Genomic DNA, 101,557 nt, shown 5'->3' on the forward strand with positions numbered 1-101,557 from the left:
GGTAAAGATGAAACTGAAATTAAAATTGAATAAAAGCAACTAATTACAAGGGGAACATGGGAATTATCATTGGTCGAATTATATCGTATGCGAGGTTAGCCAAATTTCACAGACTAATGTAAAAACTGTCTCATTTCCAATTGGATCCTTTTTTTATAAAACAAACCCATTTCAGATTAGTTTTATAAAATATTTATTAAGAATGAATGAAAGGAGCATCCAGTAAGTATATCTCATTTTTGGCAGAAATGTCAGTTACGAGGTTTTGCAGAACCCCCAACACGCAGTTTTATTCTATAGCAGTAAGAAGCAACACCACCAAACGCATAACCGATATTACACGAAGACATTCTCCCCATGGTTAATATGGTCAAACCTTTTGTACGCTGCACAACTCACTAAAGGGTGAACAAACCAAATTCTTATTTTGTTCACCACTTCTTTTTTTTTCTCATCCTAAATATTTGAGGTCATAAATTAAATTCTTTTAATTAAGAAATATTGTATCAAATAATTCATTCTTGGTGCCTCATTAGATGAAAATTAAACAAACTTGAGTAATACCATAAGTCGATCGAAATGTAGTCCATAATATTTGTCTAAACAAACCATGAATTAAATAAGAAGTAAGGCTAACCATTTTAAGTTTTATTCCTGGAAAATATTTATTTTTACAATTCTTTAAAAAAATCCGAACATGAATAAGGTGTGAGCGGGATTAAATGGATCAACAAAAATGACATTTGACGAGTAAGAAAGTCTGAATGCCCATCAATATAGTATACGAATATATTTAAAGCTAATGACATAAAATTAGTATTTTCATGTTCAATTGCATTAGTATTCTGTAGTTACATAATTGATTTTATATAATTATTTTTTATCCATTTTTAACGAAGAAGCACCAAACTAAGCATTTATCTATAAATTTATACATATAAATATTTTATATATATGCATATATGTAGTATATAATATGAAAGTGTGAAATACCGATTACAAGTAATCGGCTATAATTTACCAAGGTTAAAACACGTTACGACTGTTTTATAAAGTATTTTCATTGCATATTTCGAATGCCTTCGTCTTATCTTTAAATTCATACAAACTTTTTTTATAATAGATTTTTTTCTCAATAGTGCTATTCAGATCTTTGTTAAATAAATTTTGGCCCTAATACTAAGTTTTTGCTTCTATAAATATTTACAAAACACTAAAGAAAACTCACAAAAACACATAAAATCTAGAATAAAAAAGACAAGTTACAGTTGTCACTACTTTTTGAAACTTAAAATCGTCAGCTAAAATTTTAAATAGTTGAACTCTTTCATCTATCTATGTCGTTTTGGTAAAGTTGCCACTTCCAAGGTGACTGAAGATAACTATATTTTAAGTTTTTCAAGGAAGATTGGAATAAAGTTTTATTATTACGAAACAAACGTAGTTGTACATTGTTACATAAGTTCTGAAAATTATGGCGTAAAAAATTTAATAATTTTTAATGCAAATATAACATCGATACCTATATTAAAATTTTTTGATAGATAAGCGAAAGTGCATTTCCTGAGAATGAAATAAAACTTTGACCTATACAACCTTAAGCTACTTTGCCAAAACTACACAGCTAGATTTATTATGTGCTGCATGAGCCAAAAATATCGTATCTTAAAGACAACAATATTTTGCTGCTGATTTTTACGATCTTCTGCTCTGCTTAATTTTTCCTTTTTAACAATATTATACATTCAACAGTATGCATGTCATATATGTATGTATAACGGGTCATCATCACCTCCCAAATGTTAATAATGTATTGTATACCAATAAATTATTTTTAACATCTTTTGCAGAGTTACAGTTTTCATGCAACTAAGTTATTTAGTTTTACTTTAGGTTTTGCAAACTCATCCAATCTTGTACACGTTTAAGATTTTCTATTAACATGTCCGTCATTTTGATTTAGTTAATTTGCTGTTTTGCTTCAGTTATAAGTGCCAATAGAGAGTCCAGTTTTAAATCTTTAAAACGAGCAAAATGGTCCATCATTGGTTGTATTGAATCTGACTCAATTTCAGCGCAAATTGCCTGGTTTTGTATAGTTCGATTTAATGATGTTGAAACTTGATCTAAGAAGTGCCGCCATTTTTCCTTGTTGGCGTCGGTATGTGTAGAATCATTGTCAGACATGTATATATGCTCAGCCTGTAACACTAAGCAAACAAGCGATGATATTCCAAACTGAAAAATATAAACAAATATTATACCATTAATATTCTTGGATTATTTACAAATTATCTGCTAAATGTATCTAACTAATTTTCACATACAATCATAGATTGAATTGATGACAAATAAGTTTAGTCCAAGTCCGATCAAGTTGTCGCCGTTCTCCATATAATATGTAGTTATGTGGAAACCAGTTGGACTAGTTATGTAGTACAGTGTATTAAACTTTAGCCCGATCATTTGGCGAGGAATAACACTAATATGCATAGTATAAAAACTGATACGAAATGCATCACCAGCGAGAATAAATGAAAAATAAACGGTTGTGAGGGCCTAGTTTTATAAGAATATAGTAAAAGGGACATGAATCAATCAATCATCATTCCGTGGCGCAATTGTATTTTGAAATTTGTTGAATGATAGTAACCACATGTTTTTAAAAATATTTGAATAACTACATGTTGATTTTCTTTATATGTACATTCAACGTGTAGTTAGTAGCCATTGTGACATAAATTTGGAGTGCGATGGTGTAAAACTTAAAAAACAGCTTCTTCCCCTTCTAAGTTTGGTAATTTATACAAGGTGAAGTAGAAAGTAAATCCATTATTTTCCTGACACTGAAGGCTTTATTTAGCATAGGTAGAATAATCCGATTTTAAGCACATATCCACTTTCAAAATTTTATTGCCATTTTGAACCCAATTCCACTATGCCTCTGTCATGGGAACCCTCGTCTCATAGAAACCCAGAAAAACTGGGACACTTGATATTCTTAAGCTTACTACTAAGCAACTAAGCCCCACAATCTTGGGGGCAATCCACTGATCCGAGGCAACAGAAAAATTGTTCACCGAAACGACGACTCAGTAAATCCATTGTTTCACGGGCCGTAGCGCCGTCTAGTTGGGACCAAATGTTGTGGAGAAGACGGGCTTTAATTTCCGGCATCAAAAAGTCATTTATCACGGCGCTTTCGCCATTCACTGTTACTTTGAAGAAGTATAGGCCGATGAATCCACCAGCCCATAGTCCGCACCAAACTGTTGCTTTCAATGGAGGTAATGGCTGCTCTGGAGAATATTGACATCATCGGCGTTAACAACCGCGCTGTTAGTTCTGCCTTCTCCAAACTGGATAAGGCAAAGCGAATGCGTCTGGTGGTGAACGAGGACAAAACGAAGTACCTCCTGTCTTCAAACAAACCGTTGTTGTTGTTGTTGTTGTTAACAGCATAGGTAGCCCTGTCAGTGTAGGTATATCACCGTTCGTCTTCGTCTAGCTCATCTAGGGGTAGGCCCAGGAAACATGCTGTTTCGACAGGTTGGGTCCAAAGGGAGAGGGGGGTTAGATGAGTCGGTTTGAGGGGGCATGTGAAGAAGTGGTTAGTGTCGTGCGGGGTACCTTCACATGCCGGACATGTGTTTGGTATGTCGGGGTCGATTCTGCATATGTAGGAGTTTAACCTGCTACAGTATTCAGAACGTAGTTGTGCCAGTGTTACACGGGTCTCACGGGGAAGCTGGAGCTCGTCATCTGCGATAGGTGGTGGTTGGACTCCGATTACGGCATTCACAGGACGGGAGTTCATGAAGGTGGTAACGGTCTCCCGGTGAATGTCGTTTATTGACTGTCTAAATACTGTCTGGTCCAGTAGGTTTCGGTCAGTTTTGTCCTGGAGTTCGTCAGCGTAGTCAAGGAGGTGTCTCCTGACGTGCCTGGGAGGCGGCTCAGGCTCAAGCAGGTGTCTGCAGGGATGAGACCTACGGCAACATCCGAGCAGGAACTGCTTGCTGAGCAATTTGTTGTGCTCCGCAACTGGGAGCATTTGTGCCTCATTATGAAGGTGGTGGATGGGTGACATCAGGAGGCACCCGGTCGCGGTCCGAATGGCGGTATTTTGACAGGTCTGTAGCTTTGTCCACTGCGAATCACTAGTTCCAGGCGACCAGACAGGCGCAGCATAGTTAAGAACCGGCCGGCCAATTGCCTTAAATGTCGAAAGCAACAGTTCTTTGTCTTTGCCCCAAGTGCTGCCGGCCAGCGATTTGAGGACCTTGTTGCGATTTTGGACTTTTGTGGCAATTGCGGTTGTATGCGCAGAGAAGGAGAGCAGGCTGTCAAAGGTTACACCCAAAATTTTGGGGTTATTTACCGTCGGAATTGGTGTATCATCGACTTTTACCTTAAGGGACAGCTTGACCTCCTTTGTCCAGGTGGTGAAGAGGGTCGCCGTGGACTTGGTGGGGGAAAGTTGGAGATTCCTCGCAGTGAAAAAGCGAGAAAGGTCGGTGAGGTAGTTGTTCACTTTGGAACACAGGTCATCGATGTCATTGCCCGACGCCATGATCGTGCAGTCGTCAGCGTATGAGATTAGGGAAACTCCCGCTGGTGGTTGGGGGAGCTTCGAGATGTAGAAATTGAACAGCAAGGGAGAAAGGACACCACCCTGCGGTACGCCTTGCTTAATCTTTCTCTGCTTTGAAGTTTGATCTCGAAATATCACTGACGAGTGCCGACCGCTCAGATAGTTCGCGGACCACCTCTTCAGCCCTGGCGGGAGTGTCGACTGATAAATGTCATCTAGTAGCGTGGAATGGCTGACTGTATCGAAAGCCTTTTTCAAGTCCAACACTACTAGGACAGTCCTATCGCAGGGGCGGTTTTGGTTAAGCCCGCGATTTATCTGGGCGTTTATGGCGGTGAGTGCAGTGGTGGTGCTGTGCACTCGTCGGAAACCGTGCTGATGTGGGGCTGGGGCCAGGTGTTTCGTGTAGAGTGGGAGTAGGAGGGCTTCAAATGTCTTCACTACTGGGGAAAGGAGAGTTATCGGCCGATAAGACTCCCCTTGGTTGGCGGGTTTCCCAGGTTTCAGTAGTGGGACCACTCTCCCTGCTTTCCACTTGTCAGGGATGATGAGAGTGGCCATGGACAGATTGAAAACCCTTGTGAGGAATCCTACTCCCAGGGGTCCCAGATGCTTCAGCATCAGCGCGTTTAAGCCGTCAGGGCCAATGGCTTTCGATGATTTCGACTTGTTGATGGCCCCCTGAACCTCATCACCGGAGAAAGTAAGTGGCGCACTGTCGTTCGTCAGTTTGTGCAGCCTTCTGGTGGCACGACGTTTGGTTCTGTCGCCCGGAGGATGCAATATGAAAAGCCGGCTAAAATAGCTCGCGCATCTCTTCGGGTTCGACGAAGTGCAACCGTTGAAGGTGATAGCCACCTTGTCATTGTGCTTCGTCGGGTTTGACAGGGACCTAACGGTGGACCAGAGCTTACTCACCCCAGAGGTGAGATTGCAGGTCTTCAGGTGCTCAACCCATTTAGCCCGCTTATGCTGATTTACCAGTTGCCGGATCTCCAAATTGAGATCCCTTATGCGGGGATCCCCGGGATCGGCCTGGCGTAGGTGGTCACGCTCGTTTGCTAAACTGGCTGCTTCGGCTGGGAAATGAGGACGAATGTCCTTATAACTTCCAGCTGGAATGAAGCGAGCCGCAGCAGCTGTGAGCACCTTGCGGAATGCGCGTTCGCCTACGCGCACATCAGTGGGGATGGGAAGAGCGGCGAAGGTGTCCTCGGTGAATTCCGTGAAGCCGTCCCAATTAGCTTTTTTAAAGTTAAAATAGGACCGGTGATTCGCGGAAACGAAGTTGGCAGGTCTCTCGATCGAGACGACAATGGGCAGGTGGTCTGATGCAAGCGATAGCATAGGTCGCCACGTTATGCTATTTATCAGACCAGCGCTAGCAATTGTTAGGTCAGGCGAGCTGCTGCAATTGCCCACTACCCTGGTGGGGGCGTCGTCGTTCACTGTGCTGAATGTCGAGTCGTCTATCTGCTCTGCCAGTTGCTGTCCCCTACGATCATTTGGCAGGCTTGAATGCCAAAGATCGTGATGCGCATTAAAGTCACCTACAACCAATCGGTTTTCACCTCTGATGAGCGCACCTATATCAGGGTGATATCCTGCCGGGCAGCAGGTGACAGGGGGTATATATATATGTTAAATATTTCGAGCTCGGAATCGCCTGACCGGACAGCTATGCCTTGACATTCTAAGGTGCTGTCCCTGCGGTCGATTCCTTCATCGATAAGACGATACTGCACAGTGTGGTGGACTATAAACGCTAGGCCACCACCATTGTCTCGCTCGCGATCGTGTCTGTGCACGTTATAGCCATCCCTGGTGATCAGAGATGACCTAGCGTGCAGCTTTGTTTCTTGGACCGCAGCTATCATAAAGTCGACTATCTCGTCGACCTAACTCGTAAGTCCGTTGCAGTTGACCTGGAGAAGCTTGAAGCTTCTCGGTGAGGTCAGTGTAATTCGGGGGGTGAGGGACGCGTGGTGTTGTCTACGTTGGACCTGCTGCGCAATCCACTGTGGCTGTTGCGGCCTGATGGTGGTGGGCGGCCGCGCCTCCGGGGGCGGTAGTGGGTGCAGAGCTCTGCAGCAGGGGGCAACGTAGGCAGTTGTCCACTCACGGGTGGTGCGCAGGCCGGAACATCTCCGAAAATGGCACCAGCCATTGCAAGAATTGCACTGGACTGATACCAGATTCCGAGGTATTACGGCCTGACACACGGAACAGACTGTGCGGGGGACCAGGAGCTGCTGGTTTGTCCCCGCACTGGGGTTGGAGCAGGAAGGAAGGGGAGTTGTGTTGCTCCGATAGGCTCCTCACCGGCTCCTACCGGAGGTGTTGGTAGTGGTGGCGGTTGGTAGTGCCGGCCTATCAGGGGGTGTGTTAACCGTGGAGGAATCAGACGCCTGCTGGCGGGAGCAACACGTGGCCACATACCGTGTGGACCACTCCCTATGTGACTTAAGACCCGAGCAGGTCTTAAGGTGGCTCCACCCGTTGCACTTGTTGCACCTAACCGAGGTGGAGTTCGGGTGAAGCCGTTTGTGGCAGACGCTGCAGTAGAATACCTCTGGCCCAGGGTTGGATTCGATTCCAGCTCTGAGGAGAAGTATTTGGAGCAGGATTGCTGCGACGCACTCGCTTATCGACACCCACGTCACTGTTGACAGTTATAATTCCGAGGTTGTAAAGGACTTCGTTTATTTAAGAACCAGCATTAACACCGATAACAATGTCAGCATTAAAATCCAACGCAGAATCTCTCTTGCCAACATGTGCTACTTTGGACTAAGTAGGCAAATGAGTAGTAAAGTCCTCTCTCGACGAACAAAACTAACACTCTACAAGGCTCGCATCATGCCGGTCCTAACGTATGGCGCAAAAGCGGGGACGATGACAACATCCGATGAAGCGACGCTTGGAGTGTTTGAGAGAACGATTCTGCGCACGATAAAATGGCATCATCAAGATGATTGCTACTTTTGCCAAACGAATGCCTTAGGCCACAGTTTTAACTTGCGCAAAATCATAAATTACGCTAATGTTGCAACTGTTACAAAATATTTTATAAATAAGTCTGACATACATATAAGCTTTCAACTTTTACAATCAAAAACACTGCACAAGTCGCCCTAATTTGAATTGTAATTATAAGATCAGCAATTACAATATATACAATGTATAATATAGATATGTGCTCGTAATTAAGCCACTTCATCTTTTTACAATAAGCCCAAAACTTTTCATGATATATTTTTATCGTTAAATTTTTAACAATGCATTTGATTGTGTAATAAAAGCCTCGTAAATCAAAATTCCAAACTTTGTACAAAATTAACAAAAGTTTAACAAATTTAAAAACATACCATAAATATCTTTAACTTTTTTATTCGAATTTTTAGAAAACTTTCGGGTGTGCAGTTTTGTAGTCTATGTGCTTGAAATATATCGCGAATATTGTAAAAAAAAGTGACTTAATTACGTGAGCGCAAGTGTATATATAATTATGCCATGAGTACCCAACTTACCTTACTACAGAATACTCCGTTAGACTTCCTTTCGGTAAGGGGTATAGAGGATGAAATTTTCACAATTGCCTCAAAGTCAGCTTCACGGACTTGCTTCTTGAACTCCGGATAAAGTGCATATAAAACACCGTCAACATCTTCCCTATCTTTTTTAACAACATTTTGCAATGAAGCGAAAACCCCCATCCAAATATTCCAGCGGATTTCGTGATCTTCCATATATGGCATAATGCGTCGTATGAGTGTCTAAAGAAATACACCAAATTGAAATACTTAAAATAATAATGTAATTTCAATATTTCCAGTCAATTTTACTACTATCCAAACAAACTAACGCAAAACTAAGGCAAAGAGAAAAGGAAGAAAAATTAATTTTTTAATGATTGTATTATTTTGATTGATGACATGAGAAACTATTCTAGACAAAAATCTAAAAATCTTTGAAAGAACTTCTTGTTCAAACTAAAAAGTACCGAAAAATTAGTAATTCCCCTCCATTTAAAATCTCCGTCCAACTATTTTGACGAACTTCTGTACACAGATAATTTAAAATCAGCTTGATTACGGAACGGTCATGTTTGCAACATTTTGACAAAAAAATTTCCCGCCCTATTATTACGCTGAGAAAAGATTTACGCTGTCCGGGCAAAAGGCAAAATAAATACAACATTATTATGGCTCTACATGCTCGACTTACGTCTTTTTCAACAATAAACACATTATATTAACGACACTTATAAATCTTTCAAAGCCCGTAACCAGGAAAAAAAGAGGAGGAAAACGTATGTTTTTCAACATCAACATGTTTAGTCTGTCGCGATCCAGGATTTGATGTGAACCGTCGGCTTGAGCATCTCTTCGAGTACGGCGAAACACAATCACCGAATGTGACTGCCACTCTGTCATTGTGCTTCGTTTGATTAGACAGGAACCTTACTGTGGACAGAAGCTTACTCACACCACAAATGAAGTTGCAGGTGCTCAACCCAGTCGGGCCAAAGTCTGTCGCTTCAGCAGCTTCAAAAAAAAGATATTTTAATCGAGTTTTTTATGTTGTTATGTATACTCAAATTGAATTTTGAGCGTCCTAAGTAAGAAATTTGACTTATATCTTTATGCTTTCAGAACAAAATATCCACCACTAACGAGCATAACTGCAATTTATCATTTTTGATCCATACATTCCATATATTCCTATAAAGATCAAAATAACGTTTGTATGTTATCGCGAACATCCCGTATGAATGCGCCGATTAAGAAGAAATATGTAAAGGATCCTTATCCTCCGACTATGCTCATAATAGACTTTCAGCCCAAAATTACTTTCAAAGATGTTTCTTTGTCTAGGTCAGCTTTTATAAAAACCTTAATGTAATTGTCTAACTTTTTTCATTCAATAGCTGCGAAGTGCGAATTGTAATTCTTCATATCTTACAGTCTATACGATATTTTGTATTGTAGATTTAAATACATAAGTACTAAAAATATGGCAAATTGAATCACAGTTACATATGTAGGTGCGAACTTTCATTCCCCCGCCTTATGCGAATTCTGTGAAAGAATTCTTCTTCTTTGTTTTGTGGAGAATTTCACAAAACAAATTAAGTCAACGTAAATTTATGATCCTTTTCAAACTGAACCGAAGAAATAAAAGCAAATACACAGTTCATTAATTTCCGGTACTTAAATTAGCTACATATTTCGAAAAGGTGAATAAACGATTTGCAAAATTATGGAACGATTGGTTGAAAAAAGCCTTCAGTAGTTACTCATCCAGCAAAAATAGTTAACATTACCTTTCCCTTACGAACATTCATGATTGCCGGTACTTCTTCATGAGAAAGACCAGCTATCAGTTTCGACACGAGTATTTCTTTCTTTTCAATTTCATATGCGAACTTGTTTTTTAGCGCTGGATTCACTGTAGATGTATTAGATAAATCCGCCACTCGCTCTTCTTGAGTTTTATTCGCATTTTCTAGTTGCTCTAAAGCCGCAATGCGCTCGCTCTCTTTTTTCTTTTTCATTATAATAGTGGCAATTGCAGTGGGATTATTTAAATCCTCCAATTTTAAAACAATACGATAAAGTGTCTCAATATGTAGCAGAATATGTCGCGATTTACGTTGAGCAGATGATGCAATATCGCTTATAATACCTGTTAAAGAGGTTACTGATAAAGTATTGGATTTCAGATGGGCAGAGCTGATACCACTGGAATTTGCAACATTTCTTATGCCATCTCCAGCCCCGTTGGCAGCCGCTTCCTTGCCCATAATTTCAGCATCAATTATTTTGCGCGGTGCCGTCACACTTCCATACTGCAGTTTACCCAAAGAATTTTCAAACTTTAGTGGAGTAAACACATATGGGCTTTTTTGATCCTGGTTGTTTCCAATATGTCCACTATTATTGCCAGTAACGCCGGTCGTTTCTGAGTTACGGCGTTCGCGGAGCTGCCCATTTCGTGTTCCATTCTTATTACCAAGTTGGACTAAAATAAGTTGAGCATGACCTTTTGGCTGAGTTAGCGGATGATTTAGTTGGTTGTCTTTATGTGCCTGACTGTGACGCAGGTTGCCATTTTGAGCCGCCTTTCTTTCACGATATACCATATAATAAAAGTCGTCAATATAAGGAGTTTCTGTATTTAACTGCGATAACTGAATACCGATTAACCAATGTTTGTCTCGTGTACTCATCAGATTGGCATATTCATCGAACTCTTCATGGGGTAAATTGCCAGTTGCAGGCCCTCCTTCTCGACGCTGATGGGAAGGGTTTTTACCTCCAATATTGTTGGCCCGTTGCTGAGCAAGACTTTGATAAGTATTCATTCCAATTGTTTGCTGCATTTGTTGTGCTTGACGTGCAGCATTTTGCAAAAGGGGATGATTTTGTTGAATTTCTTGAACCAAACGCATATTAAACATATTATACATTGAGTTGGATTGTTGTGCATTTAGTAAGACTGCTGGACTGGTTGGATGAGGAGCAATACGAGTCTGTTGTTGTTGAGGTTGTACCAAACCAGCTGGATAAATACCCCCAACTGCCGCAGCCGCCCGCATAGCATTAAAATTGGGATGCATAGCAAAATTATTCAAAGCGATCGGGAGATGAGGGCCTGGCAGTGGGCGCTGGTGCAATTGCTGAAAATTTGGCGGCAGTCCGTGTTGGTTTAGTAAGGGATGGGGAGGAAGTTGGTGATTATTTTGCTGTTGCAAATGCGGGCCTGGTCCGGTTGAGTATAAGGGAAAGCCTGGAGGGAGACGACTTCCAGCCACGCCACCTGCTTGATGTTGCTGCAATAAATTACCCAATGGGTGCTGTGCTAGATTATTTGTAAAATTACTACTCGGTCTAGGTGGATGTCCTTGATTGTTGGGAAAACCAGGCGGACCTAGGTACAAAGAAATTAATTACTTGAACATTTATTATGGTATTTGGTACCTTTCAAATGTGTAAGTTGTGGTTTGTGTAAGTTTTGTTGATGTTGACCTGCTTGCTGTTGCTGTATATGTTGCGGTGGAGGTGTCTTTGTCGCCTGCTTTAAAACATCACTGATATATTGTTGAGTCTGTCGATTCTGGTTTTGCTGTTGCTGATAATCTTTAGACTCTGGATGTTGCTCTTGATGTTTGCGCATAGTTTGTTCATTAATTATATTCCTTTCTATATCCTCCAATGTGCAAAATTTAGGAGTTGGAGGAAGACCGTATACCCCACAAATACCTCCAACAGCCATATCCCCATGAACATTTTGAAAATCAGAGTTTGGATTTCGGTGGTCAAACGTCTGTTGCCGATGGTTTGCAATCTGTGCTCGTTGAAAATGCCTAATGTCATTTGATCCATTAATTCCACGTGCATCTCCACCTTGAAGAATTGGTGTTTGTGTTCTCATATCCCCAAGAATATTTGATTGATGTGCGGTAGAAGGCTTAAGAGGAATTGAAGCCCACACGCTAGGATCTAAACTTAGGCCAGAGGCTCCACCTACACTTTCATTATCGTCGAATCTTAAATCTACGTCATCTAATCTCATTCCCGACAAATTTAACTCCAAATCTGAGTCCGCATACTTTTCCACAGTTCGTACTCGCAAGGGGTTCGCTTTGGAAGATGACGCTTGCGAAGAATGTATAGCTTTTCCACCTTTTGATCTAACACCATCTAAAGAATCGCGGCAACCACTGTCAGAAAGGAAGCAGTCTGTAAGACGCACCATGTTTTCATGAGCCTCTTCCCAGTCGCCATTAGTGGCCGAACCGAAAGTTTCATCGTTAAGTGCATCATACTCTTCTTCCGAAGGTTCAGCGATTTGCCCACCAGCCCCGTCATCTTCGAACTTAAAAAAAGTGTTTAGTGAATTATACAACGAATTTAATTTTATCGTACTATAGGGTATAGAAATAGTCTAACAAAATTTTCCTATTGAACATGCCTTACAATGCGGAACTTCACAAACGACTGATAATGCATTAACACGAAGGCATGGACTAGAGGAACCGCTCAGTATCGTTTGTTTAATATCGTTGCATACGTTTCCATAATCTTCTAATTTTGTTTTGTAAATAACCTTGCGTTACGCAAATCTTTACTCACCGGCACAGATGTATCGAATCCAAAAAACGAATCATCCATTGAGAAAATTTGTTTATTTCACACGAAATTGTCATTTGTCACACATTCATGGCCGCCATTGACTATGTGCACGGTTGCCAAGTTCTACATTGGATACAGGCAAATTAGTTTTTTTGCGTTTACACAAAATCATTTAATAAAGCATGCAAATAATGTTTTATACATATTTTGAATATTTGGTAATAAAATATAATTTCTAAGTATAAAAATATTACTCATTTGATAAAAACAACATTATTTCTCCCATGTAAATCAAATATCTGGCAATGCCAAATAATACTTTATTATCATAGGAAGCGTTCGGCGAATCCAGAAAATAATGCCTGGGTGCACGAATGGATTTTAGCCGCAACATTTATCAAAATTTAGAGGCAGCTTCGAGAGCGTTTACTTCAGGGCCAATATGGAGACATATTTTTTTTAGCAATTCGGCGTACTGAATGTAAAAATTTCAATGAAAATGTAAACAAATGCACAAGGTAACAAACAAGAAGCAGGGCATTTTTACAATAGAGACATAAAATCACCTGATCCAGTCAAAACATTGAATGAATTAGCCTTTGTCCTTATTTTATAGCAGGGTTGGGAAATATGATATCAGAAATAGTACTAAACTCAGTTGGAAAATGTACTTTTTTGTTGAAAAGGCACTAATTATTTTTTTTAAATACGTGTACAGATGTGGTATAAACATTTGAAGTTAATTTCCGTTTTATTTATTAACGAAAATTTGGTTCAAATCCGATAAATATTTTAAATAAATAAAACCAATATCATAGATACTACTTTTACATATGTTTATTGCCGACAAATTATATGTATTGAGGCCTTTTTAGGAAATTACTTATTTTTATTTTTGAAATAGAATTTACGTCATTAATCAAAGAAGTTTTCATCCTTGTTTATGACTAAGGTATCTTCACTCTGGATTCCCTTATCAATTTATACATTATGACAACATTGCCCCTTGGCTCTAATTTTTATCAATGTTGAAACTGAATCAACCAGTAACCGATTTTGACATATTTTTTAAATTATATTCTGTATTGAAAATATCGCTCGACATTCGCTGATGAATGGAAGTTGACAAAATCCCCTGCGCAATTCTATATATATTTGCAAAAAATGGCTCATTTATTTCAGCTTTACTATATCAAACCTTTGCCCAAAACTCGCAAATAGAACTATTTTTAAAATTGCGCAACTCCTCGTGTTCTGACAGGGCTCTATACTCTGAATTGATGTTTTCAATTTTATCTATTTCCTATTTTGGAAATAGTTTAACTATTAGTGGCACAATGGTCATGGTTTTACCTGATAAAACCTTTTTAGGAACAAAGTTTGTAATCCAATACAAAATTTCACTATCGAAATCTATTTTCGTTCCATATAAAATTGTTTGGCGTTAAATTTAAAATTTTGAATCTCTTCTTTTTCCATTAAATTATTACAGATAAAAAGATCTACTTCAGCCCCGCAATATGCAATTTCTATATGGTTACTGCCTACGTCTATTTTAGAAATATCACTACTATCTAAATATTCTTTCTGTAAAAAATGTCGTGTTATTTGCCGGAACAAAAATATTTCTATTCTAAAGGGTTTTTCAATTGGCGCGGGTCGATTTTGGCGCCCTGTGGCATCCTTTTTGTTTTGGTGACATCTGTCAAATCTTTTGTTTATTATTCAGTTGTTTATGCCAAATCATCATGGCAAGTTACACGATTGAACAGCACGTTCAAATGATAAAACTTTATTACCAAAATAAGTGTTCATTAACGCAAACGTTTTTCAAATGGCGTGGGTCGATTTTGGCGCCCTGTGGCAGCCATTTTGTTTTGGTGAGATCTGTCAAATCTTCTGTTTATTATTCAGTTGTTTATGCCAAATCATCATGGTAAGTTCCACGATTGGACAGCACGTTCAAATGATAAAACTTTATTATCAAAATGAGTGTTCATTAACGCAAACGTTGCGCGCATTGCGCCTATTTTTCGGTAGACGTGGTGGCCCTTCCAATTTCTTATGGCCCATATTGAACCATATGGACCTTCCAGCAGGACGGCGCTACGTGCCACACAGCAAACGCCATTTTATTCCATTTACACATCTACCCGCCCGTATTGAAAAACCCTTTAGCTTCTTTCGATTGCATCTCCATATTTACATTGTTAATTATTTTTAAAATATAGGAGAGAAATAGAAAATACATTTGAATGAATTTCCAGAATTCCTATTATTTTGTCGAAAATTCCTTGTGCCGTACAATCAGTAATTGAAAAGAGCCCAAAAAATCGATCAACACATTTTGTTTCGTATGTCCTTACCACTACCGCAAGATTTTTCGACAATGACACATTCGTGCTCTCGTCTATTATTATTGAGTAGTAATTTTTCTGGCAAAAGTTGGAGATGGATTTCACATTTTCTGGAGCAGTTACAGTGTTAATGATTTGTTGGGCTTTTTTCCGGTCTATATTCATCTTTTTACAATTTTCGAGTCGGTTATTGACTGTTTTAAAAGCAAATTTAAGTGATCCAGTACAGTGAATGGCAAATTGTGTTCGGATATAAATATACTTAGTCTTAACTCCAATAAGTGAGCTGCTGCAGCTGTTGAGTCAATATGCTGTTTGTTCACAATAAATCCTTGTAATTTTGGAGTTTCCTTTGCCCTCTTCATATTTCATCCATGGCTTTCGCAACTTGCATGCCGCTGTATGTGAGACAGACCTCCAGCAATTGAAAGATTGCATATTAAACACTTCTTTCCTTTCTGGCTATTTTCCTGCAGTAACCAAGGGAACTTGGTTTTCCACTCTACTCGAAATCCTACTTCATATTTTCTTCTTTTGCTGCAAAAATTATTCTTCCATTTATAAAGGAAAATACAATTTAATTAACAAAATTGTTTACCTTTCTTCTGAACTCATTTCTTCTACATTTTATTGGTTGCTTCAGTTGAGTAGAAGATTCGCAAAGAGGTTCGAATTTCGTTAATTTGATTTCACGGAAAACATATGTTTTTGGCCATTAGATAAAACGAAACCATAAGGTGGCGCCAGGTAACATACATAGAAATAAATATACAACTTCAACATGCAAAAATCGTACTATATTGCAAGTTGATTTATCAAAGCAGATTAAACAAATACCATTTCGGCATCACCTGTATGGTTGCACCACGACTGAAACTATTTGATAGAAAGGGACAAATATAGTTCTTGTTGACCGAGGGACCGTGTTGTAATTTGTTTGAAAGAAGGTTGCCATAGTAAGAAAATTTTTATTCGACGATTACAAACATTGTAACAATAAGCAAAATTGTATCGAAAATGAATGCGTCGTACGTCAATACTTCTACTCAACTAATTGACTTTTCAATCTCCAAGACACACGGCTTCATACTGACAAACACTTTTTTCAATTTTAACAGCTTGGACAAGCAATACTTTGAATGAAGAGAGAATTTTCAGTTGTGTCTCTGACGAAAGCTTCTTGAAAATTCAATTGTCTTTAAAAACCTGGAACAAACCTAGATTAGTGAAAAACGTTTCATATGGAGGTGGAAGACAGGGTCTACAAAATAAATAAATAACACATCGCCTTAATGGGCGGTGCGCAAGCAATTTAATAAAGTCAAACACACCGGGTGCTGGAAAGAATACGGAAATATGCTACTAATATGTGGCAGGAAGATTAAGAACACAAACACAATTGACATTGTGGTCAATGTGCTGGAATATCTTTTACTAAGAGTCTTTTTACTCAGTAATGTGTAACATGAGATATGAACTCAAAGAAAACGAGATTGCTCACTGCCAAATTACAAAGAGTGGCTATGAGGAGGCCTTAGATAATGCATTCGGCAGTGTTCACAGAATATCAATGGAGGTTTTGCACTCGTCTCGAAGAAAAGGCGGGTAGAAGAATCAATAGAGAACGGGTTTTTGTACACGACGAGATTCCAAACGAATTTGCTCCGACAAAAGCTCATACGGAGAAATTTAAAAGCTCTTCAGCGCATCACCAGGGCCCCAAGTAACACAACCTACCTGATTGTCCGGACTTTAAAACTAAGAGAAGGAACGACCGTTGGCGGTTAGTCAAGGAAAAAAAGATGTGCATCCGCTGCCGAAGATCTATTTTTTTTTCATCGAAAAATTGTGTTCAGCGACGAAGCTCATTTTTGGATCAATGGGTACGTTAATAAGCAGAATTGTCGATTTTGAAGTGAGATCAGCCAGAAGATTTGCAAGAGCTACCAATATTTCCAGAAAAGGTCAGGTGGAGGGGCCTACAATTTTAAGCCGACTCCGAACGGTAGATATTTTTTATGAGGACCTTTTTTATAAAAGAAATACACTCGGAGGCTTGCCGTTGCCTACCGAGAGGCGACCGCTATTAGAAAAAACTTTTGCATTTTTGTGTTTCACGCAGACTCGAACCTACGTCTTCCGAATGGTATTCACGCACCAATCCATTCGGCTACGGCGGCCGTTTTAATAGCCAAGATAAATCTGCAGGATGTAGTAATCAAGTGTAACCCGGAGCGAAGTTCACATCCTTGTCGACGTAAGAATTTCAGTTTATGCAGTCTTGTGGTATCCAAAGTAAGAGTTGCTCTTTTGAAACAAATTTCAGTACCTAGGCTTGAGCTGATTTACTTAGCTAAGTTCGTAGAACAGGAACTCTCCCTTCAAATAAATAACCGAAATTTCTGGTCTATTTTAAACAACGTATTATTTTGGATAAGACCGGACGCAAGAAAATTTGACGAGTTAGTAGCTTTACGCATTGGTAGAATCCAAATATTGAGATTGACACTGCTGCAAGGTGGTTTACGAGTCCCGGATTTTTAACACTACCAGAGATTTAGCAAGTAGGAGAAACTACGCACTGCGCAATTGTGTATGAATAAGTTCGTGCGGTTTTACAACAGATGGCGTAACTTGATTATTATTCCATCGATCCACATTTCCAAACATTCATTGGAGAGCTACTGTCGTAAGGCACAAACGTCAGTATAAGTTTTTTATTTGAAGCGTAAACAACAATATTTTTACCACACTTGAAAATGTCGAATTTCGTGCCAAATAATGTGTTTTTGCGGGGAATTCTTCTTCATTATTTTAATATGAAGAAAAAAGCAGCCGAAAGTCATCGTATCTTGGTGGAAGTTTATGGTGAGCATGCTCTATCTGAGCGAACGTGCCAGAAGTGGTTTGCACGCTTTAAAAGTGGTGATTTTGGCTTGGAAGACGAAGAACGCGAGGGTGCGCCGCCAAAGTTCATGGATACCGATTTGGAGGAATTGCTCGATCAAGATCCGGCTCAAACGCAAGAAGAGGTTGCAAAAACTTTGGGAGTTGATCAATCAACCATTTCCAAACGTTTAAAAGCCATGGGAATGATCCGAAAGGTAGGCCATTGGGTGCCGTATGAATTGAAGCCAAGAGACGTTGAACGCCGTTTTATGGCATGCGAACAACTGCTTCAACGGCACAAAAGAAAGGGTTTTTTGCATCGAATTGTGACTGGCGATGAAAAGTGGGTCCATTACGACAATCCAAAACGTCGGGCAACGTATGGATACCCTGGCCATGCTTCAACATCGACGTCGGCGCAGAATATTCATGGCCTGAAGGTTATGCTGTGTATCTGGTGGGACCAGCTGGGTGTTGTGTATTATGAGCTACTGAAACCGAATGAAACGATTACGGGGGATGTCTACCGACGACAATTGATGCGTTTGAGCCGAGCACTGCGAGAAAAACGGCCGCAATACGCCGATAGACACGACAAAGTTATTTTGCAACATGACAATGCTCGGCCACATGTTGCACAAGTGGTCAAAACATACTTAGAAACGCTCAAATGGGATGTCCTACCCCACCCGCCGTATAGTCCAGACCTTGCGCCATCCGATTACTATCTCTTCCGATCGATGCAACATGGCCTGGCTGACCAGCACTTCCGTAATTACGATGAAGTCAAAAAATGGATCGATTCGTGGATTGCGGCAAAACCGACCGAATTTTTCACAAAGGGAATCCGTGAATTGCCAGAAAGATGGGAAAAAGTATTATGTTTCGTTTCTTTCGCTTGACAATGGGGGCTCCGGCAAAACATCCTACCACGTACATATTTCTCAGCGATAGAACTTGCATAAGTTCCCAACTCCTGTTATTTCGCAAGTGCTAGCAAGAATGTTACCGGGAAGAATTTATGCATCAAACAACCATCCATTTGCTATTGGTATTGATATTGACTATTTTGGACTTTTTGACAAGAAAGTTCGGAGGAAAGGGTAGGGGTGCTGTTTTTATCTAAATGACCGTTCGGATCATGCATATTTAGGTTTCTCCTTCTGTTTCACCGGATTCATTTCTCCTCGCATTGAAATTGTTAATATCCCGGCGAAGCGTTCCCAGACAAATCATTTCCGACAACGGCACAAATTCCAGGAGTGCCAGTCACATATTGGATGCACAAATCGAAAAGCTGCCATTTGATTCGTTAATACAAAAATACCCGAAATTGAATAGGTCTTTATACCGCCAGCTATACTTCAGTCAGTATTGGTGGGCGTACTTTCAAAGAAATGTCTGCATGAAGAAGTGTTAAGAGCTGCCTTGGTCGATGTTGAAAACATCCTCAGGCGAAGCTCTAACACCCAACTATTTCTGTTCGGTAATTCAAGCGGAATAAGAGAAAAGGATGATTTCGATATTGGGCTGTTTACGATGCTGAACCAAAACTGTCGCGCAGCCGGCAATTTAGCAGGTTGATTTTTGGCTTGACAGATCGCCGAGTACTTACTCAGTTTAACAATGTCCACCTTGTGGCCGCAAATGTCCAAATGGTTTGAGAAACTATCGCTCTAAACGACGGAAGGATAATTACCCTTGACGAGAATACGAAATGAACCACCTCAGTAAAGGAAAGAGTGCTGGATGTTTCACGCGGAGGAGATGGGCAAATCAGAAGAGCAGTAATGTAAAACTTGAGCGCCTAAATCTGAAGCTACGTAGAGGGGAATGTTAACGCCCCATATCTAGTGCGACCTTAAATATTTAATGCCATTTGTACTATAAAGTGCGACCTTGTGTGTCAGTTCCTCTATCACTGTTGTTTGCGTTAGAGAAGACTGTTAGAGAAGTCTCAATGACAGGAACGTATTGAATTTCGAGGGGTACTCGTCTCGCGAAGACTAATCACCACGGACACATTTTTCACCAAAAGTTAACAAGCAAAAATTTAGCAGCAGTCGATAAGAATTTGTTGGTGATTAGAAGCAAAGAATGTTAGGTTAAAATGACTATATTTAAATATTTTCCAAATCATCCAAAATTATATACATATGTTATGTCTGTTATGTAAAACTTTGTTGAATTCCCTTCAAACCAAATATACTATTCTATAGAAAACGCTTCATTACCAGGTACACAGGAAGATGACATATGCAAATATAAATTTGTGAATTTATATGTACATATGCGGCCGCGTGCACTTGCCATAGAAAAAATATCGCAAAAAAAGTCCCAAGCATTGTGCTGTTGTTATGAACAGCGCTGAACAGTTTACATATGTATTATGTGTATATATATATATATGTATATATTGTTGTTGTAGCAGCATAAACATTCCCCACTCTTACATACGGGGAATGCTGCTGGAGTGACAATCCTTGGCCGGATATAAATCCGGGTCGTTTCGGTAACGTAGAACCGACTGCCGTGGAAACGATTTTATGCGACTCGATGTTTCCAGTGATCAGTAGGAAAGAGGCAGTAGGAAGTGATAAATGCAAGCTATGTGACCAAAGTTTTTTTCTCGCAACCTATTCTCAGGGGCTGTAGGAGCAATTGACTGTACTCATGTCGCCATCCGAGAACCGCACGAACATCCTTACCTTATGTGATTCCCTTAACGTGCACTCTGAATATTTCATGTGTATTACAAACTACATTTTCAAAACAAATTAAATTTCTAGATACATATGTGATCCTACACTAAATATTTGAATTGTAAATGGTCTATATCCCTTAGATCGGTATGAGTGCTTTGTAAGGGATATATCAGCTGTTCAAAGAGTTGGGGAGCAAGCATATGAACATGGAAAGCAAGTATTTTTTGGTTCTCGCTTGAACCTTTGCTTATAACTCCTTCACCAAATGAAAAAGTTTGTAGCAGAAGGTTTGAATGCAATGATATGGCCAACATCAAACCATTAATCGGCTCCCAGCGAATTTGAGAAATCAGCATATTTGCTGACGTAAAAAGCGTTACGACAGCAGCCAAACTTGCGTCATTTGTATGAATTATATGAATTGTATTGTTTTGAAGTTTGAAATAGATTTACCAAGCGCTTGCTTAGTCTACTTTGCGCTTTATATTCTGCATTGCGATTGAAGAAAATATTAAATATCGATAAATCGAAAATCGATTACACTTCCAAACAGTGGTAACAGATGATGTTTGATTCTCAACTTTGGATTTTGGAAGTTTATGAAGTTTCGAGTTAGGCTTAAGTATAAAGAAATTTGCTAGAAGGCTGTAATAACGTGGGTGGAGTTGTTTCTGCAGGCAATGGGATTGGCGTCTCATTTCGTCAATTGACGCTAACATATATTGAGTGCGTTGTGGTTTTTTCATTTGTTATTTCACTAGATAATAATAAACCAGCCTTAATTACTTACAAGTGGAACTTTACAAATTTTTCGGAATGACACCAAAATCGCATGAAGATAAAGTCAGTTATTTGGGCTTTGATCTAAGTACCCAGAAGGTAAGTAATTTCGCAATAAAACTGCGCTTTAGTACAAGTTATAGAAATTATCACTTGTAAAATAGTATTTTAATACAAAATATAAATGCTTTGCAATTCAGAGCCTTAAAATGGTAATTGATTGGTTTAAAACTATTTGTTTCGTGCTGTCGATAAGAGTTACTTTCCTAACTTTATGAATGGGTTCGGTATAATGCCGCATAAGCAATTTTAGGAGACGTATAATGATTTATTTATTAGTTTTGCTGTCGAATGCAGATTTAAAATCGACAAGAAGATTGTGTGTGGTTAATTTCCTTTCATGGCTATTTTCCAAGACTTGACATATTGTGAATATCTGGTCGATGGTAGTTTGATTTTTCAGGACTTGAGCTACACTGATAAGGTGAGGGTGAGGCTGCCGTGGTGGTAAGAGTCTCCCGATGAATGTCGGTAATTGTCTGTCGTACACTGCCCGGTCCAGTAATTGAGAATGTCGGCGTAATTGAGAACGTGCCTTCTGAAGAGCCTGGGAGGCGGCTTAGGCTCTAGCAGGTGTCTACATGGGTGGGACAGGCAGTAGCACCCGAACAGAAACTGCTTGCTGAACAGTTTGTAATGTTCCCTCACAGGGAGCATATGAGCCTCTTCGTGTAGGTCTTGAAGTGGGGATATCAGTATACATTCCGTCGCAATCCGAATGGCAGTGCCTTGATAAGTGTGCTGCTTCGTGTACTGCGAATCACTAGTTCCAGGCGACCAGACAGGTGCAGTATAGTTTTGAACCGGCCGGCCTATTGCCTTAAATGTGGATAGCAACATTTTTTTTGTCTTTGCCCCAAGTGCTGCCGGCAAGTGATTTGAGGACCTTGTTGCGATTTTGGACTTTAGTGGCAATAAAGGTTGTATGCGCAGAGAAGGAGAGCAAACTGTCGAGGGTAACCAATACGATTTTGGGGTTATTAACAGTCGGAATTGGTGTATCGTCGACTTTTACTTTAAGTTGCAGTTTGACCACCTTTGTTGAGGTAGTGAAGAGGGTCGCCGTGCACTTGGTGGGTGAATGTTGTAAATTCCTCGCAGTGAAAAAGAGAGAAAGGCAGACGAGGTAATCGTTTACTCTGGCGCACAGGCAATCAATGTCATTGCCCGACGGCCTTATCGTGCAGTCGTCGGCGTAGGAGACCAGAGAGACTCTCTGGTGGCTGGGAGAGTCTCGAGACATATCAGTTAAAAAGCAAAGGTGAAAGGATACCACCCTGCGGAGCTCCCTGCTTTATTTTCTTCTATTTCGAGAGATTTGGTCAGGTGTTTCGTGTAGAGTAGGAGTAGAAGGGCTTCAAGAGTTGTTGTTGTTGTAGCAGCATTGCAAGAATTGCACTTGACTGATGTCAGGTTCCGAGGAACCCTGGTCAGACACACGGGACAGACTGTGCGGGGGACCAAAAGCTGCTGGTTTGTCCCCGCATTGGGATTGGAGCAGGAGGATTGTGTGTCAGAGAGGAAGTTGTGCTGCACCGGTGGGCTCCCAACAGTTGAGGCCAGGTGGCGCGAGCATCACGTGGCCACAAACTATCTGGACCATTCCCTATGTGTCTTAGGGTCTGAGCAGGTGGCACCACCAGTTACATTTATTGCACCCAACCGAGTTCTGGTCCAGGGTTGGGTTCAATATCAGGCCTGAAGAGAAGTATTTGGAGCAAACATGCTGCATAGGATTGCTCCTGTGACGATAGATTGGGGGTGGGGGACGGTAGATTAGACAGGGCTAATTTACTGGGGCGACATCTCTTGATATCGGAAAAACTCCGAGTCATCCGGGTCGTTCCGATTACATAAAACCGACTGTGGTGGGTACGCTAGATCTCCCTTCTTATGGATTGGCAGAATACACTTAAATTCCACTCGGCAGGCATGCTTTCATCCGACCATATTTTTCCTAGGTGCTGATGGATGCACCTTACCAGCTCCTAGCAACCATGTTTGAATAGTTCAGTCGGCAGTCCATCGGCTCCCGTGGCTTTGATGTTCTTCAGCCGCACTAACGCTATTCTCACCTCGTCTTGGTCTGGTAGCAGAATGATTGGGTAATGGGATCTTCACATTCTCTGGGAGATGCACTGTTGTCACTAGTTAACAAGTGCGCTCTGGATGTCAATCACCAGTTCCCCTTCTTTGTTCGTATAGGACCTACATGTTACTTCTTTAAAATACACGCGTTCATTTATTAACATTTAAAACCCATTTACCATTAATTTAATTTTATGTAACCAAACGTTTTTGGAATTGTGCATTCCGATGTTTCCCGTTATGCTTATGTCTAGTTAAAAAAAGGGGCGGATAATTTATGTATGTAAAATGACTTTTTTATTCATGCATTCTAGGAATCAATGTTAACGCATTGGTTTTAAAAAAATTTTCTCTCACTTTGTGGCACACAGTTGTGTGAAACTAATTATGCCTGCTATGACCTTTACACAAATCTATTAGAACATGCATATTGATTTGGGTATGGGTTTTAAACATTCAGATCACGATAGTGCTCCATAAGTGGCAAGCAATCTCTTTTTGAAAGTCAAATAGTTCAATAAAAATTGATAAGCATAATAGCCTGTTTTATTATTAGTTTGTTTGCAATTGAAAATATTTACACGTATACATTCAGACAAAAAAAAACAATTGAGAAACCTAAAGGGAATGGCTTGTCATTACTGCACTTCTTTTTAATTGCACTACAATCGTCTTGACGATTTTAAATGAATTTAACAAAGCTCGATTTGGCTCCAATAAGAAGGGAGAGGGAGAGGGGTGTTAGATGAGTCGGTTATAGGGGGCATGTGAAAAGGTGGTTAGTGTCGTGCAGGGTGCCTTCACATGCCGGACATATGTTTGGTATGTCGGGGTCGATTCTGGATACTTAGGAGTTTAACCTGCTACAATATCCAGAACGTAATTGTGCCAGTGTTACACGTGTCTCACGAGGAAGCTGGAGCTCTTCATCTGCTATAGGTGGTGATTGGACTCCGATTACGGCATTCGGGGGTCGGGAGCTTAAGAAGGTGCTGACGGTAACACCCTAGCCGAAACTGCTTACTGAGCAGTTTGTTATGCTCCTTAACAGGCAGCATTCGGGACTCATTATGTAGATGTTGTATAGGTAACATCAGAAGGTATGCTGTCACGGTCCTTAAAGCAGTGTTTTGGCAGATTTGAAGCTTCGTCCACTGCGAATCACTAGTTCCAAGCGACTAGACAGGCGCAGCATAGTTTAGAACCGGTCGGCATATTGCTTTAAAAGTCGACAGCAACATTTCCTTGTCTTTGCCCCAACAGCTGCCGGCGAGCGACTTGAGAACCTTGTTGCGAAGGAGAGTAAGCTGTCAAAGGTAACTCCCAAAATTTTGGGGTTGTTAGCCGTCGGAATTTGTGTATCATCGACTTTCACCTTGAGTTGTAGTTTGACTTCCTTTGTTCAGATGGTGGAAAGGGTCGCCGTGGATTTAGTAGGGGAGAGTTGTAAATTCCTCGCAGTGAAGAAGCGAGAAAGGCTGGCGAGGTTGTCGTTTACCTTGGAGCATAGGCCATCAATGTCATTGCCTGACGCCATTATTGTGCAGTCGTCGGCGTAGGAGACCAGGGAGACTCCCTCTGGTGGCTGGGCGAGTTTTGAGATAAAGAATTTGAAAAGCAAGGGTGAAAGGACACCACCCTGCGGTACACCTTGCTTTATTTTCCTCTGTTTAGATGTTTGGTCTCGAAATATCACCGACGAATGACGACCGCTCAGGTAGTTCGCGGTTCACCTCTTCAGCCTTGGCGGGAGTGTCGACTGTAAAATGTCATCTAGTAGCGTGGCGTGGCTGACTGTATCGAAAGCCTGTTTTAGATCCAACGCTACTAGGAGAGTCCTCTCGCAGGGGCGGTTTTGGTTGAGGCCGCGGTTTACCTGGGTGTTTATGACGGTGAGTGCCGTGGTGGTGCTGTGCACTCTTCGGAAACCATGCTGGTGCGAGGCTGGAGTCAAGTGTTTCGTAAAGAGTGGGAGTAGAAGGGCCTCAAGAGTCTTCACTACTGAGGAAATGAGAGTTATCGGACGATAAGACTCCTCATGGTTGGGGGGTCTACAAGGTTTCAGTAGTGGAACCACTCTCCCTAATTTCAAGTTATCAGGAATGATGAGAGTAGCCATAGACAGGTTGGAGACCTTGGTGAGATATTCTACTCCCAATGGACCCAGCTTTTTCAACATCAGCATATTTAGTCCGTCAGGGCCAATGGCTTTGGATGGTTTCGTATGTTTGATGACCCCATGAACCTCGTCGCTGGAGAAAGCAAGTGGCGCACTGTTGTATGTCAGTTTGTGCAGCCGTCTGGTGGCACTACGTTTGGATCTGTCGGCCGGAGGATGCAGAATAAATTTCCGGCTAAAGTAGTACGCGCATCTCTTCGGATCCGACGAAGCACGTAGTGTATGAAGCGAGCAGCGCCAGCTGTGATCGTCTTGCGGAATGCGCGTTCGCCTGCCGCACATCGGTGGGAACGGGGAGAGCGGCAAAGATGCCTTCAGTAAATTCCGCGAATCTGGTCCAATCAGCTTTGTTGAAGTTTACGTATGACCGGTGATCCGCGGAAACAAAGTCGACAGGACTCTCGATCGAGATGATAATGGGCAAGTGGTCTGAGGCAAGCGGTAGCATAGGTCGCCAGGTTATGCTACTTATATGACCTGCGCTATCAATTGTGATATCAGGCGAGCTACAGCAATTGCCCACTACCCAGGTGGGGGCGTCAGTGCTGAATGTCGAGTCGTCTATCTGCTCTGCCAATAGCTGTCCCCTGTCATTTGGCAGGCTTGAATGCCAAAGATCGTGATGTGCATTGAAGTCACCTACTACCAATGGGTTTTCACCCCTAATGAGCGCACCAATATCAGGGTGATATCCTGCCGGGGAGCAGGTGAAAGGGGGTATGAAAATATTATATATTTCGAGCTCGGCATCGTCTGACTGGACAGCTATACCTTGGCATTTTAAGATGGTATCGCTGCGGTCGATGCCTTCATCGATAAGACGATACTGCCCTGTATGGTGGACTATGAACGCTAAGCCTCCACCGTTGTCTCGCTCGCAATCATTTCTGTGCACATTGTAGCCGTCCCTGGTGATCAGGGGGGAGCTAGCGTGCAGTTTTGTCTCTTGGACCGCAGCTATCTTGATACCATGTCGGCTCATAAAGTCGACTATCTCGTCAATCTTACTCTTAAGTCCGTTGCAGTTCAGTTGTAAGAGTTTAAAACTCTTCGGGGGTATGATCGTAACTCGGGGGGTGAGGGACGCGCGGTGTTGTCTGCGTTCGTCCTGCTGTGCGTTCCGCAAGAGTTGTTGTGGCCTGACGTTGACAGACGGCCGCGCCGCAGAGGGCGGTTGCGGGTGCAGAGCTCTGCTGCAGCGGGCAACGAAGTCGCGTGTCCACTTACGGGTGGTGCGCAGGCCAGAGCACCTCCGAGAGTGGCACCAGCCATTGCAAGAATTGCACTGGACTGTTGTCAGGTTCCGAGGGACTCTGGTCTGACACACGGGGCAGACTGTGCGGGGGACCAAGAGCTGCTGGTTTGTCCCCGCACTGGGATAGGAGCAGGAGGGTTGTGGGTCGTTGGGGGAGTTGTATTGCTCATGGGGGCTCCTTGCTGTTGAGGTGTTATTGGTAACGGTAGTTTGAAGTGCCGGCACTGAGGGCGGTAGCGCCGTTGAGGCGGGGGCCGCTTGATGGCGGGAGCAGCACGTGGCCACATACCTTGTGGACCACTCCCTATGACTCTTAAGGCCTGAACAGGTCTTAAGATGGCACCACCCGTTGCACTTGTTGCACCTAACCGAGGTGGAGCCGTTTGTGGCAGATGCAGCAGTAAAATACCTCTGGTCCAGGGTTGGGTTCGACGCCAGCCCTGAAGAGAAGTATTCGGAGCAAACGTGCTGCATGGGATTGCTCCTATGAAGAAAGATTGGGGGTGGGATACGGTACACTAGACAGGGCTATTTTACTGGGGCGGCAGCCCTTGGTCTGGTGGAATCTGGAATCTGGTGCTGCAGACTACCATGTTTTGGGCCCCGGCGAAGTAGTTCAGTCGCTGTCCGTTACCGGATGTTTCGTTGTGCAGGCTGAATTTTTCGACTGTGGGACCAAACATTTTTTTCTTGCCCACCCTGGCATTGAAGTCGCCAAGCACGATTTTTATGTCGTGGCGGGGACAGCGCTCGTTGGAACGTTCCAGACGCTCAGAGAAAGAATCTTTGGTTGCATCATCCTTCTCTTCCGTCGGTGCTTGGGCGCAACTAGGCGGCAGTCTTCTTTGACGATGGCATACAAAAGCTGGTCCCAAGGTACGATAAATGCCTCAATAGTAATGGGAATTATTTAGAAAAGTAGAGTAAATTATGGCCTTTCAAGTGAATAAATGATTTTTGGAAGATTTTTACTTGCTGTTTCTTTATGCCAAAACGGTACTTACTTACTTTAAAATCACGCCTCGTACATATTATTATATATGTATATTATAATATTTTACCAAAATAAATTGTTGCATATCACATGAAGCGAAATGTATTGACCGGGTCAATAGCTGCACGTCAGAACGTCACGATAATGCTCCATAAGTGGCAAGAAATCTTATCGACTTTTTGAAAGTCATATAGTTCAAATAGTGATAAGCATATTACGTCAGCCGTGCTTTATTATTAGTTTGTATGCAATTAAGTTTTAAAAATATTTATACGTATATACATACATATGTATACCGGCACGACTAAGAAAGCTTATCTATATTACTATCATATATATATTTGCAGCAAATTCTTTCAGGACCGATCGATATGGGCAGGCAAGCAGATCTGCTGGATTTAATTCGTTGCTCTATTTCTTATTCTTGTGTTCATAATTCTTCCTACATTAAAATTTAGAAATCATTTTTCAGACGACTTCTTAAGATTCAAGTGGTACATGCGGCAATTTTTCTTGGGAAGTTTAAATATGGTTTTGTGTCGTACTCGCCTATATCTACGATGTTTAAATGTACAAAATGACTTTAGCATGTTCTGGTTTTACGGTACTACGATGGATTCAGGGATGAGGTTCATTCGTATTTTCAAATGAGGAATTCAATGGTTCCTTTCAGTATAGCTGTATAGGCCGAAGATAACTATTGAACGACATTATACATTTCATATTTAAAGGAATTATCTCAGTTAATATACGATTTTTTTGTTTTGTTGTGTTGGTGGACATTTAATATATATATATGACATTAGACATTTATAATATATATGACTACAGTTTTAACTATTGGCATACTTAATTTTTTTGACAAGGTTAAAAGTGTTTTGAGGCGCTCGATGATCAAAAAATCAGAATCAACAACAGTACCACAGAATCAACTTTGAGACTTTTTCTTGTTCCCAAAATAGAAAATTCCTATGAAAAGATGGATATTCGCAACATTTGTGGCATACTACATTGTGACCATACTAAAGCGCTTTTAGTCAGAGGTGATTAGAGGATTCTGCCAACTGGTGGTAGAAATCTTAATTTGAACTTACGAAGACTTAACGATTCGGTCGAAATATGTTACATATGAAAAACCACCAAATACTTTTTGTTTATTTATATTTTTAATGAGATTTTGCTATTTTTAAATGCATGAAAATATGATTTTTAAACATTTTATGGGTTCCGTTAAAATATTTACTAAATTTAACACAGAAGTGAATCAGAGCTCTTTGTGTAAACATATTTATCAACAAAACTGACATAACAATTACAGTTATTTACATTCCAATGGTGCAATTGGCTCCTTTTTATATATAAGAAGTTTGGTTTTCTTGGTATAGAATAGAAATGAACTTAATATTTGCATCAGAAAAAATATTGTTTAAATTAAGTTTTATAGAAGTCTCCTTGACAAAAAAAATCATATTGTACTAGAATCTTATTTATACATTAATGACTTCCACAAACACTTCTACTTCATTTAATGTATGCTTGGATTCATTAAAACTTGCTAGGTTTTTTGCACTTTTCGAGGTAGAAGGAGTGCCATCATTTAGAATTTAAAAAATCGGTGTATTTATTGAAAATAACGTGTTTTGCCCATATCCGGTTTTACACGGATATATATGTATGCTACGAAAGCAAAAAAATTCATTAAATTTCAATTATCAAACAATTAGTATTAATTTTTAACATTATTTGTTTAGGTCACAACCTAAAATCCTTAAATGTCGAGCCACCTTAGTGTTAATAACGTCTAGTTGTCCGGCTGATGCAAACGTTTTGTTAGGAACTGTTTTTGACCGTTGCAACGTTAAGGCCATTTTTACCCATTTTCCCGCCGAACAGTTAAAAACAGTTTACGGCGAGGTTACTTTCCTTTCAAATTTAATAATAAGCAACACTTGAAAATCAGAACCGAAAGTTAGAGGACGGTATTCAGCCATCAAAGGAATCTATCTTCAGCATATAGTATATATATTCAGTATATACCTTTATGCATACTTACATAGTATACATTAAAAAATAAACTTTTAAAAAACTATATTAACTCAGGAAGTTAGTTCATTAGATTATTTAAAAAACTATACCATGTTTAATCAAAAGACGCGATCAACAGTTAACCATTCATGGAACCATTCTCAGTGCATAGGCTGCGTTAAATTATTTAACAATACAAGGCTACTGTCTCGTAGCTGTACGCTTTATTTTAAAAAAGAGCGATAATAAAAGCATTTTAAAACTGCAAAAACAAACAAACAAATTGAGCTATCTTAACAATGCACAAAAATCAACAAGATACTTAACATCTAATTTAATGGATATCTAGCGAAACTGCAACAAATCATATCCGTGTCTAATTCTTATTGGAGAGCGTTTTCCTTCTTTCTAATCTTACATGCATATTAACTTTATAGGTTCACATGCAATAGCGCCCCGTCTCGCCTTAATTTAATTGCCTGTTAAAGTATTATCCTCAATATCAGTAGGGTGAGTACTGCTAACTGACTATTTTTTTATTATTATTTTAGTTTTATTAACTATCTAATACATTACACACAACCTTGTTGTGCTTTAGAAAAAGTAAGTGAATTGTTAGAAATTGAGAGCAACTATTATTTCCGTTTATCTGCTTGCTAATATATAAGTACATAGGTATGTATCTATCGACTCCTCGATCGATTTGCAAACGGGCATAATATACATACACGTATACTGGCTTTTTGCTGGAGTATTCTTCATTGATTTGCTGAATGTACATATTTGAATATAACTCGAAAAGTTATGGGAATCCCATTACGAAACTTGCAGGGATTACTGAGTATACCTATTATAAAAAAAGCAAAATATCTGAGGGGCTCTGTTTTTCGGAAAGTGTAAAAGAAACATTTTTCTATAAAGTATATTTTGTCCTAAAAAATTGCAAAACAAATCATTTTTTATTTATTTACTTTAAAAAACTCTATACCAAAATGTTCAATATTTAATAAATCTCAAAATATTAAAATTTTTTCGGTTCCTTATTATGCTCTGTACGCTTGACTACTATACTAGGTTACTAGAATACTACATTTTTAAAAGAATTGACGCCAATACATTCATATTTTCGAGCTTGGTAGATATTTTCTAAATGGTATACTAGCTTAATGTGGGGCGGATTTTTGAAGTAGTAGAAAAGGCGAAAACTAAGTCCAAGTTTGTTAATCTGAAATAATTTTGTTGACATAAGTTCTTTTGGCCTGAATTGAACATTATATATAATAAATTATAATGGAAACAATAGATAACCAGGCTATTCCACATGAAACAAAAAATCTTTTAAAACATGTCATGTTTAACATTTCTGCATTATTGCGTTGGGTTCTTACATATCCAATATTAGATACAAAATTATTATGTTTTAAATAGTTATATGAAGCCTAATGGCAAATAAAGCAGTTTAAATAGGCCTAATGCGGAAAATAAAAAATATATAAATACATATATTTATATGTGCACATACATAAATACTAACGTTAAAGCATACTTTTCCAACAAATCTTGTAAATTTTTTGTATAAATTTACTAATTTTTAACTGGCAGATAAGCAGAAAGTTTAATTTTCACAATCTTGTCCAAATATAATGTATGCATAGTATATAACTATCTTAGTAAATCTCTTACCTAAACTAGCAAAATTAATGAATTTTGTGACAATCCGTGAGTACCAATCGAGAGTAAACGAACCAGCTGATATGCTTTCTTCTACCAATTTTTGTAAGAGATGGATAGTTTTCGTTAGTGATTAGTTCGTTAACTTTTTGGATATTTCTCTTCGGCAGAGATATTTCGCTTTATATTTGGATTGATGGATGGTTATTTCATTAATTGATTAACGGAATTGTCAAAAAGTGAAGAGAGGTTCCAACGCATGTATTGGTAGATAATGTTGGAAAGTAGTAAAATTTCTAAAGAAAATGTGCAAATTGTATTCTATCTACTAGATAATTTTATTGACTCTATTTTTATGAGCATATGTAAAACTTGTGCATCAAAGCATTATCTTTCTTACACACAATCTTAAATTAGAGCGGCGACCGAGCCGTGGTGGATTTAATAGAGATTTTTGTTTGGTTTAAAATTTTCGTGTTGAAATTGCTGCTCTGAAAAATGTCTCGAATGAAATTTTTCTATTGTATATACATTTGTAATATGTCTTTATGTGGTGTATGTTTTTTTTACCGTTTTAACAACAATATACCAAATGTTGTTATTAATTATTTGTTGAAAGTGGTTATGTTCAAATATGCATCGGGGATTTTTTTGGGGATAACTGCGGCCTGATAGAAGGACGAGGTATAAAAAATCTAGCACCACTAAGCCTAATCCCCTTTCAAAATAGGATTTTCCAGTTGCTTAGCGTTGCCGGCACGTTATTTCGGTTACTTTACACAAATTATAGGGGCATGAGAGATAAACGACGATGCCGCTTTAATTTAGGTTTGTCTGATAGACCCTGGAGGTGTTGAACTCGGTCCGTACCGAATTTCACCTGCGCACATTTTAGTAAAATTTAATTTGGGCTGAACGTAAATTTTTCGAATAAAATACTCATACTCAAACAATTATAGAGCTTGTAACATCAGATGAACGAACAGAAATTGGATTTTGACGTACAAAAAGTGGGCGGGAGTTTTGTTCGATCTCAATAATATTTATGTTTGAGGGAGTTTTATTAAGTTGCTGTCAAGATATACACGTCTACATTTTGTTGCCATCGTATTACAATACTATTTTTCGGATTGTAACTTTTACCAAATTACTTTAATATCCGCGCTCACTTGTGCCTAAGGGTATTGAAATTTTATACACATACCGGGTGTATATATCAGCATTAAAGGAATTGAGATATATACCAAAACGCTCAGAATGATGAGAGGAGTCCACTTAACCATGCCTGTCCAAATAAATAATTTATTTCGATGAAAATTGGTACACATATTATTCTTTGTCCAAGGTAGTTTGGTTTGAAAAATGGGCGAAATCAGTAAATAACCACGACCGCCTCCATTCGGACTACCATTTATTTACATCGGAAACTTACCGAAAGATTTTTAAAGTTTTTAATATTGACCTATGAACATTTTTATATTTTAGCTCAAAGCAGTCCAGTTGTCTTCCAAGCTCGAGGTTTATGCAACTGCTGAGGTGAAATTCGACTCTGACTTACCCGAATTTCGCACGAGCGGTGGGGCTAATTCCAGTTCAAGAAAGCATGAGTAAGCAAACTTCATAAGAATGAATTACATATGTCCTAAAAGCATATATTTAAAGAGTTTTTGTGCAGCCAGTAATGTGGGTAAAAGCAATTGACATTGTGCTGGATCGTTTGGTAATGCAAGGTGCTGACCTTAGTACTGTTACGGCGATAGGGGGCTCTGCTCAGGTAAACCACAATTCTCTTGTGTATCCTAAATATCTATAACCTATTAAATTGCTGCTAAGCCTAAAAACACAATGTAAAAATTATTGGACCGAAAATCACAAAAGAAATTAACATTTAATTATTCGACTCTATTTTTATTAAAATGTATAGATTTAATAAAAGTTTACTTTTAACAGCAACATGGGTCCTTATATTGGTCACGCCATGGTGTTAATACTTTGAGGAATTTGGATTCAGACAAATTTCTCCACGTACAAATAGATGACTCCGCCTTTACAGTCAACCGTACTCCTATTTGGATGGATGGCTCAACAGAAAAGCAATGCATAGAAATGGAAACTGCAATCGGAGGTCGTGCGGAGATGGTGGATATCACTGGATCAAAGTGTTATGCTCGATTTACTGGTCCACAGATCCGCAAAATTTATCAAGATCGCTCCCACGCCTACGAAGAAACCCAACGCATTTCCTTGGTTAGCAGCTTTTTGGCCTCAGTGTTTCTGGGTGATATAGCACCAATAGACTATGGTGATGCATCTGGCATGAATCTTTTTGACATTAAAAGAAAATCTTGGTCAAAACAATGTTTGAACTCCTGTGCGCCCGACCTGGAGGATCGATTAGGCAAACCCGTTCCCACCAGCACGATAATTGGCAATATTTGTAATTTTTTTGTGCAACGGTTTGGGTTTCCTCCTGAATGTAAAGTTACTGCGTTTACCGGTGACAACCTGTCGGCGCTGTCTGGGATGGTCGTTGAGCAGGACTGTTTGGTAATGTCTTTGGGAACAAGTGACACATTAATGATGAATCTAAAAGAACAACCACATTTAGAAGAAGGACACGTGCTGTGCCATCCAACCGAAATTGATCAATTTATGGGTTTGTTATGGTAAGTTTGATTAGTAAATTTAATCTAAAGATGTTGATTCCAAGGTCATTTTATATATAATATGTACAGAAGTCGGAGCGTTTTTGAAGAAATATTAACAACAAGAAGAAAAATTGCCATTCCCATGGCAGCCGGTTCTACGTTACCGGAATGGCTCGGGTTTTTCCCGACCAAGGGCTTGCCGCCCTAGTAAACTAGCCCGGTCTAGTGAACCGTTTATTAAGCCCAAAAAATTTTGTATTTTTGATTGCAAGAAATCGGTTATTACCGTATACTACCTTTTCATTTTGAAGTCTGCTACTTAAAAACTTCCAGTGATTAATTAAGTTTGGTTGAGATTTTATACAGAGAGCAAGCAAAAAAAATATTGGTACAATTAAGTTTTCCGCCGACGATTATTGCTGCCATGTGGAGAAGTGGTTTTGGTAGGGGAAAATCTTCGATGTATTATAACATACACCTTCTCCCCACTTGCACCCATACTTCATATAACATAGCCTGAATTTCCCCTTTAATCTGAATGAATATTTGAAATGGTCTTTGAGAGACTCTTTCATACCCCTACATACTGATGCACTAGGATATTATTGCTTTAGGTATTTGAAGATTGTTTGTAACAATTTATTGAAATCGTGTATGTCCCTCCGTCAGTGTAACGGATAACTCGAGCGAAAGGCTGGGTGTGTTCGAACTGTACAAATTGCTGCAGTGTTAATTTTTGTGAGAAAGCATCATATTATGTCACAAAATTTCTGTAACGTCACATACATACAATGCTAACGTCACACGTTCTACCACTAAAATGTTGACAATCCAATGGTTATCACTAGTTAATCAATCTCAATATAAAATAGAAATGGAAGAAGAAAATTTAGTTTTTATTTAACAAATATTACTTTAAAGTTTAATATCATTTTAGCGCGAAATTTAGTTCAAATGAATTCAAAAATTTGCAATTGACAGTTTCAAACCTTATAAATCACCGAGACCAGATGGAATCATCCCCGTTGACCTGCAGCACACAATTAGTATGATTGCACTTAGACTCGTCACAATTTTTGAGGGAGCAGTACGACTTAATTACAAAAGTGCAAAAGTCGAGGACTAGAAGTAAATCCGGAAAAAACGGAACTGATACTGTTTAGCAGAAAACATAAAATACCTGTTATCAACAAATACTTTTAGGGGGAAAACCCCTTAAGGTAACAGAAAACGCTAAATATCTAGGACTTGTACTGGATAGGAAGCTAAATTGGGGGCTCACAGTCTCAGATAGAGTACGCAAAGCTACAACGACGCTATACTCCTGCGGAAGGCTCATTGGGGGAAAATGGGGTTTGAAGCCTAGAATGATACACTGGTTGTATACAGCAGTAATTAGACCAATTCTCTACTACGGTTTTGTAATATGGTGGAATGCCCTGGAGAAGGGCGTAAACATTAAAAAAGTTTACAGGGTCCAAAGACTTGCATCTGTTCTTATAACCGGTGCAATGTCAATCACACCATCGAAAACACTATATGTGATATTACGCGCAGTGATCACTTTAAGTAAGTGGTCAAACATAGACTATGGCCACGGTAAAATCCTGGATGGCACGTTGCGGCTTCACAGACAGGTGGACCATACAGTTCCGCCTATACTTGCCACTACAACGATCATGACCCTCCTATCCTCGAGGGAAGAGTGGGAACGGGACGTGGTAAGACATGGCGAGTCCATCCATGTTTACACAGATGGTTTAAAGCTCGATGGCAAGGTGGGCGGAGGTGTATATTCCGAGCATCTGAGGATCTCCTTCAGTTTTCGGCTCCCCGACTACTGTAGTGTCTTTCAGGCTGAACTGATGGCAGTAATGAAAGCCGTAACACTGGTACAGTGTGATGCGATACCTGGAGATGATATCTACATTTTCACTGATAGCCAGGCGGCGATAAAATCCCTGACAAAACAGTCGAAAACCTCCAAGGTAGCCATGAAATGCCGCGCATCTCTTAACGAGATGGCTGAGTCATTTCACCTAATGATAGCATGGGTTCCTGGCCATTGCGACATTGAGGGGAACTGCAGAGCCGATGAACTAGCGAAAGTCGGCACCAAATTGACTGATGAGTACTTAGACAATGATATAGGTATACCTTGCAAACATGTAGACTACGTATCCGCGGAGGAAATTGTAAGAGCAGCGATTAAAAGATGGCGTAACGAAGCCAATTGCAAAATAGCCCGACAGATGTGACCGACTCTCAAAGCTAAACGCACAGAACTTCTACTAAGAAGAGATAAGCATAGTCTTAACACACTGATTTCAGTTATTACGGGGCACTGCCTAATCGGTAGACACGCCCAGAGAATGGGTGTGCAAACACATGACTTCTGTAGAAGTTGTCTAGATGAGGAAGAGACGATCCCGCATCTTCTGTGTCACTGTCCTGCTCTATCCAGACGTAGACTCGCCATTTTGGGCGGACATTTCTTCAACGAATTAGAAGACCTTGGCTCTGTCGAAATTAAGGATCTTGCAAAATTTTTTAATAGCACACATTGGTTTCAGGAGGGGTAGGGGCTAGTTCCCCACGCGGTATCATAATAGGCCATTAGCCTGAGTGTGTCCTACAATGGACAACCGCTTCAACCTAACCTAACCTCACCTTTGAATATAAGTATACATATGTTATCATTATTCTTATTATTATGATTTAGCACTACGACTTTGAAAGGACTCTGAATATTTCTTTCACCTCCACTTCCTTAATATATTTTAGTATTTGGCCTTTTTTTATTGAGTTTATGGTGTGGGCGACATTTTCATCAAGAGGAAAAGCAAATATTCGCTTTGTGTCGAACAAAATGAGTTCTAAAATATACACTGAATTGTTGGACGACGTTCTCATCTAATTTTTGGATGATAAAATGGATGAAGACAGCATTTTCCAACAATATAACGCTGCCGTTCACGTTTCCAAAGAATCGTTGATATGGTTTGAAGAGCACATCATACCGATTATGAAGTCCCGATTTGAACCCGGTGGAGAGCCTCTGGGGGTGTATGTCGCGCGCTTTTGGACAAAAAGCTAAAGGACACCAGTATAAGACGATACTAGAGCTCATATTGACCATTAAGGAAGTTTGGGAAGTCTAGGTCCGTAGTTTGCTGTAACATTTAGTTAAATCAATGCCAAAACGTATTTTTGAAGTTATTAATATAATAAAAATTGAGGACCAATTAGTTTTTACAAATTGTAATAGACTGTAATATGTCTGTATTAAAAATTAAGTTTATTCGTTTATATGTATATGTTCTTATTCTAAGTATGCTATTTAAAATGCAACCATTTAAGTAAAGCAGCAAGAACGAAACTTGTAAGGCCTGGCTTTGAGATCATTTTTCAATATGTGGCGGATGCTACTTTTAGATATTTTCAGTGCTTTCGTCATTTGATTGGCACTTCGTCGGCGATTTTGCTCAAGTCGCTTCTTTACTTTTTGAACCATTTCACCATTACTCTCAGCAAAATGCTTCCGCGCGCTTGTAAACAAGTGCATCAGCTGCGCTTCGAGTGCCGGACCCTGTACTTGGAGGTTGCTATCTGCTGGAGATTACCGCTATTAGAAAATACTTTTTTGGTATTTTGGCATATACGGAGGCTTATAAAGGGTATACTGGTGGACCGACACTTGACTAGTCATTTTAGTAACACGACAGTCAGTGTCGTGGTAACGGAAATAAGCTAAGTCGAATGGCGTGCAATTTCTTCAAATTCTAAAACCATTTAGAAAAAATATTGAATCAAAGAATAGTGGTAATTTTTTGCTATATAATAAACTATTAGTGAAGCAATTTTTCAGAGGCTTGAAGCTATATGCTAGAAATGTTCTCAGTTTTATATCCGTCCGTTTCGTGGTTTAGTTTTATAAGTCATCCTAAGTTAAAAGTATGTTAAGTTTTAAACCATACTCCAAAACAAGATATTGTAGAAATACGCAGAATAAAAAGATCAACCGGTATCGATGAAGTAAATTAGAGAGTGAGTTTGTTGAATAGTTTGCTTATTCATAAGTAACAGAAAATTATATACATATGTATTATATTTAGGTTCTTTAATACTTCTTACATATTAAAGAGAAACATTTTTGGAATGTATGAAAATAACTGTGAAAACGCAGATAGAAAGAGAATAGGAGAATAAGCTGATACAATAAATAGTAAGCGACTTAAACATTAGGACGCTTAACAGATATATTTTTACACGTATTGGGGTCTTGGACATTCATGTACATCTGGAAAAATTACTGCTCAGTTTTAACTTTCCGTCATCATCATGTGATCTTTTTGTATAGCTTTCGAAACGGTTCTCTAGTACGTGATTCATTTAATAAAACTGAGGCTAATACTGACTGGAACAAGTTTAATGAACTACTTGACTCAACACCACGTGGAAACTACGGAAATATGGCTTTACATTTTCACTCTATTGAAATAATTCCTAATGTTAAGGGAGTTTTACGCTGGACTCGAAACAATTCAGCGGAAAGTTCTGAAGCAGCAAAAGGCGTACAAAAGTAAGTTCTGTATATCTAGATATTAAATATGTTAGTCATGTTCTTATGGGCGTTTCTAAATTATTTAATATAATAAATTATAAATGGAAATTTTTTCTAATGAGAAAATGTTCTGGTATGCTGATTAAATTGCTTAACCTTTTTGTAAATTAGATTCTTGTCGCCACAAACTGAAATTCGTGCGTTAGTTGAAGGGCAGATGCTTCATAAACGAGCCGTAGCTGCAGACATGGGCTTTCACTTCGGCGATGAGGCAAAAATTATAGCCACTGGAGGAGCATCCGTAAATAAATCGATTTTACAAGTGATTTCAGATGTGTTCAATGCACCAGTTTTTGTACAGGTTAAGTATAATTTTATAATAAATTTAGAACCAACATAACCTATTAATTTTTATTTTATTTCAAACAGAATGAAAGTGAAGCGGCTTTATTTGGTGCTGCGTACCGTGCAAAATATGCACTTTATTTAAATTCTTTAAAAGAATCCAAATATGTGAATGAAAATGAAAATGGCAATGAAAAGCCTTCAACATCCGTGCCATTAGGCTACCACGATTACATAATTCAATTCATTCCAAATCACTTGAAGCTAGTATGTGAGCCCAACAAGGATTGTGATCAAATTTATTCCCCAATGTTGGAACGTTACCGCAATATGGCATTAGTGTTGGCGAAAGCGTAGACGTACTTTCTATAACTTCACACATTCCCCTTGATTTTTGATATTTAATATCTAAACAAAATCCAAAATTTTTCTAAAAAAAAAATTGTAAAAGCTAATGTTCCTTAAATTTTAACATTTTTTAAATTTCTATGCCGTTGTACAGGCACTATTTTTTGATATCAGTTATTTGGTAAAATAAATAAGTTAAAAAGTTTAATTCAATTACTTTATGAATTATTGTATAATATAAAGGTATGTTTTTCGTTATTTTCTTTTATTTAGCCATTTACTATTAACATAAAATATACATAGATCTTTTTTCGGTTATCGTTTGTGTGGGCGGCGCAGGCTCAGAACCTTCATCCTCTACCAGCACGCCGTCGAGTATCCTCCTAGCTTCGAATATAGTTGTCAAATGATCGTTGTGATAGGAAGTTTCATTATTCGATGTGTATTAAGTAAGTTTATTCGGTAAGACCCTATGCTTACGTTAATTATACGGGTAGTATTTACATGGGAATTAAAGTTGTTTTAAATAATTTCTACATCCATAACAAAGAAATATATTGCAGCCAGATGATCCACTTATCGGGAAATTAACTGGCCACACAAACACTTATATCACTTTTCTAAACGATGAGAGAACTTCATTCTGACAGGCATTTATATATTTTCTTATAATTAATTAATTCTTCAATATTTAGTTCATGTTCATATCTGGTAATTCTTAAGGGGGAACGCCACTGTGAAGGGCCAAAAAATAGTCGATTTTTGAGAATTTCTTTTTTTTGTAAGAAGGGATGATTATTTGAGGATCGGACAAAAGGCAATTTATTATATATGTATTAAACTATGTTGATGTAAATTTTTATTAAAAAATATTGAAAATTGACAAATTTATGTAAATAAACGTAACGAGTTAAAAAAAAAATTACGTCACCTGGTGGCAGCGATACAGCAATGAATAATCATCTGAAATCAAAACCCCAAAAATTTTATTAATCTACACAATAGTGGCTATCGTTGTACGTAGCCTTTTTTTGTTTTTTTGACAAATTGGTGGTGATTTGAATTTCGATGTTTTTGATTTTCAACAGGCCCAAAAAAATAGTTATTTTCAAAATTTTGAAAATCGGCTACGTACAATGATAGCCAATGCGATAACAAAAATTTTGAAAAAAGAAAATTAAAATCGGTTAATTAGTCCTCGAGAAATCGTTGCCACCGTATCAAAAAAAGTCGTTTCGAGAAAAACGCGAATAAAGCATCGTATCGTAAGCGCTACGGGGCCGAACCGACAGGCGCTCACTTAAGTGCACATAGAATCGGGAATAAAGCGAATTTCGCTTTAAAATTTTTACCACATTTTCTTGAGTAATTATACTAACAATTTATGAAAAAAAATCGATTTTTTGGAATTTTCACAGTGGCGTTCCCCCTTAACAGATCTTGAATTAATTGCATGAAATTTGTTTATCGATTGAGTACGATCATAGCAAGCGAATAAGCACATGCATCACCGCCTCATATATTAGGCGGTTTTAGTTTTTTTCGTGTCCGTGGGAAAGCAGAAGAGTAAATTTGGGAACGCGTGCCTATGAAATGGTCTGCTCTGATGTAGCGGAAGGAGAGTAAATAGTCGCAGACAGTGCTGAATTGTAGGAGTTGATTGATCGAGTTGAATGCTGTAAGGAGTTGACTGTTCTACTCAGATTTCTTGAAGTTCAATAACGACGTACGCCTTACCTATTTGTAAAAGATGGCAGGGGCTAAGAAATATTCAGATGCTATACGTTACATCATACCATTTTGCAGTTATGCCTACGCTATGATAATGGATAGGCAAAACTGACGGTCCTACTCAATTGTAAGTTTAGCGAGGCCGACTCAGGAAAGCAATTGCAATGTTACAGCGGATAACTGGTTCTCTTCTGTATAACTGGTTAATGGAAAACGGGAGATACTCAATTATTTTGGGCATACAAAAACCGAGAAGTTCGCCCCACTTTGTAGGGCTTTACTGGCCAAATTAAAATAAAGCTGATACCCCTATACCTTCTATGTATCACAAAAACCAAAAAAGAGCTTACTTCATACAGGACTAGTTGCCAAAATGTAAACATTGGAAATGTTCTGTTATGTTTCAGTTAAGTTTTGTATTTTGTATTCGCATGTGTTTCAGATAGATATTGATTAAAATAACAGGAAATTGTAATGAAATATAATTATGACAAAGGACAAGCCAATGCAGTTGACAAGAAGTGAACAGCTATTAGGCACAAGTATACAAGCATAGGTGCACGTGCAGCGTATTTAGTTTGAAGTGAAGCGTGCGAACCTGTAAACAAAAAGTAAAGCAATAAAGTAAAGTGATCAATAAAGCGAACAAGTTGTGTTGCCTTTGATTTGTGACTTTTATTAAGCGGTCCAGTGATCGATCTCAGAGGAATTATCGTGAGGCATTTCATTTGGATAAAATCGTGACAAATGTGTAATAATATTGTATAACCAATGCCATAGAAAAGATGCCAAGTGAAGGTTTTTTTGTTTAAAAGTTTAGCATGTTCGTAGACCGATCCTCATTTGTATGCTCAAACGCTATTTCTTAACAAAGGCATTACCAAAGGAAATAAGTAAAATAACAACTTTCCAACCTCGAAAATCTAGGTAGAATAAGAGAAGAGCATGCCATCCATGTCCACCAAAATCATACCAGAAGACAGTGTATAGATTTGTAACATGCATTAAGAAAGTATTTATGTTAAAATTGACCTTTGCCGTTTTTTCTTATATACTTGTACACTATTAGAGTTTGCGATGTGTAAAAAAAAAATTAATATTAATACATATTATTAATTTTTACATATTTTTTTTAATAATTATCTCAGCATTACCTTTTTTCATTTAATACTTACTTATAGCTGTCAATGTGTTTCTGCAGATTTAGGAGTCTGATACGTAATAAAAATTCCATACTTAAGAATAAAATACCCTTATTTTAAATACACATATTGCAGTCCACCCTCTATACTTTTCCGTTATAGTTTAATCTTAACTAACCTGAAATGTTCCAATTTTCCGCAGCTTCTTCAGATAGTTGGAAGAATACCATCTTTTAGGGAATGATGAAACACCATGTTTAATGTAGGGGACTTGGAATATAAAGCATATAACAGTCGTATAATTTCGCTGCTTCTTAACAATAGTTGTGTTCCGATGGCTGATCAAATTTGATATTTGAATTAATTAGCTATTGAAAAACTATATTACGATTTTTAGTTGACATGTCGTTCTCTTGAAAAGTATGTTTATTATTTACAGGCCCTTCATCTTCTATTAGAGGTTTCATCTTCAATGCTGTAATTTTCCAAACAGCAAATGTTGTGAAGAATACGTCCACATATAATTATAAATATTTGTTATTTTTACCAAAACAGAAGTTTCACAGTCTGTCTAATAGAAGCGTGACCACCACACTCAAATTTGACTAATTCGCTTCGAACAAATTGCATTCGCAATATACAGGGTGCGCCATGTCGGTATAAAAACATTGAATAATCTAGAAAAACAAAAACTGATTTGTAAGTGAGGTATTTTTATTTGGTTTGGTTATTTACAATTTATTAAAACTATTTTTTGAATTCGATATCAATCAAGTGGCCACCTTTATTAGCATCGCCTTCGGGTTTTATAGCGTCGATTTCGCGTTGTTTCGGTGTAAAGCGATCCATGGATGAAATTGTACTGCAGTGACGTATCGGAAACATGTATGTTGAAGTCGATCGGTTGGTAAATGACAAAGTTATGTTTGGCCATTATAGGGTGGGCCATGTAAAATTTGCTTTTTCAAATTTTCAATATTTTTTCAAACTTTTTTTTATTTTGAAGATTGAACATTGTCGTTTATGAATGAAAAATAATATCTTTCAAATGACTGCCACGCCTGGCTTTACAGTAGGCCATTCGATCAACCCAATTTTTAAGCACATTTTCGATTGTTTGTGCTCTAATTTCATTAATGGCAACTTCGATTTCGTGTTTTAAAGCATCAATCGTTTCTGGATGGTTCGCATAGCATTTGGCCTTAACGGCTGCCCACAAAAAATAGTCCAACGGGCTTAGATCACTGCTCCGAGGCGGCCAATTGATATCGGAATTTTAGCTGATTATTCGGTTTTCAAAAACGGTAGCCAAAAGTTCGAGTGTAACTTTGGCAGTGTGACAAGTTGCACCGTCCTGTTGAAACCAAATGTCGTCCATGTCATCCTCTTTTTGGAAACAACTCGTTGAGCATGTCACGGTAACGCTCGCCATTTACTGTGACCGCGGCTCCTCGCTCATTTTCGAAAAAAAAAAAATGGCCCGATGATGCCGCCAGACCAAAATTCGCACCAAACAGTGACTCGTTGTGGATGCATTTGCTACTCTACAGTAACGTGTGGATTTTCTGAGCCCCAAATCCGACAATTTTGCTTATTGACGCAGTCACCGATGTGAAAATGAGCTTCATCAGAAAAGAAGAAGAAGACTCACAACTTTGGAAATGGGTTTTCAATATTTCCCAATTTTGTTCAAGCGTATAGCGCCCCATTTCGTAAATGTCAAACCTTTAAGTAAATTATGAACACATTTGACATGCCATTTGTGTTACCATTCTCAAAAAAATAGGTGGTTCAAAAAGCAAACGCTATAAGGCCCACCCTGTATGTTTGTTTTCCTGTAAGTTTTTTCTTAAATATTTTCAATAGGGTTAGCATCAATCGACTGTGAAGGCAAGCCCAATATTTCAATCCAATTTTGCTGTTACCACTCTATACACCTTCGGTTTCGATGCTTGGGATCGTTGTCTTCTTCTAAAATCCAAGGTTGGCTCCTTTTTTGGAGAAGCAGGCCGAAACATTAACTTTAACTGGATGCGTAACAGTTCGTTGAAGTTGTCGCTTATTAGTAGTTCACCAGTACCGACGTATGTAACTATTCGCCCGAAAAAAGGTTCATCTGTGAATATTACGTTTCCCCCCATTCCGTTCTGAACTTGCTTTATCCCACGCAATTCTTTTTTAAATGTGTGTCAAATTTCAAAATTTGGAATTTGAGGACTTCTTCTCGTAAACGTCCTCGAATTATGTCTGTGGATACATTAAAACCAATTTTTCAGCTTTACGCAACGATAAGTTCGGCCTTATCACAAATAAAACAATGATCTTCTGATCTTGCTTTGGAGGTATTTTTTTTGCCGCATCCGGGGAATTCGTCCACGTTTTTAACTACGGTATACCGTGGTACCCATTTATTCATGAACAACTTCAACTTCTAAAAATATTTCGATGCAGATGCACGTGACTTTTTTGGACCTTTAGGGTGCGTACATAGGAACACTATTTCAAATCGTTTACCTAAGTGGAACTTATTTATTAAAAACAACATACGCTCTCTAAATTTCTCACAAAACTAACAAATTGCATAACGGGTATTGAAAAATAATACACCTTTTTAGCAGCATTTAAATGCATCTAACCCCTCTTTTCTTAAGGGGGAAGTCTACTGTGAATTTTTCAAAAAATCGATTTTTTTTTTATTAGCTTAAAAAATACTTTGAACCCTCTTAAATAAGGTACAATATGTGTTACAGCTGGCTAAATTTTTCTTCGTTGAAATTTCGACCTTTTCCCGAAGCGCTCCAAAGCGCGTACCTGCTATACTGAAACTTTAAACGCATTTTTCTCGAAACTAAGTTTTTGTATACGGTGTACACGATATCTCGAGTTCTGATAAATGAATCAGCTTAAAAATTTAATTATATATTCTCTGTAATAGTGTCTCTCGTCTGACATAGGATTTTTTTGATATCGTTATTTGTTAAATTGTTATAAACAATAGTAACATCAATTTTAGGCAAAAAAAAAGAAAAAAATTTCAAGAATTTTTTTTTCAACGCCAAAATTTTTTATCGACATAATCCTACGTCAGACGAGAGTCAATACTATGTATATGATAACAATATTTTGTTTTTTTGTTTTAGATCACCGAAACGTAAGATTTCATGTACACCGTTTAGGCACCTAAGAAAAGCGGACCTGCGCTTGCAGAAGTGCCACAGCGGCCATTTTGAATATTTTGACTTAAAATTTTTTTTTCAAAAACTTAAATATATAATAAAGATAAGAGTTTAAATAGATTTTATGTACGAGCAATATTTTGTTAGAAATAAAATCCGGAAATAAGCCTCTTTTTTCCCTTGTCACAGTAGACTTCCCCCTTAATATATCTTTTTTGTACATTTTTGTTCCCTTTTTTTTTCTTGCTCCCGTTGCCTCGTAGTCCTCAAACATTTATTTGCTGGTGTTCCTATCCTTACATATGATGCTCTAAATCCGAATTGGTAAGATAAAGCAAAGGGGGCACTTTCTCCCTTGCTTTCCAACTTTTATATTTTGAAGCTGCCCCAATCACCAGAACTAGTTTCTTTGATTTCATACTCTGACGATTGTTCGATATTGGGGACCGGCAGCGTCTCCTTGCTACCAACGCCCAGGGCTACCCTATTTACCATCTGGGCAAATGAGGTCAAACTATTTCTAAAGGTCAATAACCGTAAGATACTGGGTATAACTTTCGATAGTTTGCACTCCTTATCGTCACATAGAACCGTAATTGGCACTAAATTCTAAAATCACAAGAAGATCTACAAGTCGCTTGCTGGTAGCAATTGGGGCAAAGGCGAAGGAACCTTTTTGGCAATGGCCGGTTCAAAATTATGCAAGGGGCTGCAAAAGTCGTACAGGGTATAAAAAGATCGCTAGTGCTAATTCTATAAGGTTATATCTATTTGATACTAGAGAAAACTTTTTATAATTTGATGTTTCATGTGTGGAACCGGGATTGGCCAAACAGACGTCACGCACAAACCACTCAGTTGCTGTAACCCGAAATTTAAAAAAAGCCTAAGTTGTGCCTGAACAGATTAAAACAAAACTAAACTATTTTAAGCTCAAGGGTCTAAATAATAATTTAACTTTCTAAATAAAATTTGATTAATTTTTGTGTGTCGTGAAACGTTGTTTTATAGATTTCTCACATATATGTAGATAGGAAAATGGAAATTTCTTATTTTTTTCTTCCACCACGTTCTTTAATTTGTAGATGTATTGTTGCACCGCTAAGCAAATTATAATATGCCATGGTATTGCTGTCCTTAAAAAACATTCCCTGAAAAAAAGTTTAAAAATATTATTATTATTTTATATTTTAATTTACATATCGTAAACGTTTAGTTTAGAAAAAGGTATCTTGAAACCATTGTAATTGTAAAATTGACGATGGTTGAATAACTTTCAATAAGTTCGAGCTGTGCTATCTGCGCTTGAAATTTGTAAGAAGCAATAAACCCTTTTGAAGGGAAAAACATACACACACTATACCATGTCGCCGAAGCATCATCATATTTGGGGAAGTCAATAATGCTTTGTTTTGTTTTTAAAATTTGCACAACACCTTGCACTCTCCACGACTAACTGCTTGCGGCTTTGTGCAGTCGTGTAATTTGTCACGTTGATTTGGCATTATTGACCCAAAAATAAATAACAGGTGCAACAGACGCTACCAAACGAAAAAAGTAACAGCATGCTGACAACATGGAACAAGAAAAGCTCTTAGGGTAATATTGTAACAATCGTAAAAGTCGAAATTTCTAAGTTAATCGTAAACCTGTATTTCCTGTTTTTGTAATTGTTGCAAAGCACACAACAACAAAATCTCTGCCATTTCATTCACTTTTTCAAGTTTATTTTAACGGGGTAGAACCTAGTTTTCAGCTTAACGCTGCCATGCTTGTATCATACAGCATATACAAAAATTAGGAGAATTTTCTAATTTGTAGAATGTAATTAAATTTGGGCCTGTTTATCTATAAACATTTTTTTTTTAACAATTTCAGCGGTAGGAGAAACATTAGGTCCTCCTATTTGTGTCTGCGCCTTGATGTTCCACAAGTGGAGGCATCTACAGGTTTAAACTGACTGCGAACAGCAGACGGTTTATTTATGAGGAGCTTTTTCATGGTAGAAATAAGCTCGGAAGTTTGGCATTGCCTGCCGAGGGCGATCGCTATCAGAAAAAAACGTCTTCTATCTGAAGTTTCTTGCTTTTATTTAAATTACGATTAATTTGAATTTTTCTTCTTGAAATTTTAATTTATGATTAATTCGATGGACGTTTAGAATATAACTAATTTAAAAAATTTTGAAATTGGAATTACGAGGGCGGGTCAATTAGTCCGTGACTTTTTGTATTTCTGACCTCTTTACTGAAAAAGAAATACTGCTCCTGTCAACAGGCATCTGTCAGTTGACTCCTGTCAAAATTTGAACGTGCTGCGTCAGTTAGTTTGTGTTTTACAGCTACCTTTATCAGACTACCCAGTAATTCACAGTCGACCACAAACGCAATCGTGTAACAACTTCACAGGAAGGTTTGGCGTTGTTTAATCGCAATATGGAGGAGTTTTTGCGCCGTTTTGTAACCGTGGACGAAACATGGATCCATCACTACACACACCAGAGACCAAACAACAGTCGAAACAGTGGGTTTCTAAGGGTGAATCGGCTTAATAAGCACACGAAATTCAGTTTTTTTCCATTTTCTCCTCAAATTACTGGGTAGTCTGATAAAGGTAGCTGTAAAACTCAAGCAAACTGACGCAGAACGTTCAAATTTTGACGGGAGTCAACTGACAGATGCCTGTTGACAGGAGCAGTATTTCTTTTTCAGTAAAGAGGTCAGTAATACAAAAAGTCACGGACTTATTGACTCCCCTCGTAAAATAATCGGAATTCTGATGCAATAACTTAATTATTTATATATGATTACAAGTGAATCATTGTTAACTGGTCATGGTTCAATAATCATCAATCATGGAGCGTGTCTACAGAAGACTAAAAATAGAAGATTACTCAATGTGCGCATGAAACACCAAACGACAGAATATCAAGACCCACGCCAAAAAATGGGGGACGAACTTGACCAAACACAAAAAAAAAAAGGATGTACGCATTGATATATTACAAAATATGAAAACTATGGCAAGTCTGGAAATGTGTTCATGAGGTAGGAGTTATCAATAATTATAAACCGACCTCTGATGCTATCAACTCAAAGGAGTTAAGTAACAATTTTCAGAATTAATAGAAATAATTAACAGTCAAATTTGTTTTAGAATGTATATTTTCTTTGAAGAGAACTTGCCGTGCCATGACGAAAATACCCAAAAGTTGTGGCCCAATTTGAACGCTATAAGAATGGAGCCAATTTTATTTTTATCTTGGCTCTCTTTGCAGATGTATTTTTGATTTAAAACGAGAGAGAAAAGGAAACAAATATTAAACAAAATTAATTTTTTTTTGCGCTGTTTATTGAAAAAACTTTAGTGTGAACAACTATATTGATATTTATCGTCAGTCGTTTAATTTTAAGAACGGCATAAACTGTTTAACTTTAGATATGTTTACTATTTTAGGCATGGATCGAAAATAATAGTTATTTTCGAAACTTTGTTGTACATAGCAATGTGATGCTGTTAGCCAAAGAATATGAATCCAACACTCTGGGAAAATCAACCAAATGCACCTTGTTTTTCCATAAGATCTTTTGACCACTCTAAAGTAAATAAATCTTTCTCCATTGGGTAGTAATATTTACTAGGAGTCTGACAAAAAAAATTCTCCATTTAAACGAACTTAAATTTGCAATACTATTTATAAAAAAAATATATTGTATATTAAAAAAAAAATAATAATAATAATAAAAAATAATAACAAAAAAAATCTAATTTAAATGCAAATTCAGACGAAAGGTACTTTTTCTTAAACAAAAAAACTATTCGGAAAACGCATGAAAAATGTATGTAATATAAAAATAAGAGTAAATCCAATCTTTAAATTAATTTATCACTTCAAAAGTTCGGTTTAACATCGAAGAAACGACATTTTGAAATTCCAAAGGAGGAATTCGACACTATTCGTTTGCAACTACGTTGCGTAAACCTTCTAAGATTTTTAACGTATGTCTTCTAGTGTATACTCGACGAGAAATACTGCCCCACATGTCTTCTCCTTAAGTCAACCTTGGATGGCGCATGACACAAGCATGGCAGTTTTTCCTTGCTGAAATGTGACTTTAGGTCCTCCATAAAGTTAATAAAGACCTTGTACACGAAATAATATTATTAATCAAAAAATATTATTAATTAAAAGAAATTTCGAAGTGCACATGAGCGGACAAATGGTAACATTAAGCAAACCATTTATTGAGTACTTATGATTTGTTCAAAAGCCAGCCATCATTGAGGAAAAATAGGAGCGATAAATATAAGGACAGAAATGTGAAATTATAGTCGTGGCAAATTTTGTTAGAAAATGTTAAGTAGACAAAAACGATAATATAGTAAGCGTGAAAAAAAAAAATAAATTTAAAAGTGTCTTTTAAACCAGTCCTGCAGCCAAATGTAACGTATTTTTCCCCTCGTCATCTCCACCCGACTGGCATGTTAAAATCACGTCCGTTCAAAAGTAACGTTCGACTGGTTCAATGACCTGAAACACTCTTTCGAAAAGCTTTTAGATCACGAAAAAGAGAGTAGAGAACAGAGAGGACTATTTTGAAATAAGCTCGAAGTTATCAGAACAAAGCTCCTGCCGTTTCTATTTTAGCTCAGTCTCGTTTATTTTGGTCTTCACCTTGTAGATAATTTGACTCGATAAAAGAATTTTGATACCGATAGAAAGAAGTGCTAGTACCTATTTGGCTCAAACTTATTTTGATTGCGAGAAATCGAAGTCAAAATATAAGAGTAATAATATGAACAAGACTCACCTCATAGGAAATTTTTTGTTTAGCAGGTGGCATTCCTGTTTCATCTTGAATCTTTGCTTTGAGATTGGAAACAATGTCTGTGAGAGATAATGAAAATGCGATAGTTTGCCCATTGAGTTTCCATTCAGACTTGTCAATTACATTGGGAATTTGTATTTGAATAGTTATGGGACTCTGAAATAGAAATTAACGTAAACAATTTTTAAACATAAATAACATAAATTTGAAATTTATATAGACCTGACAATTGTTATATTAAATATTTTGTATAATTTCAACAGAGTTGCAAATTAAAATTAAATGTAAAAATACCTTGTGTTTTGCTATAAACTCTTCTTCGGGTATCAGATTATCTTCGGAACGCATTTTTTTGTTTGGTGGTTCCTCATCTACAGGCATTGGCGGAAGTTGCATCATTGATTGGTCCATTACATTTGGTCCTGATGGCATTTGTGGTGGTCCACCCGTTTGCAAAGGAGGCATGTAACCACCAACAGGAAATGGTGGCGCTGTTAATTTTAAATTAATTTAGTTATACAAAGATATTGACTTCGTTACGTACGCAACATCGGTGGTGGTGGTCTCATTGGCATCATCATGACTGGTTGAGAAGTAGGTGGCATATTGTGCGCAGATGGCTGAGGAAGTGTTTGTTGTTGTGATTGCTGCTGTGGTTGATGATGATGGTGAGAGACGGAGTGATGAGCAACTTGAGCATGTCCTTTCAACGCTGCCTGGTGAGGCAAAGGTGGTGCTGATAATGTAGTTTTGTTGCTAACTGGTTTCGGTCCAATTTTTTCTTTTTCTTCATCTGGTAATAATCCTTTTACCTATAGGGACGGAAACAATGCCAGTATGATAATTCATATATTAACCATTTTAAAGCGATATATACCTTATGAATTTGATGAATCTGGTCTTCCAATGTTATGTTAGCTCGGGCAGCTCGTGTTGCTGCCTCTACACTTGATGTATGTCCATCCCAAGTGACACGATCATCTTTTTTTGTTTCCTCTTCGCCTAACTTTTTACCAATAACTGTCTCTTCATCGCCTACGCCAAATATATCTGTACGGCGCTCCGCTAATTGTTTTAAACTAGCTTCAATAGCAGTACCAGCAGCGTAAACTGTGTCTTGATTAATTTTCTCAACTGTATGCTTATCACGCTGTTCCACCCAACGAGGATCCAATAATCCAATGCGCATGTGTTCTGCTACTTTCGAAGCTGGTATTTTTTCTCCTGTTATTGGGGAAATAAGATACTCATCGGCACCCGCTGCTTTCGGCTGCTTCTGTTGAGTTGCTTTCGGATCGTATTTTTTAACAACTACCTTATCATGTGTTGGGGGCATTAGTGGTGCAACAGGTGGCTGCATCTTCAGGTTTGAAGGTGTATCTTCATCACTGGAAGCCTCATCCATATCTTGAACTTGTGTATTGTCCTTTTTGGCATTTGTTGATTGCTGATTATACGAGGCACCTTTCATTTGTATACCGGTACGATTTTCCATTTGCGACAATTTAACGGTAACTTGTTCCTCTTGACCATCCTCTTCATCTGATTCAATCTGCATTTCTATATCACCATCTTCTTCTAACAAACGCTCCTCCATTAGTACACGAGCTCCCACTTCCTCCGGTGTAGTAGGTGGTGGAAAGTTACCAGTCTCGAAAGGTTGATAGTCTACAGTTTCCACAACCACAAAGTCATGCCAATCGATTTGTGCATAAGCCACTGCATGATATTTATATTTGAGACAAATCGAAGTTTTAAATAGGGTTTACGAGAAGTGGAAATTAATTACAGGAATTTGTCAATAAAACACAAACAAAGTTTTCATTCTCATGGGAACCGATTCTACATCCGGGATTGACTCGGGGTTTTCCCGACCAAGGGCTGCCTCGTAGGAAACTAAACCTGTTTAGTGACGAAAAAGTCGAAACAGATCGATTGTGTCATATATGTATCAAATACATGCAATACCCATATCAACGTCGAATATTTTCATTTCGTCAAACCCATCAAGTACATATGTAAATATCTCAACAAATGCAGTAGTCGGTTTTGACAGATCTGATGCACGAAACGATGTTTCGAACGACGAAACCAGTTTCAAACAGGTCGATATATCAGCAGTAAAGAGGCTGTTTTGCGTATTTGAAATTTCCCCAATTCACAGCCGTTATCAAAATGTTGTTATCACGGCAGACACTGCACTTACCAACATTTTTTGAGCTGTGTGAAGAATAAGAATTTACCAAGACATTATTGTTCGCAGTAGCTTCAAAGTACAAAGTGCATATATAGGGAATGCCATATCCAAGAAGTTTCAACGACGTAAGCAAAGCATGCACATTGAAGACTACCGAAATCTTTATTCATTTGACACATTGGGACACATTTACACAGTACATTCAAACAATCCCGAGTGTTGCTATTATAGAATGCAAAGCGCTTAACTGAACTGTTCCTGTTATACCTACATCAACACCTTCTAATGGGCTAAACTCATTATGCGAATATGGGCGTACGTTTTTGGCGCTTCGGCAGACTCATTTGCAAAACTGCTGTTGAGCATTGTGAAGTAAATTATCAGTTGATGTTATCACTAAATGTATTTTATTGCCTTTGAACTTCTGTGTCGGTATGCCATCCCTTGAACAACTCATTCTGAAAGTTTTTTCGCATATTTCCCTCTATAAAAAATCTGGCTTCGTAAACGTGTTATCAAAATTTTCAACTTTCATAAGAATTAACAATGAAAGTAAATTATTAGAAAAATTGTAGCACAAACATATGTTTTTACACTGAAGGTCAAAATTTACTCCCTTTTTTGGTGTTTGACCGATCTCCTTCTATTTGTGGTACGCGTCTTGATGTTGTTTTTCAAATGGAGGACCTACAGTTTCAACCGACTCCGAGCCGCAGATATTTTATATGAGGTTTTTCATGGCAAAAATACATTCGGAGGTTTGCCATTGCCTGCGACAACAACAATCGCTAATAGAAAAAAATTTTCGTGCCTCATGCACGGAGATTCGAACCTACGCACTTCCGAACCATGCACCAATCCACTCGCCTACGGTGGCCGCTTACTATACTATTGGCAACACCCTTGATAATATTCCGAAGGTAACCTTTTCAAGAATGCGCTTTATCCAGCAACGTCAAGTTCAATCTATGCCGTCACACCATAACAAACGTCTTTAAATTACGACGGGAACTAAATGAAGGTCCCCTCTTTTCGGATATATGATTACGGACGCCAGTTCCCAAGTTACTAATAAACTCCCAGAACTTAATTGGTACACCTCGTATATCTCAATATTTACCCCTTTCTTTTTCAACTTTCTCTTCTTCTCGTCGACGTTGAGCTTCCTGATGTTTCTGCCAGTTTGCGCGGTATTTTACCTGATCCAAAACTAAGTTAATACTGGTCCGACCATCCGCGCATTCGGAGCGCAGTTTATTCAGAAGGTCTTTAGGTGGAATCAATATTTTTGTGTACTGCTCCAATAACTTTGTGAAATACTGGAACAATGAGTGTTGGGGTCGTAAAAAGTCGAACTGAAAATTACGCTGTTCACGATTCATCAGGTTTGTCAGAAATTGTCGACCATTACGTGCTACAAACTGGGCTGTTAGTTTTACAATGTCTCTACATGCGATAAAAATACACAGTATATAAGGAAAGAATATGAGTAATGGATTCAAAATACTCACAAATCTAATGCAGAAATAGACGGCGGATCAGCAATAAACTCAAAATCAGAAGGAGGGTCTTTTGGCACGAATTGCTGCTCTGCCACTTGTTTTAAAAGTTCTTGCTGCTTCTGCTGAGCAGCACTAGTAACAGATAACTGCTTGATGCCAACAACGACACTTGGTTCACCAGATGCATCTGTGCTCAAGAGGGGTAAATGAACGGTTAAACTTTTATTTATCTTAGCATGTTACCTTTTCCTTCCCGAAATTCATTCACTTTATGCCTATAGTATGCGTGATATGGATCACCTCCACTTAAAAAATTAAATTTTGCGTTTCCTAACTCATTCTGCCGTATACGTGCTTCAAATTCGGGACCATTACGCGCTACAAAACTAGCCGTTTTATCGACAATGTCTTAAAAATTAAGTATTAATGCTAAGGAAAATCTTTAGAGAAATAGTAATTAACCAAAAATAATTTTATTATGCCTCGCAATTATTAACATTATGCATGTGACATATTTCAAAAGGATACTCCTCACCTCCGGTGGTGGATAAATAATACCAATTATAAGACCAGACATTGGCTTTGATTGTTCGTTACCCTGTGGCGGCGAATCCGCTCCATTGTTTGCTACGTCCAGCGAAGGCATTGTCCCTTACGAAGTAGATGTTCTAAAATTGTACGAAAAATTAATTAATTACAGAGAAATGGAACCTAAACACATTTTTTACAATAGAATATTACATTTTGAAAAACTTTCAACAGAAAATATTAATTTTTGCAACTCGATTCACTTAGTATGGAAGTTCCTGTCAAATTGCGATGTGCCATACAAGCCCCAATGAGAAAATTATCGATACTTTTAGACCAAGGCGAATTGAGTATTTAAGGTGGCGCCATTAAAAAACAGTTACTTAACTTTTCGCGATTTTGACAAGTCTGACGTCAGCTCCCTTCGCAATACAAAACAAACGAACAAAACAAACAAAAGTAGGAGAAATCGCATGTTTGTGAAAATTCAGTGAATAGCTTGGTAATATTGTGGTTTGTGAGGTTAAAACTGAACAAACTAATGAAAACGAAATACCGCGGGCTAAATTGTTAAAACACAAATTAATATAGAGTCTCCAAATAAATTTGTTTGCATTTTTGATGCGAAAGACACCGTGGCTAGCAATTTTGTGCGTATAATTTCTTGTGTGTCGATTGGTTTCGCCTACTCTTCTTCTTCACAAATAAATAATTTCCCTTCCTTTTGTTTGTTTATTGGTGGACTCTTACGACACGGCTAATTCGAAAGGTACAATCTTCTCTATCATTTGTGCTTTTAGACTATATTATTTGTGCTTAAAGTGGGAAGTGAGATTGCGGCCAATTTTCTCCTTGCTGCCTATCACTATTCCAGGATTTCCTTACGCCATGGTATTCTTAATTAACTCTTATTCGCATTTTTGAAAAGTTTGAATTCTTACATATTTGTGTACTATTTACGCCGTTACTCTTTGTTAGCGGAAAAGTCATTACAAAATGACATGACATTATTCTTTGTTTTGCATTCGCGATCAGCATTGACTGATTGGGCAATTTATAGCCAATTGAGCGATATTTTTCTGAAGGAGATTTCAAAAACTGCCCGGTACTTTTTGAAACGATTACCATATGGTACCTATTTCTTTCGTGCTTGCTTAAACCACTTGCGTCGCTCTTTCTGCCAGAAAGTTGAATATGACATGCAATAACTGTTTTCCGTATGGCGTAGCCAGCGAAGTTGCGGATTTTCGGAATGATGCTTTTAGAGTTAGGATTATAATATATTTGGAAAAACAAAATTCGAAATTTAAAATATAAAAATTACGAAATAACTGTCAAACTTGATTGGAAGATATGAAGATCGAAATAGTTACGTTTTTGATCGATAAAATAAAAATCTGGAAATGCCATTAAATATAACTGAAAAAATAAACACCCTACATTAAGTGTAAGTTCTTATTTTTATTAAATGTATTTCGGTCTCCGTTATTTCTTTTTTTTTCTGTTTTAGTTTGTTATTATGTTTTCAAATTATTATATTATATTTGTTTATATGACTAAACAATTAAAAATATAGATCGAGGTAGGATAGGGACAAACAAAAAAAAACAACTGGAACACGAGTACTCTGAATAGAATAGGTTTAGGGCCATGGCTGAAATTAATGCCGATTCGCGAAGAAGTATTCTTCACGGAATAGGGAATGGTAATGGTAATGATGAATAAATAAATAAATCACATACGTCTACTTCGCGTGATTATATTTGCACACCAAGGTTGGTTTTCGGATGGCGTTACTTTCTGCAATGAGTATCGTGCATTTCAATCGCATTCATTCAATGATGAAGAAGTAAGGATAGCAACGTTTTTTCTCACGGTGTACAGAAATGCTGAAGGTGGCGGCTTTAGAAAACCACCTTTATTTTTCGGGTTTTGTCAACCGATAGCGTTATCACTTCAAATAAACAAACAAAAGCAAGGGAAGTTACTTGTTTGTAAATATTCAGTGAATGGCTTGCTAAAATAGTGACTTAAGGTTTGTGATTTTTTCAACATTACGCCCTTTTTGGGTGTTTGGCCAAGCTCGAGAGACCCACAGTTTTAAGCCGACTCCGAACAGCAAGGAGGTTTTTCATGGCAGAAATACACTCGGAGATTTGCCATTGCCTGCGAGGAGCGACCGCTACTATTTAAACTTTCTTTATCATTCGGTATTACATTCCTAGAGATTCTAAGCTTCAATAATAATTGTTTCTATAATGAGCGATAACAGGCTAACTTGTCTATGGATACACGCTTTTTTCTGTAGTATGAATGCATAATTAATATGGATTTATGTCTACAAACCTTTCTTCTTTGCATGCTGTGAAGCTTTCGCTCATATTGCTCTTATTTTCGTTTGTTTATGGAATGGCACAATCTTGTGTTCTATCAATTTTGAAAAAAGCCTATAAATGTTATTTGGGATAAGTATTTAGTGAGGTTGTATTGGAATTTTTAGAAATTGCTTCCCAAATGAATGCAGTTTATGAAATGGCTTTGAATTTTGACGATTTTCGATAAGCAATAGGTGTGAGAAAATTTAAAGGCCAAATGGATTGAGTGGTATCAACGTTACAGTTTAATTAATTTATAAAAAATGTTAAATTATTGTAAATCAAATAAACCAAGAAGTGTAAATTTTATTAACGTAATTAAATAAAGTAAACTACGATTGAACCTCAATTATGAATGAAGGCCAAATTCACTGGGAATATCTGTTAACAGGCTTCCTGACTCATTGACTTCATACTTCTATTAATTGTGATTTACTTCTATTATCCGTGAAACCGGAATTTATACTTCGTGCAAATCGAATGGGGGCCGCCGTAGCCGAATGGGTTGGTGCGGACTACCATTCGGAGTTCACAGAGAGAACGTTGGTTCGAAACTCGGTGGAACATCAAAAAAAAAAAATTATGAAAAACATTTTTCTAATAGCGGTTACCCCTCGGCAGGCAAAGGCAAACCTCCGAGTGTATTTCTGCCATGAAAAAGCTCCTCATAAAAAATATCTGCCGTTCTGAGTCGGCTTAAAACTGTAGGTCCCTCCATTTGTGGAACAACATCAAGATGCACACCACAAATAGGAGAAGGAGCTCGGCCAAACACCCAAAAGTACGCGTGAGGAGCTTTTTCATGGCAGAAATACACTCGCAGATTTGCAATTTACTGGCGAGGCGCGATTGCTATTAGAAATAAAGTTTTCTGTCATTTCGGAGTTCACAGAGAGAACGTTGGTTCGAAACTCGGTGGAACATCAAAAAAAAAATTATGAAAAACATTTTTCTAATAGCGGTTACCCCTCGGCAGGCAAAGGCAAACCTCCGAGTGTATTTCTGCCATGAAAAAGCTCCTCATAAAAAATATCTGCCGTTCTGAGTCGGCTTAAAACTGTAGGTTCCTCCATTTGTGGAACAACATCAAGATGCACACCACAAATAGGAGAAGGAGCTCGGCCAAACACCCAAAAGTACGCGTGAGGAGCTTTTTCATGGCAGAAATACACTCGCAGATTTGCAATTTACTGGCGAGGCGCGATTGCTATTAGAAATAAAGTTTTCTGCCATTTGGTGTTTTATGCTTGAAGATCCGAACCTGTATGGTAGTCATGCACTAACCTATTCGGCTACGGCGGCCGCCATGGCCGGATAAATTACATTTTAATAAATATTTAAGTAGATTCGGAATTGAGCTGAAAGAAAAACCCCAACTCTTTGTGGAATTATATTCGTTCTAAGAAAGGTTGTTCCAATATTTTAACTTGTATGCGCTTTGATGGGACAATTTCTCAGTCGCGCATTAATTCTGTCAACTTTTTTGTGGATTACTTCAAATCTAACTTTGTGACTGATGTGAAACTTTTAACGCCTCTGTCTGTTTCCCTTCATACGATTCCTTGAATCCCGGTCTCTCATTAACTGAGATTAGATAATCTCTGACGTTATTATCCTTTACTTCAGTCTTTAAGTCGGGAAGTAGGAATGAAGTCTCAAATTATATGCCAATTTTAAAGTAGACAATTTGTTACAACCTTTTCCAAATACTTACTAAAGTAAAGCTTTCTTTCGCTGAAATGCTTATTAGTGGCCGGTCAACTATAATTAATTTAGTACCGTTTTCGGAATTCTCTGCTTCATCTTTAAAAAGTGGGATCCAGACAGATACCATTTCGACTGACTTGCCAAAAGCTTTTGCAAAGTTTCTTATTCTTCTTGCAGAAGTCGGAAGGTCTTGGTTTTCACTCGACTTTTTTATCTTGGTTGGCACACTAGTCAAACCTTTTCTAATCGCATTCATACTTATTAGTATTCTAAACCACTAATTCAACACAGTTCCAGATTTCATCGATCTGGGTCGATTGACTTTTGTAAATAGTATTTTTTTTATATATTTCTGAAGGCCTATAGTAACTTAGCGTTTCGACTCATATATACAAAAGATTTTAAAAATCCCTATGCAAGGAAATACTCTACAACGTTTAAAACGTACTCTATAAGGTGAGTACGCTTCTATAATGTGGAATCTAATTTATAGTTCTCATGGTTCGTTTTGCTCTTCAGCCGCCTACCTGCTTACAGTGCTCGTTGTCTGTCGTTGATTGAACTACCCTGTTCCACCTCACATATGTATATCAATGTTGCCAACAGAGTCTTGCATTTCCAATCACCCTTTTATCTGCATTCAATTAAAGAATTTGCACTTGCACCGATCTTTACAACGTAGTGAGTTCAATAAAATCCCAAAAATAACTAATATTGAGATTACAATGCAACGATCGCTGTTTATATCGAATATTGAACCACTGCACTTAAATTTTTATTTTACTGCTTAGCACAAAGGAAACATTTGGAAGGGAAACATTTTGTTCGGTGGAGAAGGACGGCCGCGGAAGAGAGAAGGGAATTTGTCTCCTGTACTAGCGACACGCTTTGCGCTTCTTATTCGTATTTCCAACCTTAAAGCAATTTTTGACAGTTGATTCATTCGTTTTCTTGTGGGATAAAGTTCTGAGTTCTGTGTTGGTTTTCAATCAAATGGAAGAAATCAACGATGACAAACATCAGAACGCTGCTTGGGAAATGCATGATTATTTTTGCTAGTAAAGTAGGTATAATTTAAAAAACTTAAGGAACATGTTTATGTTGAAATCTAATTTTTCCCCCCATTTCTAGACATTCAAGTTAATTTTAAGTTAATTATTTATATATGAAGTACTTTTTTATATAATTTTTTTTTATTCAAGTACAAAAATTTATAATATATGTAAATAAAAAAGACAATTTTTATTATTTAACCAGTTCGCAGTTTTCTTATTAATTTAAAGCCTTCACTATTTTTTTTAATTTTTGCTTTGGAAGGTACGGCTGACGTCATAGCTATCAGCTGTTGTTTGTTTACATGACGATCGTAGTGTCATGATCTTTAATAATTCGTTCGTGCATCTATAGTACAAAAACACAAGATTGTGTATGTATATGTACATATGTTATATGTATGTATATCAATTTACAAGGAATTTTGTGTCCAGAATGATTGCAATTTCATTATATATGTATGTATGTATGTGGATTCATACGAGAATGCCATATTAAGGCCGAAGCAGATTCTTATCTTCAATGATCTGTTTAATTATAGAATATTCAAAGCTTGCGTCAAGACGTGATTATTTGCTACCGAACATGAATTATTAAATATATAGTAGGCGCAGTTACAAGCTGCGTTTACGAAGAGAGGTAGTTTCACAGTACTCTTATAGCAAAAAGGGCTACAAATAGACAATTTGCCACTTTTAAACAACCTTTTGTTTCGTGAGAAGTTATTTATTTAAAAAGTTTACAAAAACAGGAAAAAGACAATTTTCAGGAAAATTACGTTCAACATGTTTGGCGTGCAGAGCATTTATCAAGATCACCGACTAATTAGTTATGTGCATTTGCAAACAGCCTTTTTCATCTTGATCACTTACAACTGGATGCTCATATCGGCTCTTAGTAAGTTGATTCTTCCTTTATCATAAATGCCAACTAACGATTTACATATATTTTTGGAGGTTATGATGTTGCAGGAGATAATAATTAAAATGACGTTATTATTCACAATTGTACCAGTAGTAATAATTTAAAGGACGGTCCGATAACCAAAAATCATTTGAAATAGCGATTTACAGTTAAAAGCTGTTTACGTGATTCAATTTTCACAGCCTATTTCTTAAATCAAAAGTTTAATACGTAAAAGGCGAGGCGATTTTTAGTTGAACTGGAATTTCGTATTTAGTAAGTGAAATGAATTTAAAACGCGAAATAATAAGACTTGGTATAATTTTTAAGCGTTTTAAAAGCTTTGTAATATTGATTTTATTATATATTACTCACCATAATTCCATTATTGAAATGGACGCACACATTGTACAAAATGTGGTCAACCCAGGGCTGCTCGAAGACAAATTGTATGCTTCAAAGTTCACAACTGTGCTGCGTGGAAAGCTTTCAAAATGGAAAATTTTTCCGAATATACATAGCTTTCATTATTTGCAAGATGATGTATGCCTTTTTTACATAAGTTAGATTTTCAAAAAAAATTTTAATGTTCATTTAAAGAAACATATATTGGAATTATAAACACCAAGAAATGAATTTAAAGTTACTTTGATTTGAGAAGAATATTTAGAACAAAAACAAAATACAGCATAAAACGACCTCACTACTTATTCAATGTGTTAAGTAAACTTAACAATGACTCAGACTGCATAGAGCACACAAGTTTTTTGATATATTCGAGTATTATTTTCTTCCCATTCTCTTGTAACGACCTTTCTAATCACTGTCGGTTGTTTATTTGATTCTTTCTTATACCATATATCGCCCAAGAAGCCTTCGTAGATTTTCAATTATATTGGGATCGGTCGATTGCAGTGGCGATTAAACCAAATGGAGACAAGAGAACAAACAGTGGAACAATATTTGATTTGTATTTGGGGTAGTAGTCTTGATTTTTTAATAAATTTAAACCCCAAACCAGAACGCGACCTCCACGGTGCTGAATTAGGGTGGCACCAGATAAACGTCTTTCCATCAGAACCAAAACGATTAAATTTGCTTACATCAGCAAAAATAAAGTCATTTTAAAAGGTGTCCTACCTATTGACATGGCTTTTAGTAAACTGCACTAGAACTTCATAATTCACCTGCAAACAAATGGTTTGTTTCGAGCTGTTTTTCCATGAAAATTGGCTTTATCGAGATCCGGATTATTCTTCTTCTTAATTGGCGCGATAACCTCTTACGTGATTTTGGCTGAGTTTAGCAAAGCGAGTCTGTAATTTCTTCGGTGTGTTAACCGGCGCCAGTTGGATACACTAAGTGAAGCCAAGTCCTTGTCCATCTGATCTTTCCAATAAAGAGGAGGCCCTTCTCTTCCTCTACTACTACCAGCTGGTCCCGTATCGAATAATTTCAGAAGGGGAGTTATGGTATCCATTCGGACGACAACGTAGCCGCTGGATCTTCATTCGTTGTGCCATGTCTATGTCGCCGTAAAGCTTATACAGCTCATCGCCCGCAATATTCGCCGTGCTCAACGTGCAAAGGTCCAAAAATCTTCCACAGAATCTTTCTTTCGAACACTTCAAGCGACGCTTCATCGGACATTGTCATTAGGACGGTCATGAGAGCCTCAATTGCCTACTTAGTTGAAAGTAGCACTTGTTGGCAAAAGAGATTCTTCGTTGGATTTCAAGGTTGAAATTATTATCGGTGTTAATGATGGCCCCTAAATAAACAAAGTCGCTTACAACCTCGAAATCATAACTCAACAGGGACGTGGGTGCTGATACGCGAGTGCGCCGACTGTTTATTTGAAGACAGGAGGTATCATACTTCGATTTGTCCCCGTTCATCACCAGACCATTTACTTTGCTTCTTCGCCCAGTTTGGACAAGGCAGAACTAACAGCGCGGTTGTTAAGGGCAATAATGCCAAAATCATAGGCATACGCCAACAATTGTACGCTCTTATAAACAATTGTGTCTGGATACTGGTACGAGGTACTGTCGAATGCAGCTTTGAAGTCGACGAAAAGATGGTGTGTGTCGATTCTTCTTTCATGGGTCTTTTTCAAGACTTGGCGTATTGTAAATATCTGGTCGATCCAGATTACGAGATTTTATTATTACATTTGAACCTCTTTTATTAACATTTGTGGTTTGGTCTTTGGCATGATTTTTCTCAATATCCATGTTTTTTGTCAGCTTCTGTACAAATTTTTTTTGGGCCTTACGACCTTTGTGAAGCTCTCTATTTGCACGGATAAAGAGTTGTATTATGTATTTCATGTGCTGCATATGGATCAAATTGGCACCAAAGCAAGCAAATAGAACAAATACAGCAGCAACTGACATTTCTATGAAGAAGCAAATTATTGAAAAACGAAAGTTAAGAAAAAGATGGCAAAAAACTAGATCACCTGACGACAAGAGAAAACTAAACTTAGCCACAAAAATTCTAAAGGATACTTTAAACAAATCAAATAACAAAGAAATCGAAAACTATTTGAAGAACCTGACTCCCAATAAAGAGACAAACTACTCTCTATGGAAATGTACTAAAACATTAAAAACCCAAATAAAACCTCAACCACCACTAAAGAAAGACAATTCATGGGCCGTTACAATAGAGGAAAGGCGAAAACTTTAGCAAAATGCTTTGAAGAGGTTCTATCAAATGACGAAGAAACGAAAATTGACAACCAAAACAACTACCAGCATGATTTTACAAAAATAAAAAGGACGAATACATACGAAATAATAGCTTGCATCAAAAAAGGAATAAACCATAAAAAAACACCCGGAAATGACTTGATAAGAGGAAAAGCATTAGCGGAGCTACCAACCAAGGCATATATATTTTCGCGAAACGTTTTTAATGCAATGTTTCGCTTGCAATATTTTCCGAAACTCTGGAAAGTGGCAGAGATTATTGCATTGGCAAAACCGGGTAAAGATCCAACTACCGTATCATCTTATAGACCAATAAGCTTCCTACCGACAATATCTGAAATTGCTGAAAAATTACTGCATGATCGACTAATTTCGGAAAAAAAAAAACGTATAATACCAGATCATCAATTTGGATTTAGAAAAAAAATTCAACTATCCAACAGATCCATAGAATTACAAATAAAATTCAATCAGACGTTGAAAACAATCGTTATTGTGCGGCAGTATTCTTAGACGTAACTAAAGCGTTTGACAAAGTGTGGCACAAAGGCTTACTTACATAAAAAGCTACCTAACTGACCGAAGTTTCTATATTAAATATGACAATCAATGTTTAGATATTCATCAAATAATAGCTGGAGTTCCGCAAGGAAGCGTTCTTGGACCACTGTTATATGTTTTTTTCACCGCAGACATACCATCTCCTGACGAAACTAATTCATCAATTGCTACGTTCGCAGACGATACAATACTACTGGCATCGGACAAAAGCTTAACTATCGCTACTGAAAAACTGCAGCGATACACAAACGCAGTTAAGGAATGGTTCGATAATTGCTGCCTAAAAATAAATGAAGAAAAAACAGTACAGGTTATATTTACTACCAAAACAAAATTTACTGCAGTCCCAATTAAAATTAATGACAAAGCAATTACAATTAAACCAACTACTAAATACCTTGGAATACATTTGGATTCGAAACTAAATTGGAATCACCACATAAAGCAAAAGATCAAACAAATAAAAGAAACACTTCGACAACTTCATTGGTTAGTCAGCACAAAATCCAGACTTACTATACAGAACAAGCTATTAGTGTACAAAGCTATGATTAACCCAATCTGGCTATATGTACTACAGGTGTGGGGAACGGCTAAGAAGTCTCATATATATTAGTAAAAATTCAACAACAATCGAAGATTCTTCGAATCTTGACCATGTCTGACAGGCACACGAACAATGATGACATCCACAGGACTTTTAATATAGCAACAGTAGTCGAAGAGACCAAAAAAATAGCAAGAAGGCACTTTGAAAAAATACAGGAACACAATAATAAATATATATACTGCACATTTTAACAATATTTTTCTCCGAATTATCATCTTTAAAGATCTGAATCACTAATTCCTGTGTTTTCACAGACTACGGTGACTACCTCCGGTATGTTAAAGTTCATCCGATCTCTCACAAAATGAAAATCACTTTAAGAAACGATTTAGAGTAGCATGCAAACAAATTTGCGAAGTTTGCAAGTCGAAAAGTCGGCGCCAGTAACGGTAAAAATCCGCACATGAAAAAAGCTTCAAGTTGCTTTACGATTTTTTAATATACATAACACATATATATCTTTGAATATACATACATTAAAGTTTTTCCAAACATTTATACATTTTGAATGAGGGATCACTCGAAAAAGCCGAGTCAAGTACATATATATGTAGTATTTATTGATATTTGTATTTTATACGATTGCATTTTCATACGACTGTGGATTCACCTGAGCATAGAAATAAAAGAATATAGCTAATAAAATTCATGGCGGACTTTACCTTGGATCATAATGTAATGATGCAAAGTGTGAAAGTTTAATTTTAAAACAATATTTCGGAACTTAATTATTTTTGGAAAAAAAATCATCTTTGTCGTTTATTTAGAGTCCACTCCACTTATTTACATAAAAAAATTATATTAATTTTTTACTTATTTTATTAACAATGCTTTATGTCAAAACGAATAATCGTACAAAACTGTTTGTCCTTAAAATGTTGCACAAAGCGTTTAGGTTATGGTTAATATTTCACTTTTATTTAATATTTAAACGTCTTACTATAGATTCTACTAAGTTTTTACATACATATGTATGGTGAAATATTGAACCATTCGGTTTTCAGAGCTTCCTTCAGTTCCTGTATACTTTAGGGCAGTGGTAGATGAGCCACATGTTGGCAACCATGGAGGTGTGCTTGGGGTCGTAATAGAAAAAAAATGCAATATACCCAACGGTTCTGCACTTTGCTTAACATTAGCTTTAATAATATTCAGATATTAAAATCTATCTATATTGTCTTTTACAAAATTAATAACTTCCGATACCTGCGTTTGAAAAACACCACCATGCTCAACAGTAGCCTTTATATTTTGCGGCTGAAATTCAGTGTCGAGCTTTCTCCAGGCATAACACTTTCCATCTATATTATCTTACAATTTTTAAATGTCAGATATTGTTCGTTCGAAATGGACACTGTTTTAGGGCCACCCGTTTGGATGTTTATACGACGAAGGCCTAGAGAAAAAAAAAATCCAACGTAAGAATCATGTTGGTTTTTAAGAATAAGAGTAATGGAATGGGCGCTATGACCAACGTAATATGTTGTATCTATAGTGGATAGATATCGTCTATATTCAGATTTAGCTTTTTTATTTGTTAATACATCCATATATGTATGTTGGAAACACTACTACACTTATACAAATATTTTTCTTTTTTTATAAATAGACATTAAAAAACTCAACGGAGGAAACACGGAATATCTCAGTAATATTTCCCCGGAGGACTGGAAATCTGATTTAGACTTTGGAATCGAATTTATAAATAGGCAAGCAAGGTAAATACGAAATAATAATAATGAAATTTTAATTAATAACTCAGCAAAAATAATAACTTAACAAATCAGTCCTGCCCGTAGGCTAGGTATTTTTTTTAGTTCGTGTGATTTCAGAGGTTTATTTAGTTTTCCAACCTGCTATATATTTATGGAGATGTATTATAAACAAATTTTCTAATAGGCTAGAAGAAAATCTTGTTAAATCACGCGTATTTGTCGAAAATGGCAGCATATCACACGTACAGCTTTTAGACGCCTTGCCGAACGAAGAAGCCAGACGAGACAATGATATCGCTAGGAAACTATTGGCAGCCAGTCTTTATGTGTTCAATAGTAGATGTACTCCACATGGCATAGAAGGTGAAGATTGCGAGCATTTTTTGGCCATGAAGTCACTTCCAGCAAACAGCGAGTTATTAAACGAGTGTTTACGAATTATTGAAAGCCGCCGAAATGGACACAACTCATTTCGACGGTTACTAAGTCGCTTTTATAAGGATGGTATCTATGAGGTAGCATATATTAGTATGTGTGCACATTTCATGTATATTTTAACTGAAATTAATTGTAGATGTTTTCGGATAATCAACTTATCTCACCTTTGTTGGTAAGCAAACAATTACATAGTTTGAGTTTGAACACGAAAATAAGGGATTTGGAAGATGTCGAAAAGAATTTAGCTGTGATTCAATGGGCACAATTTATTGAACATGATCTCAGTAAACCTGTTGTAACTTCAATGAGTAAGTACTAATAATGTAATGAAAACAATTCAATTATTAGTAATTGTTTATAGGAGATGGAAGCCACATCGAATGCTGCAACAAAGACAGTTTTGAACTCGGTCCGCGCCATCGTCATCCTTCTTGTGTGCCTTTGATATTAAATAGTGGAGAATCCACGTACGACAAAGTCAACTGTTTGAATTACGTTCGCAGCGCTGTTGCTGTTAGCACAAAATGTACTTTCGGCGCAGTAGACCAAGTAAAACTCTTCAAATATACTGAACTATGATAATGAAATACATTTTTTAAATATTGCAGTTGAATCAGGCGTCATCCCTTTTAGACCTTTCACAACTATATGGTTTTACAGATGAAGCACAAAGGCACATGCGTTATTTCCACAAGGGTCAAATTAAGAGCAGTGCAAATGGTGGCGGATCAGCAATTTATACCGATCAACTACCTAAGATAACTTCGAATTTGGGAAACTTTTGCGCTTTTAAAAATTACTCACATCAGCCTGGCCAGTGCTTTATGGCGGGAGATTCCCGCGTCAATAGTAGTCCGCTCACCATTTCAATTTATACGATATTTATGAGAAATCATAACCAGATAGCCAAAAAACTTTCCTCCCGACATCCATTATGGAGCGATGAAGTGCTTTTCCAAACAGCAAAAACTCTCAATGCTCAAATCTATAGGAAAATTGTCTTTGACGAGTGGTTACCCATTGTATTGGGTGAAGACGCTATTGTGAAAATAAAACAAGGATCCCATAGTAAGGATCCTGAGGATGAAAGAATTTCGAATGAATTTGCTATAGCAGCAATGCGCTTTTATCTGTCGATGTTGCCTAATGCCTTAAACAATTTTACTAGAGCTCAACGTCTACAGTATACTACCTCCGACTACTTATCTAATACAAACAGGTAAGCTTTTGACTACTTGGCTTTTGACTACAAGTATAGTATAACTTTTAATACAATTTTCTAAAGCAATATTCTTCCCAGCGAGAATATAATATCATTGATTGATCAAACATATAAACCCGATTTGGGATACACTTCTAAAAAAATAGATTCCATATTTGAATCCATTTTTAATCAGCCTGCTATGAAATTGGATACTATATATGAAGACAGTGTAAGTGATTTTAATTAGTTTATCATAGCACATTTTGAATAACCCGGTCGTTTATATCAGCTAATTTTAGATAACTTAAACACAAATAGACCCACCCATAGTGATCTCCTTGCTTATGATATTCAGCGCGGTCGAGATCACGGTTTGAAAAGCTATATAAATTACATCGAGATTTACACCAGTCAGAAAATCGGAAGCTGGACGGATCTGGATCGTTTTATAGCTATAGATGTATGTAATAATAAGTAATTTTATTCACATAAATATTTGAAACATTTAATTGACTTTCAGGATTTGAACAAATTGAAATCCATTTACAGCGATGTGAACAAAGTCGATCTGCTGGTTGGAGGCATGGCTGAAATTAATTCATTCGGTGCTTTAGTTGGTCCGACTTTTAAGTATATTTTGGGTACGTATTTTCTGAGAGAAAAATACTAAGTTCTACAACAATTGTACTACATTTAACCAAGAGGAGGAAGAAACATTGCATTCGTATTTAAATATCTAAGACTATACTGTTCGAAATATCTTTTTCTACAAAGAAATAATACAGGTTGGCAATCAAAAAGCTGTTGGAATAAATTGAACCGCTTATGTAATTTGATGTGCTGAAAATGAAAATGATATCAGAAAATGTCTGAGACATCAGGATTTTTCACAAAATGCGAATTCAGATTTAGCATATTTTCCCTGGTCTTAACTATGAGATCTTGAGAAATATTTGTAGGACTTTCATCATATAAAAAGCATTTTCTGAATCAAGTCTTACAATAAGTAAAAAAATTAAAAAAATTATTAAAAAATTAGTCAGCCAATTTTATAACTTGATATTATAATACATAGAGATGCAAAAACATGCATGCGGTATCAAGCAATGCCGTGAGTTTTCATGTTCACATAACATGCTTACTACAGAGTGTTTTTTAACTGCATTAGAACTATCGATATCGATAACTATACTTTGGCAACGTTTAACGACAGAAGAATGCTCCCAAATTGTTGAAATTTACTTTGAAAAAAAAAAAGAAATCTGTTCGCGAAGTTCAAAGATCGAATAGATCGAATTATCAATTCGTCGTCGTTCTCAACATGTATTGGCCTTTATCCTTCGACTATGTTGAAACTTTTACTTAGGATCTTGGCTTACGTCCCTATAAAGTAGATCTCGTGCAAGAATTGAAGTCAAATGACCGTAGTTTAAATTTATTATTTAGATTTATTGGAAAATGTAGTCAAAAATTGGACTGATCGAATGGACCATGTAACTCGATATCATGTTCAAAAAATAAATGGCATGAAAGTATCTACCAGATTATAATAAAAGGAAAATTCCTTCCAAAAATATTTCTGGTTGGTATTACCATTCTAAATTCTCTAGCTCTTGAAATACCACCCTTGTATGCTGCCTATTCAATCCTTAAGCTTGATGAATTGATATCAAATAGATATCTTTTGCTGACGTTTTGCCGTTGCAAAAAAGGGAAATTGAATTGGGAAAAGTTATATTTCATTTTGAGGGGAAGCTGCAAGTTTTTAATGGATAAATTTTTACTTATCAAAACCTGCAAGTGAGAATAACAATATCAGTTCGTCCGGTAAGCAGACAAAAATTTAAAATTTATTTAGTGAAGACATTTACAACAGAAAATGTGAGTACTATTTTATTGAGTTATCCTACGTTATGAACTAGGAATCGGTTATTATTCTATTCGGACGGGAGGGACGTGAATAAATGCAAAAAAAAAAACAAAGAAACAAAAGAAATAATGTATTCGAGTTCTGAAAGCGGTGATGAGGGGAAAAATAGTTCGTTGGAGCTAATACGAATGACTTCTCTTTGTTCTATAACGAAAGAAATCCCAAATTTCAAGAAGCTTGTTAAAAAGTATCAGCTATTAGTATTGGTTTCTACAAACTACACATAAATTGGACAAATGTACTTATGTTCCAATGTTTATTAGCTACTTCAGTAGGCACATAGTCAATTGGCCCATTGATGAGGAAAACCATAAAAAAGCGAATATTTTTGAACCAGACATAAGACACCAGACATTTCGAAGCAATTGATAATTATGAGTATATTCTAGAAAATACAAATTAATTGTCATTTATCATTGTTATTTTCAAATTACAAATTACTTAACTGTTAAATATACATATAAGTATTGTATATTATATAAAAATTTTTCCATTGAATTCATTTATATTATATTATTTTTTCAGTTTTTCAGCTTATTTTAATTCAGTTCTTAATTTTGATATAACAATAACTAAAATAACGAAAATAGAGTGTAAAACTCCAATGATTTTAAAATACCTCTATTAATATCTTAGTAACGCTTGAGAACACCAACAAGCAGATATCTACAGCAAACCAAAGGTGTTTATGTAATTTAGAAGGTTGGTGGGATTTAGTTTGGAGCACTGCCCCAGGCTGTCGAAAAAGGAGCACCTTAATCGTCTAGCTGCCAATTCCGGACATTTAAAAAGAAAGCGCTCAACAGTCTCCTTCTGTGAGAGGTCTTCACAGCTTCTGCAATGGCGATTAAATGGCTAGGTTTAAGCTTTTATGCGGTCGTGCCCATCGTCCAAAGATCGTCAATTACTGCTGCGAGTTTGGAAATTGAATAGCATGGAGTCCCCAGAACTTTCTGCGTATATTGTACTGAGTAATACTTTGTGTTAATTTCTACGTGCGTTGCGGAAGAAATCGGTTCCACATCAGCCGAACTTGCCTTGATAACTGTTTGAGCGTCCATATTTGTTTTCCTTTGACTTATTGCTTAACTATTGCCCAACCATTTTCTATAGAGTTGGCATCAGCTGACCGTGAAACCCAATCCAACATACATACTATATCGATCCCATTTTACTGTTCCCACTCTATGTATCTTCGGCTTCAATACTTGGGATCGCTCTCCTCTTGTAAAATCTAAGGTTGGCTAGTTCTTCCAAATATATTTTATTATATGTTTAACAGTTCGTTGAAGTTGCCGGTTATCAGCAGAACACCAATGAGCAGCGGGTTTCACAATGTATTTCAGAATTTGAGGACTCCTGCATGTAAAATTCCTCTAATTGTGTCTTTAAAACATAAGAACTACTTTACCATAAACCTGCTTCAGTTTCACCTAACGATAAAATAGGCTTTGTCACACAAGCAATGATATTCTGATCTTGCTTTGGAGAGGTATATTTTTCGAACCTTGTCCGACGAAGTTGTCAACGTTTTTAACTTCGGTATACCGTTGCACCCACTTATTTATGAACATTTTTGACTTCTTCATATATTTTGCTGCAGATACCCGTGACACTTTCAGACCTATAGGAACACTGCTTTAAATCCTTTTTCATGCGCGGAACTAATTTTGTAAAAAAAAACACGCTTTCTAAATTTCTCTCAAAACTAACAAATTGCACAATGCGTATTGCGAACATTATACGTATATTTAGCAGGTTTTATAATCCACTTTGGTTGAAATGGAATGCGAGTTAATCTCAAAAACCAAAAAAGTCACCGGGCTTTCTGGCACTTCGCACTCACGCATTTCAGCCTTTGGTTTCTTCCCTCCGATAATACGTCCCTCTTCCTTTTCAGCTCCCGGTAGCAATTCCTCATAGCCAGTATATTTTGTTTGCGTTGCAGCGTAACGAACCAGAAATGTTGCTTCAGTGCTCGTACGTGCTGAATTGTTGGATTGTACTCTCTGAGAGCAGGAATGAGAGTCAAGTGCCGGATCTTCTTTGTTGTCTGTTGCGATTGCAGCTTTCCGATGTCGTACATTCTTTGCGTGGTTAGATGTACATTACAGGCAGACTACCATGTTCCAAGCCTCGGCAAAGTCGATCAGCCTGAGCCCGTTAATGGATATTTCGTTGTGCAGGCTAAATTTCCCGAATGTGGCACCAAAAATTCCCTCTTCGTCCACTGTGGCATTGAAATCGCCAAGCACGATTTTTATGTCGTGGCAGGGCAGCCCTCATGGAATCAACCTTTGGTCGCATCGTATTTCTCTTCCGTCGGGGCCGGGGCGCAAAAGAGCGAGGTGTTGAAAACATTTCACTTTGATGCGGATTATTGCGAGACGCTCCTCCACCGGAGTGAACGAAAGTATTTGGCGACGAAGTCTCTCTTCCACTACAATTCCGAGTTTGCGCTCCTCAACATGACAGATGTTGACGGCGCAAGGTCCAATGGTCTTCAATTAAAATTCCTTAAATTTAAGAAAAGTTGTTATCAATTATGAACATGAGAGCTAGAGATATGCATAAGTAGTTTTAAAAGATAACTATTCCAGTACTCGCAGAAGTTTTAGGTTTTTATTGCTTGCTATGGTGTACATGCATGTGCACATTTGTATATACATATATATAATTCGGGGTATTTGGCCGAGCTCCTCCTCTTATTTATGGTGTGCGTCTTGATGTTGTTCCACAAATGGAGGGACCTACAGCTTCAAGCCGACGCCGAACGGCAGTTTTTTTTGAGGAGGAGCTTTTTCATCGCAGAAATACACTCGGAGGTTTGCCATTGCCTGCCGAGGGGCGACCGCTATTAGAAAAATGATTTTCTTAATTTTGGTGTTTCACCGAGATTCGAACCAACGTTCTCTCTGTAAATTCCGAATGGTAATCACGCACCAACCCATTCGGCTACGGCGGCCGCCTTTTGCATACTTGCTTGTAAAAAAATTTGAACTGTGGAATACGAGTATTTCAATTATTATTTGCGTAAAATGTATACAAGTTAAAGACCCCAACTATAATCAGCTTATAAACAATTTGCAAATATGTATGTTTGGTATGTGGCACGAAATGGGAAAGCATAGAATTGTGAAAAATATTACTATTTTAGGATATATAACATTGTACAAGTAATATTATTTTGTGTAAGACATTTTATATATTAAAATACCGACGTACTTAATATATAATCTAAATACCTCAATATTTGAAGCCCCAAGCTTTCGAAAAGATGGACTTAATAAATATTTTGAAAGTCTTAAATTTATCAAAGGTAATTAGCTCATTCATATGCAGCCAATAAAAGTTATATCACAGAAAAAATCTCCCTATCTGATGCAACTACCATAACGATTTCGAAAGTAACGAAGAATTTATTACAAGCAATTTGGTAAATACGTGTTCAAAACTGGTGTAACGGTTAATGTGCAACGACTGCAATGCCAACATTTAACATTCTCCCTTATGTAATCGTGCTGTTTGTATGCAATTCACCCAACCATGAATTTAGACACAAGTGGCAATTTGTGAGTGTCGTCAGTGTTGACAGCAAGTCTGTTATATACAAGTCAAAATATACAATTGGTGGCGATTTAATCGATTTAAATATTTTTTTGAAACCAGTGGTTAAATATAGTACTGGTTGGTTGGTTGGTGGGCTTGCTTAAGGTTGTAGGTGGGCCATAACGTTCTGCTATTTTTGCATTTCGTCTGGTCTCTCCATCTACAATCCTCGATTCGGAGGTATTTTAGGGAAATTTCACTATTGACTGCACCTAATAGTGAGAATACCGATTGCCTGAAAGACACTGCAAGCATTAGGGAGACGCACAGATTTTTCAATTTTAAGTCTATGAGTATATACATATATGCCAGCTCCAACATCGCAATCCATTTGACTGCCATCTGTATAGACTGTATCGAAGATGTTTAGTGAGAATCCCTTTTCCATTCTTTTCTAGATGGAGAGAGAGTGGCAAAATTCCTACTGAATGTTACCATCGGGACGATGTATTGAGTCCTCTTCGAGGTATACTGGGTTTGCCGCAGTAGTAGACTGGCAGGGCCATGAGTTTTTTCCTTCCAGCGACCCACTTCATTTAACCTAAATGCACTCATAGTTGCCATTTTCTTGATATGTAGATCTACCGGAATAACGTGTGTCAGTGCCTTCCTAGGACATGATCTGATTGCACCGACTGTTATTGCACAGGCTGGTCTTTGTAGTCAAACAAGTAATTTGATGTTGTACACTCTCTCTAGAGCTTTCCACCAAACCTCCGAGCCATACGTTAAAATTTGTCGTATAACCGCCTTATACAACCATAATGTATACTTGGGTTGAAGACCCCATCTTCTTCCTAGCATACGTTTACAAGCATATAAAGCGATTTCTGCTTTCTTTACCCGTTCTTCAATGTTTATTTTCCAGTTAAGTTTGAAGTCCAGAATTACCCCTAAGTACTTTGCACTGGTTGAAAGTGAGAGGGTTTGTCCGTTTATATGTGGTAGAGTAAAAATTGTTACCTTATATTTGGTCGTAAATAGATCTCTTAGTTATGTTGATATTACCCATATTAGCTCTAACGATCTTGGTTTCTAGCATAGAGATTTCCAATTGCTGATACAATTTTCCACCCCTGAGTCTATTAACGCCCGTTGGATAGCATCAGTGCACCTTCTATGTCAAGAAAAGCTGCTATGGTGTTCTGTTTGCTTGCTAGCTAACCGTATATTGTTCGGACTACGTCGTGAAGCGCTGTCTCCGCCGATTTGCCTTTGAGGTAAGCATGTTGCGCAATTGATATACTAGAGCTCCCCACCGTGCTCCTAATATGTATGTCTTAAAGCCGTTCAAATGTTTTAAAAAGGAAATACGACAGACTAATTGGCCTAAAGCCCTTAGCTAATTCATGCCCATTCTGCCTACCTTTAGTATGAAGACGAATCTAACAAGTTTCCAAGTAGCCATGGTAGAATATTATCAAGAGTTTCCTGTAACATCGCTATCGTGAGCGCTACATCCCGGAAAAAGTGTTTAAGAGAAGTTCTAGAGACTCTTCAGCCGTAGAAGTCCAAGTATCATCTAGCCTCTTGGCTCAAGAAGCCATGGAATGATCTTTGAACAAAATACGGCGGAGCCTTGTAGAACCTCTGGTAGATTTGATCGAAGAACAAAAATCTCTCGAGCTCTCTTTCTTGGCGCCCCTAGTTGACTTTTTGCACTGTCTTTGACTTCCTCTGTACAGTTGCCAATTACCTATTGAGCAGCTGAGATTAATTTGATTATTTGATCTGGGATTAAGGGAAGAAATTTCGAGAGCTCATTGCTCCACCAGGGACGATAAGATTTTTTGCTATATTTAATTGGACACGACGTTTTGTAGGCCCTACTGAAAGTCTTCTCCAATGTTTAAATCCTCCTTTCAAGATTTTTCGTGAGAGTGATTTGGCTGATCGGAATTCTTACCAACCTATTATTCATTTTTGAACTTTTTCCATTTTTGAACTAGTTCTTAATAGATTTCGATACGGTAAGGGTGTATCTACCCTCAGATCCAGCTCGTAAAGGATCAAGCTGTGATCGGAGAAAGAATTTTTGTTGGAGACCCTCCATTTGTCTATCCTTACTGAACTCATTCCGGACAGTAAAGTAACATCAATCACTTCCCTCCAACCCCAAAAGTACTCCGTACTAGGAAAGGTGAAAGTGGGGATATTACCTCTGTTACATACTGTCAGGCTAGTATTAATAATAAAATCGTAAAAAGACACCTCGTTCGTCTCCGAGCTGCCCCATAGAGAGAGCCTTGCGTTGGCATCACATCCGAGTAGCAGGTTTTGGTTTCTAGCTTCAAGCACAAGCCGACGAGCCTCTTTCGGTGGTGCTGGCCGATCTTGTACCACGTATATAGAAGCCAGTATTATGCCAACACTGTCAGCGGCTGTAAACAATATGAAGGGATTAAAATTATATTCAAATGTCAAATATTCAGTCCGTTTGTAGAAGAGGTTATGGTTGTCTCCAGTAAACCCCTTCACCTCGGTACTACGCACCAAGGGTTCCTTGATTAATACTATGTCGACGTCCTCCTCCGCCAGAAGAACGGTTAGGTTGTCTGTTGCAATCCGGGAGTGCTGCAGGTTTATCTGGACAACCTTCAGACCCATGCTACTGGTCATATTACAATTTATTGGCGTCGTCAAGCTGCACTCCTGGGAGCTGCTCGTTAGCGCCATCGATTTTGGTAGAAGCGGCGTCGTCAAGTTGCATGAGCAACGATTTTTTGGATTTTTGGTTCTTTCTGAGTTCATTACTGTTTCGTACGGCCACCTGCCCCGCCTTGTCGCCATGTGCGGTGACCAAACAGGATATCGGGGAAATAATAAAAAAAAATAAGACCACCGTTACAACCTGAGGCGGCCTGGTGTCAGGAGGGCTCCGTTCGAGGACCACCTAATTTCGTTCTCACCCAAAAGGCACGGGTGGCATCACACCTTGGGTTGGGGGGGTTTTGTTTTAACGAAGTTTACATCTTCGTCCTGTGTGGTTCGCGGGAGATGTCCTCCACCTCCCATATTGGGGGGCGTTCCCCTATCCACCACCTGGGGACGCGCCCTCTAGGGATAACAGGTTCTCGCGTACTACTACTCAATATTGAAATAACACATACATGTTTAAATGTAAAAGAGGCTTTTCGGCTTCGATCGATATTCACTTTCTTCATCACTGGCGTATGACCGCTCAAGCGATTTCGGCATAAATCAACAAAACTAAACAGTAATTGCCATTGCCACGTCAATAAGTCCTCCTCAACTTTTCCCTAATCATATATTACGTCTCTTCTATTCGCCATCTCCCCACTCGCTATCTCTATGTTCTATTAATTTAACGAAAAATTTGCATGCGAAAGCAACAACAAAGTTATAGAGTAAAAGTACGTTCACATATGCTTTAATTACTAATAAACCCACAAAATTAATCTACCCGTTCACATATGGCAGATTACCTGCAAAATTGACAGTCAACTGTCAATACAGTTGTGAAAGGTTTTTCTTCATAGAAATTATTTTGGTCGAATATTTCGGCGTTTTTGGTTTGTTTAATTATTGCTAAGGATATTAAGAAAATACAAGGAATAGCTAATTTAATTGTGGGATTGACTGCTAATAATAAACAGTTTGAGAAAATCCGTAAACGATGTTTACTGAGGATTCAATAAATTATGGCAGCAATACCCATTCGAAACTAGATATTACACTTTATAATAAGTAATAAGAGGATACTCGTTTATGGACACACGCTTTTTTTCTGTTATATTAATACATAGCAAATAATACCTAACAAACATTTTATTAGAATTATATCTGCAAACCTATTTTCTTTGCCGGCATCCATTTTATTTAGATGTTACTTTGACGTTTTTCTTGTCACTCGTAAAAATAATGATCTATTACCAGAGAACACAGGGTGGTTTGTCCAAAAGTATGGTTATTATCTAGGATTATTTTATAATCTAAGACTTTGGGAGTGAAATTTTGTATGGGAATCTCGCTTTTTAATTACGGATTGGGAATTAAGCAAGAAAAAGTAGATCATCTACTTATGTATCATATACGTGAACGTATTATAAGATTCGCCGCTAGCGAGCATGGATATAGCTCATTAGACTGGCAAAACTCACTGTCGTACAATCTTATGTAATTTAAGGCCGCTCCATTCCCGCGTTGCCAATATGTGTTAATTTTTGCCAGTTGCTTCATCTATTCGCCACTTGCTAACGCTTGACGAAAATAAGAGGTCCATTCTTCTTATGCTTCATAGAGAGAATTCTGAAGTATGAAAGGACGTTCCTGTAAAATTGCCTACTCGGCTAAAATTGTTTTCATTGGCAAGGTGTATAACCTTTTTATTTCCAGGCTAAAATTTTAATCGGTGTTATATATATATATATATATATATATATATATAAATAATATATGTATATTGTAAGTAAAATGAATGCGTGTGGTTATATGTTAATGAACAGGTGGTGTTAGTTTTAGGCGCCAAAAGCAATAGTATATTTTTAAATGGAACAGTGGGCGCGCAAGTGACACTCCCGTTGATTTGTTGTTTGTATTATTTGGAAATACACTGTGCAAATATACATACATACATACTAATTCATATCCTTCCGTACACATTTACGTATTACTGTAGCTCTGCTCTACTTTGTTGGTTACAAATGGTAAATAAATATAAATTTTAAAAACTATTGTAAATGTCAGTGAGGGAACGAAACGTGCCATTATGGCTTACATTTTTTCCCGATTTGTTGCTTTGTACTCCGTCTCTTCCCTTCCAGTATGACCAGCGCTTTATAGGCCCGTCAAAATGGGTCCATTTCGCTCGTTGTGACAACGAATTTGACTGACAGCCAAATAGATTATGCATATTTGAGTGGAAGGTGTCCCATTCGTGCTGTACGCCATGACTTAACTTTCTCTCTTTTTAACGTAGCCATGTCTCTAAAAAAAACCAACCAACAAAAAAGAACCTATCTTAAAATGAAACAGAGGGAGGCTATCCCTACAGGTTTTCTCCCACAGGGAAGAATATCTTCTTCTTTTATAAGGTCGTCTTCGCAAATTTTTTTAGCTAATTAATAAAAAGAATAATTCAAAGATGCCTTCTTTTATTTTCAAAGTTTTTACCCTAATTTTTAATATATTATATGTAAGTGAATCAATTAAATTCTTAACATATATAATTTCTCATTTAGTACCATAAAATGTAACCCTTTACTTTCAGTAAAGGGTGATTAAGATATTTTAGCATTCTTTAATGTAATGGATTTCCTATAAAATACAAGTGGAGCGTGGAACATAATATCTTTTACAACTTTTATTTAGAATTTCGAGCAGGGAAACACTGAATTGCCATTCCCTTTCAAAATTCAGATCCGCCGAAACTATGTAATTATTGAAGCGTAACAACCCATGCCGGCATTTCCTAGTATTAAAATAAAGTCGTATAAGTATATTATGATCTTGTTTTCTCTGAAACAAATTTATATGGTAAAGAAAAACGGTTTTTTTTAAGTATATAAATACGTTTTAATAGTTTATAGTGTTCTATACAAAATTGAAAAATGCTTGATAAAAAAATTACACTTTTCAAACCATTATATTATATAATATTAATTTGTTTCTCTTGGTAAATGTGATCGTTATAAAACTTCATATTTCTTCTTTCTTGTGTTAAGGTAGATCATATACAAATTTTCAGCGAAATCGACCCTGTTGCATATATGATATATATTTGACCACGGTAGGGATGAAGTTCCACGAACAAATCCGTTATGAAAAATTATGCGCGAGTGACTGGATTGCCGCACTCAGTAGAAAGCGAATTTAAATTTGTTCACAGCAACATTCCCGGACTTTGTACAAATTACATTGTCATGTCAAATCAACATCAAATAAGAAAAATTTTTGTATTAAATAATATTCGTGGTGTTATGATATAAACTGTGCCCGCAAGCAATGGCATTCTTGTTCAATACGCCGACTTGGCGTATGGGTAAAAGCTATCAATGGTATGAGGTTAAAAGCTATCAAAAACCATTTGGAATGCACTTGGATTAATTCATACAAAACAAAAAAATAATCAAAACTTATTTTTAAATATGTATACATACATATGTTTTTGTTTCATAGGCTATTTATTTGGTTACATAAGTTAATCTACCGGGCCTGACCCTCAAGGATTCAAATCAAAACTTCTTCCTCTTCTTGATTGGCGCGATAAAATAAAAACGACTCAAGTTAAAAACTTATATACTTGGCGCTTACATCCTTCTCGGAGCGATCGCTCTCAATTGGTGTTTCGTGCTTGGATTTTCGAACTTCTGTACTTCCGAATGGTATTCACACACCAACGCAGTCGGCTACGGCAGCCGCTGTTATGTTTAGCCTTACATATATGTATATATTGTCTCTGGTTGCTTAAAGATCTGCCTTCTATAAATTTAAAGAGTCAAATTTATGAATCGGTTTATTTAAACCATAAGTTGTTCGACGATATTGCATGTAAAATAGGGTCTTCTCTTTGAGTCTGAATGTCATGAATGTATGATATTATAATAGTAATACGATGAATTTTTCTTCTGTTTAAAAGGCTCCGTAATTTCAAAATCGACAACGGAAATTATAGTTATGTTGGGATGGAAAAAACATTCGGCGAAGAGGAAATTCAGCGAATTTTTTTTAATACACTCCAATCGATCAGAATGTGGGGTGAACCCAAGTCCATAATACTCAAGCCTGAAAAGACACTTTTTAGTGCCAGCGAGTCAATAAATTCTTGAGAGTTTCTCTTGATAAATCCGAGCTTAGAGTTGACAGCGGAAATTACATATTCCCTGTTGTAATCAAAACTTAAGTTTGAGTTGTGATGCAGTCCTGAAGATCTAACCGTATTAGCGTGGTAATTAATCATAATTGGCCAGATGGAGTGTGAAAACGTTTTGTTGTTACATTTACCAAAGTTGAGCGATAATCCACTGTTAGAAATCTACATATATACCTATATTTACATATATATTGAAAAAAGCGTCTAGAGCTATAATAAAGCTTCAATTATTAATGTGATTCGATTATTGTGACATTAGAGTTTTGACGCCCCCTTACAAAAGGTTGGATTTGAGAAGAGTTAAGAAAGTGGAAACAAATATATCCCTTTTGATAAAAATGGTAGCAAAAAAGGGGTTTTTACTTAAATGGAAACAAACTGAGAACGGTTTAAAAAATTAACTAAAATCTATATTTGAATATAGAAAACATCTAATATAGTATGGATATTTTTTTCCTTTGTTTCACTATTTTTTAATAACTTTTATTTATTTTTTTCATTATTTATTATTTTTTATTTGAAGAAGCGTAGTACAATTGCATATATATATATTAGAAGGATACTAATAAGCAATTTTCATTTAGTGGACAATGCACAACTATTTTATATACATATGTAAACATTACAAAATACATCGATTGTATATTTTCCATTCTTACAAAATTTGTAATTAAGGACTCTCAACTAACTTAAGAGATTACATTTTTTTTTAATGCTTTGACCTCAGCAGAGCCATACAACTTTGTTTACTGAGTTATTAATAGTGGCAAATTTTAAAATATTTTACTTAATTTTCTAGGTGAACAATTTTCTCGAATATATCAGCGGCAGTTGCGTTTAAGGGACCAAATGCTACCAGAGTTTGAAGGGGTAACTGTCGTTGATTTGCTTTGCGCAAATACCGAATTGCAACAGGTGCCAAGGAGCGTATTCCTCTTAATTTCCGACAAGTAAGTGCCTCTCTTCTTTTAAGAATATATTTGTACAAGTATGTATAAAGTAGCAAACGTAACCTTAAAACAGTGCAAACACATATATGATATTTTTATGTTTGTCATATACTCTCCGTTCAAGTGAGACAGGTGCAGAATACCGGTATTTTATTTGTATTTAGGTAGCCCTGCAATCTATGACACTTTAGATATTTTAAAAGAAAATATATTTCTGTTAAATTATTAAATTTGATAAGTCTGCTGAATACTGCTGAAGTGACAGTTCTTAACTGGATATAAATACGGCTCGTTCCGGTAACGTAGAACCGAATGTCATGGTTAAGAAGGATAGGTCGTTTTACTTGCTTCCTTAACATACTTCATAAGTTTCTTCAAGGCAGATTTTGTCGTGGTTTCAACGTGGGGACGGTTTTGCTATTTTTCAGAACTTAGTCCTGTTAACTTAAAAAAATGATTCGAACGAGTTTAAATTAGAACAGAAACCACGGTCACACCCATAATAACTTATTAATTGGAGAACAATGATTCAATTTCATTCACATACATACATAAGTGCTGGTACATATCAAATCATATTGAAGTTAGAAATATAATTCTTATATGATTTTGCAACGAAAAATGATATTTTGATGACCGTTTTGGCGGAAATTTGCACTTTAAATGACTATACTTATAATATAGTCGTAATACATATTATATGTATATGGCTGATGAGCAGACTCTTCCATTTTCGCAGCGCGTATTGTTCTCGAACACTTGTGGCATTCAGAAATGAGTCAAATAAATTAAAAATAACGCCAGCTGGTAGTGTTTTATGTATTCATTTTTACTAACTTGAACTTTGAAATTGAAAACGAACATTTGCAAAAAGTGTTAGCGGTTTTACATATCTCACAAGTCCATATGAAAATTTAAAACAAGTATTTATTTCATCAGAATTAGTAGATGGAGGAATAAAAGACAAAGTTCACCTAAAGTCGGTTGTTGACTTAAATGTTGTAATGTTCTATTTAATGCTTCTAAAGATTTCTTATAAGCTAGAAAACACTTATCCCAAACAATCAGTCCTATTGTCCAAAGTCCTATTATCAAAGAAGTCAGAGCGGGCTTCCCAGCGCCTCTAGGCTCCATCAGAAATATGCAGTCCACCACTTTTGTCGCTAACAACTCGAATGATTGAATTGTAGACATGACCATGAAAGAGTCGTAAATCTGGTCATTAAATTTAGGAATATTTGACCGTAAAAACATTCTCAGTTTATTGCAATCAAATTTTTGTTCACGTTCTTCCAAATCTCGATTAAATACGTCAAGCGTCAGAGCATTAGGTGATATCATAACTAATTGCGCTAATAATTTAATTAATACTTCATTAGATGGTGGTTTCTCTGCTCTTTGCAGTGCATTTGGGCTTATATATCTACATACATGAAAATAAACAAATTGGTAATTTTCAAGATGAACAGCTAAGTGAACGACTATTAAAAGCCACTTATGTATTGGGAATGAACAAATCCGCAATATTACTTCATTGCTGCTTAAATAACGCTACTAATATCGAGTTATTTCATCGTTTCCATTTCTGGCGGCTACTCTAAAAACTGTCATATTGCTTACTTCGCCTACCTGTTTGCAAATGTAATTTATTGGCTTTGCAGAATTGCAATATTCAGCATTTAAGTGTGTTTTGTTAGTTGTAACTGTAGTGGTGAATATGGCACAATCCAGTGATTATCACCTTCAATATCGTGATTTCTAATTTTTATTACTATTTACAGTTACTTTCAGTTGATCGGCGACAATATAATGGATTTCCATTAACGATTTCTGGAGTCAATGCTCTTCGGTAACGTTTCGAACCGATAAAAATAGACCGCAAGACGCTACAGATTGAAGTGGAAAAATGTGATTAGTTTTAAATGAATGCAAACAAATAAAATAATAGAAAGAAAAACGTTTTTTTTAAGCATATGAGAAGGGTAAATTCTGTCCGGACCGAACTTTATATAGCCGCACACATTTCAGTAAAAATTAATTTGGCTTGGCTGTTAATTTTTGGAATGAAGCAATTCATAGGCAATGAGAATTAAAGCTAGTGGCATCAGACAGACGGACGAAAATTTTGATTCAAAATATATAAAGGTAGGCGTGGGGTTTTCCGATCTCAGTATAATTATGTCGGATATTTCTCGTTACCGAGATACTTGCATTTACCCAAACGCTCATTTTCAAAATTTCACTTGCGTCACATTTCCTTTCTCTCTTTCCTCATCACTGTGAGCATTGGAGTATATACATGTATACATATATCTATTATATGTATATCTATTTCCTTGTGCTATTAAATATAACCTTTATGTGAACAAAATTATAATACCCATGGGCACAAATGGGCGGGTATAAAAATGTAAATCAGTAGCGGTATCGCGTTGCTCTTCATCGGATGCGCATTCCTGACCGAAATGTCTGAAACTCTTACCTAACAATAATAATGATTGCATCGACAATGTTTGTGTTTTGTTTACTCGAATTGTATGTTTATGATTGCCCGACAGTATTCGATTCAATGCCGTTGGAAACAATCGAACCAACTCGTTTTGTTCATGAAATAGATTTTGTAGTTGTTCAACTACTACTCTTCTTGTATTTGATTGCAAGCCATTCATTTAGTTCAATATTTGAAATATTTTTGCAGAAATGGATAGTTTTCTTAGGAATGGTTGCAATTAGCCTCCTGATACTTTTGTTTTTGGTAACAATATTTGATTAATCAATCATATTGTACGAAGAAATAAAATTCAATGCACCAAAGCTACTGGATGTTCAACAGAAAAAGCTCGGCTCAAAGAAATACATAATCGGCGAGTACACTTTTGTGAGGTGTTTGGCCGAGCTCGTCGACCTATTTGTGGTGTGAGTGTTGATGTTTTTTCCGCAATTGGAGCGACCTACAGTTTTAAGGGGGAACTCCACTGTGAAGGGTCAAAAAATAGTCGAATCCTAACGGCAGATATGATATTATCTTATGGCAGAAATTTACTCGGAGGATTGCCATTGCCCGGCAAGTAGTCACGCCATTATAGCTCAATTACGTTCTGGATATTGTTTTAGGTTAAACTCTTATTTATCGATTGACCCAGCCATATGTATGTCCGACCTGCGGCCGCCGTAGCCGAATGGGTTGGTGCGTGATTACCATTCGGAATTCACAGAGAGGTCGTTGGTTCGAATCTCGGTGAAAGCAAAATTAATAAAAACATTTTTCTAATAGCGGTCGCCTCTCGGCAGGCAATGGCAAAGCTCGGAGTGTATTTCTGCCATGAAAAAGCACCTCATAAAAATATCTGCCGTTCGGAGTCGGCTTGAAACTGTAGGTCCCTCCATTTGTGGAACAACATCAAGACGCACACCACAAATAGGAGGAGGAGCTCGGCCAAACACCTAACAGAAGTGTACGCGCCAGTTATTATTTTTTTTTTATAATATGATATATTTTCTGTCATATATATATATATAGTATATACAGGGTGGCTGATGAATTTTGCTACATTAAGAAACTCAAATAACTTTTTTTTTAGTGTATGGAATTCATTTATTTTTTTTTCAAGTTGAAGGTCATTAAATTTTATTAAATGTATCTTAACTAGTTTTAAAAATAATTGAATTTAAATGCCCCCCATGCTCGTTGACACAAGTGCGGCATCTTAGTAAAAAGTTGTTCATTGCTGCTTTGAGAGTTGCGACAGGAATAGCCGCAATTGTTGCCCGAATGGATTGTTTTAGTTCATCCAAATTTGTTGGTTTTGTTTTATAAACTTCTTGTTTACATAAACCCCACAAGAAAAAGTCAGGTGCAGTAAGGTCAGGCGACCTGGGGGGCCAACGAAATTCGGAGTTTCTTGAAATCAGTTTATTGGGAAATTTTCGTCGCAACTCTGTCATAACAGTCTGGGCTATGTGAGACGTTGCCCCATCTTGTTGAAACCACACAGAGTTGAAAGGAATTCTCTTTCGGCGTAGTTCTGGATAGAAAAATTCTTTCAGCATTTTCAAATAACGGTCTCCAGTAACCGTAACGGTGTGACCATTTTCTTCAAAAAAATAAGGCCCGACAATACAGCATGAAGAAACCGCACACCACACTGTCACGCGAAGAGGATGCAATTCCGTCTCGTGGAGTATCTGTGGGTTAGAAGTACTCCATATTCGACAATTTTGTTTGTTCACATTGCCGTTTAAATCGAAATGGGCCTCATCAGACATGAAAATGCAGTTTAACTTGTTTTGGTCTTCTTCCACCATTTGCAGGATCTTCTGGCAAAATTCCAAGCGAATCGGCAAGTCTGCTGCATTCAGTTTGTTAACCATTTGAATTTTGTAGGGAAATAAGTCTAAATCTTTGTGCATTATTGTTTGCAAAGACTGTCGGCTGACACCAAGTTGAGCAGATAAGCTTCTTGTTGAAACCCTTGGATTGCTTTGTATAGCTGCAGCTACAGCAGCGATCGTTTCCTCCGTCCGAACTGGTGGGTTTCGATGATAAGGCCTTCTTGCGACTGTTCCTTGCTCAGCAAAATTATTCACCAGTCTCATTATGGTCCATCTGCTCGGAGGATCGCTGCCAAACATCCGCCTGTACTCTCTGTACCAAAACTACGGACTCCAGTGCGTGATAGCGGCGGACTATCCAAATTCTTGTTTGCGTGTCCCAGTTATCCATTTTAATAAATTTTAAAGATCAATCTGCAAATTAAAACAAAAATGGAACAGATAACTTAAAAAGAAAAAAAGTTATTCAATTTTTTTTTGGTAGCGGCTTTCATCAGCGACCCTGTATAATTGGCGCGTACATACTTTTTCTTCATTTTGTTGTTTCAGTGAGATTCGAACCTACGTTCTCTCGGCTACGGCGGCCGCCCAAAACGTTACGTAGGCAAAATTATCGAGAATCAGTTATCTAATTTAAAAAATACCATCAAAAGAATTTCAACAAATTCAAATATATGTATGAAAGTAATACTCATCACTTGATTCTATATACAAATGCCGAGTTACACTAGTCGCCTAATCGATAATTGTATAGTTATAGAACGATAACTGAGTAATTTCAGTTAACTGTTTGAGTTTTTAAATCAGCCAGAGGATTTATTTTTTGATGAAGATCTTATATTTAAAACGTAAACTATGCGAAATGGGTGGTGTCATTATAACAGTAACAAATATAGTGTGTATGTAGTTTTGCACTTCACTGTATATCATTCTATATAAATATATATACATACATATATGGTCAAACTGAAGCTCCATACGCATTCAGGGGCACTATTGGCAAAATAAAAATCTCTGTGATTTCAAAATGTATATAATAGCTACTTTTGATTTGGCAGCTACTTAGCGACTTGCTAATAAAACAATAAGTCGTTTGTTGCATATGTAGATATTTGGCACTGAACTATTCGTTGATTGTTGGCAATGAGGAATTGTGTGGTGCATGTAGTAATTGTAAATACAATATTGATGGTTTATAGACAAAATATCTTTTATTTTGAGTGATAGAATACCAAATCTTGAAAAACAATAAAAATTTGATAATTATGAGGAATGGTGTTGATAAGTGCGCAGAGTGGGGATGTGAATGTCCTATAAAGCTGGGGCAGATAGCCTAATCAAATAACCTTTTTTGTGAATGACGCGTTTTCAATATATAATTATATATATGAATACCAAGAATGATAGAAACCAGATTGCGCCCATCAGAGAGTTCATGACGTCACGTTTGCCGAGTTGTGCAGTGTTGCCAACCATTTGCTCTTCGCAATAAATTTAGTGTTTTTTATAAGTGAGAAAATTTTTAAGTTTGGTGTTTGTTTCTTTTTTCTATTATAATTTAAAGCTACCGAAGCTGGAAGTAAAAAAAAAACTATATTTTTGAACAAAGGAAGTAAAAAAAGTTAAATATGAGAAGATTTTAGTGCTAATGGAAATTTGTTGATTCTTATAAAATTTGAAAGTGCAAATTTTGTTTTTTGCTCCTTTTAAGGTTATGTTAGAATATTAAATCTTCTTTTTTCAACTCTTCTTAACATTGAAAACCTTTCTACACATTTCAAAAAGCGTTTGAATTTACTGAATGCGAATTAAAACCATAGAGGTGTAATCGCTTCATCCGGTCATCAATCCTTAGAGGGACATAGGACATTAAGAGGTGTATTCATAGTAAAAATAAGCAAAAAAAAAAAAAAAATACAAGAAAATATTAAAGAAACCATAATGACACTTTTACAAAAAGAGTACCTTATCTAGTTACATAACCTAAAATATAGCAAAAAAGTCATTCCCTTAACAAAAGAGTTTCTCTTAACAAAAAAACTCTTAAATTAAATTGCATGATACATAACCATAACACACTTATATATAAAAAAGCGCACATTTTAAAGACAATTTGTGACGCATAGAAAGTTCCTTATGTAAATTATAAAATAAAAAATAGTTTAAAAAAACTAAAGAACACGCTTTTATTGCCAATCGAACTAAAAAGTATAAAATAAAGTTTAATGAAAAAGAGACCTATAATGAAGTAATAGCAAATCGAACGATCAGTCATAGTCAACTACCTCAGAACAGAATGATAACAAAAATTTAGATACAAATAGAATAATTCAAATTAGAGTTAAAAGCGTGGGATGCTTGATATAGTAAATATTACAATCGTTCTATTGGCAACTACCTATGTACAGAAGGTTATGAACGTGAAGCAAAATGCATCCCACGCTTTTAACTCTAATTTGAATTATTCTATTTGTATCTTAATTTTTGTTATAATTCTGTTCTGAGGTAGTTGACTATGACTGATCGTTCGATTTGCTATTACAGTAGAAGTCCGATAAGTACAATTGGAAAATTTCAGCAATGATTGCACTTAGCAAAAAATTGCACTTTTGCGAATTTCTCCTGTGGATCGAGGAATACCTAGGGAAAAATATTTTAACTCTATTCAATGCAATTAATGAGCTCAAAAGGTCGATATTCAAGAAAAATGAACACATATTTTTGATTTTAATACAAAGAGATCAATGCGGAAGGACATATGAGTGTGTGCTCCAAAATTCATCAATACATCACTTCGATCTCACCACAAACTAATTCTTCTTCGGGCGGATGAGATGGGGCTTGATCCAGCAAGAGTAATGCTTTGGGTGGAACATCATTTTCTTTGGCGAATTTTTTCACTTCTTCGACAAAATTAACAAAGAACCACTTTTTGAAAATATCCCGCGTCATCCAAGCAGTCTTCTTGCTAGCATAATTCACCGGTAGACGAAAATTTTTAAAACAAGGCGGATTCATAGATTTGCCGATCGTTAATGGTTTTATTTTGTGGCTGCCATCACCATTTGCACACAAAAGAACACTGATTCGATCTTGTGAAACTTTGTTGCCTGGAGCACTCTTTTCATCTTTCGAAACGTAGGTTTTATTTGGCAAAAGTTTCCAAAAGAGCCCCGTTTCATCAGCATTATATATATATTTGTGATGTTACATATCCTTTTTAGCGATTTTCGCCGTCAATTTTTCCTTAAATGGCTCAATGGCTTCTGGATCACAAGATAATGATTCACCAGTCACAGTCAAATAGCGAAGTCCGAAGCGTTTCTTGAATCGCGAAAACCATCCATCACTTGCATTGAATTGTTCTCCATCCTTTTTTATTTCATCAAATATTTTTAATGCTTTGCTTTTCAATATCAAGCTAGAAACAGGAGCATTTCGTCGCCGCTGATTCATGAAAAACTGGTACAAACGCTTCTCGAGCTCTGGATGATTGCCAAACCGCAAAGTTTTCCGTTTATTTCCAAGTGAAAATGAATTGTATGCATTTTCTTTTAATGAACGGGATTGTTTTTTTATTTCAATTTTTTGGAGAATCTCATCTCTTTCTTTCAATGTAAGAAAATTCCGCGAAATTGCAGTTATCGGTATTGCACTTATCGAGCTTCTACTGTACTTCATTATAGGTATCTTTGTCATTAAAATTTATTTTATACTTTTTAGTTCGATTAGCAATAAAAGCGTGTTTTTTAATATAGTTTTTTTAAACTATTTTTTATTTTCTACTTTTTAGTTCCATTAGCAAAAAAGCGTGTTTTTTAGTCTTTTTAACACACTTTTATTAGGTCGGGTTGTATGTATGTATGTATGTATGTATGTATGCATGTATGTATGTATGTATGCATGTATGTATGCATGTAACGGAATCTTTGAGCTTAATTTTCACTGGCTTCTAAAAATCTGATCGACTTGAAATTTTGCACACCTATCAAGGACCGATGACAATGCAATAATTTGATAAAAGTTTTCCATTATCCTTATTAGGATTGCCAGGATTAATATTTTCTTTTTTACCTGTGGGCAAAAAGTAAGGTGAATTTGGTTGTAAAATGAAAAATCTTTTTTTATTCTTGTAAATCAGTTTCTCAGGCTCCCTCCACGAAATAAGTTCTTCATCCCGATTACTTCTTTATCACGGCCGATAACTGCATAGCTTTAGACTCACAGTCGATAAGAAAGGAATTAAATATAACACGAATATATCGAATCATTTATTCACTGACTGCAATGATAACAATAATTTTCATTCATAATAAACAAAAAATAGTTTAAAGAAACTAAAAAACACGCTTTTTTGCTAATCGAACTAAAAAGTAGAAAATAAAAAATAGTTTAAAAAACTAAAAAACACGCTTTTATTGCTAATCGAACTAAAAAGTAGAAAATAAATTTTAATGACAAAGAGACCTATAATGAAGTAATAGCAAATCGAACGATCAGTCATAGTCAACTACCTCAGAACAGAATTATAACAAAAATTAAGATACAAATAGAGTAATTCAAATTAGAGTTAAAAGCGTGGGATGCATTTTGCTTCACTTTCATAACCCTCTGTACATAGGTAGTTGCCAATAGAATGATTGTTATATTTACTATATCAAGCATCCCACGCTTTTAACTCTAATTTGGATTACTCTATTTGTATCTTAATTTTTGTTATAATTCTGTTCTGAGGTAGTTGACTATGACTGATCGTTCGATTTGCTATTACTTCATTATAGGTCTCTTTGTCATTAAAATTTATTTTCTACTTTTTAGTTCGATTAGCAATAAAAGCGTGTTTTTTAGTTTTTTAAACTATTTTTTATTTTAAACTATTTTTTATTATGAATTAAAATTATTGTTATCATTGCAGTCAGTGAATTAATGATTCGATATATTCGTGTTATATTTAATTCCTTTCTTATCGACTGTGAGTCTAAAGCTATGCAGTTATCGGCCGTGATAAAGAAGTAATCGGGATAAAGAACTTATTTCGTGGAGGGAGCCTGAGAAACGGCTACCCCACTCCATTGGCCAGTTTTTTTCGATTTTTGTGGTGTGGTGCACCATGAATTCCTTCCACCTGGCCAAACTGTTAATAAGGAATATTATTTGAGCGTTATGCGTCGTTTACGTGAAGCAATTCGTCTAAAAAGACCAGAATTATGGGCCAACAACTCTTGGTTTTTGCATCACGATAATGCACCGTCTCACACTGCACTCGTTCTTCGTGACCATTTCGCCAAAAATTCCACGCATATTGTTCCGCAACCACCGTATTCGCCTGATTTGGCTTCGTGTGACTTCTGGCTATTCCCAAAACTCAAGAGACCACTCCGGGGAACGCGTTTCGAGTCGATTGAGGAGATAAAAGCTGAATCGAAGAAGGTGCTGATGGCTATACCGGAAATGGACTATTTGGCATGTTTCGGGGATTGGAAAAATCGTTGGCATAAGTGCATTTCATCGAGAGGGGCTTATTTTGAAGGGGATGAAATTGATTTACAAGAATAAATAAAGATTTTTCATTTTATAACCAAATTCACCTTACTTTTTGCCCACAGGTAAAAAAAGAAAATATTAATCCTGGCAATCCTAATAAGGATAATGGAAAACTTTTATCAAATTATTGCATTGTCATCGGTCCTTGATAGGTGTGCAAAATTCCAAGTCGATCAGATTTTTAGAAGCCAGTGAAAATTAAGCTCAAAGATTCCGTTACATACATACATACATACATACAACCTGACCTAATAAAAGTGTGTTAAAAATTGGTGCGTTTTTATGTCTAAAGAACACCAACAACAACTGCAATCGCTGGTCACAATGTTAAAAAAAAGTATAGCTAAATAAAAATAAGTGAATTATTGAACTAATTTTTAAAAAATGTATATTTTACAAAATTATAAACATTACTTTTAATTAGAACAGGATAGAAAAATGTCATGAAGAAAGAACTAAAACTCCGAGACTAAATAACAAAAAAAAAGCTAAATCAAGTTACGAAAATGTAATCTGGCCATACTGGTGCTAAAACGACGTAACTTATTGTTAAATTCACTGAGCGTAAAGTAACGGTACCACGATAGGCGCCATGTCATTATTCTTTCCATCATGTATGAATGCATATGTTAATTGGCGCTTAAGTTAGCCGCAAACACGTCGTTGAAATTTCAACTGTGAACCCCCAATTTAGCTTCAAATCGAGCAAAAGGCCTAGATATTTAGCCCTCTCCAGAGATATTTGTTTAAAAACAGGGGTCTTTTGTCACCTGCTAAAAAGTATATTCTTCGTATTTATTTGTCTATTCTTTCTTCTTTGAGTTTTATGGTCCATATTTCCATGCCATATAGCAAAACTGACCATACATAGCATTTCATGAAGCGTATTTCTAGTTGACGATTGAAGACGCGACATTTTAGGCTGCCATATTTAAGAAATGCGTATCTTGCGACATCTTATTTCTGTTGAGACATCCCAGTTTTCGTTCAGAATACAACCAAGATATCTAAGTTTATTTACTCTTTCTACAGGACCATTGTAGATTGTTAAATATTAAATTAACCATGTCTTTAGTTTTGTTGTTGTTGATTTTGAGACCGTATAGTTGACTGCGCATTGCAACTTTGTCGACCAGTTTTTGAAGGCCAGCCAAGCTGTCACATAGTAGAGTTGTATCGTCGGCGTACCTGATGTTATTTATAATCACACCATTTACTTTGATACCATCCTCAATGTTTTCTAATACTTCCTGAAATATTCTTTCGAACACCTTTCGAAATCGGTATGTCTTCAGCGCGATCACCATCAACTACAATATGCGCTGTTCGGTGGTAATATAAATTTTCAATTGCTTGGACTTCTTTTTATCTGAATTAAAAGCTGCGTGAATTTTCTAAAGGCTTAGAATAACTAAAATACTCGTATTCCAAAGAAAAGAATGTGGATGGCCCTTAAACTGTTATTATTAAAAAATGTTCTTTACTCATTGAGCCTTTAATGCTGATTTCTAATATTTCATTATTCTCTCTTAAGTTTATTGACGATTGGTAAAAAACCTTCTAAAAATACAATTTTCAAAAACGGCTATTCCAAAATATCAACAGGACTTCGATTGAGGCGTTAAGGTAGAGCTCACTAATGTAGTTAATTTTAATATATATTTTTGTTTATTTAGACAAGATGAGTTAGGATCATTTAATTGTGACACTCTTAGTCCTTTTATGCTCGAAATATTGACTGTCGTTGGGAAATATTACTATCTTGATGAGGTGTCGTAAAAGGTCAACCAGAAACTATAAAAACGTTCAAGGCAAATATTGTTCGACTAGTCGTAAGATATATTGAGAAATTGTGAATAGAACCTTTGAAAATTGGGTTGACAGGATACGCTACTGGGAAGCCAGTAGAAACATGAATGATATATTAGTAGGCTTCTTCTATTCACCGCTTCTCTGCTCGCTATCTCTCTACTCGACTAACTTGACGAAACATTAGCGTGTGAAAGCAACAACAAAGTAATCGAGTAAGGTTCGTCGTTAGTGAGTATGGTTATACCTCATTAACATGTAATTTAAGGCAGCTCTAATCCAGCGTTTTCAAGATATGTTCATTTATACTAATATAGTTATTTCATCTATTCACCACTTGCTGACGAAAAAAAGAGTGTGAAAAAATAATGGGAAAATTTGGTATAATCCACCGAAAAGAATTTATTTTTGTTCAACTTATTTGAAAAGAAGCTTGTATTTGGAATACAGATGTGCCCAACAAAAGAATATCTAAATAAAAGCCAACTATTTTATATTCTCAACGAATCATTTTAAACTTTTTCCACAATTTCTTGAATATTACCATTGTTCTTCAAGTTAAAATCTATAACATCCATTCTTAGTGCACTCAGATCATCTTTTTCTACTTCCAATAAAAAACCATTTCTCTTCCCCACGGCATGTCTTATTTCTGGGGCTTTTGATGTGTTTTTTCGACACGAAAATAACTCCTCCACCCATGCTCGCAATCCTAACTTTTATCTAGCCTTTTTATATCCGTATGCTCTAAAAGTAAGTAGCAAGATCTTTCAACGAATTGAAAGAATCAATTAAATGTGCGCTCTGTTGGGAGAGAACGTATACCTTAATAAAATATTAATATTTCCTGGTTGCAGCTTCTTCTGAATGAATCAGTTGACTATCTCACTTCAATGCTTTACGTTGGATAATGAATTAGAACTTACGGAATTAATAAGTCTGCCATGTGAAGCCGTTCGTAGTAGACGATTATTTAAGCTGTTATACTACAGTCAGTAAATATTTCTTGCTCATTTGATTAAATTAATTTGTATATAGCTAAATATATATATAGGAATAATTAAAGGTGATGTAAGATGTCTTATTTTTACCCTATGTCGAAAAGCTACTTTTGTTTTGAAAGCAAATTCTGAAGAAAAATTACTCAAAAGCATATCAATGAAAACTTTTGCTAAAAAAGATAGCAGGCAATAATGTTTTTGTTGTTCCACAGAACGTGGTTTGCCAATGGGCGGTTAAGTTTGTCCATGTCCTAAAAGACAAAACGAAAAGAAAGGCTTGGGTAAAATCGTGTGGCACCTTATTGAAGCCAGGAAGAGGGCGAAGTTGTCTAGTGATGCTCTTTCGATGCCTATAAAAATTATGCATTGCTAGAATGAGTCCGAGATGGCACACCCTTGGGTTGATGCTTCTACGTATTTTTTTATTTAAAAAGTGTATTTTTATTTAAACAAATTTTGATTTGGGTCATATACGGATTGTCGTGCGTTTCACCTGGAAAAAAATTGGCCAATTATAAGGAACAACTTGTGACACTGGATAAATTAAAATCCAATATCAGTCAAATAATTTCTGAGGGGCAGATTAAAAAGTTGGAAGACCCAACCAAAGTAATTCATTGGGCTTGGGACGTTATGGCGCAAGCAATATCCAAAATTCGTACATGGATTATCACAGGTCTTCTGAGAATGGGGAAAATATGTTTGGATTCTAGTACGCTCTAGTCCAAGAGTTGACTGGAATGTAAATTTGTAATAATTTATGTATTCTATATTTTTCTATTTCGTAATTTATTTTTATTTAATATTAAATTTTGAAATTTTTTTCTAATTAATCTTCTTGCTTTTATTCCAGAAACCCTCTTCTATCGTGCAATGATTATTTAAAACTGTTACGACCCTGAAAAAATATATTTGTCACTACAATATAAATTTATCGAAAATGGCATTGTAAAAATACAATTAAATATATATTTAAAAAGTTTAACGAGCAAAATAATTGCGTTTCAATAAAACTTTTATTTACATAGGCTTTGATGGATGCTGCCATTGTAATGCAGAAAATGTGTTACAAATTTCTCAAGTATTTCTGAACTTCTAGTCGTACAATAAACAATTAGGGGTTTATATAAGTACGCACCACATTAAATATTAAAGTCGTTCCAAAGAAGCAGGTATTATATTTTTAAGGCCGGTTTATTTCGCACAACTCGTGACAAAATATTCATAGTATTGACATGCTTGATCGATTGGTTTCTTTTTCCTAAAAAACGCCGCGTAGATATAAATCACCTTCAGTATTCTCTTAATGAAATGTATATCAATCGAAGGAATATATTTGCCTATTAAAGGCAACCCATATCTTGCACGGCTGACAACGAGATCTTCTAACAAATCGCTACATTAATCGCTAACGATTAATTGCTATCGCGCCGATTACTGGGCGCTTGTCAGCGGGTTGGATTCCAAACATTATTTAAATTCGCGAACGCGTCATTTGCTCTAACGATTCGGTGTTCTATGTCCGTTTTAACCCTGCCGACAGATGTTATTTGGCTGCCAAGGTAAGTAAAGAAATTTACATACGTCTCCTACTGCACGACTGTATAGTGTGAAGTTTGCTGTACGTAGCGAGTTGATGTTCATCGCTTTATTTTGTTCACACGAAATATGGTCCACACTTTCAACATGAAGCGAAATATCATCAAGCTTTGATTGCATATCCTTTGCTTTTTTCGAAATCCGTTGAAGTTGAATATTTAAAATAAATTATTCCAATGTGTTCCATTTTATACTTCCCAGTTTTGTCAATAAGCTGTTCGTTATATTTGGAAATAACTTAATGTCTTTGTACGCGACATGGGTGTTTAATTGTCGAATGAGGATACGCACTTGCTTGGCTTGTAATATGAATGCCGTAATGAGAAAAAACGTAATCAAATTGTTACCAGGAAGGAGATTTCGTATGAACACCTCATTAAGCTTAAGTTGATGTTTTAGTTTATGTTCAAAACGAAGGTAGCTGCTATCAAAAAATCCGTTGATTGGCTACTCACTAGTTTAAGAACTTGCGGAGATAAATATATAATATACTTCAACAGCAAATATATATTTCGAAAAAAAAAAAACTATCCATAGTTTATATGTATCTCATTCATTATTTTTGCATAAGGTCAGACGATGCTGAGCAAATTTGTGGTCAAGTGAAAAGTAAGGAAATATATAATATATAGTAAATTCATAAATATTTAAATACCATAAATTCGGCCATTAAATACCATAACGGCTTCAACATATGTATAAGTGGGTATAAACCAAATGCCAAGTAAATTGTATATACGCACTACATGTATTAATTTCATCATTTAATTATTTCATAATTTAATTTTCTTTAGTTGAGCTGTAATTATTAAACTGGCGTAAAAGTACTAAAAACCTTTAAATGTTATGTATGTAGTTATTAAAGTATTGTATGTATATTAATTATTGCAGGTAAAAGTTTCAAATGTGCACAGAATTACTCGCATCATTGAAAACGCCTTTGAGGGAAAAAGGGGTGTTCTGCTGTTTTTCTGGTCGTGTCTAGAACCTTTGATCAAGTTTGCCACGGTGGGCTCCTCAAAAAAATTATTGCACTTCTACCACGGAATATTTTATTATAATATTCTAACTTAAGGACTTAAGTGGACCACTAAATGGCGCATAAACTAAACGAAAGAAAATCGGTTCATTTAGACTTCACACAGAAGAAAATCAAATTCCTGCCACTTCACATAAACGGCGTGCAAATCCCGTACCACAACACTGCCAAATACTTAGGTATGGCAGATATCAAACTGAGATGGAATGCTTAAGTTAAAAAGAAAACAAAGAGTTAGAAATGAGATTTGGAAATATGTACTGGCTTTTAGGCAACCAATCAGCCTCATCCGTATACAATAAAATTATTTTATATAAGCAGGTGCTTACACTAATTTGGACCTATGGGATCTAGCTATGAGGCTACTCAAGCTCAACCAATATAAAATCCATACAAAGATTCCAAAATAAAGTACTACGATGCGCTGTTAATGCACCTTGGTACGTCCCCAACACCGATATCGAAAGGCTACGCCACCATATAAATAGCGAAGCCTCAGCCCTAATTGACCCCGGTAAATGGAAAGAAAGGCTAAAACAAAAAAGTATGCAAGTATTGTGCAGAGCATTATTAAATTTAGTTGTATTGTACAACATTAAGCCCAAATTGTTTGTTAGTTTATAAATTACTAACTAGTTACAATGTAAATAATATATTAAAAAAAGGTGTTAAAAATCCGAAATGAAATATAGCACAGCGGGCTACCTTATTTCAGATGAAAATCCAATTTTAAGCAAACTAATGTAAATACACTTTTATTTCTTAACAAAAATCAAAATTTAAATTAATTTTAATTACCTTACGCTGTACTCATACAAATTGGTTGGTTGGTTTAAGTGGTGATTCTTCTAGAATCCAACTAGTGCTTCCGCACCATTTTGTTGCCTCGTTACCAACTTGTTTACCAGCTATTTACAGCATGACTATATCCAGTCTGTGCGGTTCAGGAACCTTATCAGGTTGTTGACATCTAAGCCAGACAGCTGTTCAAGATTCTCGAACAGCGGTTTGCCCAGGGTTAACATTCTGTCCTTCAATAGGGCAGGGCATTCACAGAGGAAATGGTGATTGTTTCCTTTTTCTCCGGTTGTTTACAACTATGACAGTATGTATTGTGAGGGATGCCCATTTTGGCTACTTGTTCTCCGCCAGACCAAAAGCCAGTTATGACTGCCGTTAGTCTTCAGGCGTCCCGTCGTTTCATGCTTATTAATGCTGACGATTGCTTAACGTTGTAGGTGGGCCATAACGTTCTGCTAATTTTGCATTTTGTCTGGTCTCTCCACCTACAATCCGCGATTCGGAGGTATTTTAGGGAAATTGTACTCTTGACTGCACCTAATTGTGGGAATACCGATTCTGCAAGAGCGTTATTCATGGCAGATCCCCGTCTTGCCAGATCATCTGCTTTTTCGTTGCCTTCATTGCTCCGATGTCCCGGGACCCAGATTAAGGTAACTTTATGGTTTTCATTCAAGCTGGTGAGGCTATTCCTACTTTGTTCCACCACTTTAGAGGTTGTAGTAGCCGAACCCAGTGCCTGGATTGCAGCTTGGCTATCCGAAAGAATTGCGATATTGCCCTTAAAAGGGATTTGCGACTAGTAGCATACTTCCGCCTGGAAGACACTGCAAGCATTAGGGAGACGAACAGGCTTTCTAATTTTAAGTCTATGAGAATATATGCCAGCTCCAATACCACAATCCATTTTACTGCCATCTGTATAGGTTGTAGTGTGGAATTTGTTTAGTGAGAATCCCTTATTCCATTCTTTCCTGGATGGAAAGAGAGTGGCAAAATTCCTACTGAATGTTACCGTCGAGACGATGTATGTAGTCAGTCCTCTTCGAGGTATACCGCGACCCGCTTCATTTAACCTAACTGCACTCATTTTTGCCATTTTCTTGATATGTAGATCTACCGGAATAACGTGTGTCAGTGCGTTCAGGGCCTCCCTGGGACATGGTCTGATTGCACCGACTGTTATTGCACAGTCTGATATTTTATTCGCCAAGTAATTTGATGTTGTATTCTCTCTCTAGAGCTTTCCACTAAACCATCGAGCCATACGTTAAAATTGGCCGTATAACCGCCTTATACAACCATAAGGTATATTTGGGTTGAAGACCCCATCTTCTTCCTAGCATACGTTTACAAGCATATAAAGCGATTTCTGCTTTCTTTACCCGTTCTTCAATGCTTAATTTCAAGCTAAGTTTGAAGTCCAGAATTACCCCTAAGTACTTTGCACTGGTTGAAAGTGAGAGGGTTTGTCCATTAATATTTGGTAGAGTAAAAATAAGTACCTTATATCTAGTCGTAAATAGCATGAGTTCTGTTTTACGCGCGTTTAAACCTAGGCCACATCCTGTAGCCTGAGAGTTAAGCTCGCCTAGTGGCCTTTGAATGATCACTGATCGTATTGGGGCACAGTCCTGATGCCATTAACACCACATCCTCAGCGTACGCGACCACTTTTACCCCACCTCCAATAAGTTTTATTAAGATTTTACTAATAACACATAACCTAGATAAGTGGAGATAAAAAAATTTGTTTTTCATAAAATGTTAATATAATCCTTTAAGAATATGACAAACAAATTTTGAAACGTCAATTTTAGTATATCTGATATTATAGATCGTCAACCGACTTTATTTTTTGCGTTCGAGCGCTGGGAGATAAATTTTCATGTATTCAAACTTTAGACGCGTTTTTCTCTAAACTATTATTTTCGAATTGGCGTACACGATAACTCGAAAAGTTATTGACCGATCTCCCTGAAATTTTGCACCCATCTTTTTATGATATTACTTTTTATATGAGTTTTCGAAAATTTTTCGAAAAAATAATTTTTTCGAAGCAAAAATAGTAGGAAAATTCACCCCAAAATTCTTTTTTTTAAGCATTTTATTCCGTGAATTTTGTTTTTTCCATTTTTGTTTAATTAATATAGAAATTATGACATTAATAAACAAAAAAAAAATGTTTGGTTTCTTGTATTCAGGTCACTGACGCCGATTGAGAAGCCCCGCTGCGGCCTTCCTGGAAGAATTGAGTGTAGATCAGCCATTTTAAATAATTAAAATAAAAAAAAAAAAATTATATTATTTTAATGTATAAATAAACTGTATGCCAATTTCGAAAAAAAATATATTGACTTCTTCATTTTAAATAATATTAATGAAAATCAGGAAAAATATGGCCGTTTCCTTAAGAAGGCAGTTGCTGAGTGCATCATCTTTTGTCAGTAAAACATAAATACATACACTGTTACTTGTTTGTTTACAAAATGATACTAAAAAAATTAAAAAAAAAAGCTTTCGACTATTTGGACTATCGAATGTGTAGACCAACGATAGTCTTCCAACACTAGACCTCACACTTCATGTAATATGATTCTCTCTCAAACTCTTTCATATTCAATTCGATTTAACAGAAACGTAATGAAAATGATCAATGATCCATTTTAAAACGACTGATAACTGGCGATGACAAATACGTTGTCTACAACAATAGCAAGCGGAAAGGATCGTGGAGCAGGCCAGGTCAACCAACTTAAACAACATCAAAAGCTATAGATATAAAGATATTCATAAAAATAAGGTATGACCTTGTACCATCTCATTACTTTTTGATCTTTACAAAATTCGTTGAATGGTAAAAATTTTAATAATGATGATGATGTCAAATCGTACTTCACAAGTTCGATATTTAGCTATAACTTGTTATACTCATGAAGCAAATTCTTCTAATGCTAACGTCAACCCCCGCATTTTTATCTGGCCATTTGGTTCTTTATAAAACAAAAAACTGCCTTTTTTTCACCAAAAATATTAATGCAACCAAAAGTGTAAGTTGGTATTACTGAACCAGTTTTCGAACTTATTTGGTTGTTATTCCTTGGCAATTGTAAATTATTATTACAACTTGAGTAAGGCGAATCTATTTAAGGTATTAAGGCAGTAGCACAAAAAAAATTGCATGTTTTTTTTGTTCTTCCTCTTGGTTTTTGAATTGTGTAAGCAGCTGCTTATTTCTAAGGCGAATAATTCGCTTTGAAAAAAATAATTTATTTTCAGAGTAATATAAAGGTGGTGAAATTTCAAGGGCCGATGTTTTATGTGAACCACACCTAAACGTCAACGACACCGTTGGACTTCTTTCTTTGGGGTTATTTGAAAGAAAAGGTATACGTCGATAAGTCAGCAACAATTCAAGGGCTAAAGGATGAGATAATTTGGCACATTAACGGCATAGAACCTCAATTATGCCTCAGCGTCATCGAAAATTTGGATCAAGGGATGGAGGTGTGCCGCCGATGTCGCGGCGGCCATTTGGCCCATATTTTATTCCATGCGAAATTGAGCCATACCAATATTATCATAATAAAGAGAAATGACAAAAACTTCATAAAAAAATTGTATTTTATTCAAAATCAACACCGGCCCGTAAAACTTAACCACCCTTTATAATATATATATACATATATATATACTTGGCGCTTACACCCTGTTTGGGTGTTTGGCCGAGCTCCACCTCCTATTTATGGCCTGCGTCTTGATGTTATTCCATAAATGGATAACCCACAGTTTCAAGCCGACTCTGAACGGCAGATATTTTTTATGAAGAGCAGAAATACACTCGGAGGCTTGCCATTGCCTACCGAAGGGCGACCGCCATTAGAACGATATTCGAACTTACGTTCTCCCTGAATTTCGAATAGTAGTCACGCAGCAACCCATTCGGCTACGGCGGCTATATAACTAATTATAATTTAACACGTTATGAACCAACGGAATCATTCGGGACCAGAAGAAATGATCCATTGGTCCATTAAACAAACAAAATGTAAACAAACATCTCATTTTGACAATACGCAAACC

At 36.9% G+C, this 101,557-nt stretch overlaps 4 protein-coding genes across 8 annotated transcripts; 2 read left to right on the forward strand and 2 right to left on the reverse strand.

Moving 5' to 3' along the window:
* Positions 1-615: 615 nt before the first annotated feature.
* LOC128871906 (protein PAT1 homolog 1) lies at positions 616-13,079 on the reverse strand. Of its 2 annotated transcripts, XM_054114071.1 has the most exons (6): positions 12,987-13,079; positions 12,733-12,855; positions 11,578-12,475; positions 9,921-11,527; positions 8,125-8,370; positions 616-2,238 (listed from the first exon to the last, which is right to left on the reverse strand). In XM_054114071.1, exons 2-6 carry the CDS (start codon positions 12,769-12,771, stop codon positions 1,960-1,962), a joined length of 3,069 nt encoding a protein of 1,022 aa, XP_053970046.1. In that variant the 5' UTR covers positions 12,772-12,855; positions 12,987-13,079; the 3' UTR covers positions 616-1,959. The 2 variants fall into 2 exon arrangements, with proteins under 2 accessions (XP_053970046.1, XP_053970047.1); XM_054114072.1 differs by lacking the exon at positions 12,987-13,079 and having other exon boundaries at positions 12,733-12,946.
* Positions 13,080-21,242: 8,163 nt separating this feature from the next.
* On the forward strand, positions 21,243-39,853 carry LOC128871907 (xylulose kinase). 3 transcript variants are annotated; one of them, XM_054114073.1, is made up of 8 exons: positions 21,243-21,409; positions 21,477-21,562; positions 33,221-33,342; positions 33,398-33,509; positions 33,686-34,401; positions 38,744-38,965; positions 39,119-39,308; positions 39,377-39,853. In XM_054114073.1, coding segments are annotated over exons 1-8 (1,722 nt in total). In that variant the 5' UTR covers positions 21,243-21,408; the 3' UTR covers positions 39,650-39,853. The 3 variants fall into 3 exon arrangements, with proteins under 3 accessions (XP_053970048.1, XP_053970049.1, XP_053970050.1); XM_054114074.1 differs by having other exon boundaries at positions 21,243-21,562; XM_054114075.1 differs by lacking the exons at positions 21,243-21,409; positions 21,477-21,562 and having other exon boundaries at positions 33,241-33,342; positions 33,411-33,509.
* A 6,583-nt stretch (positions 39,854-46,436) lies between these two features.
* LOC128871909 (splicing factor 3A subunit 1) lies at positions 46,437-55,065 on the reverse strand. The gene is made up of 10 exons (XM_054114076.1): positions 54,959-55,065; positions 54,746-54,885; positions 54,461-54,625; positions 54,227-54,404; positions 53,836-54,161; positions 51,396-52,237; positions 51,063-51,330; positions 50,813-51,009; positions 50,501-50,674; positions 46,437-46,840 (listed from the first exon to the last, which is right to left on the reverse strand). The coding sequence occupies exons 2-10, from the start codon at positions 54,861-54,863 to the stop codon at positions 46,739-46,741; spliced, it is 2,370 nt and encodes a 789-aa protein (XP_053970051.1). The 5' UTR covers positions 54,864-54,885; positions 54,959-55,065; the 3' UTR covers positions 46,437-46,738.
* Positions 55,066-60,457: 5,392 nt separating this feature from the next.
* On the forward strand, positions 60,458-95,023 carry LOC128871910 (peroxidase). 2 transcript variants are annotated; one of them, XM_054114078.1, is made up of 11 exons: positions 60,458-60,777; positions 66,281-66,389; positions 66,571-66,901; positions 66,961-67,132; positions 67,186-67,373; positions 67,433-68,043; positions 68,125-68,257; positions 68,318-68,488; positions 68,549-68,669; positions 81,199-81,349; positions 94,889-95,023. In XM_054114078.1, exons 1-11 carry the CDS (start codon positions 60,666-60,668, stop codon positions 94,935-94,937), a joined length of 2,148 nt encoding a protein of 715 aa, XP_053970053.1. In that variant the 5' UTR covers positions 60,458-60,665; the 3' UTR covers positions 94,938-95,023. The 2 variants fall into 2 exon arrangements, with proteins under 2 accessions (XP_053970053.1, XP_053970052.1); XM_054114077.1 differs by having other exon boundaries at positions 60,459-60,777; positions 68,110-68,257.
* The last annotated feature ends 6,534 nt before the right edge of the window (positions 95,024-101,557 follow it).

This window comes from Anastrepha ludens, chromosome 2 (genome assembly GCF_028408465.1).
Source record: "Anastrepha ludens isolate Willacy chromosome 2, idAnaLude1.1, whole genome shotgun sequence".
Lineage (NCBI taxonomy): Eukaryota > Metazoa > Arthropoda > Insecta > Diptera > Tephritidae > Anastrepha > Anastrepha ludens.

What these genes read in the sequence shown, in the direction of transcription:
- LOC128871906 (XM_054114071.1), bottom strand. Translation starts at nt 12,771, where the DNA reads ATGGATGATTCGTTTTTTGGATTCGATACATCTGTGCCG. An exon ending in ACAACTTACACATTTGAAAG is followed by an intron (nt 11,528 to 11,577) that starts GTACCAAATACC and finishes CTTTGTACCTAG; the next exon opens with GTCCGCCTGGTTTTCCCAAC. An exon ending in TGAATGTTCGTAAGGGAAAG is followed by an intron (nt 8,371 to 9,920) that starts GTAATGTTAACT and finishes GTATTTCTTTAG; the next exon opens with ACACTCATACGACGCATTAT.
- LOC128871907 (XM_054114073.1), top strand. An exon ending in TTGATCTAAGTACCCAGAAG is followed by an intron (nt 21,563 to 33,220) that starts GTAAGTAATTTC and finishes TTTATATTTTAG; the next exon opens with CTCAAAGCAGTCCAGTTGTC. An exon ending in CGATAGGGGGCTCTGCTCAG is followed by an intron (nt 33,510 to 33,685) that starts GTAAACCACAAT and finishes TACTTTTAACAG; the next exon opens with CAACATGGGTCCTTATATTG.
- LOC128871909 (XM_054114076.1), bottom strand. Translation starts at nt 54,863, where the DNA reads ATGCCTTCGCTGGACGTAGCAAACAATGGAGCGGATTCGCCGCCACAG. An exon ending in TCCACCACCGGAGGTGAGGA is followed by an intron (nt 54,626 to 54,745) that starts GTATCCTTTTGA and finishes TTAATTTTTAAG; the next exon opens with ACATTGTCGATAAAACGGCT. An exon ending in AGATTCATCAAATTCATAAG is followed by an intron (nt 51,331 to 51,395) that starts GTATATATCGCT and finishes CCGTCCCTATAG; the next exon opens with GTAAAAGGATTATTACCAGA.
- LOC128871910 (XM_054114077.1), top strand. Translation starts at nt 60,666, where the DNA reads ATGTTTGGCGTGCAGAGCATTTATCAAGATCACCGACTAATTAGTTAT. An exon ending in TTTATAAATAGGCAAGCAAG is followed by an intron (nt 66,390 to 66,570) that starts GTAAATACGAAA and finishes ATTTTCTAATAG; the next exon opens with GCTAGAAGAAAATCTTGTTA. An exon ending in ACCTGTTGTAACTTCAATGA is followed by an intron (nt 67,133 to 67,185) that starts GTAAGTACTAAT and finishes AATTGTTTATAG; the next exon opens with GAGATGGAAGCCACATCGAA.